Raw genomic sequence first — 144,179 nt, 5'->3', positions numbered from 1 at the left:
CAGAGAGGGTCATCCCCCAGTGCAGGCAGAAAAATGGGAGTCCCTGCTGTGATTGACATTTCGAAAGGAGCCCGTCCAGATGGAGAGGTGTGAGAAAGTCTCTCTCAGCAATAGAGCCTAAGGGGGCATTGGGGGAAGCTGCTGAGTCACATGAGTCCCTTTTGTTTGGACTGGAGCAGCTGATATGTACAAACACACACACAGCTAGAGCGTGGGATCACTTTGGCACTCGCCCACCTAAACAAACAATGAGCAAAATGAGCAGTCATGTATGAAATTAAAGATAATGGCGCTACTCAGCACAAGCTACTCACAAGCAATAAATTTACCTGAAGAGAACCACTCTTTCAACCACTTATCTCTTGTATGATGATGAATGATACAGGATGAAATCTGTCTTTATTTCCATTAATTAGGAATTGTATAATATAGAACCTGTATAGTAGAACTTGTATAGTATATTATAGGTAATATTGTGGTGACCCCCAGATGCCCTTACACTGATGGGATAAACATTTAATTAGGATTTTTCCAGGCATATGTCTGCCTTCTTTTTCCAGAGCTGAAATGAAACGTATTTGCTTAATCTAGGGAGGGGGATTATGGGTGGAGGGATGCAGCCTCTTCTCTGTCTCCTACTCTCTCCCCTTTTTTTTGTACTTGATGTGAACAACTGATGACCGGGGAATGCAAGATCCCCCGGGGATTAAGGCATGCGTGAGTCTATGGGTATGGGACACTGCCATCTGCCACTGGGCACATTCATATCCTCGGCAGAAGGCTGCATCGTTTGTTGATTTAAATGGAGAACTTAACTTTCCCAGGACAGTGTGACCCCGGCAGCGCCACCTTTAAAGCAATACTGTCTGTGAAGGAGTAGGCCATGCAGAAGAATGAGGCGTATGTTAAGGCATCCCCATTTCCAAGCCGATGATGGATCTTCCCGCTTCACAATATGGCAGTGTAGCTATGGGTGGAAGGGCTGTGCTGAGATTCTGGGGGGTTTGATTGGTAGAATGCTAATACTGCTGTGGATAGGGATGATCTGTGGTAACCATGGCAGGAGCTGGGCAATCAGGAGAGTGTCAATCCAGCACCATATCAAATTCTACATCCAATTATCATCCAATATAAGAAGGACACTGAAAGGTTAATTAAGGCATTTCTCACATATGGTGAAACAGGTCACAAAGCAACAGAATGTCTTATTAATGTATTGATGATAAAAGCACATGTACAGATATGAAAATAAAATTACATTAAAAATACAATTATATTGTTCTTGTTATGCCAAATGGTTGACCCAAAGTCTGAATTATGACAAAAATGGTACAAAACAGACAGTTAAGGGTTAATGATTTGTTCTCAGTGTTAAAGTCTAAGTACAAATCTAAACACACAAGGATCACTAGAGGTCTATAGGTGCTATTACATAACAATTTGGTCTAGATTTAGATTTATCTTCACATGCTGACTGTGTAAAAGCAGAGAACTACTCATTTGGGAAACATACACAGTTTTGCTATTTAAACAAATGTGGGTCGTTAAATGTTCTACGTCAGTCACATTCACCTAAAAAGGTTAGGTCTAGAGGAGTTAAGTTCTCATGCAGGAAGACCTCATACTGTACTTAAAGGATATATGCAGAACCTTTATTTTTAAATAAATTTCTGAGTGAATAGTATCTCCATCCTTGACTCTTGTATGCTGCATAAATGGGAATTTAAAAATATATATTTCTGAGAGTTAAAATCGACTGCAAAGTTGGCATTCGAGCTGCCCCACTGAGCAAGCCAGCCCTGAGTGCGTGACATCACAGTGGTAACCGGTTTTAAGGCTGAGGCCTTTGACAGCTATAGACCAAAGTCATATAAATAAAAATTTATGGTGAAAGTAAGAAATACCGTTACCAACTTGCTCAACTAAGACTGATTTAACTTCATTAATTGTGGGTTGACTTTCATTAAAACAGGATAGGTGTTGTAACTTATGCAACATACATATACATGCATGCATTTTCACTGATAAAACATAAAAGGCTAATTAAATAATCAGATGAACTGAGACAATCACATTCTGAAGCAAATTAAATAATCTTATACTGGTAACTTAAACACACAATACAAGTTACATGTATTAATCTAAATGCAGGTAAACAAAAAGTGTCATTGTTTTTGTTATTTTGTAATCAAATGAGAGTCGGCGCTTACCCATCTGTGTTCTCGCTTCTTGAAGGCTGATCTTGTGGCTGATTGTTTTGAAACAATCTGACTTTCAGTTGTTCGTTCAGTTCTCCGTTCATTCGCTTCTTCCACATAAGGGCGAGATATTGCTGCTGAGGCAAGCATATCCAATGGAAAAATCAAATGGCTGGTCCACTCATTCTCCATTTTCTCCATACTGAGTATTCTGCCATTACTGCTCGGCTCAGGCAATTACTAAAACCAGGGACAGGACGGGACGGGACATCACCGGTTTTGGCAACAACCGTGGGGAGGTCACTGCCTGAGCGATAATATGTCACATCCCGTTCCATCCCGGGTTTTAGCAACAACCCTCGGCTCACGCTCAGGGAGAACTGGTGCAACTGAACTTAAAATAAAACTTTTCTTATAGTTTTATTTAATTGTTGGTACTGTACCCTCTTTCAATACAGGCTTATAGCCAACGCTCCTCAACAGATCAAAGGTCTCATACGAGTCTTCAGTAAAATGTGCAGAGCAGAGGAGAAACCACTTTGTAGGCGCCCAATGCACCAGTGAACTTCTCTCAAAACGTGTCCAAATCTTTGCAGTTTGAGCATTCTTGGGCCATTAATGCAATGTAAATTCACATTCTGTCATGTTGCTGCACTCGCCAGCAACACATCTACGTGGCATGGTGATAAATTAGCTCAAAATGGAGGATTGGAGTTGCAGTCAGCTCTGTGTTTTAGTATAGTGGAAATGGCGATGAAACCGATAGACTTCCTACTGTGACGTCACGGATGTCAAGGTCATTCACTCAGACCACTACCTATATGAATCACTTTAATCATAAAAATTACTATATTAGATTTATTGTTAAAGCTTAAATCTATTCCTATGCCATTTTTGAGATCTCAAGGCATTTATAAACAAAAAGTGAGGCCATGGTTCTGCATATATGCTTTAAGGTTTAGAGTGCACACAATGTGTCTGGAATTTTAATATGTGAATTATTTCTCTGTGAAGATCAGCGTTAAATGTAGATCTCAAAGAAATCTAACATCTAGCTAAATGTCAGTGACAGAAAGACACTGTTCAGAGTAAATAAATATAAAATAAAACAAAATGATACTGGGTGGCACGGTGGTGTAGTGGTTAGCGCTGTCGCCTCACAGCAAGAAGGTCCTGGGTTCGAGCCCCGGGGCCGGCGAGGGCCTTTCTGTGTGGAGTTTGCATGTTCTCCCCGTGTCCGCGTGGGTTTCCTCCGGGTGCTCCGGTTTCCCCCACAGTCCAAAGACATGCAGGTTAGGCTAATTGGTGACTCTAAATTGACCGTAGGTGTGAATGGTTGTCTGTGTCTATGTGTCAGCCCTGCGATGACCTGGGGACTTGTCCAGGGTGTACCCCGCCTTTCGCCCGTAGTCAGCTGGGATAGGCTCCAGCTTGCCTGCGACCCTGTAGAAGGATAAAGCGGCTAGAGATAATGAGATGAGATGAGACAAAATGATACTCTTTTCTTTTATACAATTTGAACACAGTTGGAAATACAGTACTTGATTTGTTGGTTGTTTGATGTGATCTGTTGGGTCCAGTATAAAAATGGAGGTTTTAATATTATAATTAGTGCTGTCAAAAATGTCGCGTTATTAACACGTTAACTTGACTCAATTTTAACGGTGATAATTTTTTTATCGCGAGATTAACGCTCTGTGACATGATGTAGGTTTTTCATAAGCTTTTGAAACTGTCAGGAACTTGGAACAGAGACTTTGCTTAGAAAAACGATAGCAGCTAGACTGTAATGCCACGCCCCGCACAGCCAGAGTCCTCTGCCCTCCTCCCCCAAAGAACCAGCGCGGGCAGGGCGCGCTAGTAGAGATGGGATTTATGGCTCTTTGATGGGATCCGCATCTTTGTGATCCGTTCTTTGAAAAGAGCCATTCAAAAGACTGGCTCATTTGGCTCTTTTTAAATATTTATTCAGTTTTAAGAAGACAGTGTCTAAAGAAGCCAGATCCCTCTGAACTGTAAACTCAATGCTATCCCAGAAATCCTTCCTGTAATATGCAAATTTGGCTGCCTCTGGTTGGACAGCGCGAAGCATCAACAGGCAGAAAGTGTAAAAGTACAAAATGTGTTAAGTGAGCTGAAACAGTAAAGATCAGATTCAATGCAATATTTATCAACGAACAACTTAAAGTTAATATAATAGTGTACTTTATATTATAATCAAGCATGTCAAGCCTACCATCACTGTGTAACCTGTCTCTCTGATAGACTAACTCAAGCAGTAGATTACTTCACTCATGGTTTTCTTGTTAGTCTCGGGACGAAGAGCCACAGTGCTCAGCTTAGGTTTCAGTTTGCAGTGGCTGTGTCAAGACGTGTTATGCTTTGCAATAAGAAAAACATTGGTACAAAACAAGCCCATTCACTTTTTTATGCTGGTAAGAGAATTACAATGGTTTTTCGTATGACAAAAATGTGCGATTAAATTGCGATTAATCGCGAGTTAACTATGACAGTCGCGACATTAATTGCGATTAAATATTTTAATCGCTTGACAGCACTAATTATAATGCATTCCTATGCTTATGTATTACATACTAAGTATTAGAAATTTAAAGGAATATTTAAAACAATTTCAACTATAGTGTTTATTTCTCATCAGATACACAGTATTTGCTTTATATTATTTTATTTTGAAAGTGATTTATGTATAAATCTGATTATTTTGTGCATCAGTGCAAAATCTTTCAAGAAGGAATCACGATGAATCAAGTTGTTTTTTATATTGAACTATAAAAACCTGAAAAGATATCTCTCTACATCCTTTTATATGTCAACTATCAGAACATAATTTCCATATACAGTACTATTTTGCCAACTAACCATATTTATTCTACCCACATTCACTGAGTATGAGCAATTGTGTACTCTGATTGGCTACTTTACTACTAGGCTATCAGCTCATATACCATGAGTAGAGAAAAACAAAATGGTGGAGCATGTTGGTGAACCAAATGGAGACAAAATAAAAACTCTACTCAAAAACGAAACCCCAAAAAATACAAAAAAAGCAACAAAATATGGAATAAAAGTATTCAATGGTAAGAACATATCTTTTTTATTTTTCAAGAATTATTATTATAGCATTTTTCACAAATTGCTACTGTCATTTCACTGGTTTGTTTACATTCTAAGCGGAAATTATTTTGTTGGACATTTTATGTCAAGTTTTTATTCACTGAATGTGCAAAAAATAAAAATGCTCTGTTTCTCAAAATCCAGTGAATGTGGACATAATAAAACAGTTATTCCACTCAGTCTCGTCATATATGGCTTATAGCCAACTCAGCGCTACGTGCCTAATTGGCTATCAGCCCATGTACGACTAGATTTCATGGAATAACTGTTAATTATCTCACTCTTCCTCATACTGCCTGTATGTATTAAATAACTACATTGAGCTATTCAGATATCAGGCTTTTTCAAATCAACATGAAGTCTGTCTTCCAAACATCCTGTTCTAGTTTTTTTTTTTAAATAATGTACCTAAGTTGTATTATGACATGTTTCAAGTGATAACGCATAAAGCTGAGCTCTAAATAATAATGTTTGTTTGATAGTAGCATGTCGATTATTCCTTGGCCCATAGCACTGTTCTCACCTGGTATAGCTGTTTAACTAAGATGACAGAATTTCTTTAACTTTGTGTAAACTTTACCAAAGAGTGTGAGACCATTTGGGACAATGAAAGAGTTTATGTGAACTAAGATTCCTTCACTGGACTGGGAGACAGATCGTGAAGCATTAGTTTGTTTTTTCACCTCAAAGTGTTGTTGCTGCTTGTGAAAAGTGGCAGGTCAGGCATTTTCCTCCAGTCCAAACAGTTTCCCTTTTCCTCCATTTGTCAGAGAAATCCATGTGGCTTACCTTGCTTCAGAATCACTATCAAACTCCTTTTTTCTGTCATTATTGCATGACACTAACATTCTTTTACTTTATTACATACAGTATATACTGTATATGTACCATATCAACATCACAAATATCATCATTTGAAATGTTAATATGACAAAGATAACATTCCTGAAGAGCTGAGTAGCATCTGTAGCATGGAAAGCGCGAAGGACTTGAAAACACACATGGAGAATTTATGAGCGTCCAGAATAACAATTAAATTTTATTTCCACCCCGATGCTGTTTCTTTCTCTTCTTTGTTCATTAGTCAACAAAGCAGCCACAATTAGACATTTACAAATATAAAATGGGTGACGCATTCTAAATTCTGCAAAACAAAATTGAGTTTGATTTAATTTCGTATGAACTGACAGGCACACAGTGAAGGTTTGGACATTCTGTACCTTGATGCTAACACTGCATTATTCTATGCTCTGAAATTCCAAGAGTTTATTATTATTTACAGTACCTTGAAAAAGTATTCATACCCCTTGAACTTTTTCACATTTTTCCACCTTACAACCATGAACTTAAAAGTTTTTTATTGCGATTTTATGTGATAGACCAACACAGAGTAGCACATAATTGTGAAGTGAAACAAAAATGATAAATGGTCTTCAAAATTTTAAACAAATAAAAATCTGAAAAATGTGGTGTGCATTAGTATTCAGCCCCCTGTACTCTGATACCTCTAAATACAATCCAGTGCAATCAATTGCCTTCAGAAGTCATCTAATTAGTTAATAGAGTCCTACTGTGTGTAATTTACTCTCAGCATAAATGCACTTGTTCTGTGAAGGCCTCAGTGGTTTGTTAGAGAACACTGAAGAACAAACAGCATCATGAAGACCAAAGAACTCACCAGACAGGTCAGGTATAAAGTTCTGGAGAAGTTTAAAGCAGGGTTAGGTTATAAAAAAATATCCCAAGCTCTGAACATCTCAAGAAGCACTGTTCAATCCATCATTCAAAAATGGAAAAAGTATGGCACAACTGCAAACCTACCAAGACATGGTCATCCACCTAAACTGACCGAGCAAGCAAGGAGAGCACTGGTCAGAGAAGCAGCCAAGAGGCCCATGATCACTCTAGGGAGCTACAGAAATCCACAGCTCAGGTGGGAGAATCTGTGCACAGGACAACTATAAGTCGTACACTCCACAAATCTGGCCTTTTTGGAAGAGTGGCAAGAAGAAAGCCACTGTTGAAAGACAGGCATAAGAAGTCCCGTTTGCAGTTTGCCAGAAGCCATGTAGGGGACACAGCAAACATGTGGAAGAAGGTGCTTTGGTCAGATGAGACCAAAGTTGAACTTTTTGGCCTAAATGCAAAGCGCTATGTGTGGTGGAAAACTAACACTGCTCATCACCCTGCACACACCATCCCCACTGTGAAACATGGTGGTGGCAGCATCATGCTATGGGGATGCTTTTCTTCAGCAGGGACAGGGAAGCTGGTCAGAGTTGATGGGAAGATGGATGGAGCTAAATACAGGGCAATCCTGGAAGAAAACCTGTTGGAGGCTACAAAAGACTTGAGACTGGGAAGGAGATTCACCTTCCAGCAAGACAATGACCCTAAACATACAGCCAGAGCTACAATGGAATGGTTTAGATCAAAGAATATTCATGTGTTAGAATGGCCCAGTCAAAGTCCAGACCTAAATCCCATTGAGCATCTGTGGCAAGACTTGAAAATTGCTGTTCACAGAAGCTCTCCATCCAATCTGGCTGAGCTTGAGCTATTTTGCAAAGAAGAATGGGCAAAAATTTCAGTGTCTAGATGTGCAAAGCTGGTAGAGACATACCACAAAAGACTTGCAGCTGTAATTGCAGCAAAAGGTGGCTCTACAAAGTATTGACACAGGGGGGCTGAATACTAATGCACACCACATTTTTCAGATTTTTATTTGTTTAAAATTTTGAAGACCATTTATCATTTTCGTTTCACTTCACAATTATGTGCTACTCTGTGTTGGTCTATCACATAAAATCTCAATAAAAAACTTTTTAAGTTTGTGGTTGTAAGGTGGAAAAATGTGAAAAAGTTCAAGGGGTATGAATACTTTTTCAAGGCACTGTATTTGCGACAATGTTTATTGTTAAAAGCGCTATACAAATAAACTTGATTTGATTTGATTTGTATTATTATAAATACAGAGGTGATTATCAAAAATCCCATGCCAATTGGTTGAGAGATTTGGACTATTTCTCGATAATCACCTTGAGTGACTCAGCAAAATGGCGGCCAATCACTTCGTCACCTTAAGTGAGGAAGAATTACAAATTATGAAAGAAAATGCTGCTCCTAAAAGCACTAAAGATGCTATAAAGTTTGGTCTAAAACTATTCAAAAGGAAGGTGGATTTGTGATTTATTTTATCTATTTCAAAACAAAGTATTTTATGTGACTCGGCATAGATAAGTGATACAAGCCTGCACTGTGCCTTTATTACATTTGCATGCCACTTTTGAAGATTGAAATAAATGATTTTTTAAACATGATTTAAAAAAAAACAATTATCTGCCTCAGGTTCGGTAAATACCAGTGAATAATAACCTCGACTTCTTCTCAGTTATTATTCACTGATATTCATTTCACCTTCATTTCACATTTTTTTCCTTCCTCTTCCCCATATCTTATTCTTTTTTATATTTGTATATGTAAATACCTAATTTAATTTAATTTAATTTATCTAGACGTTTTTATCTATTTCTATTCTCTGTTTATCCTGTAATGATGCTACTGGAATTTTAATTTCCCTGAGGGAACCTGCCCAAAGGGATCAATAAAGTTCTAATCTAATCTAATCTAATCTAATCTAATCTAATCTAATCTAATCTAATCTAATCTAATCTAATCTAATCTAATCTAATCTAATCTAATCTAATCTAATCTTCTGTAAATAATTGTCAAATAGTCATTCTTGTGTACCATACACACCTGGCCTCCCAATAAATCAGCTCTGCAGTGAATGAATCAAAATGAATTGAAATTAATTTCAATTTTATTTGTATAGCAATTTTTACTTTTAGTTATTTCCACAAAGCAGCTTTACAGAAATCCGGAAGTATCTATAGATTTAGGTCTCTAATGAGCACACCAGAGGTGACAATGACAAGGAAAACTCCCTGAGATGACATGAGGAAGAAACCTTGAGAGGAAACAGACTCAAAAGTGAACCCATCCTCTTCTGGGTGACATTATATTAATTACAGCAATATAGAGTCATATAGTGCATTTGAGGTCTCCAAACTATTCATGTTTAAATATTAAAACTTAAACAGATATTTTCACTATTTTCCATAAGTCAGAAAATCTATTGCTGTTTAACGGTCACTAAGTTTGACTCTATTTTCAAGCAAACAGAGAGTTCAAATTAGCAATGTAAACATCAGTTTCTGCTATATTTTGTGTCCAAAAGTTTTGAAAGTTATGAGGTTAAATACGCTGTGTTCCACTACAGAGCGGAATTTGAGAGGTTTCACTCTTCATGCTTGTATATAAGTGAAGGGCAAATATTTAGAAAGGTAATGCGCATATAATAACAAAGGGACAGAGTGATTGATATTTGTAACATGAGTTGAACAAACAAATATAATTCTGTTTAATCTTGTCGTCGTCAATGCAGTTGAGCAATTTTCTTTTTCATTATCCCTCACTTGTAAGGTTGATCACATTTACGGCCAAAGTGATCCTTGAGGATGTCATGCTGCACAAATATATAACAATAATTCACAACGAAATAATGAATGTGTGTTAAGAGCATTTGTGTGTGTAACTTAAACTGTTGATTTAAGAACAATGTAAGAGCCTACCTGAATGTAGAAAAGGTCATTTGAAAAGGATGTTTTGAGCAGAAAGGTTTATTATACATAGTATGTTGCTTAACAGTTAATCTGCTGTAAATGTAACTGTACTACATTTTGCTGTAGCCTCATAAATGACCATAAGTGACCAAGAACCACTTTGTGCTTCAGGACATGCCTTAAAGTAGCTGCTGTGAGAGACACTGATGGAAAAATTGAAAATAAATTAATCTTTGAAAGCTACTGAAACAAGTCATTCATATGCGTTTTCGCTTTTCAGTATCATTAAGGGATTGTCATTGTGACTGAAGTATTCAGGCAACCCTGGCCTTCATGTCTCCTCAGTTAGACTAACATGTGGGTGCTAATTCCAATCAAACCCCTGAAGAGTGCGCTTTGATCTGCAATAACAGTGCATGACACACACACACCATCTCATGCTCAGCTTCCTCTGCTTCAGAGTCACATCTTAATTTTCATCCTAGTTTTCACACTAAGCCCCATTAAAGACACAGGATGTAGCAGAGAAGGGGGTAGAAACACACTGACGCATCACACACACACACACACACACACACACACACACACACACACACACACACACACACACACACACACAGAAAGAGGCATGTGAAGGGGCATTTCCATTAGGGTGTGAGTTTGCAGTTCAATACCAGTAGTCTATGTGATCTCATGTTATGTCTCAGCAGTGTGCTGGTTGTTGTGTGTCCTGCCCCACATTTCCTACATCTCTATTCCTTGTAATTGACACATGGTGACACCCATCAGCATATGGGGGTCCAAGCTGCAGAGATAAGCAAAGGCCTGTGCAAATGCAGAAAGAAGATTGATTGACTAATCACTATAATTCTTCACCATGACAAGCCTGGTTTCTCACACTGAACTCGAAGGAATGCGGAAGACCTTTACAAGCTCTCACAACATTTCTCACAACAACTGCTTGTTGTCATCTCTGCTATGACAAATTCACTCAGGGAACTTCTTTGTGCTGAATGGTAACTGAAAGCCTTTCACGCTGTGGTCATACTCTGCATATATATATATATATAAATAGTTATTCCACGAAATCTAGTTGTACATGAGTTGATAGCTGACGAGGCATGTATAGTGGGGCAAAAAAGTATTTAGTCAGCCACCAATTGTGCAAGTTCTCCCACTTAAAAAGATGAGAGAGGCCTGTAATTTTCATCATAGGTACACTTCAACTATGAGAGACAGAATGGGGGAAAAGAATCCAGGAAATCACATTGTAGGATGTTTAATGAATTAATTGGTAAATTCCTCAGTAAAATAAGTATTTGGTCACCTACAAGCAAGCAAGATTTCTGGTTCTCACAGACCTGTAACTTCTTCTTTAAGAGGCTCCTCTGTCCTCCACTCGTTACCTGTATTAATGGCACCTGTTTGAACTCATTATCAGTATAAAAGACACCTGTCCACAACCTCAAACAGTCACACTCCAAACTCCACTATGGCCAAGACCAAAGAGCTGTCAAAGGACACCAGAAACAAAACTGTAGACCTGCACCAGGCTGGGAAAACTGAATCTGCAATAGGTAAGCAGCTTGGTGTGAAGAAATCAACTGTGGGAGCAATTATTAGAAAATGGAAGACATACAAGACCACTGATAATCTCCCTTGATCTGGGGCTCCACGCAAGATCTCACCCCGTGGGGTCAAAATGATCACAAGAACGGTGAGCAAAAATCCCAGAACCACACAGGGGGACCTAGTGAATGACCTGCAGAGAGCTGGGACCAAAGTAACAAAGGCTACCATCAGTAACACACTACGCCGCCAGGGACTCAAATCCTGCAGTGCCAGACGTGTCCCCCTGCTTAAGCCAGTACATGTCCAGGCCCGTCTGAAGTTTGCTAGAGAGCATTTGGATGATCCAGAAGAGGATTGGGAGAATGTCATATGGTCAGATGAAACCAAAATAGAACTTTTTGGTAAAAACTCAACTTGTTGTGTTTGGAGGAGAAAGAATGCTGAGTTGCATCTAAAGAACACCATACCTACTGTGAAGCATGGGGGTGGAAACATCATGCTTTGGGGCTGTTTTTCTGCAAAGAGACCAGGACAACTGATCCGTGTAAAGGAAAGAATGAATGGGGCCATGTATCGTGAGATTTTGAGTGAAAACCTCCTTCCGTCAGCAAGGGCATTGAAGATGAAACGTGGCTGGGTCTTTCAGCATGACAATGATCCCAAACACACCGCCCGGGCAACGAAGGAGTGGCTTCGTAAGAAGCATTTCAAGGTCCTGGAGTGGCCTAGCCAGTCTCCAGATCTCAACCCCATAGAAAATCTTTGGAGGGAGTTGAAAGTCCGTGTTGCCCAGTGACAGCCCCAAAACATCACTGCTCTAGAGGAGATCTGCTCTAGAGGAGATCTGCATGGAGGAATGGGCCAAAATACCAGCAACAGTGTGTGAAAACCTTGTGAAGACTTACAGAAAACGTTTGACCTCTGTCATTGCCAACAAAGGGTATATAACAAAGTATTGAGATGAACTTTTGTTATTGACCAAATACTTATTTTCCACCATAATTTGCAAATAAATTCTTTAGAAATCAGACAATGTGATTTCCTGGATTTTTTTTTCTCATTTTGTCTCTCATAGTTGAGGTATACCTATGATGAAAATTACAGGCCTCTCTCATCTTTTTAAGTGGGAGAACTTGCACAATTGGTGACTGACTACTTTTTTGCCCCACTGTAGCACTGAGTTGGCTATAAGCCATGTACAATGAAATTGAGTGGAATAACTGTGTTATTCTATCCACATTCACTGGATTTTGATAAACAGAGCATTTCTATTTTTATTTTTTGCAAATTTGCTAAATAAAAACTTTATACAAAACGTCCGACAAAATCATTTCTGCTTCAAATGTAAACAAACCAGTGAAATGATAGTAGCAATTTGTGAAAAATGTTATAATAATAATTCTTGAAAAATTAAAAAAAGATACGTTCTAACCATCAAATATGTTTATTCCATATTTTGTTGCTTTTTGTATTTTTTGGGGTTTTGTTTTCAAGTAGAGTTTTTATTTCATCCTCGGTTGGTTCAGAAAAAACATTTTGTTTTCTCTACTCATGGTATATGAGTTGATAGCCTAGTAGCAAATAGCCAATCAGAGCGTGCAATTGCTCATATCCAGTGAATGTGGATAGAATATATATATATATATATATATATATATATATATATATATATATATATATATATATATATATATATATAAAAGCAAACATGAGAAGAACAATACTCTATTTTTCATCCCTTTTCCAGTATCTGTTTTTTTTTCCCCTTCAGATTTCTGCATATTCAGCAGACTTATGGATTGTAAAAGTAAAAATTGACACAAATTTCTTTTAGTTAATTTTGAATGACAAAGCTGTTTGCCCTAGGATGTGAACTGCTATCTGGACCAGGCCATGATCTTTTTCAATATCAGGTGGTGCATTGTTGTCTGCCGCACTTGTGCTTAACACCACCAAAACCCCTTCCATCAAGTTCACTCCATTCATGCACTCAACTTGCTGGGTTTTTTTTTAACACATGCCAAAAGGCACATGAGCCATGAAAGGCTGCTTAGTGGACCCTTTTCTATGTCTTTACATGCCCCTGCACCCTCTATTGTACAACATACATCCACGGTGTAAAATTAAATTACCTGTTACAAAGCATGCCATACACTGCAATCAGGATGTCTTTCTTTTCCCACAGAGTGGCGTGAGGAGGGGTGTCACGGGGAGAAAGCAGACACCAGCTTGTGGGAAAGAGATATAATTCAATCACATTACAAAATAGACAAGGCTGGTTTTGTTCACTCATGGGGTGCTGTGTGGAATTCAAAGTAGCTGATACGTTCAAAAAAAAAAGGGCACAATACAGATGGGTGATAAGAGTGAACCCCTCTTGCTGTTTGCTGATGACTAAAAATAGTAAAAGGAGAAAAAAATCACAATCACAATTACAATGTTCTTTCCTCTATATGGAGAAAGTAATAATAGTTATGTACTTTAGTCAATGCTATTTGCCCTTCATGCTCATTCCTAGAAGTACGAATAAATTACACAAGACAATTCTGTAACTTTTAAGGATATAATAAAGATTATGCTTCTTCAGCTGGACACTGAATGTATCTCCAGTATTTGTGTATGTGAATTTCAGTGTGTGTAAATCAGTTACAGACAGAGATAAGTGAGAGAAGATAGGGTGTGACAGGGAGCTGTGAAATACACAAGGCAATCATCAGGGAAAGACTTTGTTACTCCTCTCAGCATCAGCAGCTCCCAGTGTCTTATCAGCTTCATACGCTGCTCATTATTAGCTTAACATCTTAGGCGCTGCATCTTACAGTGAGCAGAGCTAAGGCGTTATCAGCGTTGAAATAGGTGGGGGACTAGGAGCAGGATGGGGAGTTTCTAAAACCAGTCTTTAATCAGCTGATTGGAGATACCAGTGCCTACTAATGCTTCCTCTCTGACACTGTTATAGTCTGCTGCTGTCTGTCAGACTTCCATTAACAGCGTCATCCATGGGCTTGTGTACTGGAATATCCAAATAGTCCAAACCAAAGTTCTTCCCAAGGACTCTTCAGCTGATTGGCTTTTATGTTTGTTTGTTTTTTCTTGTAATGTTTCATTTTTATCTTTGAAGATCATTTAATTGCGTCAGAAGGAATATTCAATTCAGTCTCTCAAAATAGTTGAAAATGTACTCGGCAATTCCAAAATACAACAGTAATAACTGCACATGAAATTGAGTCCCTTGTCTCAGTTTCTCATGTTGATCTCTTTCCCAAGCCTATGTGAAAGGATGACTCTTTGGGGGAATTAAGCATGGTGAGAATAGAGCTTATTCACACCTTGCTGACAGTAGGGGCTCAGGGGACATACGGTATCTACTTTACACTGGATTTAGGATACTAGGACAACTGCTATGATAACTCAACAACTCTTAAACCCTGTAACACTAAACTGTCAGAAACAGGGGTACAGTAGGAGTCCATTTCTGACTCCCAAGGTACAATCTACACTAATGTACCCCGAGGGCTCATTTTTGGACCTCAAGGTAACTACTATACCTTTTTAGGGCCAAAAGGGTACATATATGTTCCCAAGCAGTATATAAAGGGTACAAATAAGTACTTTAGAGGGAACTGCCCCAGTGACAAACCGTTCTACCCCTAAAAGTAAAATAATTAACAGTTATTCCGCGAAATGGAGTTGTACATGAGCTGATAGTTGACAAGACACATATCACTGAGTAGGCTATAAGCCACGTACAACGATATTGAGTGGAATACTTGTTTTATTATATCCACATTCACTAGATTTTGAGAAACAGAGCATTTTTATTTTTTGCAAATTCAATAAATAAAAACTTTATACAAAATGTCCAACAAAATCATTTGCGCTTAGAATGTAAACAAACCGGTGAAATGACAGTAGCAATTTGTGAAAATTGTGATAATAATAATTCTTGAAAAATAAAAGATACGTTCTTACCATCAAATACTTTTATCTATATTTTGCTGCTTTTTTATATTTTTGGGGTTTTGTTTTCAAGTAGAGTTTTTATTTCGTCCTTGGTTGGTTCAGCAACATGTGCCACCATTTTGTTTTTCTCGACTCATGGTAAATGAGCTGATACCTTAGTACTAGAGTGTCAGACTGCAGGCACTTACGGATGCAGGCGCAAGGGAGACCAGGGCTGGGCAAACTGTAGACTAAGCCAAATTGACATGCAGGAAACGAAGTCAAGAAACAAGCGAGGGTCGAGTGATCAGCAAACAGGGCAACATAGATAAAGCAATAAAGCGAGGTCGAGACAAAATAGAAATACTGGTCAAACACTGAGAGACAGGTGGAAATCAAGCGGTTTGGTATGTTAGTAGGGAACACTGAACAATAGTTCATGACTACCTGGAGTGAGAGCTGAGCTTATATAGGTGAGCGGATAATAGCTGAATGAAATGCAGATGGTATAATTAGTGATCAGGTGACAGAGGGCGCTGTGACTCTTGGGGTTTGCAGTCCGGAGTGGCCATGTTTGAAGGCGGCTCCAAACTTGTGTTTTCAGCACCATTACTGACAGAACCCCCCCCCAAGGAGCTCCCTTTGGGAGCAAGTAACTTTCTTGGTCGCCCTCTTCCTCTAGGTGCGGGCTTGTCAGGGTGTTGGTTGTGGAACTCTTGCATGAGGAAGGGGTCTAGTATGTCCTTGGAGCTCACCCAACTTCGCTCTTCTGGGCCGTAGCCCTCCCAGTCTACCAGGTACTCCAGCTGACCTTGTCTGTGACAGGAGTTTAAGATCTTATTTACCTCGTAGATGGGTTTGCCCTCAGTGTCAGAAGAGGGGGGCTCCTGGGAGGGTGTATCCGTGGCTAGGGGACCTTGTATGGCAGGTTTTAAGCAGGAGTCATGGAATGTTGGTGCTATTCTACTGTACGGTAGAAGTTCTAACTTGTAGGACACTTCATTTATTCTGCGCAGTCCCCTATATGGGCCAATGTAATATGTTTGCAGTTTTTTTTACACATCTTAGGTTCCCTTAGGTCCCTTACCTGATCTTCTGGAGAGTAATCTGGATTCTTGCCTCTGTGCTTGTCTGCGTATTGCTTATACTTGGTATTTACCAGTTCCAACCTCTGATGAACCTCCTCCCACACCTGCTGGCTTCTTTGGAACCAAGTATCAACTGCCGGTAACTGAGTGGGTGTGTCATCCCATGGAAATGGGAGGGGAGGGGGTTGGTAGCCAAGCATGCACTGGAAAGGTGTTAACTGAGTGGCAGAGTGCTTCAGAGAGTTTTGTGCATACTTGCCCCATGGGATAAATTGTGCCCAGTCTTTTTGGTTTCTCATGCAAAATATGCGGAAGAAGCAACCCACCTCCTGATTGGCACATTCCACCTGCCCGTTAGACTGTGCATGATATCTGGATGTGAGACCTACTGATATGCCTAATCTGTCCATGAAACTGATCCAAAGCCGGGAGATGAATTGAGGACTCCAGTCACTTACGATGTCCTCGGGGATACCAAAGTAGCAGAAAGCATGACTGAACATTAATTTGGCTGTTTGGAAAGCCATTGGCAGACCTGGTAGTGGAATGAGTCATAGTGCGTTGGAGAATCAATCAATGATTACCATGATGGCTGTGTTACCTTGAGATGGTGGTAAATCTGTGATGAAATCTATGGCTATATGTGACCAGGGTCTCTGAGGTACTGGGAGAGGGCAAAGTTTCTCAGCAGGTGGGGCATGTGGTACCTTGGCCTGAGTGCACACTGAACACAAGGAGACGAAATGATTTATGTCGGAGATCATGTTCCCCCACCAATATTTGCTTTTGATGAGTTGGCATGTGCGGTGACTGCTGGGGGCGGAAGAGTGGGCCCAGGTGATGAGTCTCCTTCTGAGTTCAAGTGGGACATGAAAGAGTCTGGGGGGCAGTTCTTGGGGGGGGGGGGGGGGGGGGTTCTGGGTTTGTGACTGCTGGATTTCCTTGTCAATGTCCCAAGTGATTGCCTGTACAAAATACTCTAGTGGTTACATGGGAGTTGGTTCAGAGGTGTTGGGTGAGGGGTTGTAAATTCAGGAGAGAGCATCTGCTTTGATATTTCTGGAGCCGGGGTGGTAGGATATTGTGAACTGGAAATGAGTGAAGAACAGGGCCCACCTGGCTTGTTGTGGGTTCAGGCATTTAGCGGTATTCAAATACTCTAGGTTCTTGTGGCCAGTAATGATTGTGAATGGGCGTGTGGCACTCTAAAGCCAGCGTCTCCACTCTTCTAAGGCGAGTTTGATAGCTAGGAGCTCTTGGTTACCAATGTTGTAGTTCCTTTCTGCAGGTGTGAGTTTCCTTGAAAAGAAAGCCACTGGGTGCAGCTTGTTTTTCTCTCCGACACACTGTGATAGCACCCTTCCAACTCCAGGTTCAGATGCATCTACTTCTATGATAAATGGCTTAGTAGGATCTGGATGCTGTAGAATGGGGGTGGAGGTGAATACTGCCTTGAGTAGGTTGAAAGCCTCCTCAGCTGCTGGGCTCCATTGGAGTCAACATGGTTTGTTCTTTAACAGGGAAGTTAGGGTGCCAGAGATAGTACTGAAGCCTCGAATGAATCGCTGGTAAAAGTTTACGAAACCCAGAAAGCGTTGTAGCTCTTTAATTGTTGTGGGAGTGGGCCATGACATGACTGCTGCAACCTTGGTCTGGTCCATGCTTACTCCCTCAGAACTGATTATGTATCCTAAAAATGAGATTTGATTGATATGGAATTCGCATTTCTCTGCCTTGACAAAGAGGTGGTTCTCGAGCAGGTGAGACAGTATGGACTTGACGTGAGTAAGATGATTGTCCTTGTCTGGGGAGTAAATCAGGATGTCGTCAATGTATGCTATCACGAATTTCCCCAGCATGTCTCTTAACACGTCATTTATTAGGCACTGGAAGATGCTTGGTGCCAAAGAAAGGCCATATAGCATGACCAAGTACTCAAAATGGCTGGCGGTGGTACTAAAGGTCGTCTTCCATTCATCCCCTTCACAAATAAATACCAGGTTGTAGGCACTGCAGAGGTCTAGTTTAGAGAAAATCTTTGCTGATCTCAGTTGTTCCAAGGTAGATGGTACTAGTGGGACCGGATAAGGGTAGTTAACACTAATTTGATTCAGTCCTCGGTAGTCAATACACGGCCGGAGGCCTCCCCCCCTTCTTCTACACAAAGAAGAAACCTGCAGATGCTGGGGAGGTAGATGGTCTGATGTAACCTTGATTCAGTGCCTCTTGTACATATTCTTACATCGCAGATTGTTCTTTTTGGGACAGTGGGTAGATTCTGCCGCGAGGTAGAGTCGTGCCTGGGAGGAGGTTGATAGCACAATCATAAAGGTGATGTGGGAGTAAGCCACGTGCTTTACCTTTGCTGAATACTTCTTTCAGATCAAAATAGCAGGTAAGGACTTTGTCCAGAGAATTGGGCATAAGGCTCTCCACAGAAGTAGAAGAAATAGTGACTTGAGGAAGCTGCAGACAGTTTTGAAGACAAGCAGGAGACCATTGCATGATGTCCTTTCTCTGCCAGAAGATTAAGGGGTCATGGAGTTGAAGCCAGTGGTACCCTAAAATGATGTCATGATGAGCTGCTTGGGTGATGAGCAGGGAAATGTGTTCGTAGGGCCCCCACCTGAACCTGAAGAGGAGTTGTGTGTGTGGTGATCAGTCCAGCTCCAATGGGACCCCTGTTGATGGTCCTTATTTTGAGTGGTCCCTGTAGGGCTTCTGTGGATAGGTTGAATCTTTGGATGACCGAACAGTTGACAAGATTCCCTTCTGCCCCTGAGTCTATGAGTGCAGAGAGGACATGGGTAGCGTCTGGCAGTTTCAGTAGTACTGGTAATTTAAGAGATTGGGTCTTAGGGCTAATCACAGGACTCACCAGACTGAGTGGATCACATACTTGGTGGGCAGGAGCTCCTCTAGACAGGTGGACAGGGCATTTAGTGATTAGGTGGTTGGATTCACAGCAGTAGAAACATAGACCTTCCTTCTGTCTTCTTTTTCATTCTGATCACTGTAACCATGTATGAGAAACTTCCACGGGTACTGACACATCCATGACGTGAGCTGGAGAGGTGGATGGTGACATTGAGGGTCGTTGGAGATTAGATGATCTAGGCGAATCGCCAGGTCAATGAGGGTATCGAGGGACAGGTGTCTGTCACGGCAGGCCAGTTTGTTTAGTACCTCTGGATGCAGTCCCTGGTGAAATGTGGCTTTTAACGCTGGTTCATTCCATCCACTGCTGGCAGCCAGTGTGTGAAAATCCAGGGTGTATTCAGCGACTCTTCTTTCCCCCTGTTTAATGGCTAGGAGGTTCTCTCCAACATCAATTCCCTTGGGTTCATGATCAAACACTTTTTTGAAAAGTTCTAAGAAGCAATCATAGGACGTGGTAGATTCACCGCCACATCCCCACACAGCGCTGGCCCACTTTAGAGCTTTGCCCGTGAGGAAGGTGAGAATTTGGCAATCTTCTGTTCCTCCAAAAGCCTGGAGAGTGAAGCAAAATACAAGGAGCATTGGAGAAGGAATCATTTACATTGTGATACTTCCCCGAAAACTTCTCTGGTAGAGGAATGAGCTGTGCTGCGACATTGGGAACTGCGGGGTGTGGTGAGAGGGCTTGCGACATGACAGCAGCAAGCTGAGCTATCTTGGTGTTTAGATCGCAAAGCATCTGCTGATGTTCTCCCAGCAAGCACCCCTGAGCATTGAGTGCAGTATGCTTCGACTCCTCTGCTGCATCCATCCGTGGCGAAGTATCCTTCAGAGTGCAGGCACTTAAGGAAGCAGGTGCAAGGGAGACCGGGGCTGGGCAAACTGCAGACTAAGCCGAACTGACATGCAGGAAACAAAATCAGGAAACAAGCAAGGGTCGCACGATCAGCAAACAGGGCAATGTAGATAAAGCAAGGTCAAGACGAAACGGAAATACTGGTCAAACACTGAGAGACAGGTGGAAATCAAACAGCTTGGTATGTTAGTAGGGAACACTGAACGATAGTTCGCGACTACCTGGAGTGAGAGCTGAGCTTATATAGGTGAAGGGATAATAGCTGAATGAGATGCAGGTGGTGTCATTAGTAATCAGGTGACAGAGGGCTCATGTTTTCAGCACCGTTACTGACATAGAGTAGCCAGTCAGAGCGCGCAATTGCTCATATCCAGTGAATGTAGATAGTGAATGTAGATGGAATAATTAAATAATATTGGCTGGCGTTGGGGCGGCACAGTGGTGTAGTGGTTAGCACTGTTGCCTCACAGCAAGAAGGTCCTGGGTTTGAGCCCAGCGGCTGGAGAGGGCCTTTCTGTTTGGAGTTTGCATGTTCTCCCCGTGCCTGTATGGGTTTCCTTTGGGTACACCGGTTTCCCCCACAGTCCAAAGACATGCAGGTTAGGTTCACTGGTGGCTCTAAATTGACTGTAGGTGTGAGTGTGAACAATTGTTTGTCTCTTTATCGGCCCTGCGATAACCTGGCGACTTGTCCAGGGTGTGCCCCGCCTCTCGCTCATAGTCAGCTGGGATAAGCTCCAGCTTGCCTGCGACCCTGTAGAACAGGATAAGCAGCTACAGATAATGGATGGATGGATGGATGGATGGATGGATGGCGTTGAGTGGTATATCAGATATATTCCATTCAGCTAGCATGATATTGAATGAGTCGAAGACAAGTTCAATATCATGCCAGCTGAATGGAATATATCTGATATACCATGAAAAAAAGCCAGCCAATATTATTATTATATATACACACTCTCTTTATCAGTTTTTTGATGTCCTGTGGTATGTTTTTCTCTTGTAAATATGCATGAAGACTATCTAATGAAGTTTTGGTAGCCTTTTGGGTGTTCAACGTGTCTTTCTCTTTCCTGGCGAATAAAGAAATGCTTCTGCACATGTGCAGCAGAAAACTTTCTCATTGAATATTCCCATCAGCTCCAACGTATGATGTCATGTTGTCTTGACAACCATGCAATGTCGTAAGCCATATTCAGTGCTCATTCTCCATTGGGTAGAGTGATGTAATACACATAGGATAAGCGATATGCTAACAATATTGCATGCTATCGAACCAAATGAATGAAACCCAAGAGAAGGGAATAGAATACATGTTTTTATTCCTTCGAACAAGTGTCCTGTATGTATAATAATGTACTTTATTTTCTGAGCATATATGTACCTCTTTGCCATTCCTACTTTATGTGGATAATATTAGCAGCAATTAGACTTATTATGATCATAATTAAAGACCACGACCTCATCATGGTCTTTAAACCAGCTGCACTCACACCACTCTGGCTACAACAGGTCTATTATCACCTTTCTGCTTAATTAGAGTCTCTATTAGAGCAACTTGCTGAACAATGTGAAAGCTGGCGGCTTGTCTTGGAGGACAGTGAAGAGTGGCAGGCTGCTGTTTGACACTGCTCTGTGAAAGGGAAGCCCTGGCGCTTATCAAAGAGAACCATGCTGTGACACTTACCTGTCTGCAGAGCAGGGAGCCCATTTTACTGCTCAATTAACTGGCTCATCAGCAGGATACACCTTGTGCTTGTTTTACAGGAGCTCTCTGTACAGGGAGGAGATACAATTTTGCTTTGGTTAAGGGGAGGCAAGCTGGGCTGAATATTTCATACCTGTATAGATATCCTGAGTTGCAAGACTGAGAACTGTTTCTACTTCCTGAATCAAGTGACCACAAAATTTTCCACATTTCACCCTGATAGATTGTGGTCCACTCTGATGCAACTGAATAACACATACTGTACAGAATAAAACTGCAATGATATGGCAACAGAATCATATTTTTTTCTTTATTTCCATTAAATGATGCCAGGGTGGAATTAAAATAATCAAAAGTATTCATGCCATACAGCACACACTGTATAGACTACGCATGGAAGTGATACTTCTTTTGAAGTGATGCCGACACAGATGTCTGCCTGCTTTCTGCAGCTGTAGTACAAGAGGTGTTTGCCTTTGTCTTTTTGCAAAGACGTTGTTCTTGGTCCAAAAAATGAGTTCCTTAAATTTGCATGACAGTAGAGAAAAAGTTAAGCAGCTTTTGCTGATCCCTGCACTCACACTTCCCATTCTCACCTCTCGCCATTCTCTTGAGCGTCGCTGTAAGATCAAGGTAACACCTCTATTCAGTCCAGACCCATAGAGCCTGGCTTTGTGAAACATGGCCAAAGCTATTTACTGCTTCTGAGAACAGGATCAAAGAGGTGCTCTTTGGAAAAACAGCATCCTGAAGATTTATCACAAAAAAGACCCGGGAGAGGGTTACCTGAGTGAGACCCAGGCAACTCATGGAGAGGCAGAACAGAAATGTTACCCTCCCACTCCCTAGCCTTAACATGCATGTGATTGACATTAGATCAGAGGAAGTGCATGGCTTTTCCAGGTACCATCTGTGGGACATTAGTGCGTTTGCCGCAAACTTCTGCCAAGTCGAGCAGGGAGGGAATTGAACTTTCCAAAGGAGGTTTGAGGGACACCTGCAGAGGGTGAGAAAGCTGTACAGAGTACTGAAGAAGACCTATGCACTGGATTGGTCTTTAAAACGTACATGTAATTTTGCCGTAATTGGACACTGCTGAGATGGTTGTTGCTTGGTCCAGGAGGGGGTGACTCCTGAGCTAACTACAAAGCCATATGCTGTCTCACAGCTTTTCTACATGGCTGCTTAAGATGTGCTAAATGATCACAGGACCTGCTGGACCCGCCACAGTTTCAGCAGGTTCCAGATGTCCCCTGAAGTTCATGCAATAAGTCAGTTCCCAAATCATACTGAAAAAGAGCAAAACAAGAGCTAATGGTCCAGCAACTCCAGTTCAGAGTAGCATAAATCTTTCACAGATAAAAGCCCCTGAATTTTATCTGTCTCCATATGTTATCATGGGTAATTGGGGATTTAGAAAGGTAAAGGAGGTCACATTCTAAATCTCTGCCAAAAATTTCCATAAAACAGAACAGTTTTGTGTTAATAGTTGAGGTATACTTTATGTCAGGCCATTACAAGAGAAAAAAACATGAAAAGTTCCTTTGCTCAGGTTAATTTAAAGGTATGGTCCGCCAACGAAACACAACCAAGCAAAAATGTTTGTACGATGAAATGGCACTGAAGCATGACTAAGGCTAAGAAGCATGTCTAGGGCCTCCTCGTGAAGGCAGTCAGTGCCATGTCCAGTGAAAAGAGCAACATGAATTCTTGCCAGCTGCAACAATCTCAGAGTGGATACCAAAACAAATTTTCAACAAGACGTCAATCTTTAAATAGTAATGCTTTATTTTTAACAGCAGAAATTGAGACTGTGCCTGAGTTGTCAGGAATAATGCAACCCAAATGTCAGTGCACTGATGCGAGAGGGGCGATGCCGAAAAGAGACGATAATAAGAGGCTGTCGAGGTTTCAACACCATTTTTCCCTTCTTGTTCCTTTTTTATTGTCTTTTATTGTCCTGTTGGTTGCCTTTAGAGGCTCACAGTAAAATATATTTGGATCATCAGCAACAGCCTCTCTCAAATGTGGGAAAAAATAAAACTGGTTTTGATTTGCTGCTCTAGTAGGGCGTTGTAGACGGTGGTGGTAGCGGTGGTGGTGGGCTGGGGGGGGGGGGGGGGGGGGGTTGGTTTGGCCACTGCATGCAATATGTGAGGTTTCTCTCTCTCTCTCTCTCTCTCTCTCTCCTTTTGTTTTCTGAGACACCACTTTTTCAGTTGTGACTGGACTCACAGGCTCCAGTAAATCACAACTCAGCTAAATTTAATTCTAAGCTTGTGTGGGGATTCATGTTTGCTATTTTGGCAGTGTTTAAATCATTTCTAGGAGAGGGGAGTGGGTTTTTTCCTACTAGCAAAAGACACCCACGAGACAACCCTGAATTATTAAAGCATTAAAGTGAAGCTACTGCACATGTCTAGCTTACTTATGTCAGTTAAATAAATACAGATGTGTCTGTGTCAGTGGAAATATAAGGATGATTATATAATGATTGTTAAGTCATAAAATGATCAAAAAAAATTTTCAAGGAATAATTTATATAAAAAGATTTTTTTGGATTTATATATATATATATATATTACACGTGTTACATTTTCTCATCTCATTATCTCTAGCCGCTTTATCCTGTTCTACAGGGTCGCAGGCAAGCTAGAGCCTATCCCAGCTGACTACGGGCGAAAGGCAGGGTACACCCTGGACAAGTCACCAGGTCATCACAGGGCTAACACATAGACACAGACAACCATTCACACTCACATTCACACCTACGGTCAATTTAGAGTCACCAGTTAACCTAACCTGCATGTCTTTGGACTGTGGGGGAAACCGGAGCACCCGGAGGAAACCCACGCGGCCACGGGGAGAACATGCAAACTCCACACAGAAAGGCCCTCGCCGGCCATGGGGCTCGAACCCGGGCCTTCTTGCTGTGAGGCAACAGCACTAACCACTACACCACCGTGCCGCCCCCTGTTACATTTTCTAATAAAATAAAAATAGTTGGTGTCATTCATTAGTTATGTTTGAGGTTTATTTGCTGTGAATACTGAATATTAAGTAAGAAGACCCCAGTGTGTCATCATTCTGGGGACTATTATTCTGTTATTAGAGATGCATAAGACATATGGTGCATAAGATGTATGGTGGCCTTGAAGGGCAAATTACAACCACAAATGGGAAAACACAACAACAAATCACAAAACACAACAGCAAACCCGAAAACGCAATCACATTAACTTCTACTGGAAATAGTAGGAATGTGCTATCGACAAGGATCGTCGCTGACTGGATGAACGCACCGTCTGTCTTTTTAACCAGAAGGAAATGCGCGACACATACCATTTGGTCCCAGGCCTCACAAAAAGTAAAGCAACCAGGATGTGGGAAGAAGGAATATTGACAAAGAAGTCATAGGCTACTCTTTGATATTGAGATTTATCTCACTGTATTCTATATATTCTATTCTATATAGAAAACAGAGCAGGGCATCTGAGACCATTCCTCTTTACACAAGCTTTCTAGATCATCCACGGTCCGAGACCCTCTCTTGTGCACTCTCCTCTTCAGTTCACCCCACAGGTTTTCAATGGGGTTCAGGTCAGGGGACTGAGATGGCCATGGCAGAAACTTGATTCTATGGTCAGATAACCATTTTTGTGTTGATTTGGACATATGCTTTGGATCATTGTCCTGCTGGAAGATCCAGTGACAACCCAGTTTTAGTTTCCTGGCAGAGGCAGCCAGATTCTGATTTAAAATGTTCTGGTATTTCATAGAATCCATGACTCCATGCACCCTAACAAGGTTTCCAGGGCCTTTGGAGGAAAAACAGCCCCAAAACATCCTAGAACTTCCACCGTATTTTACAGTTGGGATCAGGTTCTTTTCATTATAGCTATCTTTCTTGGCCATCCTTGCTTGTAATTCACCAACAGTGATCCTTGGGGATTTTTTCCCTCTGTTACCCTCCTCCTCACTATAAATGGGGGAAAAATAAATATTGGTCCTCTTCCAGGCAAGTTTGTAACATTTCCAGTTGGTGTCCACCTTTTTTTTTTTAAATTGCCCTAAAAATTGACATTTTCATTCAAATAACGATTTTTAATAATCATTCCCTGACTTATAAAGGTGAACACACTTCTCCCTCATTTGGTTTGTGTGTTCTCTTATCTTTCCCATGTTGATGGATGACTAAAGGAATTTGGCCTCTGTGTCACCTCATATTTGTTCCCCAGTTAATCAGGAAGTCATGGATTACAGCTTGAAAGTTCCTACATACTCCAATCAACTAAAAAATGTACAATTTAAATGGGAAATGTGCTTCAGTTACATTGTGTTCACTATAATTTCCAGGGGTGAAAATAATAGTGACACGTGTATTTTCTTGAAAATAATTATTTCTTGATGAGGGATTTGTTTTTCTCTGAATAAATTTATTTAAATTAAAGGTTGGCTTGTTCTCATTTTCTCAGTGTGAGATGAAGGAGCTTCACCAAAAGCTGGATATTTTCTAACCCATTCTTTTTTCTAATCTTTACAAGTGATGCTTATGGAAGGCACTTAACATGTACACAGAGTTTCCCATTTTAGAGGAAATTGTTGCTGACCACACACATTTGTGGCAGTGGATGTCAATCACAGCTATTGTTTCAGTCACCCAAAGTTCACAGTCTACATTGGGAATTGGGAGACAGCCTGGAGCTGTGAGCATCCAGTCCAGCATTCAGTCAATTTCACAATAACATTCATTATGGTCCACAATAAAGTAAAGCAGTGTAAATTCCTCAGTGTTATGGAGGAATCAAATTCCACCAACCAGTCTTTTCCATTCCAGTTGGAATTCCTGCTTCACTTAGCCCACGTGCACAACTCCAGCTACAATTTACACAAACTGAATAAACCAAAGAAATATCACATTACGCTTGACTTGTGTAGAATTTGTTTAGATCTAAATGAAAACATGTAAAATGTAAATGTAAACAAATAACTACATTTGAAAGTAACTCGTTCAAAAAAAAAAAGTAGCTATGGTTACTCATTTTACTCTAGTTAAAATTCAACCAAATATAAAAATCAGAAACTGAAACTGTTTTTGATGATGACTTAAAAAAAAAAACTTATGGTCTGAGAGTGCACTGTGAAATACTGTATTATTGTTACAACGCTTACAAGCTTATTTTACTACATGGATGTCCTGTAGTCATGAGGCAGGGCTGAGAAGCAAGGAGCAATGAAGCACAATCCAACCAGAAATGTCCAACAATCATTGTATCTGCCTGAGTGGAGCAGGCAGGAAGTGCACTCCCTTCCCTTTACATCCTTTCACATCTGACTTCCACTTCCACACTCTCCCTCCATCCCCCTTTTGGCCTGTGGGTGTCTTCCTGAGGTGGATAATTTGCACATTATGTTAGCAAATCATGACGGCTTTCCTCCAGATCATTACAGATCTCAAGTGAACCTACTCATCACCCATTTCTATTTTAAACATTATTTACCAAACTTTAAATCCATCATGTTGATTACTGATATACTGATGTTAGTGCACGTATACTTGGACATAAACTCTACCTAATCAAGACCTAGTGTCAAAACTTTAAAGCTTGTATATTCTATTGTGTAGTAGCACTCTCTGGGTTTATGAGGCCATTTTTCATTGTCACTTTGAAGACTGACATATGGCTAACAGGTCCAATAAAGAAGTATGGCTCCTTCAGTCATTATCTTGCGTCTGTCAAACGAGAATTGGTTAGATAGAGTCAAGTTGAAAAGAAGTAGACAGGTTGCAAGCCTAGACTTTGGGATTGGATTTCCACAGTCGTTGGCTTCTTTCTTGGCTCTTTTGTCTGGCATTGATGTTTCCCCTCATTTGTGGCTGGGATTTAACAGAAAAGTGGCAGTTATGAGCAAAGACATCAGACACCATCACCCTCACAGCCATGTACAGTAGCCACACAAAGAGCCGGCTGCCGAGGCCTCTGTCCTCTGGGAGCACTGCCGTTGGTCCATACTCCTGGGAATCGTTCCGATGTAAACAATGATGTCATAAACTTGTGAATAAACTCTGAGAAATAGCAATGACTTGCTGCTTATTTGTTCATATTAGATTGCTCGATGCAGACAGAAAAGCAATAATTAAACGTATTCAATAGATCTTGTACTTCAGTTAAACCTACAGTACTGTGCAAAAGTCCTAGCCACCCTATTTTATGACTTCTCCATTATCGAGTCAGTACAAAAACATTTTAGAGTTCCAAATGTTCGTTTCCCAGCACAAAGTTAAATGCTAGAGAAAAAAAGTTTGTATCTGAGCAGCATATGACATAAGAGACACTTTTCAGATTAAAAAAGAAAACATAATGAAGGCTGCTGGGTTTTGGGGCAAAATTAAGAAGTGTGACAGTCAAAGTGTCCAGAAAAACTGTGACTGGTTCTGTAAGATGCTCAGTAAAACCTACAGCTCATTTCCTTATAAAACTGCACTAACTGTACCGGAGACGACTATTTTTTTTTTAAGCAAAGGGTCATCTCACACCAAATTTTAACTTTGTTTCATTTATTATGGATTATTGCTGTTTATAGTATTTTTAAAAATTTTGAAACATTTCGTTTAATTATTTTTTAAGCTATTTTTGGTCTACAGCATTTCTTTACATGTGCCTAAGACTTTTACACAGTACTGTATATCTGTTGTACTTTTCTGGTTATTTTGTTCTTTTATTATTTTTTAATCCAATTTCATTTCAACTCACATACTCACCTTTATTCATGTACGACGACTTTGGAACTTTGCTTTTCATTCTTATGCAACTACACTGCAGAAAGAATAAGGAAAAATTCTCTGACTTGTAATAAAGTTGTAGGGAAACGTATAGAATCACTTGAAATTGAAGAAGGGTTAACTGAGATCAACACAATAGCGAGTCAACAGCAAATCGGTGTGGCCCTCTTTTAGCTTCCTCTGCTGGTCAGAATTGTATGAAGTGTTTCTGTACGACACAAAGAAAGATGTTAAAAAAAGAAGAAGAAGGAAAAAAAAAGAAAAAGGGGGAAGCTCCTGCGGGAAACGTTTCCAAGGCCAGTTCACTGAATGGCCTGATCTCCATGGCAACAGGATCACTTCATCAGTTAGGAGGGAACAGATGGCGGCTGTGCAACAGGCAGCATATGTTGCAATGAGCACAGGCCATTCCTACAGATGGAGGGTGGGGAGGAGGTCGCCTCTGAAACATAACCTGACATTTCCTTCTCATTTGGAGTTATATTGTTACGAATCACAAAGAGAGATTATCTTTCACCAGTGAATGGCTGTGCAAAAAATCTCTTTAAAGGTAAATTACTAACAACCCCTGGCAGTTCTTCACTAGCTTCACTTAACCAGGCTGCATGGACAAGCTGTATTTTATCTCACAGGCTGGGAAAGAGGTGGATTGCTTGCACTGACTGATATATGTTCTGCTCCCTGAGGAATAGTTCCATGACATCCTCAAGGAGGTGGAGCTCAGTTTTTGAATGTTGCATAGCTGCAAGCATAGCAACAGGTCGCTGGAGACTTAGCATTATAAGTAAGTTTATTGAGATTTTAGATTTGTTGTTGCTGTTGTTGTTGTTGTTGTTGTTGTCAAGAAGTAGCTAAAATAAATTAGGTTCAGGATTACTAATGAGCAAATGGTAGGTGAGAGCTGTAAAGGACTGATAGCTTATCAGTTGTGATTTGAAACTAATGAACGCAAAATTGTGAGCTTAATGCCTCAATCTGCCAGAGAACCACTGTTGGACTCTTGAATAAGATCCTTAACCCTAACTGCTCAGCTCTATGCTTCAATTGCATACTGTCTCAATTGTAAGTTACTCTGGCTAAAAAAAATGTGTAGTATTTAAAGTAAAAACTTACAAAAGATGAAGAAATCAAGGTAATACTAAAATTTTGTGGACAAATCAACAACAACAATAATAAGCACTGTGATAGACTGGCAACCTGCCGAGGGTGTACTCCATCTCTTGCCCAAATTCAGCTGGAATTGGCTCTAGTTTTCCCCATAACCCTGATGGATAAGCGGTACAGAAAATGGATAATAATAATAATAATAATAATAAGTTTCACATGATACTGCTGTATAAATAAATGCTTCCATTCCAACATTATAAAATGTATCGTCAGTCAAGTATGTTATTAATCATTTCTTTAATCAGCCAATCCCTTGACAGCAGCACAATGCATAAAATCATGCAGATACAAATCAAGAGCTTCAGTTAATGCTCAGTTCAAACATCAGAATGGGAAAAATTGTGATCTCTGTGACTTTCACTGTAGCATGGGTATTGGTTTGAGCCAGATGGACTGGTTTGAGTATTTCAGAAATTCCTGATCTCCTGGGGTTTTCACACAATACAGGCTCTAGAGTTTACACAGAATGGTGCAAAAAACAAAAAACATTGAGTGAGTGACAGTTCTGTGGGTGGAAACGCCTTGTTGATAAGAGAGGTCAGAGGAAAATGGCCAGATTAGTTCAAGCTGCCAGGAAGGATATAGTAACTCATAGCAGCTCTTTACAACCGTGGTGAGCAGAAAAGCATCTCAGCATGCAACAGAAGAAGACCATATTGGATTCCACTCCTGCAGCCAAGAACAGGGATCTTAGAATCAAGAACAAGTTCTTATTAAAGTGGCCAGTGTGTGTGTGTGTGTGTGTGTACATGAATTGATAGCTGATGAGGCGCATAGTGCAGAGTTGGCGATAAGCCATGTATGATGAGACTGAGTGGAATAACTGTTTTATTCTATCCACATTCACTGGATTCTGAAAAACAGAGCATTTTTATTTTTATTTTCTGCAAAGTCAATAAATAAAAACTTTATACAAAATGTCTGAGAAAATAATTTCCGCTTAGAATGTAAACAAACTGGCAAAATGACAGTAGCAATTTGTGAAAAATGCTATAATAATAATAATAATAATAATAATAATAATAATAATTCTTGAAAAATAAAAAAGATACATTTTTACCATCAAATACTTTCATTCCATTTTTTTTTATTTTTTGGGTTTTCTTCTACTTCTTTCAGGTGTTTTTGCGGTTGGCAAACCAACTTAAAGGTGCATTACTGCCACCGACTGGGCTGGAGTGTGGAACAGGAGCTGGGGGGGGGGGGGGATACTATATTCTTTAAGCTGTCTCTGTTTCTTTTAAATACTTGATAACAATTTTTTGGGTTTTGTTTTCAAGTAGAGTTTTTATTTCATCCTTGGTTGGTTCAGTAACACGCTCTGCCATTTTGTTTTTCTCTACTCATGGTATATGAGCTGATATCCTAGTAGTAGAGTAGCCAATCAGAATGTGCAATTGCTCATATCCAGTGAATGTGGATCAAATAAATAAATAAATAAATAAATAAATGTACAACTCAATTTTATGGAATAACTGTTAGCTTAGGAATAAGGGCATATTAGTATGTATGTATACATCTAAAGTCTAAGCCTAAAGTCCTTCCCTCACCATATGGCGCATTAGGCGGCGCCGATCTCTGTTTCTGTAACCCTCGGCCTCTCGCCTATTACATAGCTAGAGTTACAGTGGGGGGCTGGTCTTCTTGTAAACACGAGAGTTTGACTCCCCACTCACATCTGTACTGCAGCGTGCCTTGTCAGATGGCAGCAGGTACCATTTTTATGATGGTCTTTGGTATGACCCGACCGCAAGTAGAACTCACGAGGTGGACGCGCTAACCACTAGGCCAACTTGTGGTTAATGTATATGTGCAATGAATAGAATTTCTGTGTTGATGATTGAGGTGAGAGGAGCATGGCTAGACTGTTTCAAACTGACAGGAATCTACAGAAACTCAAATAACCCATCTTGACAACCACTGTGAATGGTAAAGTATCTCAATATGCACAACACCTTGAACAGTGAGGTTCCAGCAGCAGAAGACCACATTGCATTTCACTCCTTTCAGGAATCGGAGTCTGTAGTTAGAGTTACAGACTACAGTTGGCACAGAATCACTGAAACTGGACAGTTTATGATTGAGAAAAGACCACTTGATGTTTCACCAACCTTCAACCATATAGTCCTGTTCTCAGATTCATGACAGGAATGGACCGCAATGTGGACTTCTGCTATCCAACACCAGTCCAGTTCCCATATGTTGTGTGCTTTGAGATGCTTTACTACTCATCATGTTTGTAAAGAGTGGTTATTTGAATTACCAGAGACTTCATGTCAGCTTGAACCAGTCTGGCTGCTCTGACATCTCTCATCAACACAGAGTGGCTACTCACTGGATGATTGATTTTTTTTTTTCACAATTTTGTGCAAGCACTAGAGATTGTTGTGTGTGAAAATCACAGGAGTTCAACAATTTCTGAAATACTCAAACGAACTCATCTGGCAGCGGCTGATGGTTGTACATTTAATCTGTAGAGCAACATGAGCAACTAGCTGTACTGCATAGTGTATATCAAAGTCCCTCCTGTGCCAGGACCCAGTCTTCCTAGGCATTCTCATTGTACAGCCCGAGTACTAACCAGGCCCTTAAAGCGCATTGGGTGGCACCAATCTTTATTTCAGTAGCCCTCAACCTCTTGCCTGTGACACAGCTAGGGTTACAGTAGGGGCTAGTCCTCTGGTAACTGTGAGAGTTTAACTCCCTACTTGTATCTGTATTACGGTGTGCCTCACCAGATGGCAGTAGGTACCATTTTTATGATGGTCTTCAGTATGTGAGAAGAACTTGCGATCTCGCAGTGGAGAGGTGGACACCATACACTCGGCCAGCTCATGGTGTATACAGCATTGTACAAAAATCTTAGGCACATGCAAAAGAAATGCTGTGAAGCAAAGATGCCTTCAAAAACAATGAAATTAAACATTTCTACATTTACAAAATAGCATAAATAGCAGTTAACAGTCATAAGCTAAATAAAGTCAATATTTGGTGTGATGACCCTTTCCTTTAAAAACAATCAATCAAACAAACAAACAAACAAACAAACAAACAAAGTCATCTCAGGTAAAATTTATGCAGTTTTATCATGAAATTGGCTGGTAAGTGGGTGGTATAGTGGTGTAGTGGTTAGCACTGTTGCCTCACAGCAAGAAAGTTCTAGGTTTGAGCCCAGTAGCTGACGGGGGCCTTTCTGTATGGAGTTTGTATGTTGTCTGTGTGGGTTTCCTCTGGGTGCTCTGGTTTCCCCCAAAGACATGCAGGTTAGGTTAACTGGTGGCTCTAAGGCTACATCCACACGACAACGCCAACGAGATTTTTTTTTTAAATATCGCGTCCACATGGGCAACGGATCAGTAAAATATCAGGTACATATGGCAACGCAACGCTTGCTGAAAACGATGCAATACACATGCCACACCTCTACGTGCGCTGTAAGACGGTCCCATCAGAGACACCAGAACAATAGAAGAAGTAGACGCATACGCTTAAACCCCTTCTTCTGTAGCAACAGCCACATAACGTTTTGATTATTAATCAGTAGCATAAAACGAAAGACGCGGAAAGAGGAATGAATGGGGGTAGATGGAAGCCGGTACGCCAACATTCTGATATCCTCCAGAATTCTTTAATGGTCCGGAATAAATTGAATGCTACACGTTGATGGATTACTTTGTTCTTCTACGCCCTTTTTGAGGAATGTATTGTCGGACTTAAACCAACATCTGAAGAGGTGAGATCGCTCCTTTTTTCCCCTATTTTTGCTGGCGGGATTATTTTTGTTTTTGGAAAGCAGTGAAAATATTTTGTAAGCGCGTTTCATGAACCAAGTTATAGGATTTGTTGACAACTCGCATCGAGTTCGTTACACTTCTACCCTGCGTGAAGCACTGACAGTCATGTGGTTGTGACATCATCGTAAACAAATCCGTTCTACTCATCCAGACAACTTCGCAACGGCGCTGTTGCCAGATTTTTCCACTCTGGAACCCGTTCTCAAAAGATTTCGTTTTGGGGCACCCAAAACGCCGGTGCTTTGTGGACGCCAGGCCGAAACGATAAACAATTTTATCAGATTCACCTGAATCCATTGCCATGTGGACAGGGCCTAAATTGACCGTAAGTGTGAATGGTTGCTTGTCTCTATGTGTCAGCCCTGTGATGATCTGGTGACTTGTCCAGGGTGTACCCCGCCTCTTGCCCATAGTCAGCTGGGATAGGCTCCAGCTTGCCTATGACCCTGCACAGGATAAGCAGTTATGGATAATGGATGGATGGTAAGTTTTGCTGATTATCTTGGAGAATCTGCCTTCTTGTTCTGGAGACTGTCACACTTGCTTCTTTTTTTGCATGAAAAATCCAACTGTCTTGATTATGTTTTTTTTTTTGGTTTTATTTTTTATTTTGTCTGAAAAGTGGTGTGTTATGTAATACGTTGCTTTCTTTACTGATGTGAAAATGTTTTTTGTACGATTTAATTTTTTTGTAAGAAAGGTAATGTTTGGAAATTTAAACCATTTTTGTCATGAATCAATTATGCACAAGTCATAAAACAAACATCTATATCAAAATGTGTACCAAAAAAATCTGTCCTGTATCTTTACAAAAAAGAATAAGAAGACATTTCAATACATTCCCAGATGTTTTCACCTGTTAATAAAGTAAAGCTTCCTCATCTCTTAAATCCCAATTTAACCAGTGTAACATACTGTACATTTATTGTAAAGTAATATTTAACCATCTCCATTACTCAGAAAAGCAGACACACATGGTTACAGAAATACAGAGTGTCAGAAAGGAATGGCCTCAGCTGAAGCCCGGCCCTGCTTACGATCAGTGAGCTGCTGAGGGCAAAACATGAAATAGCAATGTTTAAGTGATGTGATTCTTACATAAAGAATCTTTTTGCCAGCTTGAGCACTCGGCGCTGCTGAAACAGTCGACAGTGAAGTTATTTTTTGCCCTCAGTTGTCTGTTTTCGTCTGTCGTGATTTGTGTAATTTTGAGAATCCACATACAATTATGGCAGAGGCAGAAATGGGCCCAGTTCCTGGGTATAACAGGCCTCTATTTATAGCTGCAACCATAAATATCAGAGAATCTATGTATTCACAACAGTCCTGCATTTTTAGAGGTTTTGCAAAGTGACAGAAAAATATCCCTGATAATATGCAAAACTGCTTCAGAATCAGAACAATGGATTCTACTGCATTCCTACCTGATACTAATTTTAAACAAGCTTTTCTTGCCATAAGGAAATAATTACAGTATTTTCAAGACACTAACAGAGCATAATTTTAAACTATGGAATGACTTTGTGTTTTGCTCAGAAAACTACGTCTTTGGAAGGAGGTTATTATTACAGAAACAGATCAGACTATCTATAATTACCCTCATTACATCAAGTAAACTCTTCTATATCCTTATGTTGCTTGTGAATGGCTGATCTGTACACACTCCGTTGCATTTCTGAGATGCACCGGCCAACTGACCATTGTAGGGTTCTTAGCTTAATTTAAAAAAGAAAAAAAAAGAAAAAGAAAAAAAGACCTAAAAGAATAAGGCCCAGCTTGCATTTGTGGCTTCTTTGAGCCAACTATTCTATCCCTTTATAAAGGAAACAGAGATGAGTATGTGCCAAAGTCTGGGTTCCTGTGGCAGAGCCCACCCCACCCCGACTGCACAGAGCCTGCTGCACAACAAACGCTTAGATCCCCACTACAGCCATAGTGATGACTACCTCTCACCACTGATCCCCCAGCACCAGATCCCCCACTCACGCCAACTCCAGCCACAACCCACTAGGCTGCGACCACAGCGCCATGGGCACAGAGTCTATATTTACTATAAGAGCACGCACACATGCAAACACACACACACAAACTGAACCGATAAAAAGAAGATTATGGTTCTGGGTTGCTAATTTTGACCCATACAAACTATAATTAAGCTGACATTCTATTGTTGTATTGCTAATTTTGCCTTGTGCTTCTGAAAAAGGCACAAGCTCCATGCAAGTCCACCAGGAAACGATTAAATAGAACAAAACAGTAAACGATCAGGATGTATTTGGAACACAGAACTGTACTGGCCCTGGTAGTGAAAAGTAAAACTCGCACCACTGCAAGACATTGATCTCTTCGAGTAGTTCAACACATACTTGACCCTAATGGGGGGGATCATACAGTATCATTTCTTATCATCTCTATTAGCAAATATTTCAATGACTTTTGTTCCTCATATTAGATCAAACTACAAGGCTTTCTGTAATGTACTATAATAATTATTGAGCTTCTGCATTTTACTAAGCTTGTCAAAGTAGATCCAAAAATCTGCTCTTTTGTCATGGATAAATCCATCGACTCTACTTCCTGCTATTCCTCCATGCTTCACACATGCCAAGGTCAAGAAGTGTGTTTGCATAGCTCTGTTTTTCATTCCAGCACGGGCTTCATTTTCTGTAGATGGGAGGAAGAACTGTGGAACTTTCTCCATATCCTATTTCCTCTCTGGACTGTTTAAGAAATACCAGTATTGCCACTGTTTCATGGCCTCATGAGCAGAGGGAAGAGCAGCCCAGACTTGTTCATGTACTGAGTCATAAACAACATTCTAGTAAGGATACTTTGCTCAGTAGACCATGTGCTGGAGTTTTGTTTGCAATATTTGATTATTAAATTGTATTACATGTAGCGCTTGACTGTGTAGCTTAGTCAAAGCACCAATAGACAAAAAGCATAAAGGTGATCTATTATCAAAATTCAATCTTGTATATAATTATTTGACACATTGCCATAATGCTCTTTTCCCTAATAAATTGATATGGTTCAATTATTCATGCCTGTAAAGGATATTTACATTTCAAACAAATTATAATCATTTTTAAATTTGTACCTTCAGTCCTTTTGGAAACAAAACAATGTTCCTGAGAAAAAGCAGAATCTCAAAAATTAGAATATTGTGAAAAAGTTCTTTTTTCATAATTTAATTCAAAAAGGTAAATTTTCATTTATTCTATATTCATTACACATAAAGTGAAATATTTCAAGGCTTTTTTTGTTTTAATTTTGATTATTATAGCTTGTAGCTCAGGCAGCACGGTGGTGTAGTGGTTAGCACTGTTGCCTCACAGCAAGAAGGTCCTGGGTTCAAGCCCAGTGGCCGGTGAGGGAGTTTGCATGCTGTCCGTGTGGGTTTCCTCTGGATGTGCCGGTTTCCCCCAAAGGCATGCAGGTTAGGCTAATTGGTGGCTCTAAATTGATTGTAGGTGTGAATGATTGTCTATATGTTAGCCCTGTAATGACCTGGCGACTTGTCCAGGGTGTACCCTGCCTTTTGCCCATAGTCAGCTAGGATAGGCTCCGGCTTGCCTGCGACCCTGTAGGACAGGATAAGCGGCTACAGATAATGGATGGATGGGCTTGTAGCTCATGAAAATCAGAAATCCAGTATCTCAAATTATTAGAATATTTCCTAAGATCAATCAAAAAAGGACTTACAATACAGAAATGCCCAACTTCTGAAATGTATGTTCATTTATACACTCAATACTTGGTTGGGGCTCCTTTACCATGAATTACTGCATCAATGGCATGGAGGCGATCAGCCTGTGGCACTGCTGAGGTGTTACTGAAGCCCAGGTTGCTTTGATAGCAGTCTTCAGCTCATCTGTATTTTTAGGTCAAGTGTTTCTCATCTTTCTCTTGACAATACCTCCTAGATTCTCTCCGGGGTTCAGGTCAGGCAAGTTGGCTGGCCAATCAAGCACAGTAATATCATGGTCAGCAAACCATTCGGTAGTAGTTCTGGCCCTGTGGGCAGGTGCTAAGTCCTGCTGGAAAAGGAAATCAGTATCTCCATAAAGCTTGTTAGCAGATAGAAACAGGAAGTGCTCTAAAATCTCCGGGAAGATGGATGCGTTGATGTTGGACTTGATAAAACACAGTGGACCAACACCAGCAGATGGCATGGCACCCCAAATCATCACAGACTGCAGAAACTTCACACTGGACTTCAAACACCTTGGATTCTGTGCCTCTCCACTCTTCCTCCAGACTCCAGGACCTTGATTTCCAAATCTCATCTCATCTCATTATCTCTAGCCGCTTTATCCTGTTCTACAGGGTCGCAGGCAAGCTGGAGCCTATCCCAGCTGACTACGGGTACACCCTGGACAAGTCGCCAGGTCATCACAGGGCTGACACATAGACACAGACAACCATTCACACTCACATTCACACCTACGGTCAATTTAGAGTCACCAGTTAACCTAACCTGCATGTCTTTGGACTGTGGGGGAAACCGGAGCACCCAGAGGAAACCCACGTGGACACAGGGAGAACATGCAAACTCCACACAGAAAGGCCCTCGCCGGCCACGGGGCTCGAACCCGGACCTTCTTGCTGTGAGGCGACAGCGCTAACCACTACACCACCGTGCCGCCTGAATTCCAGATGAAATGCAAAATTTAATTTCATCTGAAAAAAGGACTTTGGACCACTGAGCAACAATCCAGTTCTTTCTCTCCTTAGCCCAGGTAAGACTCTTCTGATGTTGTCTCTGGTTCAGGAGTGGTTTGATATTCGGAATGTGACAGTTGTAGCCCCTTTCCTGAAGACATCTGTGTGTGGTGACTCTTGATGCACTGACACCAACCTCAGTCCACTCCTTGTGAAGCTTCCCCAAGTTCTTGAATTGACTTTTCTTGACAACCCTCTCAAGGCTGCAGTCATCCCTGTTGCTTGTGCACCTTTTTCAGCCAGCTTTTTCAGCAATGACCTTCTGTAGCTTATTTTCCTTGCGGAGGGTGTCGATGATCGTCTTCAGGACAACTGTCAAGTCAGCAGTCTTACCCATGATTGTGGTTGTGTGTACTGAACTAGATCAAGAGATACATGGTATTTATACTGTTTTATTCAAACTCAAAATGAAATGCTCTAATATTTTAAGATTTTTTTTTGCCCTGTAGGCCATAATTGTCAAAATTAAAATAAAACTAGACAGGGACACTCTAACGAGTGCAAACCCCGCCTTTTCCCTATTAAAATACATTGGGCGAAAATTTCGAAGTTCTGCCATGACCTTGACCTTTGACCTCCAAAATTTAATGGTTTCCTTCCTGGGTGATTGGCAACACATGTACAAAATTTGGTCCAAATCGATCCATTGGTTCTTGAGATATCTTGCAGACACACAAACAGACAGACAGATACACACACACACAGACTGACGCAGGTGAAAATAATAACCCCTCCGACTACTGTCGGCGGGGTTAAAAATGCTTGAAACATTTTAGTTTATGTGTATTGAGTCTAGAATATATTAAAATTTCACTTTCTGAAATAACTGATTGAAAATATTGAACTTTTCATGATATTCAAATTGTTTGAGATGCGCTAGCAGATCTTGAACTATCCAGAAAATGCCTGCTGTCTTGACAAATATGAGGCCACACAAATGAAAATCCATCACCACAAGTTTGTCATCTATCTTTTGAAATGGGAAAAATGGGAAAAGATTAAAGGTCTCTTCACTTTTCCTCATTGTGTTACATCTCAGCACTTAAGTGTTTTTCCCTTATCGATCACCAAAGTTCATCATTAAAAAACATATACAGTATAAACATATTTTCACAAAGCTTCTGAAAATCATCTAACACTTATTGTGTTTTGGTGCACCTTTGTTTCTACTGACATTTTCTACAAATTAAAGCTCACCTGTAGTAGATTCAGTTTAAAGGACATTATTTAGAAAGGGAAAAACCTGTTTCTAAAAAAACCCTTAGCCAACAGTGCATATCAGAGCATAAGGTCAAAGAAACTTTAATGTCCTTAAAAGGAATGAGCCACAGATGTCAAAGACAAGCTTGTGTCAAGGCACAGGTCTGGGGAAAGGGACAAAAAGATTTCAGTTTTAAAGGCCACACAGTAAGCTTCCATCAATCTTCAGTGGAAGAAGTCAGGAACCATCAGGACTCTTCCTAGAACTTGCAGCTCAGTCAAATGGAGCAAATGAGGGTGATGGACTTTAATCGGGGAGGAGACCAAGAACCAGAAAGTCACTCTGACAGAGCACCAGAGATCTTGCTGGAGCTGGGAGAACCTGCAGAGAAAGACAACCACGTCTGCAGCACTTCATTACAGCAGGCCTTTCTAATAGAGTGGCCAGACGGAGTTTACCAAAAGGTGTTGAAAATACTTTCAGACCATGAGAAACAATCTGTGATACAGTAAAATACTGAAATATTTGACTTAAATGCCAAGTATTACTGGAGGAAGCACTCATCATTGCTCAATTCCCTCCCGATAGTTGAAGCACAGTGATGACATTATCATGATGAGGGAGGTTTTCAGCAGCAGGGATTGAGAGGCTTCTCCAGGAAAGATCAAACTATACCTTACCTTAAATCTCTCCACGTCATAAGTCGCATAAAGCCTCTACGCTGGCTGACCAACCCCTTCTGTCTTGTGCTGCAGTCCTGGTCGCATTCCAACTAGGCCATCCTTGATGGTTCCTCTCTCTTTCTGGTGTTCTTCTCCATGTCATTTTGGGCCTGCCTCTAGCTCTTTTCCCTTCCGGAGCCCATCCAAGTGCTATAAGTTAATACTTAAGTTTTGGCGTGACTATGGAACGTATTGGCTTTTGGGCTTCCCTTTGGCTTTTACCCAAATGTGTCATGTTGGTTACCTCAACAGTATGCCTATTCTAGGTTTCATCTCTGGTAGCGTTTCTGGTTTCTGTAACATCTTGTTTTTTTACAGGACAGGGCTGTTAACCCTGTGCCCAACCTCCTCTCCGGTGGACCGGGTTTTCTCTCTGGGTTGTCCTTCCCATAGATGATTGCATTTACCCTGCTAACGAGTTGCATCTACCCGGATTTCCTTCCGGGTGTTCTCCCATAGCCTTTGGCTAACCAAAGCCATCCACAAGGCAGTGAAGCTATTTGACCCATAGCTGGGGGATCAAGCTATAGAGACATTTAATAATTATTCCATGAAATCAAGTCATATATGAGCTGATAGCCAATGAGGTGCGGGGCACCGAGTTGGCTAAGCCATGTACGATGAGATTGAGTGGAATAACTGTTTTATTCTATCCACATTCACTGGATTTTAAGAAACAGAGCATTTTTATTTTTTGCAAATTCGATAAATAGAAACTTTATACAAAACGTCTGAGAAAATCACTTTTGCTTAGGCAGACTGCTTAAAAACCTATTAATGGCTGCATGAATTGACTTTCGTATTGTTTTTTTGTAGAAAGTGCTGTCTTGCCAAGGTATAGAATAGCTTTAGACATTTATTTAATTCTTCCTTGGACATTTTAGTTATGTAATTTTCAGACTTCTTTGAGCTTTTGAACCAATCTAAAAAAAATTCAACAAATTTTAATGCTTAAAGATGAAGAATGTAAAGAAACTTTTCCTAAGCGGAAATGACAGTAGAAATTTGTGAAAAATGCTATAATAATAATCATTCTTGAAAAATAAAAAAGATATGTTCTTACCACCAAATACTTTCATTCCATATTTTGTTGCTTTTTTGTATTTTTTGGGGGGGGTTTGTTTTCGAGTAGTTTTTATTTCGTCCTCAGTTGGTTCGGCAACACGCTCCGCCGTTTTGCTGGAGGAAGTTCCCCTTTTTTGTGTTCACACTGCAGGAACTCGGGGCAGTCATAGTTCTTAGAATGCCATTTTGAGGTACTTTTAGGTATTCTCCCAACACAAGTGGAACCATGAGTGACATACAGTCAAAAGTTTGGATACACCTACTCATTCATAGGTTTTTCTGTATTTTGACTATTTTCTACACTGTAGAGCAATACTGAAGACATCAAAACTATGAAATAATATATGGACCACATATTAAATGTGGTAAACAAAGAAAGTGTTTAAAAAAAACCCTTTCATATTTTAGATTCTTCAAAGTAGCCACCATTTACCTTGATGATGCTTTGCACACTACTGGCATTATGTTAACCAGCTTCATGAGGTAGTCACCTGGAATGCTTTTCAATTAACAGGCACCTCGTCAAAAGTTCATTAGTGCAATTTCTTGCCTTCTTAATGTGTTTGAGATCAAACAGGAAATAGTAAATAATAAAAATACAGTAAATAGCCCTATTCCACAACTGTAGTAATCCATATTATGTCAAGAACCACTCAACTAAGGAAAGAGAAACAACATCCATCATTACTTTAAGACATGAAGTGATTTTTAATAAGTAAGAATAAAGAAAACCCACTGAATTAGAAGGTGTGTCCAAGCTTGTGACTTGTATTGTTGTATGTTATATTGTTGTGTGTACTTGTATTGTAGTGTACATTGACTGGTCGAACACATGAGCCAATGCAGCATCGGCAACTGCCATTTTTAAAAATCCTTATAATTTCATGTCTCCATTCAACCTTTATTATTATCATGAAGCCCAATACACAGAATAAACACAGCTCCAATCACAGCGTCCTCTATCATCATCATCTTGTTGTATGCTGCACAGAAGTTACGTCGCTGTACCAGCCATCGGCTGACTTATAACACTTCAGGCGTTCCTACTGGCAGTGCGAATGCAAATAATAAAAAAGCACTTGAAGGTATGTAGTTCTTGGAGGAGCTCCCCAGTGTGCAGTTCCTTTCATCCCTAGAACTGTTTGGTCCAAAAGTGGCGATTGACTTGATGTGCATACGTATATATGTAGAATCAAACTCAATAAGACCACAGACTGTAACTGGTGCCAAATTGGTTGAACAAAGTACTGAGTAAGGGGTCTAAATACTTGTGTTGATGTGATGTTTCAATATTTTCTGCAGATTGATAAGAAAAATGTATTTTACTGTATTTTGTTTGGCTATATTTAAAAATGATTACAAATTGGCCTCAACAAAGACTATTCGGGGTTTCCAAGAATCCTTCTTTAGTTACATCCGATGCCAAAAAAAATGTGTTTTGTTTTTGTTGTTGCTAAATGTAACTGAAAAATATGATGTAAAACTCTAAAAATGACTTGGAAAATGTTAATATGGTTGGGAGGACAGAAGTTTAGCTACATATTTTAAAAAATTCATTAAAAAAACAAACAAACAAACAAAAAAAACCTCCTACTCATTTGTCTACTTCTGTCTCCATCCAAGGAAGACCTGCATGTAGTGATAAGACATTTGTGTGAGTGAATTTCCCCCAAAGGACAGGGGCTGTAAAATAAGAAATCACCTCAGGCTGATTGGGGATACAGCTGAATATTCATCACGGTAAGCTTTTGGCACTTAAGGAAGGTTATGTTTCTGTCATTTACATTTGTTTCTCTATCCTGGAGCACTACCAGGAAAACACTATGTACTAATCAATGGTACTTCAGGACCAGGATGAAGAAATGTATATCTTCATACAAAAGAGGATAAAGCCCATAACCAATGCTTAAAGCAGTTTAGGAGAGAATCATAGAGAAGGGTAAAGTAGTAGCCCTTTTCAATAACCGACTCTGAATACACCTTGATTGGTCTTTTTATTCTGCTGTTTGTTTCTTTTGTTGACTGCATGTACACTGTGCAAACAAACGACATTTGTGCTAATAGCAAGGGCAGGTGCTCTCAGCCTTTTTACTACGCAGTTTTCCCCCCCCCCATAAGTATCTATGGAAAATACTGTCATTGGTTTTCATTCTGTGAGGATTCCCTCACTGATAGTAAGACAGTGTGTGATTGAGTGTGTTATAATACTACCACACCCATTCAGTCATGAGAGCCAGACAGTCAAACCCACAGTAGATAATGCACTGTGAACAGCCAGCTGCATTACAGGATGCTCAAGGAGTCAAAAGAAATCAAGAACCCATGAAGATCAATGACGCTTTCACTTCACCAGAATGAATGATCCATCAAATACCTCCATGATCTCTTTTCTAAGCTGGTCTTCAGCTTTGTTACTGAGGCCATCTGTAACAGAGGATGTAATGGAGTGATAAGTGCTTTATTACCATATGACTTTACAATAAGACCATTTCATTTTGCAGATTTACCTCGGGGCAAGGTAATAACCTCTTCTGTTAGGATGTCTTGTTCTTGATTTTGGTCTATAACCATGTCCTATGGGTTAAAAACCAACAGCACTGGAATTAGTATATGCTTTCCAACCCTAGATTCTATCGACTGACAAACAAGCCAACACCACCAGAGAAATGGAGATAGAGTGTTTCTAAGCTGTAGGCGATGTACCTTGCGTGTGGAAGGCTGGACCCCTGGGCTGCTGTCTATAGTAGCAGTCTGAGGTGCGAAAGAATTGGGGTTCACATTCTCTGTGAGACTCTCCATCCATGGGCCTCCCTGAGGAAATGACAGTATCATTGAAACGTGATTTTAATTATGGGGTTCAGTCCCTAATTTACTAAGGAATAGAGAAATTGCAAATCACTGGAAACATAAACCATATAATTCTCCAAAGCCTGAACTCCACCACCACCTCCCCACAAGCCTGAGGCAGTGATTACCAGCTCAAATGCAGACATAAATTAGAGACAGACTTTTTTTTTTATACGTATACTTGAATATCATATTTCTCCTGACAGAATACACAATCGGAAGGGCAAAATAATCCCCTTCGAAGAAAAACAAGAAAAATGAACCAAACCACACTATTCACACAAGTGAATATTCTCTTTTGTCTTGCAGTTATGTCTGCAATTGTGTTATTATGAATGTCAACTTGGTATTTTTGCTCGGAAAAGGGATATTACTACAGTGACATCATAAATACTGCCAGAGAAATATCGTAACGCGTCGTCGACTCTGGATGACACTGCAAATAAACTACGAAACACAGCAAACATGATATAGTGTTAGCATAAACAAAAACAAGGCTTGCCACTGAGACACAACACACGTTTCATGCACTGTTCAACATCAATCGAAAAACCAGATGGAGACGATTTCACCACAAGGTCTCTTTTAATCTGGCTAAGGAGCCACAGTATGCTGGATGCCAGTGAAAAGAAACAGGGCTCCAGGACTTTTTAACAACCCCCATGTTATAATTTTGTTGTCTTGTTATGTTACTTAATATAGCTCGCATCCTATAAAAAAAACTATTCTTGTTATGACAAAGCAGTGGCCGTATCGAAAGTTGGCTGCAGAGTGTGTCATTGCCACAGAGCACATGGAGTGTATTATGCTCGGAAAAGGATATTGTTTGTCTCCAAGAGGCACCAGAACTGAAATATTCTCTACAGTACAGTACACTCTCCCCTGTCAGTCCATTCTTATCATGCAGTGATGACCGGTTCTCGAAAAATGAACAAATTATGACATGTTCAAACCTTCAGAAAAGAAAAACAGCAACATGGTAATCTCTCCTTTTTTGCTTTGCATCTCAGCAGTGAATTATTGGATAATATAATAATATGCAGCCTCCTGATGTTCAGTTAATTTTTTTCCATGAAGCTGTGGTAGCTCAGTGGTTAAGGTTCTGTGCTTGTGAATGCTGTGTTCCAGGACAGCCACTGAACTACTTCTGGGACCTCAGGCAAGACCTTGATTGCTGTAAGTCACTTTAGATAAAAGTGTTTACCACACAAATAATTCACCTCAACATTTTTGTAATTCTCTATGGTTGGAAATTCAGATTTACTTGTGGATAAACGTGTACAAAAGTAAAAACTGCTGTCTCACCATGCTGAAGTCTGCGTGGAAAATTAAGGATAGTAGAGCCATGTCTTTTGCAGGCTTTGAGCACCAGATCTCGAAGTGTGAGAAACAGTGACATCCATGCAGGCTGGAAGGAAAACAACACACCGCATATTACTCGAAAAAATTAACAATGTAATACAGGGTGTTTCAAAAACTGGATATTATTTGAGATGTAAATATCCCAGAAACTACATAGTCCAGGCAAATGAAACTGAACAGGCTTAATGTTGAGCAATATAAGATTTAATCCTCAAAATTTGAATGAGAAATTCAACGGTATGTGGATTCCATGAATGATTTCACAAATTTTCAATATTCGCGCCGCCTGAGACAAGGCACTCTAACACACAAAACGCCTTTCCTTTTTTCAGTGAATGGCATTTCTATACCTAAAAAGATAAAAACAAAAAATATTAAACTTAAACTTTTGACCTGTTTCCACACATGCTGTTAAAATTTGAGGTCAACTGAGCGAGAATTGTCAAAGTTATTACTGGAGATTTTGAAATGATATCAAATTTTTTGAAACACCCTGTATTTCATAAACAAACTATTTCTCTGTCAATGTCAGTGTTAATGTTTTATTTTAAACTATTTGTGATGGTCCTTGGTTCCTTTCAAGCTCCCATCACTCTTCATCCATCCATCCATTATTCGCAACCACTTATCCTGTGCAGGGTCACAGGCAAGCTGGAGCCTATCCCAGCTGACTACGGGCGAAAGGCGGGGTACACCCTGGACAAGTCACCAGGTCATCACAGGGGAGATCAGCAGTTTCTGAAATACTCAAACCAGTCCATCTGGCTCAAACCAACATCCATGCCACAGTGAAAGTCACACTTTGCGATCACAATATTTCCCCATTCTGATGTTTGAAGTGAACATTAACTGAAGCTCTTGATTTGTATCTGCATGATTTCATGCATCGTGCTGCTGTCAAGCGATTGGCTGATTAGAGAACTGCATAAAACAACAGGTGGATGGGTGTTCCGAATAAAGTGGCCGGTGAGTGTAAATTGGCCTTAAGAAATGAACCCCCCCCCACAAGCTAACCGGTGTGTTATGATTAGCCAGGATTGAGTTTGATTAATGGCTGGCTGGTTTATTCTTTCTCAGGACCCCAATTTTTTTTCTTTGAATTACTCAACCTGAAGTTTCCACTCCTTGAATTTCTGACATCTTTAATTTTTTTTAACCTTTTTTTTTCCCCTGCCTGAATTTCGCACAACTGGAATTTTTAATGTGAATTTTTATTAACTGAAGTTCATCTCATCTCATCATCTCTAGCCGCTTTATCCTGTCCTACAGGGTCGCAGGCAAGCTGGAGCCTATCCCAGCTGACTACGGGCGAAAGGCGAGGTACACCCTGGACAAGTCGCCAGGTCATCACAGGGCTGACACATAGAGATATACAACCATTCACACTCACACCTACGGTCAATTTAGAGCCACCATTTGTTAGGGTTGTGCTGGGATTCGAACCCGGGTCGTTGGTGTGATAATCCAGCAAACCCCCACTAGGCCACCAGGGGGATGACTCAAGTGCAGAGGCGTGAGGCGAAAGTAGAGTATCAAAAAAAAAGTTTATTTACACTATTTACAATCCAATGGAAAAAACAAAAAGAAAATCCAAAAGCTCAGAAGATAAACCAAAATAAAAATATCCAAAGGTAAAATGTCCAAAAACAAAAGGAAAGGCAAAATGCTGAACGCTCAGAAGATCAACAAGGTACAAAGTCCAAAGAAAGCAAAAATATCAAAAACACAAGGGCACAGGCAAGATACGTGGGACAGAGGAAACTAGCACTAGACAGCATAGCATAAAGACTCCGTGACAAGGGAACAAACAGAGGGGTATTTATACACAAACTAATTAAGGAACAGGGCAGGGCAGGAAACAGGCAATCAAGACAAACACAAAACACAGTGGCCTCTAGAGGCCAAAACAAACATGACAAGATAAACATAACAGCGGCCTCTAGAGGCCAAAACAGTCCCAGTCCTAACAGGACCCCCCAGGAGCGTCTCCTGACGTTCCCAGGGCGATCCGGATAGGCCGAATGGAAGTCCCGACAAAGTCCTTTATCTAAAATGTCCCGGGCGGGGACCCAACAGCGTTCCTCAGGGCCATAGCCCTCCCAGTCTACCAGATATTGAAGCCCGCCGCGGACCCAGCGGGAGTCAAGCAGGCGATGCACAGTGAACACAGTCTGACCCTGGAAGATGCGGGGGGGTGGGGGATTCCTAGGGGCAGGGGCATATGTGGACGTCAGTACGGGCCGCAACAAGGAAACATGGAATGTGGGGTTGATCCTCAGAGTCCGGGGCAACTGGAACCGGTAGGCGACAGGGTTCACCCTGCGCACCACCTTGAAGGGGCCAATGTAGCGAGGAGCAAGCTTGCGGTTCTCCACCTGCAGCAGAAGGTCCTTGGTGGACAGCCAAACCCGCTGCCCAGGGCGGAAAGCATGGGCAGGTCTTCTATGGTGGTTGGCCTGAGTCTGGTTGGTTCTGGAGGTCTGGATGAGGGTCCTCCTGACCTTGCTCCAGGTCTTGCGACACCGTCTCACATATTGGTTGACCGAGGGCACCCCCACATCCTCCTCCTGGTCTGGGAACAGAGGTGGCTGGAACCCGAATTGGCAATGGAATGGCGACAGCTTGGTGGCCGATGACTGCAGGGTGTTGTGGGCGTACTCTGCCCATGGCAGCCAGGTGCTCCACGATGTCGGGTTATCCATGGCCAGGCCTCGCAGGGTGGTTTCCAGGTCCTGATTGAGCCTCTCCGTCTGGCCATTGGACTGTGGGTGGAACCCAGAGGAGAGGCTGGCAGTGGCTCCGATGAGCTTGCAAAACCCGTGCCACACTCGGGAGGAGAACTGGGGCCCCCGGTCAGAGACGATATCCTGTGGGAGACCAAAGACTCGGAAGACGTGATTGAACATTAGTTTAGCTGTTTCAAGGGCAGAAGGGAGCTTGCACAGTGGTATAAAGCGGCAGGCCTTGGAGAATCTGTCAACTATGACCAAAATGACAGTGTTACCTTGTGACTCAGGGAGACCCGTGATGAAGTCGACTGCCACGTGGGACAAGGGACGCCGGGGAATGGTCAGAGGATGCAGGAGGCCCTGGGGATGCTGTCGTGGGTTCTTGCTTCTGGTGCACACCTCGCAGGAAAGGACGAATGACCTTACTTCCTTCTCCATGCTTGGCCACCAGAAGCGTCTTCTCAAAAAGTCCAGGGTCCTTCGAGCTCCCGGGTGGGCGGTGAGAGGGGACGAGTGACCCCACTGGAGAACCTTGGCCCGGGCTTGATGTGGGATGTACAAGAGGCCCGGTGGCCCCATCCCAGGACCGGGGTCCTGGCGTTGGGCTCGTCGGACGGCCTCCTCAATACCCCAGCGGACAGGGGCCACAATCCGGGACACAGGGATAATAGGCCCAACTTCGCTCTCCCTGTCGGTGGGAGCGAACAGCCTGGAAAGCGCGTCAGGTTTGGTGTTTTTGGAGCCGGGGCGGTATGATAGGGTAAAGTTGAACCGACTGAAAAACAAGGCCCACCTAGCCTGTCGTGGATTGAGTCTCTTTGCTTGCTGGAGGTACTCCAGGTCCTTGTGGTCCGTCCAGACCAAAAATGGATGTTGCGCTCCCTCCAGCCAGTGCCTCCACTCCTCAAGGGCCAGTTTAACTGCTAGCAGTTCTCGATCCCCCACATCATACCGGGACTCCGCAGAACTCAGGCGGTGGGAGAAGTATGCGTAGAGGTGCAACCTTCCTTCCGAGCGTTGAGAGAGGATTGCGCCGACGCCGCTGTCCGAGGCGTCTACCTCGACGATGAAGGGTTGTGAAGGGTCCGGGAGGACCAGAATGGGTGCTGTGCAGAAGCGGTGCTTGAGGTCTTTGAACGCCTTTTCCGCCTGAGGAGACCAGACATACGATCCACCTGTCTCTTTGGTGAGGTCCGATATGGGCGCTGCTACAGAACTAAAGTTCCTGATAAACTTGCGGTAGAAGTTCGCAAATCCTAAGAACAGCTGAACCTCTTTGACGGACTTGGGGGTGAGCCAGTCCCGGACGGCCAGGGTCTTGGCTGGATCCATCTGGAGTTGGCCTGTCCGTACAATAAAACCCAGAAAGGAGACCTCGGGAACATGAAATTCGCATTTCTGGGCCTTAGCGAACAGATTGTTCTGTAGCAGCCTCTGGAGAACCTGGCGGACATGGTGGCAGTGCTCCTGCATGGTCTTGGAAAAGATTAGGATGTCGTCGAGGTAGACAAAAACGTACTGGTTAATCATGTCCCTCAAGACGTCGTTGATTAGGGCCTGAAAAACAGCTGGTGCATTGGTGAGTCCGAAGGGCATCGCCTGGTACTCGTAGTGCCCAGATGGGGTGTTAAAGGCAGTCTTCCACTCGTCTCCCTGTCGGATACGGATGAGGTGGTATGCGTTCCGTAAGTCCAATTTGGTGAAGACAGTGGCACCTTGGAGCAGATCGAACGCTGTGGACATCAGTGGAAGGGGATACCGGTTGCATACAGTGATCTTGTTCAGACCCCTGTAATCAATACATGGCCGGAGGCCCCCCCCATCCTTCTTGCCGACAAAGAAGAAGCCGGCACCAGCGGGTGAGGTGGAGGGTCGAATGAACCCAGAGGCCAAGGCGTCCTTGATGTACTCCTCCATGGCCTTGCGTTCTGGCTGAGAGAGGGAAAACAGTCTGCCATGAGGAGGGGTAGTCCCAGGGAGCAAGACGATGGCACAGTCGTAGGCACGGTGCGGAGGAAGAACGGTGACCCTGCTCTTGCTGAAAACTTCCTTGAGATCCCAGTACTCTGTGGGAACTTGAGATAACTCGGTGAGATCAGGAGGCTCGGCAGGAGACACAGGAGAGCTAGAGAGCAGACAAGAGGCATAGCAAGCAGGACCGCACTCCACAACCTGGCTAGTGACCCAGTCTATACGAGGGTTGTGGCGGGTGAGCCAAGGAAGACCTAGAATAACTGGGAACTCTGATGAAGGAATCAGGTGCAGGGATATTTCTTCCTTGTGACCTTGAGACTGGAGGAAGACTGGAGAAGTTACTTGGGTGACTCTTCCGTCACCTAAGGCTTGGCCATCCAGGGCAGACATAGACAGTGGGACTTCAAGAGGAGCAGTCGGGACATTGATACTTTGGGCGAAGTGAACATCCATAAAGTTTCCAGCCGCCCCGGAGTCTAACATGGCTTGACAAGAGTGGACAGACTCACCCCAGGAGATGGAGACCGGGATGTAGACTCCTTGGCCAGGGAGTTCAGGGGAGAGGGTAGGCCCCGTCACAACCCTCCCTCGGCTGGACGGGGCGGTCCTTTTCCCGAGAGCTCGGGACATGATGCTCGGAAATGGCCAGGCTTGCCACAGTAGATGCAGCACTTGTCCCTCCTTCTGTGCTCCCTCTCAGCTGTGGAGAGACGAGTATGGCCAACTTGCATGGGCTCTGGACAGTCACTGGAGGAGGTAGATGGGCTCCAGGTCAAGGCAGTGAGGCCAGGGAAGCTCAGGACTCGGCGGCGCTCTCTAATCCTGTTGTCAAGACGAGTAGAATGTGAGATCAGAGTTTCGAGATCACTTGGGCATCTGATAGAGGCCAGGCCGTCTTTGATGGGGTCAGACAAACCATGGTGAAAGGCTAAAACCAGGGCTGCTTCGTTGCATCCGCTGACTGCTGCGAGCATCCGGAATGCAATGGCGTAGTCCGCAACGCTTCCTTCTTGCCGGATGGACATGAGCTTCCTGGCTGCGTCTTTATTGGTGTCTGCCTGATTGAAGACACGAAGCATCTCCTCCATAAACAACTTGAAATCAGAGCACTTGGGTCCCTGTCTCTGCCAAATGGCCATTGCCCAAGCTCGTGCCTTACCAGCTAACAAGGTTATCACAAAGGCAATCTTGCGGCGATCCGTAGTGTAGGTGGTAGGCTGAAGCTCAAAGGTGAGTTGGCACTGGGTAAGGAACTCCCGGCACTCACCGTGCTTGCCGTCATACCTCTGTGGTGCAGGAAGGCTGGGTTCACGAGGTGAAGGAGACAGCGTGGCGGGAGGCACTGGAGCGGGAGCAGATGGTGGAGCAGGAGCCGGATCAGGATGAGGAGATGCGGGCAGAGGAGTCAGCTGTGCCAGGGTTTTCCCAATTTGCTGAAGCAGTACCTCGTGGCGAGCAAAGGCCTCACATTGGCTCGTAAGTGTTCGTCCATGGTAGCTCCGAAGTGTGTTAAAGAAGCCATAATTCCCTGAAGGTTAGCCAGGTAGACTATTGAAGACACCTCTGCTGAGTCGGTCATGGTGGAGTCTTTCTGTTAGGGTTTTGCTGGGATTCGAACCCAGGTCGTTGGTGTGATAATCCAGCAAACCCCCACTAGGCCACCAGGGGGATGACTCAAGTGCAGAGGCGTGAGGCGAAAGTAGAGTATCAAAAAAAAAGTTTATTTACACTATTTACAATCCAATGGAAAAAACAAAAAGAAAATCCAAAAGCTCAGAAGATAAACCAAAATAAAAATATCCAAAGGTAAAATGCCCAAAAACAAAAGGAAAGGCAAAATGCTGAACGCTCAGAAGATCAAAAAGGTACAAAGTCCAAAGAAAGCAAAAATATCAAAAACACAAGGGCACAGGCAAGATACCGGTACGTGGGACAGAGGAAACTAGCACTAGACAGCATAGCATAAAGACTCCGTGACAAGGGAACAAACAGAGGGGTATTTATACACAAACTAATTAAGGAACAGGGCAGGGCAGGAAACAGGCAATCAAGACAAACACAAAACACAGTGGCGGCCTCTAGAGGCCAAAACAAACATGACAAGATAAACATAACAGAGGCCTCTAGAGGCCAAAACAGTCCCAGTCCTAACACCATTAGCCGAACCTGCATGTCTTTGGACTGTGGGGGAAACCGGAGCACCCGGAGGAAACCCATGCAGACACGGGGAGAACATGCAAACTCCACACAGAAATCCCCCCATCAGCCACTGGGCTCGAACCCAGAACCACCTTTTACACTACCATCACTCTTCATAATGTGCTTTTTATTACACAGACCACATTTATACCATGTGAGGATAAGCACAGTATTTAGTTCATGACATTATATTAATAGCATTTAGCAGAAGCTCTTACCGTAGTACAACACACTCAGAACAGCCTGGGGAGCAGTTGGGAGTTAGGTGCCTTGCTCAAGGGCATTTCAGCTATTCCTGCTGGTCCAGGGAATTGAACCAGCAACTTTTTGGTCCCAAAGCTGCTTCTCTAACCATTAGACCATGGCTTCCCCATTAACTTAATTTCCCAAATTCAACTTAACAAATGTTAATCTTCATCCTTCGCTATTACTTTCAAAAAGTCATATGAAATAAAATTAGAGTCAACAGAACATGAAGTGAAATTTCTCATCTTTGAGGGGGAAAGAAAAAAAAAGTCTGTAAATGTTTTTGAAAATTTTAGTGAAAGGCGGCACAGTGGTGTAGTGGTTAGCGCTGTCGCCTCACAGCAAGAAGGCCTTTCTGTGCGGAGTTTGCATGTTCTCCCTGTGTCCGCGTGGGTTTCCTCTGGGTGCTCCGGTTTCCCCCACAGTCCAAAGACATGCAGGTTAGGTTAACTGGTGACTCTAAATTGACCGTAGGTGTGAATGTGAGTGTGAATGGTTGTCTGTGTCTATGTGTCAGCCCTGTGATGACCTGGCGACTTGTCCAGGGTGTACCCCGCCTTTCGCCCGTAGTCAGCTGGGATAGGCTCCAGCTTGCCTGCGACCCTGTAGGACAGGATAAAGCGGCTAGAGATAATGAGAGGAGATGAACTTCAGTTAATAAAAATTCACATTAAAAATTCCAGTTGTGCGAAATTCAGGCAGGGGGAAAAAAAGGTTAAAAAAAAATTCAAGATGTCAGAAATTCAAGGAGTGGAAACTTCAGGTTGAGTAATTCAAAGAAAAAAAATTGGGGTCCTGAGAAAGAATAAACCAGCCAGCCATTAATCAAACTCAATCCTGGCTAATCATAACACACCGGTTAGCTTGTGTGTGTGTGTGTGTGGGGGGGGGGGTCATTTCTTAAGGCCAATTTACACTCACCGGCCACTTTATTCAGAACACCCATCCACCTGTTGTTTTATGCAGTTCTCTAATCAGCCAATCGCTTGACAGCAGCACGATGCATGAAATCATGCAGATACAAATCAAGAGCTTCAGTTAATGTTCACTTCAAACATCAGAATGGGGAAATATTGTGATCGCAAAGTGTGACTTTCACTGTGGCATGGATGTTGGTTTGAGCCAGATGGACTGGTTTGAGTATTTCAGAAACTGCTGATCTCCTGGGGTTTTCACACACAACAGCCTCTAGAGTTTACACAGAATGGTGTGAAAAATAAAAAACATTGAGTGAGCGACAGTTCTGCGGCTGGAAACACTTTGTTGATGAGAGGTCAGAGGAAAATGGCCAGATTGGTTCGAGCTGCCAGGAAGGATACAGTAGCTCATAGCGACTCTTTACAACCATGGTGAGCAGAAAAGCATCTCAGCATACAACAGCAGGAGACCATACTGGGTTCCACTCCTGCCAGCCAAGAACAGGAAGCTTAGAATCAAGAACAAGTTCCTATTAAAGTGGCCGGTGAGTGTATACTTCTGTGTAGAATCTATGATGAGAATTCACTTGGTTTATAATTAATCAGACTAAATTTCCTTTTCCCCCAGTAAATTTGTTTCAAAACAAGTTTGTCCGTGTTATTTTCTGTGTATTATTCCTACAGTGAAACTTCCTTCGATGTGTAAAAGCAGTAAATTCTGGTGAGTTTCATGTGAGAGATGCCTCATAGGGGACACACTCACCTTACGTACAAAAGTATAAATACTTCACTCTGCGTGAGCGTCGATGTCGTACCTCCAGCGTAGAGTCTACACAGAAGTATAAATCGGCTTTAGTCACGTTTCCTGTATGGTGGCAGGTGGAGGAGGGGTTTTAACAATTTTAAGTTGCTTGTGCTACTTTTTCTTGATATGAAAGTAAATTAAATATCAGTATTACTTGTACTGTACTTGTACTTTGTTTAAAGGATATGAGCAACGTCTTAATTTCTAGCACACTTGTTTTGGGTCAGCGAATCCAGTCATAAGACCACAGTAAAGTCAGCTGTAGTAGAAACCTGTGAGACCAGCTCTTTTTAAAATATTTTGATTCAGTTACAATCCATAAGACAATTTTTAATGAGAACACATTTAAAATAAAATTAATTTGGTGGGCTATATTAGTGCATTTATCAGGCAGATCCTAAATCATAGCTGGATTTGCTGATAAAAATCTCTTGCAATGATGGCGAATTAACCAAATAACAACAGAATTTAATTTGCTTTAATAGAAAAGTGATACGGGCGGCACGGTGGTGTAGTGGTTAGCGCTGTCGCCTCACAGCAAGAAGGTCCTGGGTTCGAGCCCCAGGGCCGGCGAAGGCCTTTCTGTGTGGAGTTTGCATGTTCTCCCCGTGCCCGCGTGGGTTTCCTCCGGGTGCTCCGGTTTCCCCCACAGTCCAAAGACATGCAGGTTAGGTTAACGGGTGACTCTAAATTGACCGTAGGTGTGAATGTGAGTGTGAATGGTTGTCTGTGTCTATGTGTCAGCCCTGTGATGACCTGGCGACTTGTCCAGGGTGTACCCTGCCTTTCGCCCGTAGTCAGCTGGGATAGGCTCCAGCTTGCCTGCGACCCTGTAGAAGGATAAAGCGGCTAGAGATAATGAGATGAGATGAGAAAAGCGATACAAGACATAAAATGCTTGATTTCTAGCCGGTTTATTTCTTTGCCAAAATCCAGCCATGCTTTAGCATATGGCCACAACTGAAACCGGTGTGTGCATATACTGTATATGGCATCCACCAGAGGCTTGAAAAAAAAGGCTGCTAGTCTGGTTCAGAGCTAGAACAGTGGGTCAGACATATGAACAACTGGCTGGGACCAGCCTGACCCATTAAAGGACCTGATAAGGTCAGTAAATAAATAATGTTACTCATCCACAGCATACTGCCAATTATTCTATCCACATTGACTGGATATGAGCAATCACATGCTCTCATTGGCTATTCTACGACTAGGCTATCAGCTCATATACCGTGAGTAGAGAAAAACAAAATGGTGGATCGGGTTGCTGAACCAACCGAGGACAAAATAAAAACTCTACTGGAAAACAAAGCCCCAAAAAATACAAAAATAAGCAACAAAATATGGAATTAAAGTATTTGATGGTAAGAACATACAACCCTGATTCCAAAAAAGTTGGGACAAAGTACAAATTGTAAATAAAAACAGAATGCAATGATGTGGAAGTTTCAAAATTCCATATTTTATTCAGAATAGAACATAGATGACATATCAAATGTTTAAACTGAGAAAATGTATCATTTAAAGAGAAAAATTAGGTGATTTTAAATTTCATGACAACACATCTCAAAAAAGTTGGGACAAGGCCATGTTTCCCACTGTGAGACATCCCCTTTTCTCTTTACAACAGTCTGTAAACGTCTGGGGACTGAGGAGACAAGTTGCTCAAGTTTAGGGATAGGAATGTTAACCCATTCTTGTCTAATGTAGGATTCTAGTTGCTCAACTGTCTTAGGTCTTTTTTGTCGTATCTTCCATTTTATGATGCGCCAAATGTTTTCTATGGGTGAAAGATCTGGACTGCAGGCTGGCCAGTTCAGTACCCGGACCCTTCTTCTACGCAGCCATGATGCTGTAATTGATGCAGTATGTGGTTTGGCATTGTCATGTTGGAAAATGCAAGGTCTTCTCTGAAAGAGACGTCGTCTGGATGGGAGCATATGTTGCTCTAGAACCTGGGTATACCTTTCAGCATTGATGGTGTCTTTCCAGATGTGTAAGCTGCCCATGCCACACGCACTAATGCAACCCCATACCATCAGAGATGCAGGCTTCTGAACTGAGCGCTGACAACAACTTGGTTCGTCCTTCTCCTCTTTAGTCCGAATGACACGGCGTCCCTGATTTCCATAAAGAACTTCAAATTTTGATTTTTCTGACCACAGAACAGTTTTCCACTTTGCCACAGTCCATTTTAAATGAGCCTTGGCCCAGAGAAGACGTCTGCGCTTCTGGATCATGTTTAGATACGGCTTCTTCTTTGAACTATAGAGTTTTAGCTGGCAACGGCAGATGGCACAGTGAATTGTGTTCACAGATAATGTACTCTGGAAATATTCCTGAGCCCATTTTGTGATTTCCAATACAGAAGCATGCCTGTATGTGATGCAGTGGCGTCTAAGGGCCCGAAGATCACGGGCACCCAGTATGGTTTTCCGGCCTTGACCCTTACGCACAGAGATTCTTCCAGATTCTCTGAATCTTTTGATGATATTATGCACTGCAAATGATGATATGTTCAAACTCTTTGCAATTTTACACTGTCGAACTCCTTTCTGATATTGCTCCACTATTTGTCGGCGCAGAATTAGGGGGATTGGTGATCCTCTTCCCATCTTTACTTCTGAGAGCCGCTGCCACTCCAAGATGCTCTTTTTATACCCAGTCATGTTAATGTCCTATTGCCAATTGGCCTAATGAGTTGCAATTTGGTCCTCCAGCTGTTCCTTTTTTGTACCTTTAACTTTTCCAGCCTCTTATTGCCCCTGTCCCAACTTTTTTGAGATGTGTTGCGGTCATGAAATTTCAAATGAGCCAATATTTGGCATGAAATTTCAAAATGTCTCACTTTCGACATTTGATATGTTGTCTATGTTCTATTGTGAATACAGTACCAGTTTTTGAGATTTGTAAATTATTGCATTCCGTTTTCATTTACAATTTGTACTTTGTCCCAACTTTTTTAGAATCGGGGTTGTATATTTTTTTATTTTTAAATAATTATTATAGCATTTTCACAAATTGCTAGTGTCATTTCACCAGTTTGTTTACATTCTAAGCGGAAATGATTTTGTCTGACATTTTGTACAAAGTTTTTATTCATAAAATTTGCAAAAAATACAAATAAAAATGCTCTGTTTCTCAAAGTCCAGTGAATGTGGATATAATAAATGTGCCTCGTTGGCTATCAGCTCATGTATGACTCGATTTTGTGGAATAACTGTTAATTATTTTTGAATATATACAGTGAGGTCCAAAAGTCCGATAGAATTAGTAAAAATGCTTCTATTTTGCATTCTTTTAAGAAGAAAAAGAAGCCTTTATTAGTCACATGTACTCGAGCACAAGTACCTCTGCATTTAACCCATCTGAAGCAGTGAACACACGCATGCGCACACAATTTAGTCTAATTTTAACTGTATGATTTTTCTCTTTTATACCTTCAGGGAAACGCCTTGCATGGGTCGCCCGTTCGCATTCTCCCCTTTGGGCTGACTTACTTTATTATGTTTATGTTTTTTATGTTTATTTCTTTTTTTTATGTTTATTTTGTAACAGTCCAATAAAGTTGGTAAAATAAAAATAAAAATAAAATAAATAAGTGAGCAATAAGAACACACACATACACAGAGCAGTGGACAGCTATGCTACAGGGCCTGGGGAACAAGGGCGCTTGCTCAAGGGCACTTCAACCATGATACAGAGGGAGGGGAAAGTGCTGCTCATTCACTCAATTCCCTTCACATTTTTCCTGCCGGTCCCGGGAATCGAACCAGCAACCCTTTGGGCCCAAGGCTGTTTCTCAACCTTCAGGCCATGGCTGCCCCCTGCTAAAAAGCCGTTTAATATAACATCCTCATTTCAAGGACAGATCAGATATTAAACATAAGAACAGATACTTTTATAATTTCATATATCAATTTTCGGGCGGCACGGTGGTGTAGTGGTTAGCGCTGTCGCCTCACAGCAAGAAGGTCCGGGTTCAAGCCCCGTGGCCGGCGAGGGCCTTTCTGTGCAGAGTTTGCATGTTCTCCCCGTGTCCGTGTGGGTTTCCTCCAGGTGTTCCAGTTTCCTCCAAAGACATGCAGGTTAGGTTAACTGGTGACTCTAAATTGACCGTAGGTGTGAATGGTTGTTAGTTTTTTCTTTTTTATCAGACATCTAATTTTTTAGGTTTGTTTACCTGACATGTTTCGACGTACGACTGTCGTCTTCCTCAGAGTGTCACCGGATGTTATTGGTGACGCATCTTTTATCAGCTGATGTTTCCGAAGGCGTGGCCTTCCTGTCTGGTTTGACAGGTCGGTCACGCCTTCTACTGTCAGTTCGTCCCCTGCAAGATGGCACTCCAGGTATGGGAGAGCATGTATGCTCCCTCATCCCGGTTGATGGTCCTCGGACTTCGCTTACGGATCTCTATGGCCTCCCTGATCCAGCGCTGACGTTTATTATCTTCTGTGCGGATGACTCTGGCATTCCCCCAGTCCATAATATGATTTTCCCTTTTGCAATGATCTGTTATGGCTGACTTATAATTTTCCTGTTGTGCCTTTTCTTTTATTGTTCGGGTTTGTCTTGTAGCTGTCTCCTTTTCACACTCTTTATGTTCATTTTTTCTTGTGTTGAAACTCCTTCCTGTCTCCCCAATGTAAGTTTTATTGCATAATTGGCATGGAATCTCATATATGGTGTTGCATCTGTTTTCCGGATGTATTCTGTCTTTGGGATGAACCAGGATCTGACGGAGTGTTGTGTGTGGTTTGACAGGTGTGTTAATGTTGTATTTCCTCATTGCTCTTTGAATGCGTTCCGTTATTCCTCTGATGTATGGTAATGTCACTACTCCCCTGTGTTCTTGTTTGTTGGTTTGTTTTTTCTCTTTCTTCTGTGTTTTATTGTTTTTGACCTGTTCCGTCCCTTTGGATATTGCCCATTGTGGATATTGACATGCCTTCAGTGCGTGTTGTATATGTTGTTCTTCCTGTTCTTTGTCCTGTGCATCTGTAATTATTGCTGCGCGTTCATGCAATGTTCTAACTACGGATATTTTGTGCATTATGGGGTGTTCGGAAGTCCAGTGTCATCCGCACAGAAGATAATAAACATCAGCGCTGGATCAGGGAGGCCATAGAGATCCGTAAGCGAAGTCCGAGGACCATCAACCGAGATGAGGGAGCATACATGCTCTCCCATACCTGGAGTGCCATCTTGCAGGGGACGAACTGACAGTAGAAGGCGTGACCGACCTGTCAATCCAGACAGGAAGGCCACGCCTTCGGAAACATCAGCTGATAAAAGATGCGTCACCAATAACATCCGGTGACACTCTGAGGAAGACGACAGTCGTATGTCGAAACATGTCAGGTAAACAAACCTAAAAAATTAGATGTCTGATAAAAAAGAAAAAACTAACAATATTCAATATAAGACATAATGAACGTAATCGAAAGGTGTGAATGGTTGTCTGTGTCTATGTGTCAGCCCTGTGATGACCTGGCGACTTGTCCAGGGTGTACCCCGCCTTTCGCCCGTAGTCAGCTGGGATAGGCTCCAGCTTGCCTGCGACCCTGTAGAACAGGATAAAGCAGCTAGAGATAATGAGATGAGAGATATATCAATTTTCATTACAAATTATATTACTGACAACAACTTAAGTGAAAAATAGAATCTTTTAAATATTTACATGAATTTCAGAGTTTCTTAGTATTTGCCGTGTCCCCTTCTGGCTTTAATGATGGTGTGTATTTGATCTACATGGACTTCACAAGTTTGTGCAAAACCTTATGATCCATTTTAGATCAAATCCATCAGCGTGTCGTCTGAACACATACTTCAACAGAAGAGATTAGGCATGAGGGAAATCTGACCTGTACAAAGTTGTTAACATGCTCAATATCAAGATCACATTTGCTTCCATTTTAATATGGACCCAGAAAAAGGGGAGAATCTTGAATTCTCACCACATATTCACCACAATGAACAATTCCTTTGTTTTAAATATTTCAGAATGCTAAAACCTTTTGTTTATTTCCAATTTTAAGTAGAAGAATTGGACCCCCTTGTATATGAATATACTGCATCTCTCCCTCACACCTTAATGCACTCCACATCACCAATATTTACAAGAAGTTGTTCTCTACTCACATTGCCCTCTAGAAGCTCCTCTTTAGCACAATCAGTGTGTGCCTGTAGATACTTAGAATGGAACAGCAAGCCATCAAAGATTTTCCAAGGCATGAGCTCATTCATTGCAAAAGGAAAGCCACAGGCACTGTTGGCGGCAATCAGATAGCTTAAGCCCCGCACAAAGAGGGAACCAAGGTGAACAGCCCTTGGGTCCACCTGAGGAACCTGCCAAATCAGTTATACAAAAGATTAGTTAATATTTTAATACTGTTAATAAATAAACAGAAACTTATCCCTAAAATAAAACCTCAAATCAGACTGCCAAAAATGAGCAATTAATTCAACACACCAAAGTCCATTATATATTTAACAGTTATTCCACGAAATCGAGTCATACATGAGCTGATAGCTGACGAGGCGCATAGCATCGAGTTGGCTATGAGCCACGTACGACAAGATTGAGTGGAATAATTGTTTTATTCTATCCACATTCACTGGATTTTGAGAAACAGAGCATTTTTATTTTTAACAAATTCGATAAATAAAAATTTTATACAAAACGTCCGACTAAATCATTTCCGCTTAGAATGTAAACAAATCAGTGAAATGACAGTAGCAATTTGTGAAAAATGCTAGAATAATAATTCTTGAAAAATAAAAAAAGATACGTTCTTACCATCAAACACTTTCATTCCATATTTTGTTGCTTTTTTTTGTATTTTTTGGGGTTTTGTTTTCGTGTAGAGTTTTTATTTCGTCCTCAGTTGGTTCAGCAACACGCTCCGTCATTTTGTTTTTCTCTACTCACAGTATATGATCTGATAGCCTAGTAGTAGAATAGCCAATCAGAGCGCACGATTGCTCATCTCCAGTGAATGTGGATAGAATAATTAAATAATATTGGCTGGCGTTGAGTGGTCCATTCAACTAACATGATATTGAATGAGTTGAAGATAAGTCTAGCTGAATGGAATATATCCGATATACCACAAAAAAGCCTTTATTATTATTATTGTTGTTGTTATTATTATTATAATACATTCCTTTTGGGTGTTCAACACGTTTTTCTCTTTCAAAATTCTCTCAAAATCTTCCATATTTAACAAAGCAAACCTGGCGGCCATATTTGTTTACAAATTGTCACAGTCGCTCGCTGGCACGAAAGTTTTACGTCTCCGATGTGCGATGTCATGTAGTCTTCCAACCACATTCAACGCTCATTCTCCATTGGGTAGAGTGACGTAATACACGTAGGATAAGCGATATGATGACAATATTGCATGCTATCAAACCAAATGAATGAAACCCACTAGAAGGGAATAGAGTACATGCTTTTATTCCATCGAAAAAAGCGTCCTGTATTTATAATAATTGACTACACTGAATCTAGAGCACTTGGACTGTAACCTGAAGAAAAAGTAGAGATAACAGGATGTACATGGGAGGGTGGAGGATGGGGGAGGGAAGATTCACCCTCAACTGTGCGCTGCTCACCTGGCTACCTCCCCCCGCCAACGGAGATAAGAAAAGGACTGACTGATTAGTGCCTGTGACACCAAAATGAAAACCTTGCCTACCACCTGCTCTGCTCTCAAACACAGCTTACACTAAAGTAAACAAAAGGTGGTCAGTACACAAAGTCAAAAGCTTCAGCAGTGGTCAACAGCCCAAGCCTTTATGTCACAAATTGTAATATTACACTGACTAGGGGTTGGTTTGCTTTCCAAGAGTGTAATTCAGACCATTGTTATTTGCGTACTGGCTTAATATAATTTACAACTCAATTCATTCCCTTGTTGAGTCATTATTGTACTTACTGAAAGCCGGATACTATTTGCTTTGCTTTGATTAAAAAAAAACAAACAATGGAGATGCTTCGAGGCCTGCCAGCGAATATCTAGGCAATGATTACCCAAGATAGCTAGTTGTTAGGCACAGAGATAGAGCGCAGAGCTTTACTCTGAAAGCAAGAGCAGCAGCTGTTCTTCCAGCATTTGACCACAGAAACAATGAAAGCTGCTCCAGCCAGATGTCTGTGGAGCTCAGGCAAAGGCCTGGGGGCACAGATTACCATTAATGGCAGCCCTTAACCTTGTGAGCAGCTCATTCACCTGTGTGATGATGCATCTGTGCCATTTCAAGTCCCGAAACATTCATGTAAGGAAAAGAATGATGAACAATAGAGTCTAGAGTACATGGGGAAAACAAAATGTGTACAGTATGTACACTGTTTTTTGCACGTGAAGCAACTGGAGTACTTCGGTACAAGGGTGAAATTTTCATTTCATAAGGTTTCTCCATAATATAACCCGCCCTCCCACCTTGTTAAGTGTGTGTAGTTGTTGGTGCTTTGGGCACACAGAGGCATCCGAGTGTGTATTCACATTCCCTCACTGTCACAAAGCAGCACGGGGGGGGGAGAGAGAGAGAGATTGAGGGGGTATCAAGCAGCCCCAGGAGACTCTCCTGCCATCTGTCTGGCTCTTAAAGCTTTCCTCGTCTCTCCCCCTGCCTCCTCCCCTGTGATCCCCCTTTCACATTTCAGGCAGATGTGACAGTGTTGCTCCTGATGGGATACAACAATAGCGTGTGCAACAGGTGCTCTTGCCTCCCTCTGGCACATGGGAGGCAGGAGAGCGTCACACACTTTCATCTGGCCAGCGGCAAGCTGTCGCCACTGTGACTTAAAAACACACACGCACGCACACACCCGCTTGCCTGAGTCGCTCAGCAACTCAACACCTGCTGCTTGGTGCCCCCCAAAACACATCTACCCTGAACACAATCATTCACCACCCGACATATTGCTGGAAATATAAACTCCCCTGTCTCACATAACCTTTCCTGAAACGTACACACAGACACAATGCTGACATGTTCACAACAAATAAGCATCAAAGCCCAAAAAACCGAGACTATCTGCTTCCTGGTAGATGCTTGAAATGATTACAGAATTTCCCTCAGGTTATCCTTGAGGAATAAAAATGAGAAAAGACATGAAAGATTATAAATGAAATGAACTATATCAATAAACAGCTTGATCTATCTGAGTAAACTAGTTCCCTTAGCTCTCTGGGTTAAATGCAGGATTTATTTCTACCATGCAAACAGTGACCGTGTGTGCATTTGAAGCTGGGGGGAATTGATACACGCACTGAAGCTGTAAAATATATAAATCAAGCAGTGGCTTCCTGGATATCTCCTGTGAGGATCTTATTAGTCCCACATCTCCACTGGAGTCAGAACATTCAATATGGCCACCCCGAAACCATGGGCGCCCGTGGAGGCAATGTCTTAAATAGTGTGTGTAGTAGGTTTAAATTAGGGAGGGAGCTGAAATAGGCCTGTGGTCAACAGCGGGGACGTCTCGGAGCCTGTCACCAGAGCATTGCTCTCAGGTTCAGACCACAATTAGAGCAGTTTTTGGGAGGAATGTCGCAAAGCGACCAAAAATTATCCCCCCGGTCTCTCTCTTCTCTTTATTCTTGAATAGTGAGAAAATCCAATATATCGTTCAAGACGACTTGCTGTTTTGGGAGAAAAACGATGGTTTCATGAAGTGTTGGTTTGGCAAGAAAGAGAAGTATTTACTCGGAGTTGCAGCACGAAGGAAATCAGCCTGCAGTCAGTCTCCTTGAGAATACATGACACGAATGTGCTTTAATCATTCAGTCATTTACCAACACACAAAACACTGCACTGTTTCTGTTTATGGCGTGACTTTGAGATAAAACAACAACAAAATGCACATGGCTGGAAGGCACCTTTAGAAAAGATTCCATATTTAAGCTAATGATGAAGGAAAGACCGAACTATCGACCAGTGTTAACACTTTCAAATCTCACACCAACTGAAAATAAACTCCTCGCCCTTCATTCACCTGCCTGTAAGTTCCAAAGGAGGGAAAATACACACACTCTTTACCTTCATGTGCTGCAGGTCGGTGTAAGACTTATATCTGATACAGACGGCTTGGCTTAGATATGCATCTATGTCTTCTACAGAAAGGTGTTTAGCCTAAAACAAGGACAAAAATATTCCTCTTTAGTTTGCAAGCAATGAAAGTCATAATCTAGTGTACAAAACTAACAGAGAGAGAAAAGAATTGAAAGAAAGGCCTTTTCATTTCAAGCAAGCAGGAACGTGTTATGTAAACCAACAAGCTAGACTGAAATAATCAGTCAACAAGTGATCAGGTTGCAAGCATTATGGAGTACGTTCAAGTATAACACAGCCACACATAAACTCACCGTACCTGAATAGCTATGTATGATACGAGGCAAATCACAGCTATGCAAGGAGCGTCAAAAGATTTCAGGTCTTCAGTCAAGTCCTGCAGGTCAAAAACAGCCAGGAAAGTAGACACTCGGACACCTTTCACCTCAGAGTCATTCCCAAACCACAGAGTAGTAAGGTCAGGAGTTCCCCCTGTTAATTGGCAGTAAGCAGTTAACGGATTGGCAGCAAGGAGGACAAGGTTAGCGGATTTCAAGAACAATTTCAAGAACTGTTATTAAACCCCCCGCCCTCAAAAGAAGCATGATGTTTGGTTCTTAAAAGCTATGAATCACATTGTCTGGCTATGAACTGATAAAAATACTGGAAAAGTCTGACGAAAGGTACATCCACCCTTTACATGCCATTCCATTTTGTTGCACTACTGACTATTTCAACATAATCCATTAGACAGTTTCTGCACCACATACAGTACTGTGCAAAAGTCTTAGGCACTCCATATATATATATATATATATATATATATATATATATATATATATATATATATATATATACACAACACACAGTTAGGTCCATAAATATTTGGACAGAGGCAACATTTTTCTAATTTTGGTTCTGTACATTACCACAATGAATTGTAAACAAAACAATTCAGATGCAGTTGAAGTTCAGACTTTCAGCTTTAATTCAGTGGGTTGAACAAAATGATTGCATAAAAATGTGAGGAACTAAAGCATTTTTTAAACACAATCCCTTCATTTCAGGGGCTCAAAAATAATTGGACAAATTAAATAATTGTAAATAAAATGTTCATTTCTAATACTTGGCTGAAAACCCTTTGTTGGCAATGACTGCCTGAAGTCTTGAACTCATGGACATCACCAGACGCTGTGTTTCCTCCTTTTTAATATTCTGCCAGGCCTTTATTGCACCGGTTTTCAGTTGCTGTTTGTTTGTGGGCCTTTCTGTCTGAAGTTTAGTCTTTAACAAGTGAAATGCATGCTCAATTGGGTTGAGATCAAGTGACTGACTTGGCCATTCAAGAATATTCCACTTCTTTGCTTTAATAAACTCCTGGGTTGCTTTGGCTTTATGTTTTGGGTCATTGTCCATCTGTATTATGAAATGCTGACCAATCAGTTTGGCTGCATTTGGCTGGATTTGAGCACACAGTATGTCTCTGAATACCTCAGAATTCATCCGGCTGCTTCTGTCCTGTGTCACATCATCAATAAACACTAGTGACCCAGTGCCACTGGCAGCCATGCATGCCCAAGCCATCACACTGCCTCCGCCGTGTTTTACAGATGATGTGGTATGCTTTGGATCATGAGCTGTACCACGCCTTCACCATACTTTTTTCTTGCCATCATTCTGGTAGAGGTTGATCTTGGTTTCATCTGTCCAAAGAATGTTCTTCCAGAACTGTGCTGGCTTTTTTAGATGTTTTTTTTAGCAAAGTCCAATCTAGCCTTTTTATTCTTGAGGCTTATGAGTGGCTTGCACCATGCAGTGAACCCTCTGTATTTACTTTCATGCAGTCTTCTCTTTATGGTAGATTTGGATATTGATACGCCTACCTCCTGGAGAGTGTTGTTCACTTGGTTGGCTGTTGTGAAGGGGTTTCTCTCCACCATGGAAATTATTCTGCGATCATCCACCACTGTTGTCTTCTGTGGGCGTCCAGGTCTTTTTCCATTGATGAGTTCACCAGTGCTTTCTTTCTCAGGATGTACCAAACTGTAGATTTTGCCACTCCTAATATTGTAGCAATTTCTCAGATGGGTTTTTTCTGTTTTCGCAGCTTAAGGATGGCTTGTTTCACCTGCATGGAGAGCTCCTTTGACCGCATGTTTTCTTCACAGCAAAATCTTCCAAATGCAAGCACCACACCTCAAATCAACTCCAGGCCTTTTATCTGCTTAATTGAGAATGACATAATGAAGGAATTGCCCACACCTGCCCATGAAATAGCCTTTGAGTCAACTGTCCAATTACTTTTGTTCCCTTTAAAAACAGGGTGGCACATGTTAAGGAGCTGAAACTCCTAAACCCTTCATCCAATTTTAATGTGGATACCCTCAAATGAAAGCTGAAAGTCTGGACTTTATGTCTATGTCCATTATACTGTATGTATAACTTGAATATGTTTCAGTAAACAGGTAAAAAAGCAAAATTTGTGTCAGTGTCCAAATATATATGGACCTAACTATATGTTCTATTGTGAATACAATATCAGTTTTTGAGATTTATAAATTATTGTATTCCGTTTTTATTTACAATTTGTACTTTGTCTCAACTTTTTTGGAATCAGGGTTGTATATATACTAGTGCATCTCAAAAAAATTAGAATATTGTGAAAAAGTTCAATATTTTCCATCTGTTATTTAAGAAAGTGAAAATGTTATATATTACAGACTCATTACACATACAAACTAAAATGTTTCAAGCATTTTTCTATTTTAATTTTAATCAGTATGGCATACAGTACAAAAACATAAAAAAACCCATCTCAAAATATTAGAATATTTCATTTCGAGTTTGAGTAAAACAGTATGAACACAGTGTATCTCTCGGTCTAGTTCAGTACACACAACCACAATCATGGGGAAGACTGCTGACTTGACTGTTGTCCAGAAGATGATCACTGATGCCCTCCACAAGGAGGGTAAGCCACAAAAGGTCATTGCTGAAAAGGGTGGCTGGAAAAGGTGCACAAGCAACAGGGATGGCCGCAGTCTTGAGAGGATTGTCAAGAAAAGTTGATTCAAGAACTTGGGAGAGCTTCACAAGGAGTGGACTGAGGCTGGTGTCAGTGTATCAAGACCCATCACAAACAGACATCTTCAAGAAAGGGGATACAACTTTCACATTCCTAATATCAAGCTACTCCTGAGCCAGAGACAATGTCAGAAGTGTCTTATCTGGGCTAAGGAGAGAAAGAAATGGACTGCTGCTCAGTGGTCCAAAGTCCTCTTTCCAGATGAAAGTACATTTTGCATTTAATTTGGAAATCACGGTTCTAGAGTCTGGAGGAAGAGTGGAGAGGCACAGAATCCAAGGTGTTTGAAGCCCAGTGTGAAGTTTCCACAGTCTGTGATGATTTGGGGTGCCATGTCATCTGCTGGTGTTGGTCCACTGTATTTTATCAAGTCCAAAGTCAACATAGCCATCTAGCAGGAGATTTTAGAGCACTTCATGCTTCCATCTGCTGACGAGCTTTTTGGAGATGCTGATTTCCTTTTCCAGCAGGACTTAGCACCTACCCACAGTGCCAAAACTATCAAATGGTTTGCTGACCATGATATTACTGTGTTTGACTGGCCAGCCAACTTGCCTGACCTGAACCCCAGAGAGAATCTATGGGGTATTGTCAAGAGGAAGATGAGAAACACCCGACCCAAAAATACAGATACGCTGAAGGCCACTATCAAAGCAACCTGGGCTTCAGTAACACCTCAGCAATGCCACAGACTGATTGCCTCCATGCCACACCGCATTGATACAGTAATTCATGGTAAAGGAGCCCCAACCAAGTATTGAGTGTATAAATGAATATACTTTTCAGAAGTTGGACATTTCTGTATTGTAAATCCTTTTTTTGACTGATCTTAGGGAATATTCTAACAATTTGAGATACTGGATTTCTGATTTTCATGAGCTATAAACCATAGTCATCAAAATTAAAACAAAAAAGGCTTTAAATATTTCACTTTACATGTAATGAATATAGAATATATGAAAGTTTACCTTTTTGAATTAAATTATGAAAAAAATAACTTTTTCATGGTATTCTAATTTTTTGAGATGCACTAGTGTGCATATAATTTTTTTTTTACATACAGACTTTGTTATAGATTTCTCTTTGATGACTTCTACATTATCGAGTCAGTACAAAAACATTTCAGAGTTCCAAACGTTCATTTTCCAGCACAAAATTAAACGTTACAGAAAAAAATAAGTTTGCATCTGAGCAGCATATTATACAAGAGAGCACTTTTCAGATTAAAAAAGAAAACATAATGAAGGTTGCTGGGTTTTGGTGCAAAATTAAGAAGTGTGACAAAGTGTCCAGAAGAACTGTGGCTGGTTCTGCAAGATGCTCAGTAAAACCTACAGCTCATTTCTTTATAAAACTGCACTCATTGTACCTGAGACTACTATTTTTTTTTAAATCCCCTGCTGGCTGAAAAGCCTGAAGGGGGATTACGTCGTGGCAATGTCCGTCCGTCTATCCGTCCCGGGAAGGGTACTCACCTTCTGAAATCAACTCCTCTCACAATTTTTGGAGGAATTTCATGAAACTTGACAGGATTCTTTGTTATATGTCAGTAATACACATAATGCAATTTCATTCAGTTCAGTTGTATTTTACCAGAGTTATGGCTCTTGCTTACCAAACCTGTACTTTGACAATTTCATGAGGGTGTATTAAGCACTTATAGCATAGATATAGTTGCCAGCGGGGGATATTGTGCTCTTAGACCACTCATTTTTTAAAGCAAAGGGTTGTCTCACACCAAATATTGACTTTGTTTCATTTATTATGGCTTACTTCTGTTTATAGTATTCTTTTAATGTTAAAACATTTAATTTCGTTATTTTTAAGCCAATTTTGGTCTACAGCATTTCTTTACATGTAACTAAGACATTTGCACAGTACTATATACTGTACCTTAGATGAGATATTTTAGAGCATTGTACTAAAGAAAACTGTATTGCATTTTTGGCCACAAGTCTAAATGTTTAGCAAATTGCTTAAAGAACACGAGCAACTATGAAGCAGCTTTACTGAGGACACAAGACAGTTGTAATCACTGCTTTGTGTATCCTCTACTACAAAACTGTCACTATTAACGTTTCAGTGTTGATATGTCAATAATCATAAACATAAAGCAACATCTGAATGTCTTATAAAGCAAACATAGTAGAAGACATCATCAGAGCTTTACTATGACATTTGCACTTTTTTTGTTAACTTTTATGGAATGATCAATATGTGTATCACTTACAGTACAATTACATGGACTTTTACTTCATTTGGCTCACGCTTTTTATCATGACTTACAACTGCGACAGGATACAGCTGGGCAGTTTGAGGGTTAAGCCCAATGCCTTAATCTCTGAGTTATCAATGTCCTGGATTGTGTTTAACTGGGGGGGGGGTTTAAAAATAAACATCAAGCAATGATCATTTTTAGATTTTAGCATTTTTAGAAAAAATAAATAAATATATATATATATATATATATATATATATATATATATATATATATATATATATATATATATATATCTCAATCACCTGGAAGGTTTAGAGGCTTTGGAACCACTTGTTTTGGTTCTTTCAGTGGATTTCTGGGAAAAACAAACCATTCCTTCACAGACAAGGTTTCACTGGGAGAACCTACAGATGAGATGGAGAAGTGAGAAGAAATGTATTAAATATTGTTATACATACAGGACACTTTTTCGATGGAATAAAAACATGTATTCTATTACCTTCTAGCAGGTTTCATTCATTTGGCTTGATAGCATGCAATATTGTTAGCATATCGCTTATCCTACGTGTATTATGTCACTCTACCCAATGGAGAATGGGCACTGAATATGGTTTATGATATTGCATGGTTGTCAAGGCAACATGACGTCACACATCAGACCTGATGCGAATATCCAATGAGAGTTTTCTGCTGCGCATGCGCAGAAGCATTTCTATGTTCGCCAGGAAAAAGAAAGATGTATTGAAGGTGACCAAAACTCCATTAGATATTCTTCACGCATATTTACAAGAGAAAAACTTACCAATGGACACTGAAAAACTGGAAAAGAGACACGTCGGAGATGTAAAACTTCAGCGCTAGTGACAATTTGTAAACAAATATGGCCGCCAGGTTTGCGTCGTTAAACATAGAAGATTTTGAGAGAATTTTGAAAGAGAAAGATGCATTGAACACCTGAAAGGAATGTGTATGTATATTATTATTATTATTATTATTATTATTATTACTGGCTTTTTTCTGTGGTACATCAGATATATTCCATTCAGCTAGCATGATATTGAATGAGTCGAAGACTTGTTCAATATCATGCTAGCTGAATGGAATATATCTGATAGACTACTCAAAGCCAACCAATATTATTTAAATATGAAATTCTGTGCCCAAACTCAACATTATAAACACCAGTAACTTAAATGCATCTTTTAAATGTCATGACTAGCAGCAAAGAAAAGTGGAAAGTGTACAAATATCCATCCATCCATCATCTGTAGCCGCTTATCCTGTACAGAGTCGCAGGCAAGCTGGATCCTATCCCAGCTGACTACGGGCGAAAGGCGGGGTGCACCCTGGACAAGTCGCCAGGTCATCGCAGGGCTGACACATAGACACAGACAACCATTCACACTCACATTCACACCTACGGTCAATTTAGAGTCACCAGTTAACCTAACCTGCATGTCTTTGGACTGTGGGGGAAACCGGAGCACCCGGAGGAAACCCACGCGGACACGGGGAGAACATGCAAACTCCGCACAGAAAGGCCCTCGCCGACCACGGGGCTCGAACCCGGACCTTCTTGCTGTGAGGCGACAGTGCTAACCACTACACCACCGTGCCGCCCGTGTACAAATATTTAAATGTTAAAATTAATTGGTGGTGCAGTGGGTAGCATTACATGCCACAGTTCCGTGGTTCCCGGTTTGACCCTGAGCTCGGGTTACTGCCTTTGTTGCAATTTGCATGTTCTCCCCATGTCTGTTTGGGTTTCCTCCAGGTTCTATGGTTTTCTCCCACTTCCAAAAAACATGAGGGATGTTTTTATGTCTGTGCTAAACCGTGTATATCATGGCCTGCAATGGACTAGTGTCACATCCAGCGTGTATACTCGCATCACACTCAGTGTTCCTGCGATAGACTCTAGAAATTTGTTAAATTATATTATTCTCCCAAATACTCATGGTAGTCATGTTTTTCTTAATTCTAGTGCTTTTATTATTGATTATACTGCAGTTTGTCTGTCAAAAGAGAACTGTAACTACTTGTTGAGTATGAAGTAGTAACTGCTGAGTAATTCTGAAAGCATGACAAGTTAAAGATATTGAACAGTTTGAGAAGAAACTTACTCGGCAAGAGAATACTGTAGATATGTTCTCTAAGTGGTTGGTATAAAATAGCCTGTGGTGGCAGTCCAAGTTCCTCATCTTCCAGCGTATTGCTGCATTCCACCACCCCATACTGGAGGACATTATAGATCATAAAACTCTCTGCTCGTATGTGCTTCTCTTTGGCTACCTGCAGGAGAGAAAATTCTAATTACTCAGATGTTTTTTTTTGGACTTTTAAACAGCGCATTGTACAATTCAGTTCTACAATACCTGCAATATGTCTTTGTTCAGGTACTTTTCCATTACACACACCGGCTCTGAGAAAGGTAGGCTTCGATCTAACCAAGGTGATGTTTGTCCTGGAAGAAGATATGACTGGATTCCCTTTTCAATAACCTCGAGATCATCTTTGGATAGAGGTAGTGAGGAGATGCAACATGTTTCAGAGCTGTCTGGACGATGGGTTTTCATGAACTCCGCTGCTGCATGGATCTTGTCACCTTGGTGTTTTTTCCCATACAAAGTCAAAGCATTTTTACGGAGGTTCTGCATTCGATGCTCTGGCACAATATCATTACCCAGAATGCATGCCAGGAAAGGAAGATCAGATCTTTGAAGCTTCAGGATGTGACATAACTTTTCTCTGGAGTACTGCACTGTGGTCATCTTTTCTAACCTGAGTTGAGCAATGGACATATATGGAACTGTGTCATAAATGATAAAGTCTGTATCCTGACCAAGAATGCCTATGCAGTTGTTGCGGAGTGCATATTCAGCGATCTCATAGTCCCCTTCACGAACAGAGCAACATGTTTCTTGACCAAGAGATTTTAGTGCGAAGATGGAGAAGGTGGCCAGTCCAGATGGGAGGCAAAACATTTCTTTACCTGGTTGCTGGTGGTGATTCTTAATGTAACTAAATATTTTGGATATGTCCTGGTTGACTCTCAGGCGTCTCTTCACCCATTCTGCTCTCTTCTGTTCCTCTATGGTTCCATCAAAGAAGAAGACCAATCTTAAGCCTATCAGTGTGAATGCCTCGAGGAATTTGTGAAGAAAATGCATGTACTCTTGCCACTGACCACCATGGACCCAGGCTTGACACTGATACCAGTACCTCAAACAGGCCATTCCATCCACCACAATAGTCGGCATAATATCAGGATGGGCTTTCGCATGAGCTTCAGCCAACTGTCTCAAGTCCACATGTACACAAGTCTCTGGATAGCAATTCTCCATAAAGTACTGTAAGCCTTTCACCCCCATGTCTTCACTCTGTTTTATTCCCCTCCAGGTTCAGGTTCTTGAGAGAAGAAGCAACATTTGTGGTTATTAATTTCAATGCATTAAAGCAACATAGGATTCAGATTATACATTAGTGAAAAATGAGTGGGTTTTTTTTCATTTGTGCATACAAATCAATGAGTTATTTCCTGTTTTACTTTTACTTAGTTATATACAGAGGTGGACAAAGTACCCAACTTCATTACTTTAGTCAAAGTACAGATCCCGCTGGTCAAATGTTACTCCAATACAAGTGAAAGATGTACAGTCAAATTTTTACTCAAGTTAAAGTACTTGCTTTTAAAAATACTTAAGTATTAAAAGTACATTTTCTGTCAGTGCATTGTTGTATTATTGCCACAACACTCAAAACCTAATGCCTCTGAAGCAACTGACTGGATTTACTGACTAACTTGTAGAACCTGTAGAATAAACACCTGGTAGAATGTTACAAAATGAAACACAACTGAACTGAAAAAGAGCCATTGTCATTTTTTTTTAAAATTGTAACCCTCCTCCCCACACCCACAAAGCAGCATGGTAGTGTTCTGACCCAGCTCTGGCAGTGTGTGCACACATGTATGTGTATATTAATCAGTAAGACAGTGGAATAGCTGTAAATGCAGCTTGCTCAGAAAATAAAAATGACAATCCAACCTGATTAAAACCCAGATCCACACCTCGAGCTTAATAACTGCTCAACAGCAACACTGCTTTAAGCAAGACCGAAAAAAAGTAAGACCATCATCTGACATCAAAACAAAAAATTCCAGCAATTTGTTGTGACTGACTAGTACAATACTGTCCATCTCACAGGTCTCACGTGCGCACATGTGCAAGTGTATGTATTCATGCACATGTGAATCTGCCTGTGGAATCATGGTGGTTTAAATGTTAAGCTAGCTAGTCAGTGAAGCTCCACCTGACGTTCGCAAAATCTTTTCAAACTCAAAATCATATTGGGTAGCTAACATTACTCGAAAAGAAAGATTTCTACATTTTGTTTATTTGGCAAGATTATGCTAAAACATATTTCTGAAAGGACTTCAGATAAGTTAACATTATTCATGTTAGCTTAACTCCATTTTTATATGATAACTAACAGTGTCCAAGTTAACTAGCTATATGTCAACGTTAGCCGTGGACAAGGCAATGGCAACTTGGCGGGAAAATCCATAGAAAGTCATTTGACTAACCAGACTGCATAGCTATTGCAACGTTATCGCTAGCTCTAAAAGCACAGACAACTTCGTTACAAGCTTTCTCTTGGAATAAAACGTTTATATAGGTCAACATGCTTCCCCGGGTAGGCAAGTTTTTGTAGGCCGTGATGTAGTTTGTTTCTGGCAAACAAACATTTAAAACGAAACAACTCTTTATTCCTGAACTGAAACATGGGGGGCGGCACGGTGGTGTAGTGGTTAGCGCTGTCGCCTCACAGCAAGAAGGTCCGGGTTCGAGCCCCGTGGCCGGCGAGGGCCTTTCTGTGCGGAGTTTGCATGTTCTCCCCGTGTCCGCGTGGGTTTCTTCCGGGTGCTCCGGTTTCCCCCACAGTCCAAAGACATGCAGGTTAGGTTAACTGGTGACTCTAAGGTGGTGTTTACATTAGACCGGATCATCAGATTAACGTTTTTAAAACGATTCGTGTGCACACAGCAACGCCAATACACGATTCGCGTGCACACAGCAACGCCAATACACGGATACGCTAATCACATGACTAATTAGACGGCATGTAAGTTGAAATGTGTCAGTGCAGCTCAGCGCTTCCTCCTCAGCGGCTGCGCTCCAAATCACTCCGCCCTGAACAGCGAGTGCCCTCTGGAGGGTGCGCACTCCGGCCCTGCGCAGCTCACAGAGCGCGCGAGTGAAGCGCGCGAGCAGTGATTCGGGACTGAGCCGCTGTGTGTGTGATCCCAGTGCATATCGGGCATGTGCAAGTCACTCACCACTTGCAAGTGGAAGGATGGCAAGCCTAAAGACAATCATAACTACACAATGGGCAGTATTTGCATCTTACCATAAACAACATTAAGAATGACAAAGCAAAGCATAATATTCATACTTTTATACTCTTTAATGAAAAACAAAAAGGTGATACAAGGCGGAAACAATAGCAGGAAGTGAAGTCCGCGCCGTTTTTCAGCAGTCGCATCACATGGCCAACGTGGCATGAACAATGCCAGCGAATCAGGAAGGTGGATGTCACAGTGACGTTGTCCAATGACGACGTCAGCTAGAGCTCAGCACTGCGTTTCCTCGTATCTCAATGTTTACACAGCACCGGATCAGATACGAACTGGGTTGAATACGTGGGCCCTGGCGGATTCAAGTTGTTCCGCCTGTGGAGTCGTTTCCCGGTGTTTTAATGTGAACGGACAGTGCATCCGCGACGAAAACGAGACGGATACGGTCTAATGTAAACACCACCTAAATTGACCGTAGGTGTGAATGTGAGTGTGAATGGTTGTCTGTGTCTATGTGTCAGCCCTGTGATGACCTGGCGACTTGTCCAGGGTGTACCCCGCCTTTCGCCCATAGTCAGCTGGGATAGGCTCCAGCTTGCCTGCGACCCTGTAGAACAGGATAAAGCGGCTAGAGATAATGAGATGAGATGAAACATGGGTTCGAGGTACATCCCCCAGAAGAACTGTCTCCTTCCATTCTGCCATCAACTGATCATGTTAAATAATGGCTACCGATTAGGGGTCGCCACAGCGGATCTTTCGTCTCCATTGCTCCCTGTCTTCCGCATCCGATCGTGTTAAATAATGCTGCGGAGAAATCACTGAACTTGATTTTATCCAGTTTATGGACAAGACATGACCCTAGTGATTACTGGTAGGCTGTCACAGCATCACCTGCGAAAAAACCAATCACGTTTTAGAAAAGAAAAGAAAAGAAAAAACATCCACTTTCAAAGCTGCTTCATAGTAACGAGTAACAAGGACCTTGACAGAAATGTAGTGGAGTAAAAAGTACAATATTTGTCTTTCAAATGTAGTGAAGTTAAAGTAATAAGTTGCCAAAAAAATTAATACTCAAGTAAAGTACAGATACTCAAAAAGTGTACTTAAAGCATACACGCAGAACCATGGCCTCACTTTTGTTTATAAATGCCTTGAGACCTCAAGAATGGCACAGGAATAGTTTAAAGCGTTAACAATAAATCTAATATAGTAATTTTTACAATTAAAGTGATTTATATAGGTAGCGGTCTGAGTGAATGACCTTGGCATCCATAACGTCACAGCAGGAAGTCTATCGGTCTCATCGCCATTTCCGCTATACTAAAACACAGAGCTGACTGCAACTCCAATCCTCCATTTTGAGTTAATTTATCGCCATGCCACGTAGATGTGTTGCTGGCGAGTGCAGCAACACGACAGAAGGTGGATTTATGTTGCATTCATGGCACAAAAATTTTCAAACTGCAAAGATTTGGACACGTTTTGCGAGAAGTTCACGGGCACATTGGGCGGCTATGAAGTGGTCTCTCCTCTGCTCTGCACATTTTACTGAAGACTCGTACGGGACCTCTGACCTGTTGAGGAACTTTGGCTATAAGCCCATATTGAAAGAGGGTGCAGTACCAATAATTAAAGGAAAAGAAAACAAGAAAAGGAAAGTTGTTTTTTTTTAAAAGGAAAGTTCAGTTGCACCAGTCCTCGGGGGAGTGAGCCGAATGTTGTTGCTAAAACCCGGGATGGAACGGGACGTGACATATCGCTCGGGCAGTGCCCTCCCTGCGGTTGTTGCTAAAACCGGTGACATCCCATCCCGTCCCAGGGTTTTAGTAATTGCCTGAGCAGAGCAGTAATGGCAAAGTACTCCGTATGGACAAAATAGAGAATGAGTGGGCCAGCAGTCTTATTTCTAAACTGGATTTTGCTGCCATCTCGCCCTTAACGTGGAAGAAGTGAATGAACGGAGAACTGAACGAACAACTGAAAGTCACATTGTTTCAAAACAATTGGCCACAAGATCGGCCTGCAAGAAGCGAGAACACAGACAGGTAAGCTGCGACTCTCATTTGGATATAAAACAACAAAAACATGTTGTTTACCTGCATTTAGATTAATACATGTAACTTGTATTGTGTGTTTAAGTTACCGGTATAAGATTATTTAATTTGCTTCAGAATGTGATTGTCTCAGTTCATCTGATTATTTAATGAGCCTTTTATGTTTTATCAGTGAAAATGCATGCATGTATATGTATGTTGCATAAGTTATAACACCTATCCTGTTTTAATGAGAGTCAACCCACAATCAATGAAGTCAAATCAGTCTTAGTTGAGCAAGTCAGTAATGGTATTTCTTACTTTCACCATAAATTTTTATTTATATGACTTTGGTCTATAGCTGTCAAAGGCCTCGGCCTTAAAACCGGTTACCGCAGTGACGTCACACACTCGGCTGGCTGGCTCAGCGGGGCGGCTCGAATGTCAACTTTGCGGTTGATTTTAACTCTCAAAAATATATATATTTTTTATTCCCATTTATGCAGCATACGAGAGTCAAGGGTGGAGATACTATCCACTCAGAAATTTATTTCAAAATAAAGGTTCTGCGTATCTGCTTTAAGTACAGTACTCAAGTAAATGTACTTCGTTACTGTCCACCTCTGGTTATATGTATGTTTTGGTTCACAGCTGTTTTATTTGCCTTTGCATAAAGGAAGACTGAACTACGAGCATTATGGAAGTTTGTCTGGGTCTTTTTATGTATGCATGTACACACACTGGCCACTTTAATAGGAACTTGTTCTTGATTCTAAGATCCCTTTTCTTGGCTGCAGGAGTGGAACCCAATGTGGTCTTCTGCTGTTGCATGCTGAGATTCTTTTCTGCTCACCATGGTTGTAAAGAGTTGCTATGAGTGGCTATTCCTGGCAGCTCGAACCAATCTGGCCATTTTCCTCTGACCTTTCTTATCAAGGCATTTGTTTCCACCCACAGAACTGTTGCTCACTCAATGTTTTTTTTGTTTTTTGCACCATCCTTGACTTGCAAGTGAGGTCAACGCAAAATAGAAACCCGGATGTCGGCCATGTTGGTGGATATACAAATGCAGGGTCAAGCGACATTCCATACAAAACAGTCACGCGTGCGCAACTCTCTTTGTTTTTCCACTGCTTTAAGCATTCTTTTAGCTCTGCCATATCTTTGTGCTGTATACGGTTGTGGTCACAACAGTATTCGTGACCGTGGCACATTCCGATTTTTTAGAATTCTGTCCGTGATTCAGAAAGAAGGCAAGGAAACTCTGAGGCTTAGTCCGGAGAGGAGACGAGCACGGCTGAACAACATCAGCAGGGCTGATCTAACAGAGGCTAAAACCAAAACAGCTCATGTTTGCAGTAATCATTTTATCTCAGGTGAGATTCAAAAGCTTTCTCAATAATATCATGGAAGAATTTTATTTCCTGTTGCTAGAATTTTGCTATAAAATGAGCGCTTTCTTGTCGTGGTTCACTTGGTCATTGTTATAATTTTAACACGTGTATTACCATTTTGCTTCTAGGGGCTCCAGCAAAATTATATGATAGAAACAATCCAGACTGGGCGCCCACTCAGAAAATGGGCTGTGTTTCGTCCAAGGTCGGACTTGATTCTTTGGCAGCCAAACCAGCTAGAACGCGATATCTGGGTACTCGATGGTCGGTAGAAGCGTCTTATCTTCAGAAAAATCTGACTTTTTTTAAATAGTATGGGTCAAAACCACACACACCTATCTTCTCTTTGTATCGAATCTTCATTCGATCGTTCAAATCGTCGTAATACTGAGAAAATTCAGCATTGTTTAAAGACACACTTTCAGTGGCTGCCATCCTAGTTGTTTCGTATATCCACCATCATGGCAGACGCTCATGACGTAGCACATTTTGATCATGTGGTTGCAAGTCATCTATTCTGTGTAAACTCTAGAGGCTGTTGTGTGTGAAAACCCCAGGAGATCAGCAGTTTCTGAAATATTCAAATCACTCCATGTGTCTCAAACCAACACCCATGCCACAGTGAAAGTCACACTTTGAGATCACAATTTTTCCGATTCTGATGTTTGAAGTGAACATTAAGTGAAGCTCTTGATTTGTATCTGCATGATTTTATGCATCGTGCTGCTGTCAAGGGATTGGCTGATTAGAGAACTGCATAAAACCGCAGGTGGATGGGTGTACCTAATAAAGTGGCCAGTGAGTGTATGTATGCATGCATGTTTCAGTAGTGGAAATCGCAGCCAACCATTCTCAAAGTTGCATTTATGATTGTGTTCTTATCGTTATTAACCTATTTGACTGGTCACTTGAATTACACAGGTTGAATCCAAACCTCAGTCCCTGAAAAACAATCGGGGTGAGTTTCCCAGAAGCATCGTAGCACAAAGATCATCGTTAAATGGTAGAGCAAACATCACAATGAACACTCTCCTAGTTAAGATGCTCTTAGCATTAAGATGCTTTTGGGATATGAGTGATTCCACGCTTATGGGTACTGAAATGGGGACATGAACTTATTCACCTAAAACCAATTCTTTTTTTACCATCAGGTCACAAAACATGTAATCTTTAATGAATGATATGTTAAAACATAACTTTAATTTTCTGAGATGTAATAAAAACATATTTATATGCCAAAGTCAAGCCTATGAGTTCCAAAATGATGTCTGTTACATTACTTCTGTTACGACTGTCCATCTCGCGTCTGTTACAGATTAATTACAATCTAGCTCTATACCATGTTAATCTTATTGAAAGAATGTGTATGTTTATTCTACTACACATGTTTATTAATTATATTTGCTAAAACATCACCTTCCTATGTTTCAAAAAGTAATTCTACATTGTTAAAATTGAGAATATATATGTCCACAACACTTCTGTTACGTTCTGACTTTGGCATATAAATATGTTTTTATTACATCTCAGAAAATTAAAGTTATCTTTTAACATATCATTCATTAAAGATTACATGTTTTGTGACCTGATGGTAAAAAAAAGAAATGGTTTTAGGTGAATTTTTAAAAATAAGTTCATGTCCCCATTTCAGTACCCATAAGCGTGGAATCACTCATATAGAATCAATTTTGTGCCAAAATGTTCATACAATACTTTTGAAATATCAAACAAAAACGACAAAACAAAATACAAAAAAAGTCAATTTTTTTTAGACTGGCAAACAAATTATTCATGTAATCGTGCAAAATATCAGTCTATTACTCTTCAGAAACCTTTTATTTTTGTTCCGCGTCTTTCTCAGTTTTGTTTGACGTAATTTATTTTGGTTGCGATTCCAGCTCTCTCGTTTGCGCTCCCTGACTTTTTGCTTGCAGTTTTGGCACAAACTTCACGTGTGGGCGGGTTGTCCAGGAATGCATTCCCATTGGCTAACTTGTGTTTGACTGACAGCTACGCTCAACCATTCCCTACTCGGATTCTGGCGGACTGTTTGATGAGTGACCGATCCATTGACGGTAAACAAGGATCGAGTGGACTTCAGTGGCGACTATGATATTACACTCGTCAAACAGTCCGCCAGAATCCGAGTAGGAAATGGCCGCAACAGCCTCCGGGGAAATCGCTGAGCGTAGCTGTCAGTCAAACACAAGTTAGCCAATGGGAATGCATTCCTGGACAGCCCGCCCACACATGAAGTTTGTGCCAAAACTGCAAGCAGAAAGTCAGGGAGCGCAAACGAGAAAGCTGGAATCGCAACCAAAATAAGTTACGTCAAACAAAACTGAGAAAGACGCGGAACAAAAATAAAAGGTTTCTGAAGAGTAATAGACTGATATTTTGCACGATTACATGAATAATTTGTTTGCCAGTCTAAAAAAATTGATTTTTTTTTATTTTGATTTGTCGTTTTTGTTTGATATTTCAAAAGTATTGTATGAACATTTTGGCACAGAATTGATTCCATGTTGGGAAACCCACTCTCCAGTTCGATACATTTTGACTTTGGTTGAACGTCAAATTTGGATATGGTTCAGAAATAAAAAGCTCCAATAAACAGCAAGAATATTATAGTACATAGTTGAATAATGAGCCTAATATTTGAATAGTTATGTAAAATAAACCCTTACTAAGCCAATAATTCATTTATAGCTAAAAGCATCCCGAGTTTGAGAATCCCTGCTTTAAAGTAGATGCATATGTTGGCAAGTCATTTTGTCAAAAACATATTGCCAACGATGTCAAATATAATTTAAACAATCCCATAGTCTCTCCTAAAACTGCATTATAACTGTGTCATGTAAATATTAATTAACTTATTTACATTATTTGTCATTTGGTCAACAGTTTCTACTTCCAATAAATGTATGAGGCAAAATAACAGAGGAATAGTGGCAATAAATCAGTACTGGAAAAATTTATATATATATATATATATGGTCTTTACAGCAAAAAAAAAAAAGTTAAATGTTTAATGAAATATGTTTTCTCGATAATTACATGCAACTTTTTCCAAAAACAGATTCCACAGGACAAAATGTCGAAGCAGTGTAAAGATCTGAATCCTATTTCTGCTAATGCTAACGCTATCAGGAATTCAAAACACAGCATTATTAACATATACAAATAATAACATGAAATACACTGCAAAACAAGCTTTAAAAATAATCCTACCAATAAACTTGATGTTAGACAACAAACTGTCACACTGCCTGCCAGACACTACGCAGAGATTAGCACTATGTTTACAATGAATATCTGAATCCACTTCCGCTTCCGGAAAGCCGCACACAGTCTGCAGAGCGTTAAAGGCGCAGTACATGCCATACTGCAACACACACACACACTCTCATCTCATTATCTCATCTCATCTCATCTCATTATCTCATCTCATCTCATTATCTCTAGCCGCTTTATCCTTCTACAGGGTCGCAGGCAAGCTGGAGCCTATCCCAGCTGACTACGGGCGAAAGGCGGGGTACACCCTGGACAAGTCGCCAGGTCATCACAGGGCTGACACATAGACACAGACAACCATTCACACTCACATTCACACCTACGGTCAATTTAGAGTCACCAGTTAACCTAACCTGCATGTCTCTGGACTGTGGGGGAAACCGGAGCACCCGGAGGAAACCCACGCGGACACGGGGAGAACATGCAAACTCCGCACAGAAAGGCCTTCGCCGGCCACGGGGCTCAAACCCAGAACCTTCTTGCTGTGAGGCAACAGCGCTAACCACTACACCACCGTGCCGCCACACACATACTCTACGAATAACAAACAGAGTACAGTAGAACACTCACTGGCCACTTTAAAGGAGTACTGAGGTCATTTTTAAACTTGCTTTATTTCTTAATTAACATGTTATTCAATTACGTTTTCGGTTTTAGTAACCTTATATCGGGACTCGTTTTGGCAACAAATTGCAATTAGACATTATACTTATCGGCCTGGGCGGCATGGTGGTATAGTGGTTAGCGCTTCCGCCTCACAGCAAAAAGGTCCGGGTTCGAGCCCCGTGGCCGACGAGGGCCTTTCTATGCAGAGTTTGTATGTTGTCCACGTGGGTTTCCTCCGGGTGCTCCGGTTTCCCCCACAATCCAAAGACATGCAGGTTAGGTTAACTGGTGACTCTAAATTGACCGTGAGTGTGAATGGTTGTCTGTGTCTATGTGTCAGCCCTGTGATGACCTGGCGACTTGTCCAGGGTGTACCCCGCCTTTCGCCCGTAGTCAGCTGGGATAGGCTCCAGCTTGCCTGCGACCCTGTAGAACGGCCGTAAAACGGCTAGAGATAATGAGATGAGATGTTTTACTTCCATCCTACAATGTCTCGCACAGGTCTCAGCGAATCTCGTTTACGGCCATTGCTTTGACATATGGACTGATATATTACATAGCATATATCAAACACTCATAACTTGCTACAGCAGTGACAAAATAGCCATCAAAAATGCATTGTGATATTTAATAAAATGAGAAATAGAATTTTGATTTAAAAAATTTGCCTTCAGTTCTCCTTTAATAAAAACTTGTTCTTGATTCTAAGGTCCCTGTTCTTGGCTGGCAGGAGTGGAACCCAATGTGATTTTCTTGTGCTGCATGCTGAGTTGCTTTTCTGCTCACCACGGTTGCAACGAGTGATTATATAAGTTACTAAATCCTTCCTGGCAGCTTGAACCAATCTGGCCATTTTCCTCTGACCTCTTTTATCAACAATGCGTTTGTGTTCACCCACAGAACTGTTGCTCACTCAATTTTTTTTGTTTTTTGTTTCAACTCTAGAGAGTGTTGTGTGTGAAAACCCCAGGAGATCAGCAGTTCCTGAAATACTCAAACCAGTCCATCTGGCTCAAACCAACACCCACGCCACAGTGAAAGTCACACTTTGCGATCACAATTTTTCCCATTTTAATGTTTTAAGTGAATATTAACTGAAGCTCTTGATTTGTATCTGCATGATTTTATGCATTGTGCTGCTGTCAAGGGATTGGTTGATTACAGAACTGCATAAAACTGCAGGTGGATGGGTGTTCCTAATAAAGTGGCCAGTGAGTGTATATTATACTTATCTTAAAAAAAAAACCTATAGTCTATGATTTGATGACAACACTCACCCCTGTAACATGTTGAAGTTGGAAAGGACCAGTGCTCATGTTGAAGTGTGTGCAGACATGAACTCAAAAGTTATAAGCCTTTTGTATTAAAGGCATTAAATCAGAGCTACATGTAGAATGTGCTAGTGATCATTACCTCCGCCAAGGAGGTTATGTTTTCAGTAGTGTTGGTTTGTTTGTTGGTTGGTTGGTTGGTTGGTTGGTTGGTTGGTTGGTTTGTCTGTTAGCAACATTATGGAAAAAGTCATGAACAGATTGCTCTGAAATTTTTTCCAGAGGTGTGACTGGGCACAAGTAACAATCCATTAAATTTTGGCGGTGATCCGGATCACCTTCTGGATCCCGGATTTTTTTACAGGATTCTTGGCGGAGGTCTGCGCTCTCCGAGTGCTTTTCTAGTTTTATCTGTGAATAAATGTTTGAACTTGTTTTTGATGTACGGGGCTTGTAACAAGGTTTTATGTAAGGTCTACTGGGAAATAAGCAGAACAACAGTAACAGTAATTAATTAAATGCCTTCAATAATTGTAGCCTACTCATTTTGAAACCTGTCACTGAGCTAGGGGAGAGCAGGGAGACTTGGGACAAGGTTTCAGCTTTTGTAGATTGTGTGAAATTCTTTGCAGGTAGCGTCATATTCATATTGTATTAGAGAGGATTTACTATATCCTGTTACCACAGCATTAGTTTCTCAGCTTGTCACATATACTGGCCTTCAGACTTCACTTTTTCTGTCATTATTTTCTGCAGGGAGACATGAGACATTGAGGGAACATTATAGGACAATTATGTTGGGAGATCTGGGACATAGTGGAACAAAATAAAAGCATGGAACAAAAATAAACTTCCTAAGCCATCCATCCATCATCTGTAGCCGTTTATCCTGTCCTACAGGGTCGCAGGCAAGCTGGAGCCTATCCCAGCTGACTATGGGCCTCTTGTCCTTGTCCGGGGTACACCCTGGACAAGTCGCCAGGTCATCGCAGGGCTGACACACAGACACAGACAACCATTCACACTCACATTCACACCTACGCTCAATTTAGAGCCACCAATTAGCCTAACCTGCATGTCTTTGGACTGTGGAGGAAACTGGAGCACCCGGAGAAAACCCACGCAGACACGGGGAGAACATGCAAACTCCACACAGAAAGGCCTTCATCGGCTGCTGGGCTCGAACCCGGACCTTCTTGCTGTGAGGCGACAGTGCTAACCACTACACCACCAGGCCGCCCTTCCTAAGCCTATGTGCTTAATTTTTATTTATTATCAAATTTGTAACATATGAACTATATGAACACACAGTGCTGGTACAGCGATAGACAAATGTCAGTTTACCCAAAATTTGACAAGACAAAACAGTTCCATTCTCAAGAAGGAATGAAATAAGCTTCATCCTCATGCAGGTACACGGCCACAATTTTTAACAAAAAATTTTTCCACAATTTTATTTTTAAGCCACAAGAAAAAACCTGTAACATGAACTGTCCCAACTCTCCCCATCTGGGCATTTAAAAAAAATCCTTAAAATGTTTTTCTTCCCCCAGAATTTAAGTTTAATAAATAATACCATATGGTACCTCAAGGCAGCATGGTGGTGTAGTGGTTAGAGCTGTCGCCTCACAGCAAGAAAGTCTGGGTTCGAGCCCCGTGGCCAGCGAGGGCCTTTCTGTGCGGAGTTTGCATGTTCTCCCCGTATCCGCACGGGTTTCCTCTGGGTGCTCCGGTTTCCCCCACAGTCCAAAGACATGCAGGTTAGGTTAACTGGTGACTCTAAATTGACCGTAGGTGTGAGTGTGAATGGTTGTCTATTGCCGCTTTTCCACTACAAACGCGGCTGAGCCGTGCCGTGCCGAGTCGAGCTGAGTCGAGCTGAGCGGGGCTGTTGGAGTTGCATTTCGACTACAACCGCGCTGAACCGTGCTGGCTGGAAGTGGGTGGACACATTGGGTGGAGTTAGCGAAAGTGGGTGGACGTCAGGTGATGTCGTTAAGCAGCGCAAACAGTGACATCAGTGACAGTGGCGGAACAAGTCAGAGCCGGGCCGGGGGCGGGGCAAATGACCGGGCCCTTTATTAAAGCTTATCATAACATCATTTTAGGCTACAAAATGTCCGCAACTGCGGTGTTTACCAATTTCAACACTACCGGGTGCAACTATATGTTATTTAGTACATCATGTCCTTCAAACGAACATGTAACTCAGAAACAAAAAACATTAGGATACTGTACATGGCTCATAATAAAACATCAATAGCCTATACTGCGCACATTATTTGAAGGGCATACGAATGAGCGCTCAGAGGTTGCAACGGTGACAGGAAGAGTCAGAAATAAAAGGAGGGTGGTGCAAACCTCACTGAATGCACTGTGTTTACCAATTTCAACACTACGGGGTGCAACTATGTTATTTTGTACATTAAGTCCTTCAAACGAACATGTAACTCAGAAACAAAAAAACATTCGGCGACATACTGTACATGGCTCATAATAAAACACCAATAGCCTACTGCGCGCATTATTTGAAGGGCATACGACGAGCCTTGCGCTCCGCGAACTCGTCCACGATGCTCTGTATGTCACTGATTCAGTGATCTTTTAAGCGGTAGTCTCACGACCCGAATAGTAAACAATAAACATGGAGGACATGGAGTCGTTAGTGTTGCTGGTCTTGGTGCTGTGGCTTGTTGTCACCGACAACGCCAACAGATACTGGCAAGAGCGTATAGATGAGGCGAGGCGCATAAGGCTTCAGAAATTCTCGTAATTCGTAATTCTTCTCCTTCCGGGTTTGCGGTGTTTACAGATCCCAGCGCGCTCGCGGGGCGTGTGTGGGCATGTGAGGACACTCCTCCTCACCAATCAGTGCACAGGGGAGTGTCTGCTCACGCCCCCAACCTCACTCGGCACGGCTTGGCTCGCTTCAGCCCCACTCCAAAACGGTGCGAGTTTTAGGGGCTAAGCAGGGCTGAAACGAGCTGAGTCGTGCTGGTTTTTGGTAGTCGAAACGCGAGCCGTGTCGGGCTGAAGTGAGCTGAAGCGAGCTGAAGTGAGCTGAAAAAGGGTAGTGGAAAAGGGCCATATGTGTCAGCCCTGTGATGACCTGGCGACTTGTCCAGGGTGTACCCCGCCTTTCGCCCGTAGTCAGCTGGGATAGGCTCCAGCTTGCCTGCAACCCTGTAGAACAGGATAAAGTGGCTAGAGATAATGAATGAGATGAGATGGTAACTCTAGACTACATACTTTAATTCTTAACAAATCCCGACTCCACCAGTATACATTACACCATAGGATGGAGGTGGAGGCGAAGTAGACAATACAAATTTTTTTTTGACAAAAATTTTGAACTGCACAGACCTTACTGCAATGTCCAGCTTCGTGGCTCCAAAGGAAGTAGGTTACTCTCAGACAGGCTTGTAGTACTTGAGTCCAGGACTTGGACTCAAGTCCAACTCGTACCATAATTTTAAGGACTCGTGACTTGACTTGGACTTGAGCACTGATGACTTGGACTCAGACTCGTGAATTGGAGATGAGGACTCAGATTTTTTCTTTATTTGTTGTAACATGCCATAATAATTTAGCATAAGATATTTATATCTACATTAATTTTTGTACGAATTTCATGCAAGAGTGTCACGCCTTGGCGTGTGCATCAGATAGACTCTCAGGCAAGTTCTGGACAGCACGTGCACCAAGTGGACCCTTGCACATGCCGTAAACGACTCACACCTGCACAGAATTAAGGCTCAATCAGCGCACCTATATAAATACTGTGAAAATGCAGTTACTTTGCGAAGTATTGAGTTGCGTTGCTGACACATTACCGAGCCTTATTTCCTTGTTTTAGTTTCCTGATTCCTGATCCCTGTTTCTCATCTTTAATTATGCCAAGTCTACGATAGCCTGTTTGTGCCTCGCTCAACCTATTGCCTGTTTCACTGTTTTACAATTTTGCCTGCCATTCTGGATTGTTTACCTGTCTTCACTTGTATTAATAAACACACCTTCTGCATTTATATCCTTCTCCCAACCATCTCTGACAGAATACTTCACACTCCCTGAGAAAGAGAATGCGCATTCACCTGTTCATACATCATGTTCAGGAACAAACTAATGTTAATGGCGCTGAAACAGCAACTGTCAAAGGGTGCAGTTGAAGTCTTGTTCTCAGACTCAACTCGGATCAATCGTGGACTCAACTCTAAATTTTTTTTAATAACTTGGACTTGACTCAGACTTGAACACTGGGGTCTCGAGGTTTAGTGACTCGACTACAACACTGCTCTAAGGATCAAGCTCTAACTTCTGATGTAATCTTAAAGGGCACATCTTGGGTAAATTCAGGAGCAAGATCAATGTAATTCTCCTATTTTATATTAAACTTTGGTCAAATATCTGCCACATTTTGCGCTTTTTTTTTTACCTTGCGCAATACCAGAAATATTCATTTAAAATCAAGCCATTTGAGGCGAATTGGTCCGCCTCTGAAAAAACTTGGCATTTGGATTTCCCGGCAAATGTTGATTTTCGTGATGTCGCGTGCGGGACGCCTCCCTCTGAATCCTACGTCAGCGCTGGTTTGTTTATGAGAAAACGACCTGGTGGTTTTCCGCAAATTTCTTCAACATTATCACGTAATTATTAAAATGGTTAACAGATGTATCGTAGGAGGGTGTAGCAACACCAATCTTGATGGGATTAGTACTCATCGTTTTCCAAAAGACCAGACAATGAGAGAGAAATGGGAGCGCTTCGTCTACACAGGCTGTGCACTGAGACTGCGCAAAGCTTCCGCAGCCTGCGCCTGCTCGCACAGCCTACTGGCCGTTCCGCAGGTGATGTCACGAATCTGGCTCCAGACTCCCTTGGGATTTTTCCAGACATGTTTTGTTATTTTATTTTTTTCTGCTGTAGACGGATGGCCTTGTGCAAAATTACCCTTCTGGATGTGTATGTAAAGGGACATACTTTCATATAAAAGAAAAACAACAAAATTGGTCCAGGATATGCGCTTTCTCATCTTATCTCATTATCTCTAGCTGCTTTGTCCTGTTCTACAGGGTCGCAGGCAAGCTGGAGCCTATCCCAGCTGACTATGGGCGAAAGGCAGGGTACACCCTGGACAAGTCCCCAGGTCATCACAGGGCTGACACATAGACACAGACAACCATTCACACTCACATTCACACCTACGGTCAATTTAGAGTCACCAGTTAACCTAACCTGCATGTCTTTGGACTGTGGGGGAAACCGGAGCACCCGGAGGAAACCCACGCGGACACGGGGAGAACATGCAAACTCTGCACAGAATGGCCCTCGCCGGCCACGGGGCTCGAACCCAGACCTTCTTGCTGTGAGGCGACAGCGCTAACCACTACACCACCGTGCCACCCGGATATGCACTTTAAACCTTATTAATTTATGGGAATACAAACTGTCCCGGGGCGGCATGGTGGTGTAGTGGTTAGCGCTGTCGCCTCACAGCAAGAAGGTCCGGGTTCGAGCCCCGTGGCCGGCGAGGGCTTTTCTGTGTGGAGTTTGCATGTTCTCCCCGTGTCCGTGTGGGTTTCCTCCGGGTGCTCCGGTTTCCCCCACAGTCCAAAGACATGCAGGTTAGGTTAACTGGTGACTCTAAATTGACCGTAGATGTGAATGTGAGTGTGAATGGTTGTCTGTGTCTATGTGTCAGCCCTGTGATGACCTGGCGACTTGTCCAGGGTGTACCCTGCCTTTTGCCCATAGTCAGCTGGGATAGGCTCCAGCTTGCCTGAGACCCTGTAGAACAGGATAAAGCGGCTAGAGATAATGAGATGAGATGAGACAAACTGTCCCAAGTCTCCCCCGTTCCAAGTCTCCCCGCTCTCCCCTACTTTTAAAACTAGCCTCGTTGTAACACAGCTTCAACCAGAAGCATCCCGAAAGAAACGCTCTAATCATCAACTTTGCCTTTTGTACACAATGCTTTTGTAATGAGGCCTTTAATCTTCAGCTTATTATTTCACCATCAGTTACAGACACTACTACATTTTGCTTAATGAACGAAAAAAAAAAGCTGTGGCTTTGACTTCTTTGGAATGTTTAAACAACAAGTAGCTTCCCAAAGTATTGCAGTACAGTAGCCTGTTATATGATAAAGCTCACAGGATGAATGAACTACACTACCGTTCAAAAGTTTGGGGTCACCCAGACAATTTTGTGTTTTCCATGAAAAGTCACACTTTTATTTCCCACCATAAGTTGTAAAATGAATAGAAAATATAGTCAAGACATTTTTTCTGGCCATTTTGAGCATTTAATCGACCCCACAAATGTGATGCTCCAGAAACTCAATCTGCTCAAAGGAAGGTCAGTTTTATAGCTTCTCTTGTTAGGACTAGGACTGTTTTGGCCTCTAGAGGCCGCTGTTATTTCCTTTTCATGTCGTGTTTATTTTGGCCTCTAGAGGCCACCACTGTTCCTGTGTTTTGTGTTTGTGTTAATTGCCTAATTATCTTCACCTGTGTCCTTAATTAGTTTGTCTATTTATACCCCTGAGTTCAGTCCTCTTGTCACGGAGTCTTTGTGCTGTTATGTTTATCTCCAGTTTCCTTTGTACTGTGTTTTTTGATCTTCTTAGCTTTTGTATTTTTGCACTTTGCTTTTCTTTTGGATTATACTCTTTGGTTTTTTTTTGTCTTTTGTTTTGCCCTGTATATAGTGTATATAGTTTAAATAAACCTTTTGATTCTTTTTCTACTTCCGCCTCACGCCTCTGCATTTGAGTCATCCCCCTGGTGGCCTAGTGGGGGTTTGCTGGATTATCACACCAACGAACCAGGTTCGAATCCCAGCAAAACCCTAACAGAAAGACTCCGTCATGACCGACTCAGCAGAGGCTGCTTCAACTGTCTACCCGGCCAACCTTCAGGGAATTATGGCAGCTTTGACACGCTTCGGAGCGACCATGGACGCTCATGGACGTACGCTCACCAGCCAACGTGAGGCCCTCGCTCGCCACGAGGAACTGCTTCAGCAAATTGGGAAAACCCTGGCACAGCTGACATCTCTGCCTGCATCTCCTGCTCCTGATCCAGTTCCTGCTCCTGATCCAGTTCCTGCTCCTGATCCAGCTCCCACTCCTGCTCCAGTGCCTCCTGCAATGCTGCCTTCTTCACCTCGCGAACCCAGCCTTCCTGCACCACAGAGGTATGACGGCAAGCACAGTGAGTGCCGAGAGTTCCTTACCCAGTGTCAACTCACCTTTGAGCTTCAGCCTACCACCTACACTACGGATCGCCGCAAGATTGCCTTTGTGATCACCTTATTAGCTGGTAAGGCGCGAGCCTGGGCTACTGCTATCTGGCAAAGACAGGGACCTGAGTGCTTTGATTTCCAGCTGTTTTCTGAAGAGATGCTTCGGGTCTTCGATCAGGCAGACATCAGTACCGACGCAGCCCGAAAGCTCATGTCCATCCGGCAAGGAGGAAGCGTCGCAGATTACGCCATCTCGTTCCGAACACTCGCAGCAGTAAGTGGATGGAACGAGACTGCCCTGGTGTCAGCCTTCCACCATGGTCTGTCTGACCCCATCAAGGACGGTCTGGCCTCTATTGGATGCCCAAGTGACCTCGAAACCCTCATCTCACATGCTATTCGTCTGGACAACAGGATGAGAGAACGCCACCAAGCCTTGAGCCCCCCCAGCCTCCCTACCTCTACCTGGAGACCGTCTACCTCCTTCAGTGACTGTCCAGAACCCATGCAAGTGGGTCGTACTCGCCTCTCCGCATCTGAGAGGGAGCGCAGAAGGAGGGACAAGTGCTGCATCTACTGTGGCAAGCCTGGTCACTTCCGAGCATCATGTCCCGAACTCTTGGGAAAAGGACCGCCCCGTCCAGCCGAGGGAGGGTTGTGACGGGGCCTACCCTCTCTCCCGGACTCCCTGGCCAAGGAATCTACATCCCGGTCTCCATCTCCTGGGGTGAGTCTGTCCACTCTTGTCAAGCTTTGTTAGACTCAGGGGCGGCTGGGAACTTTATGGATATTCACTTCGCCCAAAGCATCAATATTCCGACTGCACCTCTTGAAGTCCCACTGTCTGTGTCTGCCCTCGATGGCCAAGCGTTAGGTGATGGAAGAGTCACCCAAGTTACTTCTCCAGTCTTCCTCCAGTCTCAAGGTCACAAGGAAGAAATATCCCTGCACCTGATTCCTTCACCTGAGTTCCCAGTTATTCTAGGCCTTCCTTGGCTTACTCGCCACAACCCTCGCATAGACTGGGTAACAAGCCAGGTTGTGGAATGGGGCCCTGCATGCCATGCCTCTTGTCTGCTCTCTAGCTCTCCTGTGTCTCCTGCCGAGCCCCCTGATCTCACCGAGTTATCTCAAGTTCCCACAGAGTACTGGGATCTCAAGGAGGTATTCAGCAAGAGCAGGGCCGCCATTCTTCCTCCGCACCGGGCCTACGACTGTGCCATCGACTTGCTCCCTGGGACTACCCCTCCTCGTGGCAGACTGTTTTCACTCTCTCAGCCAGAACGCAAGGCCATGGAGGAATACCTCAAAGATGCCCTGGTCTCTGGGTTTATTCGACCCTCCACTTCACCTGCTGGAGCCGGCTTCTTCTTTGTCGGCAAGAAGGATGGGGGGCTCCGACCATGTATTGATTACAGGGGCCTGAATAAGATCACTGTGCGCAACCGATATCCCCTTCCGCTGATGTCCACAGCTTTCGACCTGCTCCAAGGCGCCACCGTCTTCACCAAGTTGGACCTACGGAACGCATACCACCTCATCCGTATCCGACAGGGAGACGAGTGGAAGACTGCCTTTAACACCCCGTCTGGGCACTACGAATACCAGGTGATGCCCTTCGGACTCACCAACGCACCAGCTGTTTTTCAGGCCCTAATCAACGACGTCTTAAGGGACATGATTAACCTATACGTTTTTGTCTACCTCGACGACATCCTTATCTTTTCCAAGACCGTGCAGGAGCACCGCCACCATGTCCGCCAGGTTCTCCAGAGGCTGCTACAGAACAATCTGTTCGCCAAGGCCCAGAAATGCGAATTTCATGTTCCCGAGGTCTCCTTTCTGGGATTTATTGTACGGACAGGCCAACTCCAAATGGACCCTGCCAAGACCCTGGCCGTCCGGGATTGGCCTACTCCCAAGTCCGTTAAGGAGGTTCAGCGGTTCTTAGGATTCGCTAACTTCTACCGCAAGTTCATCAGGAACTTCAGTTCTGTAGCAGCACCCATGTCTGACCTCACCAAAGGGACAGGTGGATCTTATGGCTGGTCTCCTCAGGCAGAAAAGGCGTTCAAAGACCTCAAGGACCGCTTCTGCACGGCACCCATTCTGGTTCTCCCGGACACCTCCCAACCATTCATCGTGGAGGTGGACGCCTCGGACAGTGGTGTCGGCGCGGTGCTCTCTCAACGTTCGGAAGGAAAGCTGCACCCCTGCGCTTACTTCTCCCACCGCCTGAGTCCTGCTGAGTCCCGGTACGATGTGGGGGATCGAGAACTGCTAGCGGTCAAACTGGCCCTTGAGGAGTGGAGGCACTGGCTGGAGGGAGCACAACATCCATTCCTGGTTTGGACTGACCACAAGAACCTGGAGTACCTCCAGCAAGCCAAGAGACTGAACCCTCGACAGGCTAGGTGGGCCCTGTTTTTCAGTCGGTTTGACTTCACCCTCTCATACCGCCCCGGCTCCAAGAACACCAAACCTGATGCACTGTCCAGACTGTTCTCTGCCACTAACAGGGAGAATGAAGTCGGGCCTATTATCCCTGTGTCCCGGATTGTGGCCCCTGTCCGCTGGGGTATTGAGGAGGCTGTCCGACGAGCCCAATGCCAGGACCCCGGTCCTGGGACGGGGCCACCAGGCCTCTTGTACGTCCCACATCAAGCCCGGGCCAAGGTTCTCCAGTGGGGTCACTCTTCCCCTCTCACCGCCCACCCGGGAGCTCGGAGGACCCTGGACTTCCTGAAAAGACGCTTCTGGTGGCCTAACATGGAGAAGGAAGTAAGGTCATTTGTCCTGTCCTGTGAGGTTTGCACCAGAACCAAGAACCCACGACAGCGTCCCCAGGGTCTCCTGCATCCTCTGACCATTCCCCGGCGTCCCTGGTCCCACGTGGCAGTCGACTTTATCACGGGTCTCCCTGAGTCACAAGGTAACACGGTCATTTTGGTCTTAGTTGACAGATTCTCCAAGGCCTGCCGCTTCATACCACTGTGCAAACTCCCCTCTGCTCTTGAAACTGCGAAACTTTTGTTTAATCATGTCTTCCGAGTCTTTGGTCTTCCACAGGACATCGTCTCAGACCGAGGGCCCCAGTTCTCCTCCCGAGTGTGGCACGGGTTCTGCAAGGTCATCGGAGCCACTGCCAGCCTCTCCTCTGGGTTTCACCCACAGTCCAATGGTCAGACGGAGAGGCTCAACCAGGACCTGGAAACCACCCTGCGAGGCCTGGCTATGGATAACCCGACATCGTGGAGCACCTGGCTGCCATGGGCGGAGTACGCCCACAACACCCTGCAGTCATCGGCCACCAAGCTGTCGCCATTCCAGTGCCAATTCGGGTTCCAGCCACCTCTGTTCCCGGACCAGGAGGAGGACGCGGGGGTGCCCTCGGTCAACCAATATGTGAGACGGTGTCGCAAGACCTGGAGCAAGGTCAGGAAGACCCTCATACAGACCTCCAGAACCAACCAGACTCAGGCCAACCGCCATAGAAGACCTGCACACGCTTTCCGCCCTGGGCAGCGTGTTTGGCTGTCCACTAAGGACCTTCCACTGCGGGTGGAGAACCGCAAGCTTGCTCCTCGCTACATTGGCCCCTTCAAGGTGGTGCGCAGGGTGAACCCTGTCTCCTACCGGCTCCAGTTGCCCCGGACTCTGAGGATCAATCCCACTTTCCATGTTTCCCTGTTACGGCCCGTACTGACGTCTACGTATGCCCCTGCCCCTAGGAACCCCCCACCCCCCCGCATCTTCCAGGGGCAGACTGTGTTCACTGTGAATCGCCTGCTTGACTCCCGCCGGGTCCGCGGCGGGTTGCAATATCTGGTGGACTGGGAGGGCTATGGTCCTGAGGAGCGCTGCTGGGTTCCTGCTCGGGATGTCCTTGATAAAGAACTATGTCGGGACTTCCATTCGGCCCATCCGGATCGCCCTGGGAACGTCAGGAGACGCTCCTAGAGGGGGGGGTCCTGTTAGGACTAGGACTGTTTTGGCCTCTAGAGGCCGCTGTTATTTCCTTTTCATGTCGTGTTTATTTTGGCCTCTAGAGGCCACCACTGTTCCTGTGTTTTGTGTTTGTGTTAATTGCCTAATTATCTTCACCTGTGTCCTTAATTAGTTTGTCTATTTATACCCCTGAGTTCAGTCCTCTTGTCACGGAGTCTTTGTGCTGTTATGTTTATCTCCAGTTTCCTTTGTACTGTGTTTTTTGATCTTCTTAGCTTTTGTATTTTTGCACTTTGCTTTTCTTTTGGATTATACTCTTTGGTTTTTTTTTGTCTTTTGTTTTGCCCTGTATATAGTGTATATAGTTTAAATAAACCTTTTGATTCTTTTTCTACTTCCGCCTCACGCCTCTGCATTTGAGTCATCCCCCTGGTGGCCTAGTGGGGGTTTGCTGGATTATCACACCAACGAACCAGGTTCGAATCCCAGCAAAACCCTAACATCTCTAAAGAGCTCAACTGTTTTCAGCTGTGCTAACATGATTGTACAAGGGTTTTCTAATCATCCATTAGCCTTCTGAGGCAATGAGCAAACACATTGTACCATTAGAACACTGGAGTGAGAGTTGCTGGAAATGGGCCTCTATACACCTATGGAGATATTGCACCAAAAACCAGACATTTGCAGCTACACTCTAAAAAATAATGGGGCCAGTACCGGTTCTTCAGGCCGATGCCATAGAAGAACCTTTTTCAGGGCTTCAAAGAACCGTTTATGCAACAGTTCTTTAAAGAACCATTTAAACCATTTGTTTGAGCAGTGCAGACAGATTTGTGTAAACATAGCCTATGTGCATTGACCAGCAAATGGTAAGAGAATGCCAGGCTCTGAAGAACCATTTCCAATGTGAAGAACCTTTCGCATAATGTAATGGTTCATTACAGAGTTAACTCTCCATGGAACCATCCAGAGATTTGAAGAACCACTGAAGCACCTTTATTTTTTAGAGTGTAGAAGAGTCATTTACCACATTAGCAATGTATAGAGTGGATTTCTGATTAGTTTAAGGTGATCTTCATTGAAAAGAACAGTGCTTTTCTTTCAAAAAATAAGGACATTTCAAAGTGACCCCAACCTTTTGAACGGTAGTGTACATAGTACTGATTTATATCACACCACTTATAATTAACAGTTTGTGGGTTATTGATTTTTTTTTCCTCTTTCGTTTGAAGGCTCTCAAATGAACAAAACCACCCTGGGGAAAAGGGGCAGATGTTCTCTAAGGGGCATCGGCACGCGACTCTCTTCACCCGAAGAATTCATCCTGCACACACACACACACACACACACACACTGAGGATTCCCTGCTTCTTTGTAGCAGCTGGCAAAATTAATCGGACTTAAAATACAAAGACCTGCCTAGAACCAGTACTAATCTGTTAATCTCGTCGCTGGACTGTTAGTACACAAAGAGAAAACATGCAGAGACCACAGATGGTCGTTTGCCATTAAATGCACCTGAATGGTGGAGGTTTTCATCCCCTGCGCTGCTTCTTATCAATCACGCGCGCAGGCTCGAGCCACGCGACCGCCCCTTTGTCATTGTAATCGGCGCGCGACTTGTGCTACGTCACGTTGCTGCAGTTTGTCTCTTCTCTCATATAAAACCTCAAAAAGCCACAGAGCTCATTTAAGTCAAGTCAAGTCAACTTTTATTGTCAAATATGCTATACATACAGCACAGATGAAATATCAGTCCTCTCTGACCCACGGTGCAAACAGGCAATGCAATAAATAAAAATAGAATAATTGAAAAAAAAAATGTAAACAGTATAAACACTCTAGATAGGAACTAGACATAGACTAAACACTCAAACAGTATAAATAAACAGTATAAACACAAGAACAAGACATAGACTAAACACTCAGACAATATAAACAGAGTAAACACTAGATAAGAACTACACACAGACTAAACACTCAGACAGACAATATAAACAGTATAAACACTCTAGATATGAACTTGACATAGACTAAACACACACACACACACACACACACACACAAATTGGTTCAAATAACCAAACAGACAAGGGCACTTGAGGTATAGCTGGTAAACATGAAACATGAAATAAGCAGTATAAACAAACTAGCAGCTGTTTAGATGAGGTAGGCTCTGTTTGGCCTCGAGAAAGCAGTTATGCATCAATGCATATAATAAATTCAGCTCATCATATCAAATCAGTGATCAGGGAAGTGTGGCGTTTTCTATTATCCTGTTGATCTGTGGGTAACCCCTGTTTTATTCTAGTACATTATAACTATGACATTGTTATAAGAGTTCCCACGGGCCACTTTTACTCTCTTCCAGCTTCCTTAACCATATGGCCAGTGGCCTGCCATTCACTTCTTTGCTGTGCTTCCAGTCCAGTTTAGAGGAAGACTCTGTGCTGTGCGCAGGAACAGTGGAGACATGCAGTTGTAATGTAGGGAAGAAGAAGAAGAAGAAGAAGAAGAAGAAGAAGAAGAAGAGGAAGAAGAAGGAGAAAAAACACGCCATTTGGTTGGGAGCAGATGGTTGGCTTGGGAGAGGAGAGGAGGAGGAGGAGGAGGAGGAGGAGGGGAGAGGAGGGGAGGGGTGCTGAGCTCGTCTAAAGGCGTGTCGTGGCCTTCAGAGAGAATCCCCAAAGGGCTCCCCTTGTATTCAAAATCAATGAAAATTAAAGCGCAGAGAAAAGATGAATAGTCGAACCTCGAGTCCTGGGCTTTGTTCAGCACAGCTACTGGTGGGCAGGAGTTAAAGTACAACAGCCCCCTATAGAAACACTTAAGTTAAACAGTCTCTCCATAGTCCAGCTCCAGAAAGGAGGGAGAAGGGGAGAAAGAAGAGAGAGGGGCTTTCTGCTTGATTTAACCAAGACAGAATCGCGTGGCATAAATTATTCTTGAAAAGAATAAACGAAGTGGGCATAAATCCAAGAGGTTTCACTTTGCCTTTCAGATACGCTTTGCTGTGGTAATCGTGAAATGTGTGCTACGTCCGGATAAAGGATTGTCCCCTGTGATGTGATGAGAGATGGTTGGGGATGTTTCCACTGTTCAGCTGGAAGCTGTATAGATGGATTTATTCGGAATAAAAAGCATCGCCATTTCTGATGGCATGATTGAGGACGTTTGCTTTGACATCTGTGGGCTATGATTTTAAAGGAGTTGCTGTGGGTTGCAAATATCAGTTTGATGAGAATGATCCCTTCTTCTTCTTCTTCTTCTTCTTTTCGGTCCAAATCCAAAATAAATCCATCTTAATTAGATTGTGCTGTATCAGGCTATACTGTCACCCTCTCAAGATCAATTTGCATTCCATAATAAATTGTAATTCATCCACTTTCATATTAATCTACATTCTATAAAGCGGTTTATGTGTCTACACCTGCTTTCTGCTTTGAAAACAGCTTTAAAAAAATTCGATTAAAAAAATATTCGAATGCATTTGCATTCCTGCAGGATAAAAACGGCTAGTCGTTTCAATTAACGCCCTAATGAAGACCACCCTCACGCATGAACACACACACACACACACACACACACACACACACACACACACACAGGCGCGCGCGCATGCGCAAATCGCCAGGCGACGAGAACGGTTGTGTAATTTAATTTCATAATCACGATGAAGTGAACGTGTTTTATTTTGTTTTTGTTGTTGTTGTTGAGAGAATGCACTCAAAAGGGGGCAGTTATTCAGGCGATGTTTCTGCTCAGAGTCTCTCTCTCTCTCTCTCTCTACTACATTGTGAAGGGAGCAGGTGCTGGGCCGCATTACCATACAGCTGAGAGCACAAAGAACAAACTTATTCTTCCCTCACACAATAACAAAGTGTTTTAATGACAGCCACGCGAGCGACACACACCCTCTAAACTTTACTGCCCACAAGAAGTTAAAATATAAACTTTACAGCAAGCCTGTCTTTACTAAAATGTGTACAGTTAAGACAAATAACCTGAACTGTAACAAAAAAGTTTCTTTTTTTCTTTTCATTTCTGTTTTTTATTTTATTCTACTTTCAAATAATACCATTCCTCCCAGTTCTATACTGTACATAGTTCTGTTGACGGTACCAGATAAGCCTTCACTAAGGGCCAATGAACAGTAGATCATTAGATGATCATGATCAAGAGACAGCACCTTTGTATTCTTTTAAGAAAGTCATTTTTATTTTTACTCTTGCTTTGTATAATCTTGATGGAGCTGTGCAGTGTCATAAGCAAGAATTGGGGTTATTCTTGTGAGCACTGTTCTTTTTTTATATTGATTTATATTGTCTTCATTCTGTGTATTTATTATTATTATTATTATTATTATTATTATTATTATTATTATTATTATTATTATTATTATTATTATTATTGTTTTACTTGTGAAGGCATCTCTTATATTCATTTGGTATTGCTGAATATTTAAAATGTAATGGTCCAGAAGATGCTATTTTTCTGTATGTATGCTTTTGTGAACTCACTGGTTACCAATAAAGAGAAAAAAAAAGAAGTTTCATATCTAGCCTAGATTGTATTTTACACACACACACACACACACACACACACACACACACACACACACACACACACACACACACACACACAATTTGTAGTGCGTAGTGCTTAAAAACACACTTTAAAAATTTGCTTGAACTTGCAGCAAAGCTTGACATTAAGTTTTGCAAGTGCAACAGGTGTAAAACCTTCTGACTATGATCCTTCAAACAGGCTATTGTTCCACCTCTTAAACTGATCAATGATATAATAATCAAAACAAATCAGGGATTCAACATCTACTAACCAAATTCAATGCTATTTAATATTATGTATTTTTTTTTTAATCAATTGAATTACATTATCCACGATCAATGTTGAGATTTCACATTTAGAGACAGGTGATATCCTTTAATACCTGTTTTATTTGTAACCTTTGAACTTTGAAAGGCTGTGTAATGTCCATGGATATGTGATGTAATTTGAACGTTTGTGCCCAGATGTGTAGGATTCTTGGGGTTGATTTTTTTTCTTTATGTAAATGAGACTTTTCCCCACACTCTTTTTTTTTTGCAGTGGAGAAAGGTTGCACATTTTACAGCTCAGTGACCATTTGGCGATCTTTGGGTGCGTGCGTGTGTGTGTGTGTGTGTGTGTGAGGGGAGGGGGAGGGTGGATGGGGTGGAAAAGTGTCCCTTTGTGACAACCCGAGCCAGATTGGGGAGTAGCTCTTATTTGCATCTCATTACCCTAGAAGGCGCACTGTGTATATAACGGGCAGCAGGCGGACTGGGACATCAGACACACACACACACACACACAGACACTCTCAGTGTTTCTCCAATGGAACCAGGAGCGTCGGAGTAAAAGCGTCTGGACCCGGACACATCAGTCCACATGAGCGCAAAGTAAACAGCACAATCTCGACCTGCTGTCTGTCTGCTGCATCTTTATGTGGAAAGTGCAAGTGAACCGGACGCACTGACAACTTGGGAGTTATCACTGTTTTTTTTTTTTTCCTGCGCCATTTGGGATTATTATTATTCTTTCTTTTTTTTTTTTTTTTTTGCAAGACATGACCTGCAGAAGAAAATAAACCAAATAATAATAGCAATTTAAAAAAGTGCATCTGTTGAAGAATTTACTTCTTCCTTCAACTTGTGTTAGTTGGAGTTTACATGACTTCTTGAGCGAGCCGACCCGTGGACGTGTAACATCTTGTTGAAGATCTTTACCACCATGGGGCGACTTATGATAGCTGCCATCCTTTGTGCCATGCTCAGCCAGGTAAGGGCATTTGTTCACGACGCGCAAGCTGAAATGAAAGCTTTGAATTATTCAGTGTGCTGCCTATATATTTATATATATATTTTTTTCTTTTTCAGATTTTATGCTCTGGGGTTTTTGAGTTGAAGTTGCATGAATTTCTCAATAAGAAAGGAATAACAGCTAACACTAATTGCTGTAAAGGAGGATCCTTGCCGGCGATTCAGCAGTGTGAATGCAAAACCTTTTTTAGGATTTGCCTCAAGCATTACCAGGCGAACGTGTCCCCAGAGCCTCCGTGCACTTATGGCGGAATTACTACCCCTGTTCTCGGATCAAACTCATTTCAAGTCCCTGAAAGTCTTTCAGACAGCACCTTCATCAACACCCAGTGCGCTTCCCTTTTGGATTTACATGGCCGGTGAGTAGGTTCAGAGATTTCTCTACACTGAGGTGATGAAGCATCATTAGTCAGTTATACTCTAATGCAAGCTAAATTAGTAGCTGTTGAAGTGCTGAAGGCATGGAGATGTTACATCCCTAGAGATATTATTGCCAGCTCAGCATGAACTTCCGAAAGCTTTCATTTTAGTGCCAAGCAGCATGAACCCCAGAGTTATCACACCTTCATTTGTCCTCAGCTTCCATTAGACACCAGGATTCCTACTGTAAGAATGTCTCCATAAACAACACAGGGTTTTGTTTTTTAACCTCATCATTTAAGTTAACTTCCTTTCTCACCTCACAGGGGACGTTTTCACTAATTATCGAGGCGCTGCATACAGATTCTCCTGAGGATTTATCAACCGGTAAGACCAGCTAAAAGTTTCAAAACAGTAACAGTGTCCATTTTGTCAGGGCTGGATGCAAGAATTAACACATCGCTTTGTGTTCAAGAAAACCCAGAACGTCTGATCAGTCGTATGACGACCCAGAGGCACTTGACGGTCGGAGAAGAGTGGTCCCAAGATCTCCAAATGGCTGGGAGAACAGAGCTGAAGTACTCGTACAGATTTGTGTGTGATGAACATTACTATGGTGAAGGCTGCTCGGTGTTTTGCCGTCCAAGAGACGACGCCTTTGGCCACTTCACATGCGGAGAGCGTGGAGAAATCATCTGTAATTCAGGATGGAAAGGCCAATACTGCACAGAACGTAAGTATTTGAGGGGAACTGTAACTTTGAACACCTATTTATCACGTGAGAATTCCTCTAATATCTTGCATCAAATGATTTGCCTCCCTCAGTGCGGAAGTGCTCCTTGCGACATGTAATTCAAAACAGAGCCGTTAGCTAAATAATACTAATAGCACGCGTGCCATGGACTGAAGTCTTGACCTGATTGGCTGTTTGGCGGAGCGCTTAGCGCTGATTGGCTCAGCGCGGTGATGTATTGTTAGAAGCGGGCAGCTGCTGAGTGAGAGAAGACAATACAGCAGCTGTCCTGCACTAGCAGCGTGTCCACCAGCTGTCCACCCTTATCTCTGCGACATTATGGGGAGGGGGCTGGATGAACAAAGTGAAAAAAGGAACTTCTGACCCACCGGTTGAAGAAAAGGAGGCTTTTGTTTGTAAATCTTTTGTACGAGTTCGAGTGTGTTAAGCAGAGCAGGGTCTTTTTCCCAGGGTGATGACAGGAGCATGTTTTTCTAGGCACCTACACATGGGGCACATTCACATTCAGGCACCTACACATCCATTCTAGCCCACAGCGGAATGAATTACTGAATTTGTTTCAGAAATGATTGGCAAATGTGCCTGAATGATAACTTGCATCAGAGATGTTACTAGTTGCCACAAGTCATCATCATCATCATCATCATTCTTTGGCCTCGGCTGAGGTAAATCGCCTAACGTTCTTCCACACATTTCTGTCAGGCATTGCAAATTTCAGGTCCTGTACATCGATTCCAGTATCCTGTGGCGTACAGGACCTGAAATTTGCAATGCCTGAAAGGAATGTGTGGAAAAACGTTAGACAATTTATCTCAGCCGAGGCCGAACGATGATGATGAGTTGTGGCAGCTTGTAACATCTTTGACACAAGTTATCATTCAGGCGTCTTGTGTCAAAGATAGTTGTATGCCACAATTAATTTATCGATTTTCTTCTCTCTGTAGCAATCTGTCTCCCAGGCTGTGATGAGGAGCATGGGTTTTGTGACAAACCTGGTGAATGCAAGTAAGTATAAAAGTTTTATGAAAGTTGAACTAGTTTTATTGCACAAGAGGATGAATCCTAATCTGTTTTCTGTGTTGCTTTAGATGCAGGGTGGGCTTCAGTGGAAAATACTGTGACAACTGTATCCGTTACCCTGGTTGCTTACATGGCACCTGTCAGCAACCATGGCAGTGCAACTGTCAAGAGGGCTGGGGTGGCCTCTTCTGCAACCAAGGTTAATCTTGTTTCAACATTGCATTTATGCATCAGCAACATGTGGTACCTGGTACCTTTTGCAGAATATGGAACTGGAAGAGTAATACTTTGCATTGTGTTTCAGATCTTAATTACTGCACACACCATAAACCATGCCAGAATGGAGCCACTTGCACTAACACTGGTCAAGGCAGCTACACATGCACCTGCAAGCCTGGTTTCACTGGGGCGAGCTGTGAGATTGAGGTGAATGAGTGCTCTGACAGCCCCTGCAGAAATGGAGGAAGCTGCACTGTAAGTATTATTGCTCAAGGTGATACATTTGAGGTTTGACCATAAAGATGATTTGACATCAAGACACTAAGCTCTTCAAACCTGGAACCCCGTTTCTCAAAACACCTTGTCCTTATGCAGTAATTCCTTTGGTTTCACAGGATCTTGAGAACACATATAGTTGCACCTGTCCTCCTGGCTTCTATGGAAGAAACTGTGAGCTGAGTGCCATGACTTGTGCTGATGGTCCCTGCTTCAATGGTGGACGGTGTGTCGACAATCCTGATGGAGGATACTTCTGTCAGTGTCCCACAGGCTACGCTGGCTTTAATTGCGAAAAGAAGATTGATCATTGCAGTTCCAATCCATGCTCAAATGGTATACTAATGCTCAATTTTATTTGAAATGATTCAAAAATTGATTTCAGTTTTGGATGTTTAGTGGCATCGGAATCAATTTATCTACTATCTCTTATTTCAAATCTTTCTCAGGCGCCCGATGCCTAGACCTTGTGGACTCCTATCTCTGCCAATGTCCAGAGGGTTTTACAGGCACACACTGTGATGACAATATTGATGAGTGTGCTGGCTACCCCTGTCAGAATGGAGGAACATGCCAAGATGGAGTCAACGACTACACCTGTACCTGCCCACCTGGATACGCTGGCAAGAACTGTAGCCTGCCTGTTAATAAGTGTGCACATAACCCTTGCCACAATGGAGCTACATGTCATGAAAGGGATAATCGCTATGTGTGTGCCTGCATTCCTGGATACGGAGGACGTAACTGTCAATTCTTGCTCCCTGAAAACCCTCAAGGACAGCCTGTTGTAGAGGGAGCTGATAAAAGGTACTCTGACGATGAGGAGGACAACTTATTTCCATGGACGGCAGTTTGTGCCGGGATTATTTTGGTGCTTTTGCTCCTGCTTGGGTGTGCTGTCTTGGTCGTGTACATCCGCATAAAACTACAGCAGAGTAGTCAGCAAGCTGAGAGTCATATTGAAAGTGAGACCATGAACAACTTGACCAACAACTGCAGTCGAGAGAAGGACCTGACCGTCAGCATTATAGGCACGACGCAGGTGAAGAACACCAACAAGAAGGTGGACTTTCAGAGTGACGCCACAGGTGTAGAAAAGAAAGGTTACAAGTCTCGCTATTCATTAGTGGATTACAATCTTGTTCATGAGCTTAAGCAAGAGGAGATTGGAAAAGAGGACTTGGAGAAAAACGATGTAAAATGTGAAGCTCTTGACTCTGACTCAGAAGAAAGACACAGAAAACATTTAAAAAGGTGATTAATCCTGAAATGTTGTCAGAGAAATCAGTTGTGCTTGACGGGAATCTTTCTATCAGTTGGGTTTCCAAATCTGTACCTAACTTTTTTATCTTTGAATTTTAGTGAGATGTCAGAGAAAAGTCCAGAAGCTGCATGCAAAGACACAAAGTACCAGTCTGTCTTTGTAATATCAGATGAAAAGGATGAATGTATTATTGCAACTGAGGTGAGTTTATCTCTAAGTAACTTGCAAGTCACCTACAAATACAGTATGGAACTTTGCACATCTTCTGGCAACTAAAAGAAAACTGAATTTATCGTTTCTTTTCTGCAGGTATAATGCCACAACAGAGCTGTAGCTCGTCTTGCTCTACAGGAGGTTTTACTCCAGTATATGCTGCTCAAACCAGAGGGAAGGTTTCCTTCTTGTGACTGCTGCTGTGGGTCTTATGTTCATGGTGAAATTCAGAATGAGCTGGTTCTCAACTGAAGTAAGCACAGTGACTGCAGAAAAAGGATGTTGAGCCATACTGGCTCGCACTCTCAAAGTTTATTTCCCAGGAATGTGTCAGATGAACTTGTTTGCAGTTCCTGTAGGGAGGTTTTTTTTTCTTTTTTTTTTTTTAAACCTCATTGCACTATGGAGGGTTGCTTTTTAAAAAAAATGTATTTAACATTCAAATGTAATTACTGCATATAAGTATGCACTGACTGCAGTGTCTATCTCTGACCCGTTACACAGGTCAGGAGAGGAAAAACACCGCCATCAAAACTGTTCAGTTACTGATGTGATTTTTAAGCTGAAATATTGTTTTTATTTAAATGCTATTTGTGATTTCATTTGTTTTGGGGTTTTTGTGAAGTTAACCCAGATATAATTTAATTTTTCTTTCTCATTTTGCAAATTTGTATATTGTATATAAGGCACTTCGTGTCATAGTGACTGTTTTCCAACAGTAATGTATTTAATTGTGGCGTTAAATCTTACGGGAATTGTTTTATAAGTGTTGTTCATGAAGAAAATCACCTTAATATTTTTCCAAATAAATTCTGTATGAAATATTTCCAAATGACTCAAGCTGGAGTGAAGAATTATTCAGGGGACAGTACAATTTAGGTCATAAAATATTGTTTGCTTTTCATTTTAATTCTTTAGTCATTAGTCTCAGTCCTAATTCATTACCAGCTGCTCATTTTGCTCAAAATAGCTAAGGTTAATCTATGCTGTAATATCACTTTCCAACAAAACTGTGATTCTAAGTGACTTTGTTGATTCTTATAAATTACATTTTATGTTTATGACTCACACTTGGCTCCAAATTGGCTCCAGTGCCCCTGTGCACAAAGTGAGCTCCAATAAGACATGGTTTGTCAAAGTTGGAGTGAAAGTATTCAAGTGGCCCTGACCTCAACGCAAAGAAGAGCTTTAGTTCTATGCCTTAGGACTCCTTGCCTGACATCAGCACCTGACCTCACTAATGCTCTTGTGGCTGAATGGGCAAATCCTCACAGCCATGCTCCAATAGTGGAAAGCTTTCCCAGAAGAATGGAGATTATTATCACAACAAAGTAGGACTAAATCTGGAATGAGAGGTTTACAAAGCAAATATGGGTGATGTTCAGGTGTCCACAACCTTTTGGCCATATAGTGTATCCTTTCTGTTTAAATAACACAAAAAAAGCACATTATTTTGGGGGAAACCAGTCTAATGTTGAAACCAGTCTGATGCTGATCCATGCAAACTAGCAAACAGTAAGTGGATTAATTATCGAGAAGTGGATTTTCTGCTTTTACTTTTGTGTACTTTTGAATCCTTTCAAGATTTTTTAAAATTACAAGTTAATTGAAGCTCATGTTGAATTTATAAATAGACAATTATAGGACTTTACACTATATTATTAGTTACAGGATTTACACACCAGCAAAATAACTGTGCTCTCTCTCTCTCTTTCTCTCTTTCTATCTCTCTCACACACACACACACACACACACACCCCACTGTGAGTGGTGCTTAATCCATCAAGGCAGGTGGAGCACTAAAATTCAACAAATGTTAATCTTCATAAAGTCCTCATTCATAACTTGGAGCATTTTAAATTCTGTTGAAATACTAATTACCTCTTTTAAGTGAGAAATTATTTTTAAAATATTGCTATTTGACTGATATACACTCACTGGCCACTTTATTAGGAACACCCATCCACCTGTGATTTTATGCAGTTCTCTAATCAACCAATCCCTTGACAGCAGCACAATGCATAAAATCATGCAGATACAAATCAAGAGCTTCAGTTAATGTTCACTTCAGACATCTGAATGGGAAAAATTGTGATCTCTGTGACTTTCACTGTGGTATGGGTGTTGGTGCCAGATGGACTGGTTTGAGTATTTCAGAAACTGCTGATCTCCTGGGATTTTCACAAACAACAGAATGGTGTGAAAAAAGCAAAAAACACTGAGTGAGTGACAGTTCTGTGGGAGGAAATGCCTTGTTGATAAGAGAGGTCAGAGGAAAATGGCCAGTGGTGGGTTTCCCAAAAGCCTCTTAATGCTAAGAGCATCTTAACTAGGAGAGAGAGTGTTCGTTTTGCTGCTCACTCTACCATTTAATGATGATCTTTGTGCTACGATGCTTTTGGGAAACTCGGCACAGATTGGTTCAAGTTGCCAGGAAGGATATAACAACTCGTAGCAACTCTTTACAGCTGTGGTGAGCAGAAAAGCAGCATGTAACCGCAGAAAACCAGCATGCAACAGCAGAAGACCACATTGGGTTCCGCTCCTGCCAGCCAAGAACAGGAATCTTAGAAACAAGAACAAGTTGCTATTAAAGTGGCCGGTGAGTGTAAAATATTCCAATGATTTTGATAACCTTTCAAGATGTTGCACAATTGTGGGGTAGTATGTTCATTGCCCAATTTAGCTCTGTAGAGATATTATTGCACCTAGAGATCAAAAATGGGAATAGTGATAAAAGAGCCCAACTGTGTTAGAAAACACTCTGCCCCATGCTCCCTATATGATTATTTTCTTTACAAGTGGCAGGAGACAGCACAATTATTGATACAGTACTATCTCTTCTGTGTTCATGTTTGCATACTGTGACAATGGTGACAGGAACCACACCTGTTGAATCAAACACAGCTGAATTAAAAAAAAAATCCATTTGAGCAGAAATTACTGAAAAGGACAGCTTTTTAGTCAATGGTTTTCAATCCTTCCCTTGATTCGAATTGATGTGATTAGCAAGTCTACAATGTTGTAACTAGCTAGGTTTTTAATATGTCTGCTAAGTGCAATTATCTGCAATCAGAAACCAGAATAATTGCATCAGTTGCTTATAAAATTCTAACATCCAATTTCAACGAAGCCATAATCAGGGGAAAAGAAATCTGAAAGATCGACAAGCTAAATTTCTTTCCAAATGAGGCAACTCAGTGTGGTGGCATCATTATACCAAAAATGTTCATTTATGTGTGGCTATGTACACTCTCAGAAAATAAAGTACATTATAGTACCTTTAGGGGTACAATGGCTTGTCACTGTGTGTGTATACACACATATATATATGTGCCCCAGGGCATCACAGCCTGGGCCTGGTCATCATCCTGCTACTGTGATAAAACCTTTGAGTATTGCATGCTGGAATGTTAGGATATTGCTTGATACTGTGTCCTCAGAAAGTCCAGAAAGATGTACAGCTCTCGTTGCAAAAGAACTGCAATGCTACAACCTGGACATAGTTGCTCTTTCAGAGACAAGATTAGCAAACAATGGCCAATTTGATGAATTATCTGAAGGTTACACCTTCTATTGGAAAGGTAAAGGGGAGGAAGACAGTAGAGAAGGTAGGGTAGGGTTTGCTGTTCATTCTGCTCTGGTAGGGAAATTGGAAGAATTACCTCTTGGAATTAGTGAGCGACTTATGACTTTGAGAGTTCCTTTGGTTAGAGGTCGTTATGTTACTCTTGTGAGTGTCTATGCACCAACTGTGACCGCCTCGGAAGAAGATAAGCTGTCATTTTATCAAACCCTGAAGGATGTTGTACGGAGTATACCATGTACAGACAAGGTCATTGTTCTCGGTGACTTTAATGCACATGTAGAAAGGGACTATGTAGAGGGGCTGGGTTGAAGATGACTGTTGTGTTTTAATAGCAATTGTTATTTTTATTAAGAACAGGAAAAGTAACAAATATTAAAGATTTCATGATTTAAAAAAAATGGCATGTTGATATTGTACATTGCATACTTCATGTTATTGGGGAGGTATTGGGCTCCAGGCCTGCAGATGGCACTCTGGGAGGGAGGGAACGGGGCAAGTATATAGCTGGCAGAGAAGAAGAGATTTTGGATGCCAGTGTGCAACATCCTTGAGCAACTTGTCCATTCTCTCTCTCAATTTTTAAGGTATGTTTCAAACTTTATTGGTTATTTTAGTTCTTATTTTCTGTGACTATTATGACTTGTGTTATCTTGTGTGTGAAGTGGGTTTTTAGCGTCTGATTTAATGGATTGTCGGGGAAATGTTTGGTGCCATTATTGGCCATGTGACCGTTTGCTTTGGAGTGTTTAACTTGACTTGAATTAGAAATGTATAAGTAATGTTATACTTGTCACTGTATGCTTTAAGGCAGTATTATTGGATATATGTTGTAAAATGGACCAAAGTCTTGTTGAAGTTTGGTTGCATGTGAACTATGAACTAAATACGATGTATATGTTTAAAAGGTCATGTTTGTAATTTGAAATATTTATTTAATGATTTATGCATTGTTATTTTAATATTAATAAATTGAGATGCCAGTGTCTAACATCCTTGAACAACTTGTCCATTCTCTCCCTCAATTTTTAAGGGAACGTCGGTTATGCTGTGCCCCAAGCTCCCCTAGACTTGGAGGCCGGTAATATTTTGGGGGCTCGTCCGGGAGTGGTTTGAAGAGTGTTTGTCATTGGTCTGGGAGATCCACATCGCTGAGAGGGTGGCCATCTTGGGAAGGTCATCCAACAAGAACAGGAAGGTGGAACTTACAGAAAATCTGAACCGTGCCAGGTGCTCCAGTGGGAAATCCACAAAAAGCTCCCTTTGCTGACTGCGTCCCAGTTGTATCAGCTGGCAGTAACCTTGGTGGAAGAGGGGGATTCTTCAGAGCTGTCTGAAAAGTTGGAACCTCAGCTTTACTATTTTATTTCCGACTACCTGAAAAGCGACAAGCTGATGAACTGGGAAGACGCAGGTATGTCCCACCTGCTTTCGTTCCAAGATAAAATGACTGAACTACTAGCCAGCAAAGATACAGTAGGACAACAGGATGGCAAGCAGGTTCGCTCTACTGAGGCTGTACTAGGGACTGTAACAGCACAAGAGATGTCAGCGAGCAATACATCACCCCAGGTGGATTATGCGGTACATGTATATTCTGAGGGTTGTGTGACATCAAATAGATCAAATGTACAGCCTAATATGTCAGACCAATGGGTTAAACTTACTGATGTTGCAGCTTTTTTGCCACTCAGGGAATTTAAAATTCAAAGGGGGCAAATTTCTGATTGTGGTTCTGAAATTTCTTATGCTCATATATGTAAACAGATTGATGAAGGTATTCGTGATTATTTCAAACTCAGTAAAACCATGAGGGCTATCTTGAAGGTGAACAAAGGGAGGTATTTAAAGATTTACTCACCAACAAGGATGATATGACAATAATTGAGTTAAAAAGGTTCCTTAGGTCTCATATCATGGATAAAAGTGCAGCCAAGTTGTTTCAAGAACTGAGTAATGCAAAGCAACAGGATAAAGAAACACCTCAACAATTCCTGTATAAGATAATTGGCTTAAGACAGCGAGTGTTACTTGCATCAAAACAAAATGGGGGTGAATTCCATTATAAGGGGCTTGTACAAGGAGTCTTTCTTCATACACTGTATCAGGGTTCGAATGATAGACATAGTAACATTTGACAAGATTTAAAACCTTTTGTGTCTCACCTTCAAGTAACTGATGATGTCTTGTTAGAACAATTAACTAAGTCAGCCTGCATTGAAGCAGAGAGAGCCAAACGATTTTCTACGGTGCCAAAATCCAGACCAGTTACTGTTAATGTGACTCAGCAGTTGGCGAGTGAACAGGGCAGTCAGCGAAATCAGCAAACAGTAGTGAACACTGAAATAGAAGCCAATCGCACAGCTATTATGCAATTGACAGCCCAAGTATCAGCCCTAACTAAGAGCATGGAAATGATGTCGAAGTCAGGGATGTCCGAATCTACAAGCACTCAATCTCAGCGGAAGTTCACAAAAGCAAAATGCCATGAATGCACTCAACAAAAATTGGATAAATGTTTCCACTGTTTCCGTTGTGGCCAAAGTGGACATCGAGCAGTAGGCTGCTTAAATAGAACAAAGTCGGGAAACCAGTTGAGGTCACAGGAGCGGGACGACCAGTGACCATCACAAGTTTTCAGTCCCCCGTTTATATCCAATCAGCAAATGTGGAGCAACCAGGTTTCAAAATAAATCCCTGCCATCAGAAAAGAATAGCTCAACTGATTGGGGGCAAATGCCTCATTTCATGTGTAGTTAATGGGGTTGGGGCCCAGATGTTGGTGGATACTAGCCTGGGAAATCCCATGCTGCTTTGCACAATCGTTCCAATCTGAAAAGACAGCATGTAAACTATGGTCTAAAGGCTCGCCTGAGTTAGGGAGCCAATCAGAGAGTGGGGAGGGGTGGAAAGACGGTGACGCGTACTACTCGACAAACGGAAGCTTGTAGTTTATTTGGGACTGTTTATGGATCACATTTAACATGGCGGCGAGCGATACGAACCAAACTTTCGATCAAGCTTTAGACACTGTTCTGAATAGTTTAGAGCGAAAGTTTGTTTTAAAAAAAAGAACAGCGTTTGGCGTTAGTTTTTCTTCACCTCTTCGTCTTCTTCGTCGCTCTAACTACGTCACCGGGTACAACTGCCATGATTGGCCATGGGCTACGTATATGCCAAATGATAGACATTCGCAACGTCCAATAAACGGCCGTTGACAAGCGTAAACCACACCTCCCCTACGAGAAATTCAATAGGCGGATTCCAGACCATATTTCACTTGTGATATGGTCTGGTGTTAACCAGACTAGGTGGATACAGGGGCACAAGTCAGTGTGATTGGAAAAGACTGGGTGGAAAGGAATCTGCCTGAAGTAGAGATTAAACTGCTCAGCAATCTAGTCACTGAACCCCTGTATGTTGTTGCAGCTAATGGCTCAAATATTCCATTTGAGGGTTGGATTGATGTTTACCTGGAAATTTTAAGTGCAAGTCAGGGGCAAATGGCTATTCAAGTTCCTTTCTTAGTCTCCTGTAACTGTTTGGATAATCCTTTGTTGAGTGTGAATGTCATTACAGAATTGATTCGTGAAAACTGTGAAATGACTGACTGGTACTGTTAACCTCAGTGTTCTCCTCAGTGAGGCTTTGAATATTAACCCAAGCACTGCCCAAACCATTGTCTCTGCAGCTCAAGTTGAAACATCAGAAGAAAAGTTTCTATGTTGCGCTGCTAAAGTGGGTAAGAGGGGTCTTGTCATTCCAGCCAGGAAAATGGTGGAAGTTAAGTGCAGGATCAGGGAGTGGCCTGAGGGGGGTGCAATGTCCTTTGAGCCTGCTTTGGAGTCGCATTGGCCTGATGACTTGGAGCTCTTTCCCGCTGTCATTGAGGTTCCTGCGGGCCTTTCAAAATTGGTTACAATCCCTATTCAGAATTTGTCCCAGGATGACATTTATTTACCACCTAAAACGGTTCTTGGTCATATAGAAGAAACTGTCTCCATCTTGCCAGTGTCCTGTTTACAGCAGGATCATCCAGTCACTGTACAGGCACAATCGATTTCAGCTTCCAATTACACATCAGCACGAGATAAGTGGCATCCGCCTGTTGATTTGTCCCACCTCCAAGAGGAGGAGCAAACATTAGCCAGAGAGATGCTGTATGAAGAATCAGATGTGTTTTCTAGGGGCGAGGGTGATATAGGTTGCATACCTTCCTTGAACTTAAAAATCCATCTCAAGGATGACATTCCAGTGCAGAAATGTTACAACTCAATTCCCAAGCCTCTTTATAAAGAAGTTAAGGAATATGTACAGGGCCTTCTAGAACATGGCTGGATTCAGAAGTCAGCATCCCCCTACTCATCCCCTGTGGTTTGTGTACGAAAAAAGGACTCCACCTTGTGTCTCTGTGTAGATTATAGAGACCTGCAAGACCATCCCCAATAGGCATCCTTTGCCCCGTATTCAGGATCTTCTTGATAGTCTTGGGGGGCATTCTTGGTTTTCTATCTTGGATCAAGGTAGTGCCTATCACCAAGGCTTTATTAATGAAGAATCACGGCATGCCACAGCTTTCAGCACCCCCTGGGGGCTATATGAGTGGATACCGGCCTGCAGCATTTCCGCAGTGCATGGAGGGTGTTCTTGAGGGGGTGCAGGATGAATGTTGCGCCCCCTATCTTGATGTTCTTTGTTATTCAAAGACCTTTTATAGACCACATTTTGGATCTGAGGCGAGTTTTGGCAAAGATGCGAGAGAGTGGGATTAAATTGCGGCCAAATAAGTGTGAACTGTTTAAGTGGCAAGTGCGTTTTGTTGGCTGTCTAGTGTCAGGGGAAGGGGTGAAGATGGATTCTAAAGATGTTGAGGCTGTTTTATCACTTAAAGAGAGAAGACCAGCCACAGTTGGTGAAGTCCAGGCCTTGTTGGGCTTTCTTGGTTACTACTGATCCTTTATACAAGATTTTGCCAGAATAGCAAAGCCTCTATTTGAACTCTTGCAGCATCCTAGAGATGGACCTAAAAGAGCACCTGCAATGAAGTCAGGCAAGCAGAAGCCTAATCAACAGTTGTCTTCTAAGGCTTCAGTGCAGTGGACACAAGGCCATAGTGATATTGTGGCCAAACTGGTAGATATGTTAACTACACCACCTATTCTTGCCTTTCCTGACTTTACCTTGCCTTTCCTCCTGCATGTTGATGCTTCTAATGCTGGTTTCGGAGCAGTTTTGTATCAGTGCCAACAGGGTAAACTTCGTATAATTGACTATGGCTCCAGGACGCTTATGCCTGCAGAAAGAAATTACCATCTCCATTCAGGAAAGTTTGAGTTTTTAGCTTTAAAATGGGCAATTTGTGACAAGCTTAGAGATTATCTCTATTATGCCTAGTCTTTTACTGTCTCTATACAGATAATAATCCACTCACTTATGTCCTTAGTACAGCAAGGCTGAATGCAGTTGGACATCGATGGGTGGGTGAGTTGGCCGATTTCCGGTTTGATATTAAATATCGCCCCGGAAAGACAAATATAGATGCGGACACCTTGTCACAATTCCCTGTTTCCCTTAGTAATATCACAGAATACACTGAAAGTTTGTCACCTGATGTCATCGCTGCTGTATGGCAAGGGAACCAGGTTGTTGGAGAGGAAGAAGTGCCATGGGCAGCAGTGTTGCAGCTTTCAGGGACTAATGATAACCTTATTCTGGATGTACCAGTAACTCCACCTCAAGATATAAGGAAAGCCCAGGAGGAAGATCCAGTGATTAGGGAAGTATTGCTCTGGAAAACAAGAGCAGGGTGTCCAACTACTGAGGAGAAGAGAAATCTGTCAAGAGATGGCAGGAAATTGCTGCATGAATGGAATCGCTTAAGCCTTGATGGTGGAATACTGTATCGACAAGCAGGGTCACACCGACAGCTTATCTTGCCCCACCAGTTTAAATCAGTTGTCCTGAAACATCTACATAATGATATGGGTCATGTGGGAGCCGATAAAGTGATCCAGTTAGTCAGGGAGAGATTTTATTGGCCCTATATGCAGCGGGAAGTAGAGGACTGTTATTAGGAGGTGTACCTGCATTGCTCAAAAGCGCCCTGCTGTTCCAGACAAGGCCCCTATGGGTTCCATCTCATCCACTGTACCCCTTGAACTTGTGGTCATAGATTATCTCCATTTAGAGCCTAGTCATGGCGGGTATGAATACATTCTTGTTCTGATGGACCATTTTACATGATTTGCACAGGCATATCCCACTAAAGATAAGTCTGGCAAGATGGCTGCAGAAAGGATATTAAATGACTTTATCCCAAGCTTTGGTTTTCCACAGAAACTGTACCATGATCAGGGTAGAGAGTTTGAGAATAAACTGTTTTGTAGATTGCAGCAACTGGCTGGGATTTCATACTCTAGAACAACCCCTTACCACCCTCATGGGAACCCGGTCGAGAGGCTCAATCATACATTATTGCAGATGCTTCACTCGCTGGCAGAAGAGAAAAAGGCTGAGTGGAAAGACAATCTTCCACATATGGTTCATGCATATAATTGTACCAAACATGAGGGTACAGGATATTCTCCATATTTCCTTGTCTTTGGAAGACCACCCCATTTGCCAGTTGACTTGCTGTTTAACCTGAAGCCAGAGAATGGAGAGGGAACCAGAGATCAGTTTGTGCAAAAATGGGCTGCCAGAATGCAAGAGGCTTATAAAATTGCAGCAGAAAATAGTAAGAAATCCTCCGCTAAAGGAAAGTGTTATTATGACAAAGGGGTGAAGGTGTTGTCACTTCAGCCTGGTGATGGGGTTCTTGTAAGAAACCTCTCAGAGAGGAATGGGCCGGGCAAGTTATGCAGTTATTGGGAAAAAAGTATACATATAGTGCTGAGTAGAGTGGGAGATTCTGTAAGTCCAGTGTACAAGGTGCAAGAAGAAAATAGTGGAAAGACAATCCGGATATTACATAGGAATCTTCTCTTGCCTATGAATTATTTGCCTCTTGAGGAAGAACTGGATAAGCAACCTGTGGGGAAGGATAAGCCTGTAAGGAGAAAACAGAAGAGTGAGAGGAGGGATGTTGATGTGGATGAGTCTGACTCTGAAGATTTGGGGGAGGGAGTGACACACAGTTCTCATTCGAGGTTCCAACCAATGATGCATTCTGGACCACAGCCAGGTATCCCTCCAATGATCCAACAAAGATCTCCTTCCAACTTGAGGGCTACAGCCAGAGAGTTTAGACCTGCAAGGCAAGGGACAGGGCTGCAACCAGAAGAAATGTTACCTGATGCAGAACTAGATGTGGGCCAGAGATGAGAACAGGATGTGCCTGAAGGGGAAGTTCCAGTTGAACTGCAAGACAATCTGTAGGACTTCAGGCAGGCACTAATACCGGATGTAGAGGTACCAGGATTGAGGAGATCCTTGCGTACTCCAAAACCTAGAGAGGTATTAACTTATACTAATCCTGGGCAGCCGATTATACCAACAATTGAGGCCTGAGGCCAATGCAGCGATGGTTAATCCTACCTGTGTTCAGAATGAAATGATGTATCCAGTGCTCCCCATACCATTCTATTATCTAAGACCTGTAGTTTGGAGTTATTAGTCCCATCTTAAAGAAATCAGTCTGGATGCCAGGAGGCATCTTCTGAAGTAGGGGAGAGTGTAGAGGGGCTGGGTTGGAGATGACTGTTATGTTTTAATAGCAATGGTTATTTTTATTAAGAACAGGAAAAGTAACAAATATTAAAGATTTCATGATTTAAAAAAACGGCATGTTGATATGGTACATTGCACACTTCATGTTATTGGGGAGGTATTGGGCTCCAGGCCTGCAGATGGCACTCTGGGAGGGAGGGAAAGGGGCAAGTATATAGCTGGCAGAGAAGAAGATATTTTGAATGCCAGTGTGCAACATCCTTGAACAACTTGTCCGTTCTCTCTCTCAATTTTTAAGGGAATGTGGGTTACGCTGTGCCCCAAGCTCCCCTAGACTTGGAGGCCGGTAATAACTACAACACCTGGACTGTGATTGGGAGGCATGGGTTAGGTAAGTGCAACAGCAATGGAATGCTTCTTTTGCAGATGTGTGAAGAACTTGAGTTATATGTGACAAACATCATGTTCCAACAGAAAAATAAGTATAAGACCACATGGATGCACCCTAGTTCAAAACAGTGCCATCTGTTGGATTATGTCCTTGTGAAAAAGCGTGACATGCAGGATGTCTGTTCTGTACAGGCACCATGGGGTGCTGAATGTTAGACGGACCACCGATTGGTCCACGCCAAACTGAAGCTGATTATGAAGAGAGAGGCTAGAGTGTCTGGTATCATCTTGCCAAAAAAAGCTTAATATCTCAAAGTTGAAAGATCCAGTAGTTTTAGAGGAGTTTCAGAAGATAATGAACAAGGCGAACCTTAGAGATGACTGGCCTACATTTCGGAAAGTTGTTCATGACGTTGGCAATCAGGTTCTTGGCCTGGTTGAAAGGAAACACCAAGATTGGTTTGACCAAAATGATCGTGATGTTGATGTGATTCTTGCTGAGAAGAGGCTTGCACTCTCATGCTACCTCACCGCTGATGCTCAGCAAAAACCCAAACTTCAAACTGCAGTCAAAGCAACTAAAGCACAAGCTAAGCAAATGCTTTCTCATATGAGAGATACTTGGTGGGATGAGAAAGCAGATGCGATACAAGCAGCTGCAAATGCAAACAACACTAAGTTGCTGTACAATCTCTTGCGTGAAGTTTATGGGCCAAACTCCTCACCAGTCACACCAGTAAAGAGCAAGGATGGTAATAATCTCCTGCGTGACCCTAATGGTATATTGACTTGGTGGCAGGAGCACTTTGATGATCTCCTTAATCTGCCCTCTGTGGTGAATTAGGATTATCTCGATCTAATTCCTGAAAAACCAACCATAGAGGCTCTAGCGGATCCCCTGAATCTTGACAAAGTTGAGGCTGCCATTCAGAAACTCAATGGTCGATCACCAGGTATGGATGGCATTAATGCAGAGCTTCTGAAGTCTGGTGGTGAGAAGGTTGTGCACAGCCTCCATTCACTATTCCATACAATGTGGGCTGCAGAGAAAGTCCCAGATGACTGGAGAGACGCAGTTATGGTAGTTTTGTATAAGGGAAAAGGAAGCAAGGGTGATTGTGGGAATTTCTGTGGGACATCCTTACTTTCTGTTGTTGGTAAAGTTCTTTGTAGGGTGCTTTTAGATTGCCTTCTTATTCATGTAGCTGGAAATGTTCTTCCTGAGATTCAGTCTGGATTTCGTGCAGGTCGTGGTACTGCAGATATGATTTTCTCAGCTAGACAGCTGCAGGAAAAATGTGTCGAGCAACAGATGGATTTATATCAGGTATTTGTTGATTTGACGAAGGCATTCGACATGGTGAACAGGATAGCCTTGTGGAAGCTCTTGCGTAAACTTGGTTGTCCTGACAAGTTTATAGCTATGTTGCGATCCTTTCATGATGACATGAAAGCATGGGTGAATGTTGGTGGGAGAATGTCGGAGCCAATATCTGTTAAGAATGGAGTTAAACAGGGAGACATTCCTGCTCCAGCACTCTTTGCTGTTTACTTTGCTATGGTGTTCAACATTGCATTTAAAGAGTGCAACCATGGTGTTTACATCCGCTATCAGACTTCAGGCAGTGTATTCAATATCAGATGCTTCGCTGCAAAAACCAAAGTCTTTACAACCTTGGTCAGAGATTTACTCTATGCAGATGACTGCAATCTCATTGCACATACTGAAACCGATATGCAGCATATCATGGATGCCTTTTCTGATGTGTGTACTGCGCTTGGGATGACTATTAGCCTTAAAAAGAATGTCATAATGTATCAACTGGCATGGGGTAAGCAGTAGATAGAACCAAACATCTATGTTTATGGCAAAAGCCTTGGAGTAGTTGATCAGTTTGTGTATCTTGGTAGCACTGTTAATTGGCACTGCAACCTCGACGATGAGATTCCTCATGGAGTGTAAAAAGCCAGTGATGCTTTTGGTAGACTGGAACAGCACCTCTGGAGTCAACACTGTGTCCATCGCAAGACAAAAGTGAAGGTTTACCAAGCATGTGTGCTGACATCTCTCTTATACGCGTGCGAAACCTGGGTGACATATCGCCATGACCTCAAACACCTAGAGCGCTTCCATCAGATGTGCCTCAGAAGGATTCTTGGAATCCATTGGAAAGAGCATGTCAGCGATGTCTAGGCACTGCAAAGGTCAGGCTGTGAGAGTATCAAAGCTCTGGTATTAAAACACAGGCTTCGATGGAGTGGTCATGTCACCTGCATGGAAGAATACAGGCTGCCAAAGCAAGTATTCTATGGTGAACTGGCAAATGGGAATCGACCCCAACACAAGCCAAAGAAGAGATACAAAGACTGCCTAAAAACAGCTTTGAAAGTGGCAAACATCTGCACTGACACATGGGAGACAGAAGCAGCTGATCGCAGCAATTGGAGGAGAGTAGTACATGAGGGTAAAGCAGATTTTGAAGCTGCTCAAATTGCGAATGAGGAATTGAAGAGGGATGTCCGTAAAGGATTTCCTCTTCAACTCCTGTTGCGTAAAGGCAACCAGGATGAGCTTACATGTCAGGTTTGCAGAAGGTTGTGCCGAAGCGAGGTAGGCCTGATAAGTCACATGAGAAGTCATGAAATGAGAGCTCCAGTTGATTATAATGGAGTACTTGATCAACCACTTATCCATACATGCAAAACGTGGTAAAGAATGCAAGTCAGCAGGTGGTTTGAAAAGACATGCTAAGATTCATGGTAACCAGATGCCGCCACCACCAGCAGCCAGTTTAAACAAGTCTCAACAATGCACAATATGTGCAAGGCAGTTTAAATCACTAGCAGGGTTTAAAAGCCATATCCATTCTCATAATCAATAAATCTTTCTGTAATTACGAGTGATGGCCTTACTCGAAAGTGAGGAGGCAGTCATCATATATATAATTGAAAAAGATAGCAGATTTCCCACAATTCACTGTAATGTAACATTCCTAAACCTTATTGCACAGACAACAATCTAAAAGAGCTTATATACACTAAGCTAATGAAAAGGTAACTTCTAGCTTAACCACCAACAGTTCCTCATTTTCATACCCTAGTTTCTGCTGTTAAAAGCTTTAAAAACAGTTTTAAAAAAGATATTGATTTGGATGTGACTTTGAGAGCACTGTTCCCACTACAATATCTGAAGCATCAAGATCAACATCTAGCATTGAACTGAAGTGTGGTTCAAGGGAGCTAGAGCAGATGGGCAGATGTGAAACAGTTCTTTAAAGTCTTAAATATCTGAACTGTAGCCTGAGACCATGTAAGTTTTGCAAGGTCTTCACTTAAGGAATAAAGTAAGAAGGATGGTAATGGGTGGTCCACTTCCACACTGAACTAATGACCTAGGCCAGGGGTGTCAAACCTGATCCATAAAGGGCCTTGTGGCTGCAGGTTTTCATTCCAGCCATGCAGCAGCACACCTGACTTGGCTCATTCAATCAACTGAACTGTCTTCACACAGTCAAATACTTGCAGCCACACCCACCCTTGATTAAAGGGTGGGTGTGTCAGTTGATTGAATAAGCCAAATCAGGGTGCTGCTGCATGGCTGGAATGAAAACCTGCAGCCACACGGCCCTTTATGGATCAGGTTTGACACCCCTGACCTAGGCTATTGCTGCATTCGACTTGTAATTCCTCACCACCAACAAGTAAAAGTCAAAGAAATGGCTCCCTCAACTTGAAATTCCTATTTGTCAAATTGGGGTAGTCTTCTCAACTATGGGTTTCTTCCCTGTTTATGGAGTGATGTCCAATCAACATGGCTTCACACAGTATCACAAGTAAAGTACTTCTCATTTTAAATGAATTATACTGGATATGCAAGCACTTTCTTTAGTGCAGTCAACATACAGATACAGTGGTGCTTGAAAGTTTGTGAACCTTTTAGAATTTTTTATATTTCTGCATAAATATGACCTAAAACAACATCAGATTTTCACATAAGTCCTAAAAGTAGATAAAGAGAACCCAGTTAAACAAATGAGACAAAAATATTATACTTGGTCATTTCTTTATTGAGGAAAATGATCCAATATTACATATCTGTGAGTGGCAAAAGTATGTGAACCTCTAGGATTAGCAGTTAATTTGAAGGTGAAATTAGAGTCAGATGTTTTCAATCAATGGGATGACAAGCAGGTGTGAGTGGGCACCCTATTTTATTTAAAGAACAGGGATCAATCAAAGTCTCATCTTCACAACACGTTTGTGGAAGTGTATCACGGCATGAACAAAGGAGATTTCTGAGGCCCTCAGAAAAAGCGTTGTTGATTCTCATCAGGCTAGAAAAGGTTATAAAACTATCTCTAAAGAGTTTGGACTTCACCAATCCACAGTCAGACAGACTGTGTACAAATGGAGGAAATTCAAGACCATTGTTACCCTCCCCAGGAGTGGTTGACCAACAAAGATCACTCCAAGAGCTAAGCATGTAATTGTCAGCGAGGTCACAAAGGACCCCAGGGTAACTTCTCAGCAACTGAAGGCCTCTCTCACATTGGCTAATGTTAATCTTCATGAGTCCACCATCAGGAGAAAGGACAAAGGACCCCAGGGTAACTTCTCTTCTCAGGTTTTCCTCCATGTACAAATGGAGGAAATTCAAGACCATTGTTACCCTCCCCAGGAGTGGTTGACCAACAAAGATCACTCCAAGAGCTAGGCATGTAATTGTCAGCGAGGTCACAAAGGACCCCAGGGTAACTTCTCAGCAACTGAAGGCCTCTCTCACATTGGCTAATGTTAATCTTCATGAGTCCACCATCAGGAGAACACTGAACAACAATGGTGTGCATGGCAGGGTTGCAAGGAGAAAGCCACTACTCTCCAAAGAGAACATTGCTGCTCGTCTGCAGTTTGCTAAAGATCATGTGCACAAGCCAGAAGGCTATTGGAAAAGGAAGTCCACCACCACCATTTGCGCCCCCAGCCTGTGGACCACCTCGAATTTAAAGGCTGAAGGGCAAGATACCAACGGGTGATCCACGCATTGGCATCCTTCATGTGGTGGAGCCACTGGAGGGGGGCGTGGTCCGAACAGAGAGTGAAAGGGCACCCCAGCAGGTAGTATCGGAGGGTGAGGACTGCCCACTTGATGGCAAGACATTCTTTCTCAATGGTGCTGTACTTGCTTTCATGCATTGAGAGTTTATGGCTGATGTACAGCATGGGGCGCTCCTCACCCTCCACCTTCTGGGACAAAACGGCCCTCAGCCCTCTGTCTGATGCACCAGTCTGCAAAATGAAGGGGAGAGAGAAGTCAGGGGAGTGCAAAATTGGCCCCACTCACAGTGCAGCTTTTACCTCAGAGAAAGCCTGTTGGCACTGCTCTGTCCACTGGACTGGATCTGGAGCCCCCTTTTTAGTGAGGTCGGTTATCAGGCTGGTGACATCCGAATAATTAGGTATCAACCTACGATAATAGCCAGCCAGCCCCAGGAACCATCTCGCCTCTTTTTTGGCTTTGGGCAGGCCACAATCGCTGCAGTCTTGTTAATTTGGGGACGCACCTACCCATGACCCAAGTAGAACCCCAGATACCGTACTTCCACCTGCCCAATTGCATACTTTTTCGGGTTAGCTGTGAGGCCCGCATGCCTCAGCAACTTTAGAATGGCTCTCAGATGTTCCACGTGCCATGGTCAATCATGTCTGTAGGTTATTATATCATCTAAATATGCGGCCGCGTAGGCAGCGTGAGGGCGGAGGACCCTGTCCATGAACATAGCGGGTGCCCCAAATAACCCAAAAGGGAGCGTGACAAATTGGTGTAATCCAAACGGTGTAGAAAAGGCCGTTTTTTTTTCTCGGGATAGAGGAGTCAAGGGGATCTGCCAATATCCCTTTGTTAGATCCAGTGTCGAATAAAAGCGAGCAGTGTCTAACCGATCAAGCAACTCATCAATGCGAGGCATTGGGTATGCATCAAATTTAGACACCGTGTTGACCTTTCTATAGTCCACACAGAACCTGACCGACCCATCAGTCTTGGGAACCAGGATCACTGGTCTGCTCCAGTCACTGTGGGACTCCTCGATTATGCCCATTTTGAGCATGGCCTTGAGTTCATCCCAAACCATCCTTTTCTTGTGTTCAGGCAAGCGGTAAGAGTAGCTACACAGTACCGCCCCTGGGGGTGTTTCGATGTGGTGTTCTATGAGGTGGGTACGACTGGGAAGGGGCGAGAACACGTCAAAAATTCCTTTTGCAACTTGGTCATCTCCGTGAGTTGGGCCTGTGAGAGGTGGTCTCCACAAGGGACCAGAGTGGTTCGAGATGTTATCTTTTTTTTTTTTACCTCCGGCCCCAGCTCCGCCTTCTCCGGGACTACCGATGCCAACGCCATGGGGACCCCCTCATTCCAGTGTTTAAAAAGGTTGAGGTGGTAGATTTTTCAATGCCCTGCCCCATCCGTTCGCCTCACCTCATAGTCGACGTCCCTGACTCGCCGTGTGACCTCGAAGGGCCCTTGCCACTTGGGGATTAATTTAGAACTCGACGTGGGCAATAATACGAGCACTTTGTCTCCCGGCGTGAACTCTCTAAGGTGCGTGCCTCTGTCATACAGCCAGATTTGACATTCTTGTGCCTGCCACAAATGCTCCTGGGTTAGGTGCGTGAGGGTGTGGAGTTTTGCGCGCAAGTCAAGAATGTACTGAATTTCGCTTTTGCTAGGCGAAAGTCCCTCCTCCCAATTTTCTCATAGCACGTCCAAAATGCCATGTGGCTTGCGCCCATATAATAATTCAAATGGAGAAAACCCCGTGGAGGCTTGCGGGACCTCTCATACTGCAAATAACAAGGGCTCGAGGCACTTATCCCAATTACATGCATCTTCACTTATGAATTTCTGGATTATGTTTTTGAGGGTTTGGTTAAAACGCTCCACTAAGCCATCCATTTGTGGGTGATAGACACTGGTGTGGATAGACTTAATACCTGGTAACCCATACAGCTCGCGCAGTGTGCGTGACATAAATGTAGTGCCTTGGTCTGTTAGGATTTCTTTTGGTATCCCAACCCGGGAGATAATACGGAAGAGTGCTTCCGCAATACTGCATGCTGAGATATTGTGGAGAGGCACTGCTTCTGGATATCGCGTTGCATAGTCCACCAGAACTAAAATAAAGCGATATCCTTGTGCCAACCGATCTAATGGCCTGACGAGATCCATCCCAATTCGCTCAAACTGGGTCTCAATGAGAGGGGGAGGGCACAAAGGTGCTTTTGGAGTGGCTGTGGGATTTACTAATTGGCATTCATGGCACGTTGCACACCACCGACGGACATCCCCATGAATCCCTGGCCAATAGAACCGGGCCATTATTCAGGCTAGTGTTTTATCTTGCCCTAAGTGTCCAGCCATGGGATTAATGTGAGCTGCATGGAATACGAGTTCCCTATGGCTCTTTGGGATTAATAATTGGGTTATATGTTCACCAGTTTGAGTGTCCTGTGTCACTGGGTGCAATCTATTTTTAATAAGAGCAAAATAAGGGAAGGCCGGTGTCGCGCTTGGCTGAAGATTTTGACCATCAATTACTCTCACTTGGTCAACCGCATGCCGCAGAGTCTCATCTCATGACTGCTCTAACGGGAAGTCCTCAAGGGAATCCCCGAGAGAGGGAGGAGGAGTGGGCTGCTCCTCACTCTGATGCGGTGCTGATGTAGATGGCTCTGTGACAGCTTCTCCAGTCAATGCCACACCGGGATCTTCCCGTGACCTACTAGTGCAGGATCCACTACATGTTAAATATTCCATCAGCTTTTTAAACCCTGGCCAATCAGTACCCAAAATCAACGAGTGGGTGAGATGAAGATTAACCACTGCCTTTATTCTATGCATTTGGCCCTGGAATAGAATACGGACAGACACGAAGGGGTAATTGTGAACATCCCCATGCACACACAACACTTTCACTGCTTGTGCTCATGTTGCACCAGGTGTTGGTGAATTGAGGTCTGATTACAACCAGAATCCACCAAAGCGTGATATGTATCCCCTTGAACACTTACCGGTATGTGATACATTCCAGCCTGATCGGGGGCGGTCTCTGGCACGTCAGGGATCCAGATGATGGCTTCCACCTCCCTTGCGGAGCCCTGGTTCTGGAGATGCTCCGGCTCCCCACCACACCAGCATACCGGCCCAGGCTTTCCCTCTGCACTGGTGTTATGGGCATCACTCACCTGAGGGGGGAAGGACACAGACATGGAAGAGGGAGATGGGAGGACACCAAGGGTGTGACGGGCTGGCTGGGGAGGAGTTGGCCCCCACCTCCACGGTGGGGGAATGGGGCAAGAGGGAGAGAGAGAGGGGGAGAGAAGAGAAATGAGGAGAGGCACCTTTGCTTCATCCGCCTGTCATCGGAGCCACCGCCAGATGGTCCTCCGCCAACTCGATGGCTCGCTGGAGTGATGCCGGGCGGTGACACTGGACCCATTCCGCCGTTCCTTCCGGAAGCCGAGAGATGAACTGTTCCAGTGCCACCAGATCGATGATCCAGTCAGAGTCGCAGTCTTCCGCCCTCAGCCACCACTGGCAGGTGTCCTGGGGTTGTTGGCCAAATGCGAACGGTCAGCCGACCTCTTCCAGTGTCAACTTCCGGAACCGTTGGCGATGTTGTTCCAGGGAGTGACCGACCCATTGCAAAATGGTCCTCTTGAGGTCGGAGTAGTTGAGCCGGCTGTCTGCAGGGAGCTGCTGCACCGTGAACTGCGCCTCTCCTGTCAGGAGCGGGAGGAGGCGAGCCGCGCGCTGCTCGATTGGCCACCCCCCATGCTTGGGCCGCTTGCTCAAAGAGAGCGATTGAAGGCTTCGGGCTCGTCATGCAGACCCATCTTCGTGAGGGTGACGTGAGGGGAGTCCATGGTGGTAATGCCCCTGTTGCCACACAATGCATTTCAGTATAAGAACCTGATCCCATCTGTGAAACATGGTGGTAGTATCATGGTTTGGGCCTGTTTTGTTGCATCTGGGCCAGGATGGCTTGCCATCATTGATGGAACAATGAATTCTGAATTATACCAGCGAATTCTAAAGGAAAATGTCAGGACATCTGTCCATGAACTTAATCTCAAGAGAAGGTGGGTCATGCAGCAAGACAACGACCCTAAGCACACAAGTTGTTCTACCAAAGAATGGTTAAAGAAAATAAAGTTCATCTTTTGGAATGGCCAAATCAAAGTCCTGACCTTAATCCAATCGAAATGTTGTGGAAGGACCTGAAGCAAGCAGTTCATGTGAGGAAACCCACCAACATCCCAGAGTTGAAGCTGTTCTGTATGGAGGAATGGGCTAAAATTCCTCCAAGCCAGTGTGCAGGACTGATCAACAGTTACCAGAAACGTTTAGTTATTGCTGCACAAGGGGGTCACACCAGATATTGAAAGCAAAGGTTCACATGCTTTTGCCTCTCACAGATATGTAATATTGGATCATTTTCCTCAATAAATAAATGACCAAGTATAATATTTTTGTCTCATTTGTTTAACTGGGTTCTCCTTATCTATTTTTAGGACTTGTGTGAAAATCTGATGATGTTTTTGGTCATATTTCTGCAGAAATATAGAAAATTCTAAAGGGTTCACAAACTTTCAAGCACCACTGTATATCCATCCATCCATCCATCCATCCATCCATCCATAACCACTTATTCTGTGCAGCATCACAGGCAAATTTGAGCCTATGCCAGCTGACTGTGGGCGAGAGGCAGAGTACACCCTGGACAAGTCACCAGATCATCGCAGGGCTGACACATAGAGACAAACAACCATTCACAGTCACACCTACAGTCAATTTAGAGCCGTCAATTTAGAGCCACCAATTCGCCCAACCTGCATGTCTTTGGACTGTGGGGGAAACCGGAGCACCCGGAGGAAACCCACGCAGACACGGGGAGAACAAGCAAACTCCACACAGAAAGGCCCCCATCGGCCACTGGGCTCAAACTCAGAACCTTCTTGCTGTGAGGTGACAGTGCTAACCATTACACTACCGTGCCGCTCCATACAGATATATTCATTTGTTAAATCTAAAACACTGACTATACAGTTTGCTGTTTGACAAGGAAAATATGCATCACATATCACAGTTATCTGGCTAGTTTGTTGCTAACAAAAGATGAATATGGAGGAGTCCATGTTTTTTTTCCTCCTCACTTCACAAGTCAAAAATGATGTCATTCCAGCCTGTAAATTACTATTTGCAAGGCAAGTTGAACACAGCTTATGAACAAAATCTACTGTGAAAACAATGGTTGGGAATAGGATCACTGGGGAATACCTGGAAAACATTTTGAAGTCTATATCACTATTATACATACAGGACACGTTTTCAGTGGAATAAAAACATGTATTCTATTCCCTTCTAGTGCGTTTAATTCATTTGGTTTGATAGCATGCATTATTGTTATCATATTGCTTATCCTACGTGTATTACGTCACTCTACCCAATGGAGAATGAGTGTTGAATATGGTTTACGATATTGCATGGTTGTCAAGACAACATGTCACATATCGGAGCTGATGCGAATATTCAATGAGAGGGTTTTCTGCTGCACATGTGCAGAAGCATTTCTTTGTTCGCCGGCGGCACCCACAGTAAAGTGTTGCAGTGAATTTAAAATGCCATAAGATATGTATTACACATGAAACTTCCGTGCTAGCAAGCGACTGTGACAATTTGTAAATGAACATGGTCGCCAGCATTGGATATTGGTAAGTAACTCCTCTGTTCTTAAATTTTTGTAAAATCTATAATTGTTCCATCAAATGTTTATGTATAATAATAATAATAATAATAATAATGGCGGCACGGTGGTGTAGTGGTTAGCGCTGTCGCCTCACAGCAAGAAGGTCCTGGGTTCGAGCCCTGGGGCCGGCGAGGGCCTTTCTGTGCGGAGTTTGCATGTTCTCCCCGTGTCCGCGTGGGTTTCCTCCGGGTGCTCCGGTTTCCCCCACAGTCCAAAGACATGCAGGTTAGGTTAACTGGTGACTCTAAATTGAGCGTAGGTGTGAATGTGAGTGTGAATGGTTGTCTGTGTCTATGTGTCAGCCCTGTGATGACCTGGCGACTTGTCCAGGGTGTACCCCGCCTTTCGCCCGTAGTCAGCTGGGATAGGCTCCAGCTTGCCTGCGACCCTGTAGAAGGATAAAGCGGCTAGAGATAATGAGATGAGATGAGATAATAGTAATATTGGCTGGCTCTTTTTTTCATTGTATATCAGATATATTCCATTCAGCTAGCATAATATTGAACTCATCTTTGACTCATTCAATATCAGGTTAGCTGATATACCACTCAACACCAGCCAATATTATTTAAATATCACACCCCATGACATGACCTGGTGACTTGTCCAGGGTGTACCCCGCCTTTTGCCTGTAGTCAGCTGGGATAGGCTCCAGCTTGCCTGCGACCCTGTAGAACAGGATAAAGCAGCTAGAGATAATGAGATGAGATGAGACACCCCATGACACTTAAACTGGTCTTCTACTCCTATACAAATAAGATTGCATGCATTACAAACACTGAGGTTTGTGAAATATTTCAGACTGGGCAGCTGCTTCTCTGACAGCTTTAACTCTGTAATATAAGTGACTTTGGTAAATGGTAGCTAAAGCTAGCTGTCTTTAAAGAAGTTCAAAAGAATCAATTCAAATTGAAATTTCTCCAAAGTCACACCCCCAAAACAATTCTAGGCTGGAACAGTTAAAGTCAAACAAAACCCAAAAATAAATGCTGTTTGCAGATCATGGTAAGTGCCCTGATGTGCCCTGCATGTTTAAATTAAAAATAAAACTTTATAATAACAATCAATTTTAAGTTATGATAGTGCTAAAAATAGGTTTACCTGGCTGGAGGATTTGCCCAGAAACTGGATATTCGCTTGTGTCGTTACTGGTTCACTAGTACGCTTTTTCCCTTAGTAACACAGAGCCATCAGTTAAAGGCTTCTAATTTAAAAAATTCCTGGGCACCACTGCTCTGTGTGTGTGTGTGTGTGTGTGTGTGTGTGTGTGTGTGTGTGTGTGTATTCACTGTTTCAGATGGGTTAAATGCAGAGAAAGAATTTCACTGTGCTGTAATGTAAATGTGAGAAATAAAGGCTTCTAATTCTAAAAATCTAAACAAATTTTCTGTAACCATGTGATTTTAACTGGCAATAAAATATCCGAATCAAGAGAGTTAACTTTTATGAAGTATGACTCTCACGTGGCTAGATAACACATATGCAATACTGACACAGATACTAGTGAACAATGTCCATTGTCATAGTAACATGATTCTTGCCATCTAAAGAGATTGTTTCTCACTGAATAAAAACAAACAAAATCATGTCATATAAAAGTACAAAGAAAAAAAAACAATGCTGTGAGTAGCCATTAATGTAATGTTTATAGGCAGCAAAAGGCTCCCAAAAGCTGGGTACATATGTGCTCTCTGTTTACGTGTGTGTGTTCACTGCTTCAGTAATCGGGCTTATTTTTACAGTCAAACGCTTGACACTCAGGCATCTTCAGGGTTGTTTACAACAATTTAGAAGTGATGTATCCACTAGATCTCAGCCTCGGAAAGTCATTTGGCATGTAAGTGATTTCACAATCTCGGATTCTCTTGCGTAATTTATACTCAGAGCACAATATTTAAACCTTGGAGAAAGTAAGATGACAGTGCCCCGAGACATTGTTTACAAATATGAACAAGTGAGCAATCAAACATGTCTTGTATGGATATTATCTATCACACGGGCGATTGCTCTAAGACAATGAGGGAGGCTCAGCCTCCTCTAAAAATGCCCTTATAACTTTAATGTGTGCGTGAGTTTTCCCCCCTCGTGACAGCGCAATGCAGCGCAGCCTCAGTGCACTTCAGTGGCATTTGGGAGCTCTGCGCTTTTCAATCTCAAAATGCAAGACGGTTATTGGACAAATACTGTGAAAATGCCCGCCTACGGACTCCGAGCCTCACATGGGAGGGACATGGCAAAGCTTTCCGCGAGGAGACTGGTGATTGGTGAAAGCGGCCGGATATTTTCTTTGATTGACAGCTCGTTTCAACTATAGACAGGCAGCGGTGAATTTCAGTTCAGTCGCATGCGGAATCGGAAGTGCTGTGGTGTATTGTAAGAGATCAGCTTACATTTCGATTTCATTCATTACATACGGTTTCTACCAGCTTTTTTAGTTTGTATATATTTTCATTGTAAATAAAGTGTAAATATAGTGTTGTCAAGTTTGCTATCTTAGTTCCAGAAATTTTGTTTATTTGAGTGACTGAACTTGAACTTGAGGGGGCTAGTCAGCTAGCAAGAAAGCTGCACACGGATGCCAAGCATTGCTGATTTAATTTTGGTGAAGCCATTTGCCAGTCTTCCTTTCGAGGAAAAAATTAAAATTTAAAGAGCAGGGTAGACCAACGCCTCAAATTGACTTGGTGAAAAAGGTAGGGAATAATACTCGTTCCTTTCAGCTCTCCTGGTACGAGAAAGTGAATTGGCTAACAGCAAGTGACCCACATCAACAACAGTAAATAGGCTACTTTAGTAATATGTCATGGATGGACCAAAAATATAGAATCTATTTAAAATGTTTATGCTGAGTATATTATATTGGAATATATATTTTTCTGGATATGAATTAAACACAGCTACAATTTGGAAAACATTTTTAAACAAAAACACAGCCGAGAACATTTCACACTACAGACCTGGATTAAAAGTGAAGGGTTATCAAAATTGTCAATAAAACATTTCTCAGTCAAAATAAGTAAAATATAGGGAAAGTGTCATTGAATGAAATGTGTGGCACCCAGCTCTACTGCTGAGGTTCCTGACAAAGAGCTGCTTTCAATAATGATCAATTTTTAAACAACATGCCACAATTTTAAAATATAAAATGTTAAAATATACCCCTCCCCCCAACACCACCATCATGTATATTGCACAGTAGGCTAATGGGCCAAAAGAACCTGTTATTTCACAGTTTGTGACCCTGCCAACAATCAGCCAGATCAGAGGCAAGAGTATGGGCAAAATTGATGTGTTTTTTCTTTTAAAATCTGGAAATGTCGTAACCGACCAGCCTCCCCTGTTTGAAAGACTACCAGCCGCCACTGATCTATCAGTATAAAGGAGTTTATTTTTGGGGTTTTGTTTGGGTTTAAATGCTGTAAGGAGATACTGAGCTTTTCAACTGACAAACAAGTGTTTACTTTGTTTTCCTATTTACACTGTCTTAAACAGCCACATACACAGAATTTTCTTTGGTTTTAAAATAACTACATTGTGTTTTAAAGGTGCAAATCTTGAGTAAAGAATTGTCTTCATGGTGCCTACGAGACTTCTGAGATTTAAAAAAAAAAAAATATATATATATATATATATATATATATATATATATATATATATATATATATTTAAATCATCTCTACACAATATGACACTGCAGTGTCTATAGAGTAAATGTCACTACAGTGACATTTACTCTGATTATAATATATTACTAGACCTGGCAACCTTTATGCATTTTGTATAGGAGCTCTAAAGTTTACCACCTTGTTAAACTATTTTTCCTGTCTTTTAGGCTGTTTCTTTTCAGTTCCGTATAACTAAATAATGTATTGTAACTTTTCAAAAATTTGCCAGTGAGGAAAAATAAAAATTGCAAGTGTTGACGACTGTTTCATATAATGTGTATAGAGTTAATCATCCAGTGGAGAGTAATTATTTCTACAGTTTCCAGTCCAGGGTTTATGACAACAGTAACTCAAAAAAAAAAAAGTATGATAATGTTGAATTTTGTTCTCTCTGAGTATGGTAATGTGATGGATCATTCGGGTTTCATTAGATGGCGGTATTTAGTTGGCTTCATTGTTCCACAATAATTTTGATTTCTAAACTTACACAGTACTTTACAAATATTCTTGAAAGCTTGTCCTTCATCAAATAATGTCCTTTAATTAAATTAATCTTTCATAATTCTCAGTGGGTGGCACGGTGGTATAGTGGTTAGTACTGTCGCCTCACAGCAAGAAGGTTCTGGGTTTGAGCCCAGTGGCTGACAGGGGTCTTTCTGTGTGGGAATTTGCATGTTCTCCCTGTGTTTGCATGGGTTTCCTCTGGGTGCTCTGGTTTCCCCCACAGTCCAAAGACATGCAGGTTAGGTTAATTGGTGGCTCTAAATTGACTATAGGTGTGAATGGTTGTTTGTCTCTACGGCTACATCCACACGACAATGGCAACGAGATTTTATTTAAAAAAATATCGCGTCCACATGGGCAACGGATCAGTAAAATCTCATCTCATTATCTCTAGCCGCTTTATCCTTCTACAGGGTCGCAGGCAAGCTGGAGCCTATCCCAGCTGACTATGGGCGAAAGGCGGGGTACACCCTGGACAAGTCGCCAGGTCATCACAGGGCTGACACAGACACGGACAACCATTCACACTCACATTCACACCTACGGTCAATTTAGAGTCACCAGTTAACCTAACCTGCATGTCTTTGGACTGTGGGGGGAAACCGGAGCACCCGGAGGAAACCCATGCGGACACGGGGAGAACATGCAAACTCCACACAGAAAGGTCCTCACCGGCCACGGGGCTCGAACCTGGACCTTCTTGCTGTGAGGCGACAGCGCTAACCACTACACCACCGTGCCGCCCAGGATCAGTAAAATATCAGGTACATATGGCAACGCAGCGCTTGCTGAAAACGATGCAATACACATGCCACACCTCTAGGGGCGCTGTAAGACAGTCCCATCGGAGACACCAGAACAATAGAAGAAGTAAACACATGCGCATAAACCCCTTCTTCTACCCAGTGTGAAGCACTGTCAGGAACAAACACACAACAAGAAGAAGATGGCTGCGACTATGCGAGGAAATCGTGCCTTCTGTGTGTACAAATTAGTTTTATTCGTGTGCATAGTTTTATATAACTTAATTTTGTTATTGTGTGTGAACATTTTGAAAAGCATTTTTATATAATTTATATAACTTTTTATATCGTGTGTGAACATTTTGAAAAGCAGTCTTATCCAATAAAAAAAAAAAAGAAATTCAAGAAATGGTTCAGTTACTTGCTTATTTAAAAGAAAAGCTGTATACAAAAGTGAATGCAATGCAGTGGTTCATACAAAACAGCGAAAGTGCTGCTTGTTCTAGTCATGTGGTTGTGACGTCATCATAAACAAATCCGTTCTACTCATCCAGACGACTTCGCAACGGCGCCGTTGCCAGATTTTTCCACTCTGGAACCCGTTCTCAAAAAATATTGTTGTGGGGCACCCAAAACGCCGGTGCCGTGTGGACGCCAGGCCGAAACGATAAACAATTTTATCAGATTCACCTGAATCCATTGCCGTGTGGACAGGGCCTACGTGTCAGCCCTGTGATGATCTGGCAACTTGTCCAGGGTGTACCCTACCTCTCACCCATAGTCAGCTGGGATAGGCTCCAGCTTGCCTGCGACCCTGTACAGGATAAGTGGCTACAGATAATGGATGGATGGGTCATTCTTTCTTCGTTTGATGCTGATGATCCCCAGGCTCCTCTAAAACCTACAGTAATACCAGACATTCCCAAACACTGTTTGGAGAAGTTAAAATCAGTCAATGTTACCAGCAATGTTCACCAATGTTATGTTGGTGAAGGAAGAAATAGCATGGCTGCAGAAATTTAATAAAATTCTTGCACTTTATTGAACTCTCATGTGTCTTACATTGTTTGTGTAATCAATTGCAAACTAAACTAATCCATACAACATCCCCTTTGTCAGAAATATCTGAAAGATATCAATAACAATACATCAGCAACATATGTGCTTAAACTCAGGACAGTCAGAATTACTCAAGATTCAAAATACTCAAGTACTCAATACTCAAAATTACTCCTTTTGGTTTGTTCTTTAAAACATATATCTATTTCATTCCAACAATAAAGCTCTTCTTTCAGCTCTATAAAGCTAGTCTGAGGTTTAACTATTTCTCTGTCACTCCTGGTTCTGGTGGCAGACACAGTGATCAGGTGACAGGTATGGCATTGGACGGGCCTGTGGTGGAGGTAGGTGGTGTTGAAGCACAGGAACCTCTGAAGTTTCTGGTTGGCTGATTGTGTTTTGCATAGGCATAAGGTATTTTCTGTTCCTACGCATTACTCCCTTTGGTCCTTCCACTAGATAAGATTTCAGGGCCACATGAGGTGACATAACAGCCCCTTCTGCTTTGATGTCAGCCATCCACACCTCAGTGCCTGGTGGGAGTGGGCTCAGGTCATGAGTGCGGTGTCTTTTGTTGAACACTGCAACATCCTTTTGTCTCCTTTCTCTTTCCATCGAAGCTATCTTTTCTCTGTCGGGGAGTTCTGGCAGCAGTATTGAAGGAGACTGAGGAACTGTTTTCCTGAGTCTACATCCCATCAGTAGCTGTGCTGGGCTATAGTCGTTGATTAATGGTGTTGCTCTATAAGCAAGCAGTGACAGGTAAGGGTCTTTTGCTTTCTTGAGCATATTTTTCACAGTTTGGATGTGATGCTCAGCTTCACCATTACTTTGGGGATACTTAGGGCTACTGGTGATATGTTCAAAGCCATAGTCCTTTGCAAACTGAGCAAAGTTGTTAGATGAAAACTGAGGCCTGTTATCTGAGACAAGGACTTCTGGGATTCCGTGTCTCACAAAAATTGATTAAAGGTGCACCACTACACCCTCAAATATTGCAAGTTGGCCTAGTGGTTAGTGTGTCCACCTCTTGACTGGGAGATTGCGAGTTCTACTCATGGTTGGGTCATACCAAAGACCATTATAAAAATGGTACCTACTACCATCTGACAAGGCATGCTGCAATACAGATGTGAGTGGGGAAGTCAAACTCTCATGGTTACCAGAGGACTAGCCCCTCACTGTAACCCTAGCTGTATAGGCAAGAGGCCGATGGCTACCAAAATGGAGATTGGTGCCGCACCCATATGCCTTAAAGAGTTTGTTAGTACTGAGACAGGAGACTGCCTGGGAAGACCAGATTCTGGTGTGAGATGGACCTTGGCTTGACTTGACTACATCCTCATATCTTGTGGGGGTGAGCTTTGCTATTTCCACAAAACTTGAGTAGTAGTCTACAACTAACAGGTAATTACTATTGCCCAGTGTAAACATGCCAGCACCTAATTTTTGCCATGGTCTTTCTGGAAACTCACACTGTGAGTGGCTGTGCAGGATTGGTTCATTCTTTGATGAAGGTTCTGCAATGCAAAACAAGTTCATTTAACTGTCCACTCAACCTTAGCCACCAAACAGTTTCTCGAGCTCGCTCTCTACACTTCACTACTCCTTGATGGCCCTCATGCAGTTTTTCCAGGACACTGTTCTGCATTGCTGAGGGTATCACCAGTCTGGAGCCTTTGAGTAGGATACCATCCTGCACTGTGAGTACTGCTCTGTCTCGCCAGTACTGTCTGAGAACTGCATTCAGTGAGCTGTACTCTGGCCATCCAGTTTGGCACATTGTCATGACTTGTGAGCAGATGCTGTCTGCTTTAAACTCTTCTCTTAGGCTACATCCACACGACAATGGCAACGAGATGTTATTTAAAAATATATCGCGTCCAAATGGGCAACAATCAGTAAAATATCAGGTCCATATGGCAACGCAACGCTTGCTGAAAACGATGCAATACACATGCCACACCTCTAGGGGCGCTGTAAGACGGTCCCTTCGGAGACACCAGAACAATAGAAGAAGTAAGGACGCATGCGCATAAACTATTATGCGCGAGACTTCATATTAGCCACAAAGTCAGGAAAATCTGTTCGTAAAATTACATTATAATGACCAAATACAATGAAAAGTATTTTTCCAGTCTCACCTGTGAAAGGTAATCCCATGTGATCTCGTTTGGACGGCAAACCTGTTGGTACAGTTAAACGCAGCTAATCTTTATTCTCTGCTTTGACCTATCCAATATGGCAGCGAGGATGACGTATGATTCTACGCGGAAGGCGGCGTCTTTAATGGTCTGGAATAAATTGAATGCTACACGTTGATGGATTAATTTGTTGTTTCTCACCTGTGAAAGGTAATCCCATGTGATCTCGTTTGGACGGTAAACCTGTTGGTACAGTTAAACGCAGCACATGAATCTTTATTCTTCTTTTCCTGGCTTTGACCTATCCAATATGGCGGCGAGGATGACGTATGATTCTTCGCAGAAGGCGGCATCTTTAATGGTCCGGAATAAATTGAATGCTACACGTTGATGGATTAATTTGCTCCTCTACGCCCTTTTTGAGGAATGTATTGTCGGACTTAAACCAACATCTGAAGAGGTGAGATTGCTCCTTTTTTTCCCTATTTTTGCTGGTGGGATTGACTCTGCCCTAAGGGCAGAGTCTCTCTCTCTCTCTCTCTCTCTCTCTCTCACACTTTGCACCATTACACAATAAATATTCACAGTGAAAATATTTTGTAAGCGCGTTTCATGAACCAAGTTATAGGATTTGTTGACAACTCGCATCGAGTTCGTTACACTTCTACCCGGCGTGAAGCACATGTGGTTGTGACGTCATCGTAAACAAATCCGTTCTACTCATCCAGACGACTTCACAATGGCAACGTTGCCAGATCTTTCCACTCTGGAACCCGTTCTCAAAAAGATTGCATTTTGGGCACCCAAAACGCCGGTGCCGTGTGGACGCCAGGCCTAAACGATAAGCAATTGTATCGGAGTCACCTGAATCCGTTGCCGTGTGGACAGGGCCTTAGTTCTGCAAGGTAAGTTGGACTGGCAGGTAAGTTACTCATTATACTGTCCACATAGAAGTTTGTATCTTCCATTAGACTTTTAGCTGCACTGCTGGCTCTGATGCCATTGTTCACAGGTGCACATGACAGTGTATCAGCTGTAAGCAGAGTCTTACCAGGAATATGGTGGATTGTGTAGGAGTACATCATGAGTCTCATACAGAATCTCTGGATCTGTGGCGGTAGATCAGACAGTGCTTGATTTCCCAACAAACTGACCAGAGGTTTGTGGTCTGTCTTGAGCCTAAAATGATAGTCTTTGAATCTTTCACAACCCCATATCAAGCCAAGAGCTTCTTTTTTGACTTGTACGTATCTCTGCTCAGTCTCTGTTAATGATCTGGAGGCATACCCAACTGGCCTCCATTTATTCTCTTACCATTGCAGGAGAACTTCCCCCAGCCCATATGAAGACACATCAGCTGACCGTTTCAGCTCCTTGTTCAGGTCATACAGGGTTAGAACAGGAGGGGATGAGAGCTCCCACTTCAGATGGTCAAAGGCTTTTTGCTGAACATTGCCCCACACCCATTCATTTTTCTTTGAAAGCAGGTCTCTCAATGGCTTGTCTTTCTCTGCTAAATGAGGGATGAATTTCCCAAGCTGAGTGACCATGCCAAGGAAACTACAAAGTTTGCTGACACTGGACGGCTCTCTCATGTCCAGTACAGCACTGGTCTTCTCCAGGTTGGGTTTCACTCCACTGGCAGATATCAGATGACCTAAAAAGTTAACTTCAGTCCAGTTTAGCTCACACTTTTCTAGGTTCAGTGTGATGCCCGCATTCTGCAGTCTTGCCAACACGGCATGCAGTCTTTCATCATGCTCATCCTGCAACATGCTCCATATGAGCATGTCATCAATGTGGCACACTGTACCCGGGAGTCCCTCCAGAACAAGTGACATCCAGTACTGTAAGTGTTTGGGAGCAGATGTAATTCCAAATGGTAGCCTATTAAAATAAAAGCGTTCAAATGGTGTTATGAATGTGGTGTATTTGGCAGATTCCTTCGAAAGTGGAACCTGCCAGAAGCCCATATTAGCATTGAGTTTGCTAAGACCCATGTTCCATCTAACATCCCTCCACTGAGTCTGCTCCACTGAGGGGAAAAATGAATTTCTCCCTACACACCACCTCATTTAGTTTAGTTAGGTCCACACAGATTCTTACTGAGTTATTCTTTGTGGGCACTGGCATCATACAGTACCTGCACACCAATCCATAGGCTCTTCCACTCTGGATATTGCACCCAGATGCTCCATGTGCTCCAGCTCCTCTTTAACTTTCCCTAGCAGGGGTATTGGGACATGTCTGGGCATCGACAGGGAATATGGTGCTGCCTCGGGTTTCAGTTTTATGGTGTATGGCTGCTGCACCATACTTAGACCACTATAGAGATCTTGCAGTCATGTGACCGGAAAGTACACAGCCGCCATCTTGTTGGTCAACAGCACAGCTGAATACTGCTGCACTCGTGTACAGAATGGATCAATTTCAACCAACGGACTACATGGCTCATTTTTCTAATGAACAGATAACTAGATATATGTCTAAAATAAACGATCTACAGATTAGTGACCCTTATGGCTTTCCGGACGGAGTTTTCATGACCATGTCAGTGGATATGGAACTGCCAGAGGTGGAATACCCGGACGTGTATAATTACCTCATTAACTTTCCTTCGCTGTTCAGTGGTGAAGCACTGCGTGCTTATAAATCTCTGGACAGTTATCTTTACAGAAATTCAGGATTTGTCAGCGACTCAGATGTGGCATCTTGTAAACAAGAAAATGATCCTCACTGGACGGGTAAGTCACTTAAGTATTGAGTATAGCACTGACCAGCCGATTATAGAATAGAATAAGGTAATTCCAGCTGTAATTCCAAATCGTCCATCTTGTTTGCCTGGCGTTGGAGAGGTAGAGGCTTAGCAGTGGAGATTTGAGTGGCTGTTTTCTGAGCTTAGTCAACAGGCCGGCTCTGCCTGCAGCCTCGCTTTTGCTTCCGCTCCCGGCGCCGCCTCCTTCGCTTTGCTTCCGATAACAATCCACGGAGACCCCGCTAGTCTCGCTATCTCGTCCAGAATGTTTTTTTTTCTCGTCCAGAATGTTGTGCATGCGATGGAAATCGCTACAAACCGTCATTTTCTGCTGGAAACCAATGTCCAGTAAGTCCATACGGTTGTGGTGGATATTGAAGTCCGGTACAGACAAACAACACGCAAAAATACACACAAAAAACATAAATGTGCACGGGTAGGGAGAGCTTGTAGCCGCAGCCGTTGTAGTAGAATTGTATATAGTAGGTTTTTCCAGAAGAAAAGGTAGAAGTAGAAGCAGAAGTAGAACCAGAAGTAGAAGTAGAAGGCGGAAATATGGCGTTTGACCGACAAGATGGCGTCTGTCACAATCTGGATCGGCTGTGACGTCACATGCAAGTGCTCCATACAATGAGGGGAAGGTCCCTTTCATCATTTGAGTGTCTATGCCGTGGAGTCTTGCTACCAGCTCCAATTTGGTTATAGTAGGCCTTCCCAGTAGAGGAGTATGCAGATCCTGGACTACATATACTGTAGAGGCTCGTTCGTAGTGAGACCTTGAGAAAAGTGCTATAGCTTACGCTGACAAAGTCTCTGTCCCAAAGTAACTGTTTCCACTCTCAGTGTCCCTGTGCCTTGCAATAAATCCACTTGAAACGTCTTGAAAGTTGAACTTTAATCCTCGTTTAACTATTACAAAGGTTCTAAGATACAGAGAGTCGATGAGTCAATATCAGAGAGTCAGAGTGTCAGGTAAGAAAAACTGTTCGCTTCCACGGCTTCTCGAGATCTACCCTGAGAAGCGCGAGACCGTTCTTATATAGCTGAATGAATTCTAATTCTTGAGAAGTGTGAGACAGTTCTAATTCTTGTTCTAATTCTTAACATACGAATTCTGATTCTTTTAACCTTGCCACATATTATTCATCATCTTAATCATGAAATAAACTACTTATATGAAATTACACACTCAAATGAAATTATATATACCATTTAACATAAATTGTAATTCACATCTATATGAATTCTACTTTGGCCGTTACATATACAGTGGTGCTTGAAAGTTTGTGAACCCTTTAGATATTTCTATATTTCTGCATAAATATGACCTAAAACATCATCAGATTTTCACACAAGTCCTAAACATAGACAAAGAGAACCCAGTTAAACAAATGAGACAAAAATATTATACTTGGTCATTTATTTATTGAGGAAAATGATCCAATATTACATATCTGTGAGTGGGAAAAGTACGTGAACCTCTAGGATTAGCAGTTAATTTGAAGGTGAAATTAGAGTCAGGTGTTTTCAATCAATGGGATGACAATCAGGTGTGAGTGGGCACCCTGTTTTATTTAAAGAACAGGGATCTATCAAAGTCTGATCTTCACAACACATGTTCGTGGAAGTGTATCATGGCATGAACAAAGGAGATTTCTAAGGACCTCAGAAAAAGTGTTGTTGGTGCTCATCAGGCTGGAAAAGGTTACAAAACCATCTGTAAAGAAAGAGTTTGGACTCCACCAATCCACAGTCAGACAGATTGTGTACACATGGAGGAAATTCAAGACCATTGTTACCCTCCCCAGGAGTGGTTGACCAACAAAGATCACTCCAAGAGCAAGGCATGTAATAGTCGGCGAGGTCACAAAGGACCCCAGGGTAACTTCCCAGCAACTGAAGGCCTCTCTCACATTGGCTAATGTTGATGTTCATGAGTCCACCATCAGGAGAACACTGAACAACAATGGTGTACATGGCAGGGTTGCAAGGAGAAAACCACTAATCTCCAAAGAGAACATTGCTGCTCGTCTGCAGTTTGCTAAAGATCATGTGGACAGGCCAGAAGGCTATTGGAAAAATGTTTTATGGACGGATGAGACCAAAATAGAACTTTTTGGTTTAAATGAGAAGCGTTATGTTTGGAGAAAGGAAAACACTACATTCCAGCATAAGAACCTTATCCCATCTGTGAAATATGGTGGTGGTAGTATCATTGTTTGGGCCTGTTTTGCTGCATCTGGGCCAGGATGGCTTGCCATCATTGATGGAACAATGAATTCTGAATAATACCAGCGAATTCTAATGGAAAATGTCAGGACATCTGTCCATGAACTGAATCTCAAGAGAAGGTGGGTCATGCAGCAAGACAATGACCCTAAGCACACAAGTGGCTCTACCAAAGAATGGTTAAAGAAGAATAAAGTTAATGCTTTGGAATGGCCAAGTCAAAGTCCTGACCTTAATCCAATCAAAATGCTGTGGAAGGACCTGAAGCGAGCAGTTCATGTGAGGAAACCCACCAACATCCCAGAGTTGAAGCTGTTCTGTACGGAGCAATGGGCTAAAATTTCTCCAAGCTGGTGTGCAGGACTGATCAACAGTTACTGGAAATGTTTAGTTGCAGTTATTGCTGCACAAGGGGGTCACACCAGATACTGAAAGCAAAGGTTCACATACTTTTGCCACTCACAGATATGTAATATTGGATCATTTTCCTCAATAACTAAATGACCAAGTATAATATTTTTGTCTCATTTGTTTAACTGGGTTCTCTTTATCTACTTTTAGGACTTGTGTGAAAATCTGATGATGTTTTAGGTCATATTTATGCAGAAATGTAGAAAATTCTAAAGGGTTCACAAACTTTCAAGCACCACTGTAATGGCCCTTTTCCACTACCCTTTTTCAGCTCACTTCAGCTCGCTTCAGCCCGACACGGCTCGCGTTTCGACTACCAAAAACCAGCACGACTCAGCTCGTTTCAGCCCTGCTTAGCCCCTAAAACTCGCACCGTTTTGGAGTGGGGCTGAAGCGAGCCAAGCCGTGCCGAGTGAGGTTGGGGGCGTGAGCAGACACTCCCCTGTGCACTGATTGGTGAGGAGGAGTGTCCTCACATGCCCACACACGCCCCGCGAGCGCGCTGGGATCTGTAAACACCGCAAACCCGGAAGAATAATAATTACGAATTACGAGAATTTCTGAAGCCTTATGCGCCTCGCCTCATCTATACGCTCTTGCCAGTATCTGTTGGCGTTGTCGGTGACAACAAGCCACAGCACCAAGACCAGCAACACTAACGACTCCATGTCCTCCATGTTTATTGTTTACTATCCGGGTCGTGAGACTACCGCTTAAAAGCTCACTGAATCAGTGACATACAGAGCATCGTGGACGAGTTCGCGGAGCGCAAGGCTCGTCGTATGCCCTTCAAATAATGCGCGCAGTAGGCTATTGATGTTTTATTATGAGCCATGTACAGTATGTCACCTAATGTTTTTTGTTTCTGAGTTACATGTTCGTTTGAAGGACTTAATGTACAAAATAACATAGTTGCACCCCGTAGTGTTGAAATTGGTAAACACAGTGCATTCAGTGAGGTTTGCACCGCCCTCCTTTTATTTCTGACTCTTCCTGTCACCGTTGCAACCTCTGAGCGCTCATTCGTATGCCCTTCAAATAATGTGCGCAGTATAGGCTATTGATGTTTTATTATGAGCCATGTACAGTATCCTAATGTTTTTTGTTTCTGAGTTACATGTTCGTTTGAAGGACTTGATGTACTAAATAACATAGTTGCACCCGGTAGTGTTGAAATTGGTAAACACCGCAGTTGCGGACATTTTGTAGCCTAAAATGATGTTATGATAAGCTTTAATAAAGGGCCCGGTCATTTGCCCCGGCCCGGCTCTGACTTGTTCCGCCACTGTCACTGATGTCACTGTTTGCGCTGCTTAACGACATCACGTGACGTCCACCCACTTTCGCTAACTCCACCCAATGTGTCCACCCACTTCCAGCCAGCACGGTTCAGCGCGGTTGTAGTCGAAATGCAACTCCAACAGCCCCGCTCAGCTCGACTCAGCTCGACTCAGCACGGCATGGCTCAGCCGCGTTTGTAGTGGAAAAGCGGCATAAGTCTTCTTGAACTGTGCGCTCGCCCTTTTTAAGTGATTCTTTAGCCATTCCGATGACAGTGAGGTGACTGCCACCAGGACTGAAAAGTAGCTTTTCAGTCTGGGTCAGTGAGCATGTGTTGCCAGATTCTACAATGCTTTTGTAGGTCTGATGTGGGATGACTGACACGTCGGCCCCAGTATCTGTCTTAAACCTGACTTTTTGGTTCTGGATCTCCATATCCAATGAACATGGATCTGTCCTGGCCTCAACAGAACCCAGGAAGAGACCTTCAGTCTGTACATCAATGATTGCATTTACTGATTTGGCTGTCCTACAAACTTTTTGAAAGTGGCCTTTCTTTCCACATATGTGGCATACTACATTCTTGGCAGGACATTGCCATGTGTTCTCTCTTAAATTATGTCAGATACTGACATGTCAGAAATCTTAGTGTAATCTTTGGCACAAAAGAATATAAGCTCATCTGAAAACAACTGCCTTTTATTTTAAATAAAATGAATAACAAACAACTAGAACAAAACTACTGGCATGAACATGAACTCTAGACAAAGAACAAACCTTAACACACAACAAAAGCAAGACAAATAAGCAAGTACATAATAAATACAACCTCAAATCAGAAAAAGTTGGGACAGTATGGAAAATGCAAATAAAAAAGAAAGCAGTGATTTTCTAAATTTGCTTCGACTTGGATCTCATTGCAGACAGCAGAGGTGTCTCTCGCTACTGAAAAGACCAGGGGCTAAGTCAAGTTTTTCTGAGGTTTGTATTTTTAAGGGACATTGGCATTGATAGGTTGGCAACTTTACAAGAAATATATTATCATCCACACACATTCAAAGGTTCTGACATCTTTATTACTGATTTTTGCACTGCTTTTTTTAAAATGTATGTAATTCACTTCCGTTTCTGTCTCCTTATTAAGTTATTATCCACACCCATAATGTCTCAAGAAACTGAGGCATGTGCCAATTGACAATTAAATATCATTAGTAAAATGTATCCGTTTAATAAAAATATATCATTTTTCACTCACATAGCTCTCCTTTAGGACCACAAAGACACAAAATCTAAGCTACATTATTATAGTACAACATTCAAAATCCCAGATGACCTCCCATCTCACAAGACTATGATCATATAAATATGTCTTCCAAGTTTCTCTGACACGCACACACAAATACCATTTTCTCCAGTGCATCCACGCTCAGTTGACTGCAGCAGCTCATTTGTGGTGTCTGGACAACACAAATTTATGACATTAATATTGTGTGGAAAAAACAACAACTATTTTATCCCTGTATGTGACCAATATGCCAAAGGCTGGCTATGTCATGGTATACTGGCTGGTTCTGCGTAGGCAACATGTAGCATTAAAACATCATCTCATCTCATCTCATTATCTCTAGCCGCTTTATCCTTCTACAGGGTCGCAGGCAAGCTGGAGCCTATCCCAGCTGACTACGGGCGAAAGGCGGGGTACACCCTGGACAAGTCGCCAGGTCATCACAGGGCTGACATATAGACACAGACAACCATTCACACTCACATTCACACCTACGGTCAATTTAGAGTCACCAGATAACCTAACCTGCATGTCTTTGGACTGTGGGGGAAACCGGAGCACCCGGAGG

General features: G+C 42.4%; 2 protein-coding genes across 3 annotated transcripts; one reads left to right on the top strand and one right to left on the bottom strand.

The window, feature by feature from the left end:
* Positions 1-43,502: 43,502 nt before the first annotated feature.
* fam120b (family with sequence similarity 120 member B) lies at positions 43,503-82,090 on the bottom strand. Of its 2 annotated transcripts, XM_060925535.1 has the most exons (11): positions 81,990-82,090; positions 72,348-73,380; positions 72,096-72,264; positions 70,275-70,376; positions 64,986-65,158; positions 64,655-64,747; positions 60,749-60,955; positions 45,678-45,780; positions 44,229-44,336; positions 44,033-44,099; positions 43,503-43,949 (listed from the first exon to the last, which is right to left on the bottom strand). In XM_060925535.1, the coding sequence occupies exons 2-11, from the start codon at positions 73,341-73,343 to the stop codon at positions 43,937-43,939; spliced, it is 2,031 nt and encodes a 676-aa protein (XP_060781518.1). In that variant the 5' UTR covers positions 73,344-73,380; positions 81,990-82,090; the 3' UTR covers positions 43,503-43,936. The 2 variants fall into 2 exon arrangements, with proteins under 2 accessions (XP_060781518.1, XP_060781519.1); XM_060925536.1 differs by lacking the exons at positions 43,503-43,949; positions 44,033-44,099; positions 44,229-44,336; positions 45,678-45,780 and adding an exon at positions 54,410-54,664.
* Positions 82,091-100,891: 18,801 nt separating this feature from the next.
* On the top strand, positions 100,892-105,667 carry dld (deltaD). The gene is given in 12 exon segments (XM_060924938.1): positions 100,892-100,939; positions 101,038-101,304; positions 101,307-101,339; positions 101,667-101,727; positions 101,816-102,073; positions 103,039-103,099; positions 103,183-103,313; positions 103,419-103,588; positions 103,729-103,945; positions 104,059-104,863; positions 104,972-105,074; positions 105,183-105,667. Coding segments are annotated over 12 exon segments (2,160 nt in total). The 3' UTR covers positions 105,189-105,667.
* Positions 105,668-144,179: the final 38,512 nt, after the last annotated feature.

This window comes from Neoarius graeffei, chromosome 7 (genome assembly GCF_027579695.1).
Source record: "Neoarius graeffei isolate fNeoGra1 chromosome 7, fNeoGra1.pri, whole genome shotgun sequence".
NCBI classification, from domain to species: domain Eukaryota; kingdom Metazoa; phylum Chordata; class Actinopteri; order Siluriformes; family Ariidae; genus Neoarius; species Neoarius graeffei.
Note: the sequence above shows the minus strand (reverse complement) of the source record. Positions and strands in the feature narration are given on the sequence as shown.

Coding starts and splice junctions, on each gene's coding strand:
- fam120b (XM_060925535.1), bottom strand. CDS start 73,343: ATGGGGGTGAAAGGCTTACAGTACTTTATGGAGAATTGCTATCCAGAG. Junction 72,265..72,347: donor TGAACAAAGACATATTGCAG/GTATTGTAGAAC, acceptor TCTCTCCTGCAG/GTAGCCAAAGAGAAGCACAT. Junction 44,337..45,677: donor TCCACGCAGACTTCAGCATG/GTGAGACAGCAG, acceptor TCATTTCCTCAG/GGAGGCCCATGGATGGAGAG.